The sequence below is a fragment of the Eurosta solidaginis genome, chromosome 5 (assembly GCF_040869045.1).
Source record: "Eurosta solidaginis isolate ZX-2024a chromosome 5, ASM4086904v1, whole genome shotgun sequence".
Taxonomy (NCBI): domain Eukaryota; kingdom Metazoa; phylum Arthropoda; class Insecta; order Diptera; family Tephritidae; genus Eurosta; species Eurosta solidaginis.
Genome location: NC_090323.1, coordinates 54,276,935 through 54,421,113, shown reverse-complemented (window position 1 = coordinate 54,421,113; position 144,179 = coordinate 54,276,935). Strand labels below are relative to the sequence as shown.

Genomic DNA, 144,179 nt, shown 5'->3' with positions numbered 1-144,179 from the left:
TCAGAGCCGGAGCAGTAGCAGAGCATATTATGCAAAAGCAAGTAATGCGAAAATTTGTAAATCGAATTATTGTTTGCGCAGCTCACCAGCAATTTTAATATTAATTATAATTAGATTTTAAATTAATTTTGAAAATTTTTTTTTTATTTATTAAATAAACCCAAGTTTTAAACAAAACAAACAAAGTCGTAAGTTTGTGTTCGAGAAGTTTTCATATGCAAGTCTCTTATGCTAAAAATGGTTTTGAATTTTAGTTAAGTAAATTAATTGAAAAAAAAAATTCTAGTTAAATCTTTTTATTTTCCTCTTTGCTTTTTAGCCATTATTTGATTGTAACGATTTAAATATCAACTAACCATATTAAGTCCCACATCAGGCACACACACGTCCATCATTTCAGCCATTAATTATTATAAGCACTGCAATCGTACACTTTTTAAAAATATTTTATTTTTTTTCGCTCAGTCAGCTTGATTGAAAATTATAATTTTATTTTCTTTTCCAGATCTCTTTCGCTAAGTAAATGCTACTGTTACTACCGACGCTTCATTTACAAATGCCAGTTTCTCTAACTCGTCCGCTTTTTATACGTGAAAAAGGAGTACATAAACGCTAAAATATAGGCCTCTCTGACCGCGCGCGTATATCCTTATAATTTTGCAAGGACATTGCAAAATATCATTGTCCATACTTTGCAGAGCAACATTACCTGCGCGACAAACAATTGTTTTGCCAAAAAAATGGGCGTTTTGTATGTATGACAAAGAAAGGTAAAAAAAGGTAAAATAAATGAGAAACAACTTCGCTAGATAGGAGTTATTGAGGTTTTTTAAATATTATGAATAATTTATTTTTTATTTTCTATGCAAGTTACTCGTTCACTTACCTAACATTCTAGAAATATAAAACGATATTTTGGCTATTACTGAAGATTCTTGCTACAACCCAACGTTATTGTTACTAATTATGACATAGATGTTTGTTAGTGTATTATATAATAGTGTGGATACTGCGAGTGTGCGAGGGTTGTCATGTTGAAAATAGCTACTGGCTTATGAAATTGCATTACTTTCATACAAAGATAATGGTTGTATCTAAAACAAAACGCCCATAAAATTTTTGGCAACAATACAAAAAATATGCACAGGTAAATAGTTACACTTAATCTAGTTTTTTGAAATTTCTTAAACAATTATTTATCTGTTATGCTTACGTGTGTATTACAGTTACACACCTAACTATTACTCTTTTGCTAGACATTTAGTTGAAGCGTCCTTGAGCGTTCTCACAGCGGGTCAAATGTTGTACAAAAAATTGCATGGCCTATTTCGTTTTTTTTTTACCACTACTTCTTGTTATTTTCTTTCATTTTTTATAAGTGTTGCGAATTTTCCATTTTTTAAGAGATATTTTGCAAATATTGTTTTTTTAAGAAAATGTGTTTAAATTAACTGCAAATTGATAGAGCGTAACTTATTGCAGCCTGTAAAGAGCAAGCGTGAAGTTAGACAATTTGCTTTTGGCACTAAATTTGCAATACTGTTCAGTAAGAATTTTTATACCCAGCTGACCAAAACTAAATAGTAAAATAACTTTTTTCGCATAACGGGGGATTGTAACGGCATAAACTAATCGAAATAAATATAGACTTCCTTATATCAAAATGATCAGGGTGAAAAAATTAATTAATTTAACTCTGTCCTAGATTGAAGTACTAATCCCAAGTTGAATTTTTTTGAATTTTCAAAAAGAGACGTGGCAACATCCGCTGCTGAATAAAATCAATCTTATATATTATTTCTAATTGATGTTATTATGTGCAGGTCCCTTTTTCGCTCCTGTTTGGAATCCAAATCTATAAATAAATTATCGAGCTTGTGGCATTCTTGGTCGCAGTGATTTTGTTTAGTTATATTTTATTAAAATAATTTGATAAAAATAAACGATTTTGAGCACACATAGAAATCTATTTGTACTATGGCACTGTTGTGAATATTTGATTAGAACTAACACTGCATTACCGATAGATGGCAGGGCAAGCGTATGTAAGTTTTTATTGATAGATGAATGATTGATAGAACAGCTGGTTTCTGTTGATATTTGATATGAGACTGTTATATTTGTTGCGCAAGATGCGCACGGGTCCGGCTAGTTTTCAAATATTTGTGGCCATAAAACAAAAGCAATTGAAAGTGTCGTCACAAAATTGTTTAAACTGATTAACATTGTCATAAGGAATGACTCTGGAAAAAATTAACGAAATTTGATTTTTAAGTATTTTTATTTCAAGGAAAATGAGTTTCACATGGCAAATTGATCTCTGACTCATCTTTCATATATGTCATTAATTTCAGGCTCTAAAACTTAGCTCAAAAGGTATTTTTTTCGCATTTTGAAAATTTCACTGTCAGCAATTAAAAATCTTTTATATGCAAAACTCTCTATCAGCATGCATTTTTATACTCAGCGTGCTTTGCAAACAGAGTATATTAACTTTGATTGGATAACGGTTGGTTGTACAGGTATAAAGGAATCGAGATAGATATAGACTTCCATGTATTAAAATCATCAATATCGAAAAAAAATTTGATTGAACCATGTCCGTCCGTCCTTTAGCACGATAAGTTGAGTAAATATTGAGATATCTACACCAAATTTGGTACACTAGCTTATCTGGACCCAGAATAGATTGGTATTTAAAATTAGCGAAATCGAATGATAACCATGCCCACTTTTTATATATATCAAATTTTGGAAAACACAAAAAACCCGATAATTTAGTAAATAATACATCTATAATGTTAAAATTTGACATGTGGACTGATATTGAGACTCTTGAGAAAAATTAGCAAACATTTTTTTAAAATGGGAGTGGCACCGCCCACTTGTAATAAAAACAATTTTACAAATATTTTTTTATCAAAAACCGTTAAACCTATCGTAACAAAATTCGGCAGAGAGGTTTCTTTTACTATATGGAATACTTTGATGTAAAATTAACGAAATCGGTTAAGGACGACGCCCACTTTTATATAAAAGATTTTTACAAGGGTCGTGGACGAATAAAATAAGCTATATCTTTGCAAAAAAGGGCTATACATCAATGGTATTTCATTTTCCAAGTGAATTTATAACAATAAATAGGAAAAACTTTAAATTTAAATAAATGGGCGTGGCACCGCCCCTTTTATGACTAAGCAAATTTCTAGGTTTCGGGAGCCATAACTCGAAGAAAAATTAACATATCGTAATGAAATTTTGTACACATATGTTCCTTATAGCAGAGAATATTTTCAGTAAAAATGGACGGGATCGGTTAAAGACCACAGCAACTTAGATATAAAACAATAATAAGTTATAACTTAGCAAAAAATAGTTTTGAATTAATGATATTTCACTTATCAAGTTTTATTGTAAGAGGAAATGTGGAGACATTATTTTTAAACGGGCGGTACCACGTGTTATATTTAAAAGTAATTTATCTGAAATGAAATGTAAAATTGAAGCTCACGCTGAGTATATAATGTTCGGTTACACCCGAACTTAGACACCTTTACTTGTCATAAATTGGTATTAATATCTTTATTGATTCGTAGGCAGCAACAACACCAAAATTTGTATTTTCTCGGTAGTGAGACTCAATACGTAACTGAAACAAGGGTATTGATATCGCAAAGTTTGGATCTATCTTCTAGAGACCCGATTAACTTCTCCGACGCCTATAGCCAAAGGGCCGAACTTCGGACGATTAAATCTCCACACTTCAATGCAAAATATATTATAAGAGCGTAGAGTGCTATTGGGAATATTGACTCATATTTTTCTAAGAAGAGTTGTGCAGTTAATTATACCAGCGATAGTAAACATTGAATTTTGAGCAGAGACTCTCTGAACTAGAATGACAAAATTTTTATAAGCATGCACCTCGCTGTGTAGGAAGGGAATAGGCTATCCAAACAGAGAGGCTGTAGAGCCAATTGTATGAAATTGTATTTACCCTTTCAATTCTTGTCAAGCGTGTGGAGTAAATGAGACTCCAAGTGTGAGATCCTCACTTTAACTTAGATTTAACCATCCTGTAAGAGCAATGCTTCTGGGTCACATGTGATCCTTCTATACAGTTTGAAGTCATCTACATAAAGTAAATATTTTGATTGCTTTACATATAAAGCAACGTCATTGATGAAGATTACGGTTGGCAGGTCAATAAAGACCCCACATATACTGAATATGGCCATAGTGTTGATGAAGATTAAGGCTACGTTGGGGCGTAATTATGTAAAGGGGTCCATATAGACTTAAACTAGGAACATCAACATTATCATTGTCGAAAACGACTTTAATTGGGCCAGCCAGTCGGTCTGTCTAAAACCACCCTCTTCGACATGGAACCATAGCACTTTACCCACTATTACAAGGCGTCATGTGCAAAAAATTACTCACCTTAAAGACAACATCCAAAAAATAATATTTTATTTGCTCTACTAAAGCCTTTACATTTCGTTGTCCATAATTACATAAAAAGTTGTATTTACTGTACGGTAAGGAAATTAATGTGTTCGTCTTTTACTTTAAAAATCTTGTGTTCGAATTCCACATAAATGCGTAGTACCATCAAGACGGGTTTACGAGTTTTTCCAGAAGAATTAGCCTCTTTACAGTGGTCCCTGAAATTTTTGAGCAAACTTTTACCTTTAAAATCCTCAAGTCAAACCAAATAAATATAATTGAAATCAGAGATCGTCAGCTAGTGAAATAGTTGATCGCGCTCACTTCTCTTTCGTTTAGTTTTTATAGCACATTAACGAACTATTTTTTGACTGTTAATAAAAATGCGTGCATACGCCCTGCTCCGTGGTTCTCTAATCAACGACTATCTACTGCGATGATTTTACTTCTACAAACATAGCCATAGTTTTAATTTTGCTCGGCTGCTTTTTTAAATTCCGACGGAAATACATAATTGATGTTTATTGAGTACATACGAGAAGGGTAATTGGTCCGAGTTGTTAAAGAACTGCTTATATCTTGCGAATATAGAACTTCATTGGTTTGAAAACTATAGATATTTTAATAAAATCTTCGGCGTCTAAGCTAAATAAAGGAGGATGTATTTTCGATTTTAATTAGTTGGGTAACATGCACGCAAAATTTATATAAATTTGTGTGCGAATGTTGGCGTACGACGCCTCACAAAAAACTTAAGCAAAGGTTAATAAGGGACAACCGCAGCGGCTAATAAAATGTTGTTATTAAATTAAAGTTTGCACAGTGAAACCTGCTCTGGGCGAACGCTCAGCGTCAGCCAACTTTTTTCCGCCCAAAAGAGGTGCCCGCTCAGCGGAGTGGGAAGTTATTTAAATTTTTTTAAATTGGTTAATAGATTAAGTATTCAATCTTGTATTTTAAAGATAGATTTTTTATTATTCTGTTGTAGAATTTATGTAAGCCTGTATATCGGTTGAGATCTTAGAACCTCAAAAGAACTTCCAGTGTAAGGCAAGGGCCTATAAGCCGGTGAAACCAAACAAATAGAAGTGACATAGTCTTAGGCGTACTGTGCCGATTCGATAATAAGAATATCTTCAAGCTGGCAGATAAGTAAAGTGTCTTTCAAGCGGAAGTGGAAGCCGTGAGTAAAGCTGAAGATATACTGCAAGAAAACCTCGCAAACTGCAGTCGCACAAACTTTTGTATTGACAACAAGGCGGTCGATAAATTCGCATAGCACAAAAACTAAAATTGTGTTAGGATGCAAAAAAGTACTTGGAAGAATTTAAACAGGGGACACCTTACAATTATTATAGGGCGCCGGTAATATAAGCATAGATGATAACGAAAAGGCGAATGAACTGGGAAGGGAGAAAATAACTGCACATGATACACCAAGTATAAACATGTATAAATCAAGCGACGGACTGCAAGGTGTGAAATATCATGCAAAATAAAATTGTCAAGTCTAGAAGCCGCTAGTGGGTTGAGCTCTAGCTCCATGTAAGTAGTTATTTTTAATATAGGTTATGGGTTTTGAGTTTGGTCATCAAATAAGCTTCTGGTAACTCTCTGGATTCAGTTTTTGGGAATTCCATAAGGACCGAACAGTTTAATCTAATCTAACTTCAGGAAATCTTGAGACATTTTCCGTTAAAATAAAAGCGATACCAAGTAGTGACAGACTATGGCATTTCTTAAACTTGAATATATTTTTATCTAACGAGTAAGCGAAAATTGGTTTTATTCAAGCAGCCCCCGTTTTCATTTGGTAACTACATACGTCTGTAGCCAGTAGGATGTTTTTCAAACGTATTTTATATGCATTCTCTCACTTTTTCCACTGACGAGGAGTTCGCATCCGTCCAAGTGAGGTTTTTGATTGATTTGTTATGAAAACAAGTCTCAATGTCCGCTAATAAAAGGTCATTAGAGGGTTTTCATTCCAATTTATAACAAGTAACTGTCCACTTCCGGCCAAGAGAGCAGACGCCTAAAAGAGGGCAATTTGTTCCAGAAATTTCAAAATAAATTTGGTGCAGGAAATACTGTCCAACAAAGGGAGGTGTCCATCTAATAGAGGTGTCCGTTAAAAAAGGTTTATTTTTACCTTCTTTTGGGTTCTATCGTTTGTACCATTGGTTGGTTGGTAAGTTATTAGAGTTTTTAGTTTTTGATAGCCCTAAAGCTCAACGATTTTCTGTGTTGTTGGTACTATTTTCATCCTTAACAGATTTAGTTTGTTTTTGCAAAATAATTGGTGTGTATTGGTATGTTTTAGTATGTAAAAAAAATTATTTAAGGCCACTTATAGAAGTATTGTGTAAGATTCTCGCCTCAATAAACTTTGGAAAATTTGTCTTAACAAGCTCGATCTCCCAGTTTGGCAAGCATTTCGACTGTTGAGTTTAATATCATCTTATCTGGCTGCCGTTTCTTAGACATCCTATTTTGGAAAATGTTTGAATAACACCCTACTTGAGAATTTGTTTCAAAAGCGCCCTATTTCCCAATTTGGTTGAAGAACGTGCAATTACAAAATATTTTTCATAAACGTCCCAGGTAATGTTCAAATGTATAAAAAAATTTGCTCAGAGAGGGCATTTTTGAAACAAATTCTGAGATTAGGTGTATTTGAAACATATTCTGAGATAGGAAATTATTCAAAAAATTTCTGAGATAGCGTGTTTTCGAAACGGCAGCCGTGAAAAGTGATATTCCACTCAGTAGTCGATTTCCGCCTTTGAAAGATTTCGGGAAAACAAAACTTATAGATCAGTAAATTTTTATAAAAAATTAAAAAGCCGCATACCACACATTGGAAGAGGCGCTCGGATAAACTCTCTCGGAGATATGCCGCGAAAATTTATCACTTAGGCACTACTTCTGCTATGTAAGTATGGTTAATTTTTCCACATTTTCAGTGAAGGTTCATATACAACTTGCACTTACCTTAATATATTAGATATTCGGTGTTTCCTTATGTTAATCTACACCACAATATTTTGCCGTTCAGTGATAACTTAACAATTATTATTTGATTGTTAAATAGTTAGTTCATAAATTGCAGAAAGTCACTTTAAACAAAACAAAATATATTTTTGAAAACGCCAACAGTTTTTATATATGTAGGTATTCTGAGGTATTTCTCCATACACTGTACGAATGGCTTTTAATTATATTGCAACCAAATTTTCCGCCAAAATTTATTTGTTCATACTTTTTATATATTTATGATTAAAAATCTGTTTTTTATAATTTTTTCGCTTTACTTCAAGTCAATCACCACACACTTTTAATAATCAAGTTTTTTTTATTTGCATTTAAAAATGTTTTTTACATTTCCTCCTTTTTAACGCAATAACTCATCTTTACGTTTTTCCGATTAGACAAAGATAATTTTAAAACCTGACTTTAAGTAGTTTACCCCCTTTGTTTATTTGTATTCTTATACAAAGTTTTTATTACTTTTCGCGCTGTACGTTTTCTACACTTCGACAACTGGCACACAACTGAGTTGAAACGTCTTTCAATGTCTTACAAGAAGCATAGCTCGATCACACGTTTACTTAGATATAATACAAACGTATATGAGTACTACCCTATGGATGAAGTTAACCACTGAAGTCAACAACTCAAAAATCAATCGGTTAGAGCATACTGACTTTGTGCTGTTTGTTGTTGCTTCCAAAAGTCAGCAAGCTGAATTAGTTGAGATTCGCGTAGTTGTAAAAGAAACAAATGACTTAAAACACAAACCACCATCAGCAACAACATTGCCAGGTGAGAGCATGAGCAGAGCAGCGACGTCAGCAGAAGCAGTGCAGTAGTAACAGCAGCAGTAGCAGCAGTGATTGTCGCAGCGTACATTCACAGATCAACAGGAATGTTAACTGCAGCGGCACATGTGCTGTAGAGGCGGTGGCAGATCGTTATTTTCTGGCTGTTAAAGTTATGTTAACGCATAACAGCGACTTGCGAGGTGTTAAAGATTTTCAATTCTGTTAAGTACTTTATAGTAATTCTTTCAAAGCAAGAATGTTACCTGCGGCGGCACTGTGCCTGTAAATGTGTTGGCAGAGCGTTGTTTTCTGGCTCTGGAGGTAATGTTATAGCCTTACAGTGACTTGTTACTTGTTAAAGGTTATCAATTCTGTTAAGTTCTCAACAATATTATCAAAAGTGACTTAGTAAGGAATTATCAAAAATTATCTGCAGCTGCAAAGGTTCGGTAACTTCATGCACATTGAAAAAATTTGTGGAATAGAACTGTTAACTTTTACGTAAAATAAGTCAACATCAGCGAACTTTTTTCCCACCAAAAGGGGAGTCCGCTCAACGGAATGGGTAGCTATTTAAACTTTTTGGAATTATTTTATAGATTTAGTACCCTCTACCTTCTATTTTAAGAAAAATGTTTACATAACAATTCTCTAAATTATGTATCTAAGCATATACTTCGTTAGAGTTCTTAGAACGCCAATAAAGGTAGAGGCATTGGGAAAGGGTGCGGAAATATGGGAAGATACGAAACACGTGCCAGCCGGTGAAACCAAACTAATGAAATCTGTCATAAATAAATCGTACAAGCTGGCAGATCATAAACGTGTCTTTCAGGCGGAAGTGAACAAAAACAGCAGATAGAAAAATAAAAATATATATAAACAAATGTAAAGCGCAATAGCCTCCGAACAGATTTCATGCCGAGCGTCACTTCCAATTTGCGTCGTGTGGCTTTAAATTTTTCTTACAAATTTGTGGAAGGCAGATGAGTTTTCAATGAGAAGCTTTGATAGCAGAAATACACTCGCAGTGCTTGCTATAACTGCCAAGGGGCGACTTCGCATAGAAAAACCTTAAAAAACCTTGTTTGTTAAATTTTTATGTTGATTTTCCGGGGGCGTTAACCCAGGATCTTCTGTGTGGTAGGTGGAGCACGCTAATACCACATCACCGCGACTGCAGTTGCGTAAACATTTGTGATCGTGTGGTCCCTGAGGCGATAATCTCGCATAACACAACAACTAGAAGTGTATTAGAGTGAAAATATGCACTTGGAAGAATTGGAACAGGCAGAAATATTGAATTAATATGCGGCCCGGTAATATGGACATTAATGTTAACGAAAAGGTGGATGAACTGAGGAAGGAAATAATAGCTCAGACTCAGAAAACTTGAAGTACTTTCCAAGAGGCCGTAGTTATGGCATAAAATGGGACACCGTTCTTGAGAGGGTTTTCAGTTTGGTTATTGAATAGACTTCTGATTACATTGTTAGCATATTAAGCCTATGAGGGGTTTTATTGGATTTTTTAGGGGAACCCCTTTTCTTATTTGGAAGACATATACGTATCTATGTAGTCAATCAATAAGGTCCAGGAGAAGGTTTTGATTGCTTTTTTATCAAATCAGGTCTAATATCCGCCAATGAGAGGTTCGTCTCCGCTCAGTAAAAGTTTTTCTAGCAAATAACCGTCCACCTCAGGCAAAAGAAGTGTCCGCCTAATGGAAGGCAATGTGTTCTACAAATTATATTTAAAATCTGGTAAAGTACGGCAGAGGGAAGTATCCGCCTAATAAAGGGTGTCCGTTAGGACAGGTTTCTCTGTATTTTTTTATGTCCGTGGGTGTAATGGGATCTTACTGTATTTTTTCTGTTATCAATATTTGCCAGTAATATCAATTTTTCCAGTTTTGTTAACCCCTCAATATTTTACGCCGCTAGTTGCCCCGATTGAAGAGGCTGTGTTTCCACTTTGTGCTCAGACAATGGTGATACTTGCTGGAAAAATTCATTCTCCGTTTGATTCCTTAGCTGACATTGTATATTCTGTTATTTCTGCATTCCTGATAGGCGAAGTCCTTCATCTTCTCGAATTTGTATCCTTCCACAGTGAATGGGCTACCAAGACGGGAATGCGCCGGCTCTATCTTGGATGGAAGCAAGTACTTCGTCTTGTTCTGATTTACTGAAAACCCCACTTTATTTGGCTCATTATCTAATCCCAGAAAAATGTCAACTCTTAACTTTGCATGGAACTTGAATGGAGACATAGCAACATAAATATATGCAACTTCTTTTCGCGGTATCAATGGAGTGTGAATGTCGATTCTCTTATCGTGACTTTTCTCAGAGATCGGACGCTTTTTGAAGATCTGGCCGAATTTAAATTTACTAAATCTGAAGCTCACTGATAAATTCTAATCAGTAGCACAGCAATACTAAGCAGGCCGATTCCGCGGTAATTAACGCAGTTTGCGCAATCGCCTTTCCAATCTTTCATTTCAATGTCTCAATGTAAATCAAATAATGTCTGTACTGAAGACCTGTTATATGGCGCAAGCAATACTTTGCGGCTCTGTTGTATGCATATCTCTGTTAACTTGCTCTGTTACAAATACATAATGGTATAATTTTTGGATTGCTCTTATTAACAGCTCTTAAGTGCTGCTTAAAGTTCATGTTCTTTTCTCTCTGTAATATTACCATCCCACTCTCTATGTTTTTTAAATTAGCTACCTCTTTATACATATAGTATATATGTTTAGTTATATACTTAAGAATCTATGTGAACGAGCAATGTTATTTATTTGAGCATTTAATTTTTTATGTTCTTACTTTGTTGCCGTTTACTTAGCTCTTCAAGTAACTAGCTATATACTTTGGCGCTAGCAATGGCGTAAAATATTTGATCTGTTAATGCATTAGGGAGACACATACATTTGTAGATATGTAAATAAGCCATGACATAACATACAAAAATGTCTTAGTATATATAGGAAGTCCAGTTGTGTATTTACAGTTCGCGTTTTCTATTTCTACTATGCTTAAGCAAACTGGTTATTATTTAATTGCTTTCAACTTGTGTGCCTCTCTATGAAACAAAAATCGCTACAAATTAAAGAATAGTAAATATACACCAATTTTTTTTTTGTGCTCAATATAGCTTAAAAATGGGCGGAGCTAACACCAAATAAATCGCTCATTCGAAGCAGCTTTTGAATGTGTAGTCACAAATATTAAAGTTCGTATGTATAAGCAACTGATAACTTAGAGCGCCATAAAAGTTTAGAAATTCAAGTTTTCGGAACTGATTTTTGTTGAATATACATAGGTAGAGCATAAGTACTGTTTGATGAACTGAAAGGTTATAAGATATTCATATAAAAGATTATCCCATATCGTAAGCAGACCTTGGCGGCTGAGACTGAAAACAGGCCTGCCAACACACTGCCCTCAGAACCGCTACAGGCTGTCTTCTATGTCTCCAGAGCCCCATCTACATAATGAGGCGAGAGTATTTCCCATTAGGGAGAGAAATGAAATGCTAACTAAACAGTTTCTGTTGAATACCCAGAAATCTGGGCATCACAACAGACATCTGATTGATGAGGCTACATCGCCCACGGGTTTGGTTAGGTTGAACTGGCCGGTCCATGAGGACCTCACATAGACTGATTGAGTCCGTAGTGTTACCAGAAGTTTATTTTAACGACCAATCTGAAAACCCCTATCAAAAACCAGGACCTATGTTACAAAATAACTCCCTCCTCTTGGCAAATACTAGAAGCTTCCTAGAATTTAAGCCACTTGCTGCTTCTAGGTCTGAGAGCTGTATCACTCCTAATAGCTGGAGTCTTAGCCTGGCAAGTACTGGGCACGAACGCAGGACGTGCTCGATCGTTTCCTTCTCCAAACCGCACTTCCTACATCTGCTATCACTAACCAAGCCAAATTTAAAGGCATGTGACGCCAGAAGGCAGTTTCCAGTCAGAATACCCGTCATGAGTCTACATTCCTCTCTTTTTAATGATAGAAGCAACTTTGTTAGTCTAAGGTTGTAAGACCTACACATAATCTTCGACACCTTACAGCCCCGCGCTTGAACCCACGCCTTTCCCGCTTGGTCGATCATTTGCACCTCTCGCCTTCGCTTAATTTCGCCCAGTCGAAATGGGACGTCTACGGAGCAAGATTCAAATGATGCGCCCTTTTTAACTACTTCGTCCGCTTTTTCATTCCCATCTATTCCCATATGCCCTGGGACCCAATATAGATGTATGCTTCTCCCTGTCCCGATTCTTTCCAGAGACTGCTTACACTCTAACACGCATTTAGATTATGTGCTATGCGAGATTATTGCCTTAATTGCTGCTTGACTGTCAATATAAAAGTTGATACGGTTGCAGCTTAAGCTATTCTCTCCCAGGGTTTCTACTGCTTTGGTTGCGGCTAATATTTCCGCTTGTAAAAAGCTACAGTAATCCGGCAGCCTGTAGGATCTGCTTATTTCCGGATCAGCACAGTATACCGCAGACCCTACTCCTTCCACTACTTTGGAACCATCTGTGTACACATGTATCGCCTCGTCCGCCATTTGCGCACCCTTGCGCCAATCGTTCACCTCTGTTGTGGCCTTTAGATCTCCCTCGAAGCGCAGGGGTCATCTCCGTAAAAATATTTAGGAAATAAGGCACCTGAGAGCAAAAAGCACAAGCAGGTCCTCAGTGGTATCCACAAACAGGCGTCGGACCCTATGTCAGGAATTGTCGGGGCGAATACAGTACTTAAAGAAAAATACCCAGAACTAGCAGAGGAAGAACGCACTCTCCTTAGGGAAACGCGCGTCGCACTAGCTCAACGTCGATCGGGGTACTGTAACAGGTTAAACTCTTACCTATCCAGAATCAACCCCGACATACAAAATATATGTCCTGCTTCCAATGTGTCCCCACATGACACCAAACATCTCTTCAATTGCAATGTGGAACCAACGCCTTTATCAGCCCTCTCATTATGGTACACCCCTGTGGAAGCAGCAAGTTTCCTTGGACTCCCGTTGGATGGGGCGAAGCACTGCTACAACAACAACAACAACAAGTGTGATTGATGATGATGACGGTAAGTGGATCCAACCCTATCCCTTTTGCTTTAGGCACAAGGAGGTTATTGACTAGTCTCTCAATTTCAAAGAACGCGGCTGGGGTAAAATTTTAGCTCTGAGGGGTTGCCCTATTTTGTAAGTCACTTGGTAAAATATTTATGTTGATCTTGTAGTAACAACAAAACTTGCAGTTTTCTCGAGAACACTATCTAATCCAATACAGGTTTAACCAGCAAACAGCTGGTTTGTATCACCGCCCGGAAAGTTTCCCTTTGGACTAGAAAAAAGCTTCGACATGGCTTTTTGTTTTGAATGGAGCGGAATTGGTTTTTGATCCCGAGCTCAACAAGATAAGCACTTTAGTTTATTAGTTGCTGCAAATTTAATGTTGGTAGTATGAAAGCACCTCCTCGTAAGCAGAAGTAAATACACACATATAACATGTCCTCACTCAACCTTGTGACGTGTCTGCATTCATATCTGCTTGTTAAGTCTCGATTGCGCCATTTCAGCTTATTAAAAAGCAGGCAGAGTTCCTATTAAAAATAGTTCCTTAGCACCTGCCTTGCCGCATACTACCATCCGCAACAATGTACACAGTCAGGGTAAACCCTTTCTGCAAAATAGACTTCTCCACTATTCGTGCTACTTCATTGAGCGAGATCACAACAGATTTTCTCGTATTTTAAAGATGAAAGCACCTCCTAAATAGAGCCAAGAGAGGGCTTATAAGCCTAGTAATTTCTGAAATGTTTTTATAACGCCTGCAGAGTGATTTATTGGTCAAAAATCTTGGGTCAGCTCATCTCCACATCTGTGGGCCTTCGATATGAAAACTACCTTTAGATTTCTAAAATGTCTTGAGCTAGCATGGGTATCCTGTAGATTTAATAGGGATTCACAAATAATTTAAATGCCTACAATCGGATGTAATAGAGGGTAATCAAAATACGTATATTGTGTGCGTATCTTTATCGTATTCACTGTGGGCAAACGATAATTAGCATTTGGTACAAACATTTCAAAATTAATATCCTGACTGCAATCAATGTGAACATTCCTAACGACAAGATGTCAGATTTTTACCACCTGTCACACACCTGAGCCAATGCATCACTTAAACCATAAAACCGAGACGAAGACATCGTATGATGGTAAATCAAAACAATTTCAATACTGGAAAGCAGGGAAAGGCTGAATATAATCATTGCCCGATAGCACTTTTACTATCGTCGTCTCCTATCTTTGTCGTTAATACATCAACTGCACTTTTACTAAACGAGAGAGGTGTAGTGCGGGGTGGTGCGCCAAGTACCTTCTGTTAACCCGTATAAGCCATATCGACTTTTCAAGCATCTATTAAAAATTCTATACCATCCAACGAAGAGGCAATTATATCTTTCACAATGTTTACCAATCTCTCTCAAATGTTTTTGTAGTATGCCAGTTGAAGGCGATTGTAAAGCCTATGGAGTACATGTTTAGTGGAAAGCCACACAAGAAAAATCTTTCTCAAAAAACTTTAGAGGATATGCAGGCTATCGATGCTTAGCATTACGGCAGCCCTGAAAGCAAGGCCGCTGCACTCTTTGCCATTCTGAACATTTCACCTGTAGATTTGGTGGCCTACCACAGCGTCATAAATTGAGGGACAAATAAACTACCTGATTCCGTATCTGCGCTTCAAAGGGGCTCTTAAAGCAACAAAAGAGGTGAATGGTTGGCGAGAGGGTGCCCAAATGGCGGACAGGGCGATACATGTGTACATCGATGGTTCCAAAGTAGTGGAAGGAGTAAGGTGTGAGGTAGACTGATTCAGAAAAATACAGATCCAACAAGCTGCCAGTTTACTGTAGCGTTTTTCAGGCAAATTGGCTAAACTGCTGCCGTGCGTTGGAGCTTGGGTACACTTCTAAGAAAAATCAAAATTTCCTCATAAAATTTGTATGAAAAAATGAGGGTTGTGATCAGGCAACTCCCAACATTATAATAAAAAGCTGAATTTAGTCCTGTGAAACAATTTCTATATACCAAAGAAAAAACGGAATAATTTCAATTTGGTCCATCCAAATCAATCATCATGGCGGCCACCGTGGTGTGGTTCGTGGTTCGCTCCGCACTCCACACAGAAGGTCCTGGGCTCAATTCCCGGGCAAAGCAACATTAAAAACTAAAAAGCATGTTTTTTTTAATAAAAAAATTTCTAAGCGGGGTCACCCTTCAGCACTGATTTGGCAAACACTCTGTGTCTATTTCTACCATGAAAAGCTTCGCAGTGAAATTTTATCTGTGCACGATGCATGTTGGAAAAGAAGAACGACCTATGTCTCCTGGGATATAAAACGAGCCAAGTATATATAGTGCTTAAAACTTCATACCAATTATCCTTGTTTTGTGAAAACTAAAGCCTGTTGGGAGTGGCAAGCGATTTCAAGTCTTCCTAGATTTATCTTTGCCGAATCAGTAAGTGTTCAGTCTTTCTCTGCTTTCAACTGTGGTAGCCCGAACGAATTTTTCCAATCTCATGACCTAGCCAACAAAGTCTTAGGGATTTTTCATGCTCATGCAGCTCGTAATTTAAACCCTTTCCTCCCTTCTTTATTCAAAACGGGCTTTTAGTCATTTTCTTTTTTCTATTACCCATAAAATATTCTCCAATTTTTTCGCCATATTATTTTTTCGTACATGCGCTCGCTTTTAGCTTAAAAAAAGTTTTGCTTAAGTAATCGTGTTCACTTGTACTTTCAGCTAAGATTATAATAAAGCATAGGGAACAATGATAAACACCCATTTTAATAGACTCAAATCAATAGCATAAAATTTATTTCGATGACATAATAAATTCTCATCTATCAAATTAAGTTTGAAGTGTGAAAAAGTTTAACAGCGTATGTAAATTTTTTTTTTAAGTTGTCTTACAAAAGATTAATTGACGCTTTTAACCTAGAGAACTTAAGACGAATGAGTCATAGAAAATGACTCATACTCGTATACTTGAATAAACTCTCAAAAGTAAAGGTAGAATTTGTTTGAAAAAAGTCATGAAAGTTAATTAAAAATAAGCAATATCTATTGAGGTGATATCGCTCAATTTGAGTTGAGCTATACACCACATTGGGGAGTCCCAATGGCTAGAAGCTGTATGGCTTATGTTAATTAGATTGAAATAAGCAGTACAAGATTCAGAAAATCATCAAAATAGGCTTTTGCTTCGATGAGTATTTATTAAAAAAATTTTATTTTAATTTTTTTTTAATTGTAAGGCGCGATAACCTCCGAAGAGATCTAAGGCCGAGCTTCTCTTCCAATTTGCGTCGTGCTCCTCTTGATTTTCCCTACAAATTGGCCGGACGGGGCCTACAAGTTTTATGCCGACTCCGAACGGCATGTGCAAGGCAGATGAGTTTTCACTGAGAGCTTTTCATGGCAGAAATACACCCGGAGCGCTTTCCAAACATTGCCGAGGGGCGACCCCGCTTAGAAAAATTGTCGTCTAATTGAAAAACCTTATTTCTAAAATTTTGATGTTGCTTTGCCCGCGAGTTGAACCCAGGGCATACGGTGTGATATGCGGAGCACGCTACCATCACACCACGGTGGCCGCCAAAAAAAATACTTATCCGTTTAAAGACTCTGGGGTAATGTCACACATATTTTTCACAATCTACTCTTAACTAATATTTCCCTCATGAATGAGCCTTTGAGAGTTCTAAAGGGAATACTATTTATATTGATTTAGCATTAACATATTTAACGCTCGAAGTTTTCAAAAGATGCGAAAGCAAATCGCTCACTACATTATAGCAAAGTGAGCAGGAAACGAAAAATCGAAATTGAGAAAGAATAGACAATGGCTGACATATGGTGCTCACAGAAGTGGGCACACCCTTTCCCACCAGAAGGAGTTATCATAGCCAAAACAACAGCAATAGATCAGAACTTTTCTATAGATGTAGTGACTACACATTAAAGCGCTTTCCGTAAATTTTCTGTAGCATTAACTTCGGAACGGTTTTAAGTAAAGAGGAACAATTTTACATGCTTCTTTCCTTATCAAATAGAACTTGCTCCAGGTGATAAAAGGTATCATTGCTAGATAACCACTCCCATTTTGTATATAAAAATACGAAAAATACGCTTTGGAGACACATTTGACGTGATATCTCTGTAACTTACAAAGGCACAATGCTAATATTAAAGAAGCACAGTTGTTGTTGTTGTTCTTATAGCAGTACTTCACCCCATCCAATAGGTGCGACCGATCACAAATTGTCATCAATATCCTCTAACGGGAGTCCGAGGAAACTTGCAGTTTCAACAGGGGTGGACCATAATGAGAGGGGTGTTAGAGGCATTGGTTCCACATTACAATTAAAGAGATGGTTGGTGTCATGTGGGGGCATATTGAAAGCGGGGCATATATTTTGTATGTCGAGGGTTGATTGTGGATAGGTAAGAGTTTAAACTGTTACAGTATCCAGATCGAAGTTGAGCTAGAGTGACTCGCGTTTCCCTGGGGAGTATGCGTTCCTCTTCCGCAAGTTTTGGGTACTATTCTTTGAGTACTGGATTCACCGGGCAATTCCTGGCATAAAGGTCCGACGCCTATTTGTGGAGTTCACTGAGGACCTGCTTTCGCTTTTTGGCTTCATAGAGCTTAGTTCTCAGGTGCCGTATTTCCTCATAATGCTTACACGGAGATGACTCCTTAAGCCCCTGGGCAGTGTTGGCTCATCAATAAGGTGTCTGTTGGGATGCCCAGGTTTCTGGGTATTCAATAGGAACTGTTTTCTTAGCATCTCATTTTACTCCCTGATGGGGAGCATTGTCCCCTCATTATGTATACGGTGTTCTAGGGACATAAGAAGACAGCCCGTGGTGGTTCTGAGGGCAGTAGTTTGGTAGGCCTGTGGCTTCTTCCAGTGAGTAGTTTTTAGGCTTGGCGACCATACAGGGGACGCGTAGCGTGCAATCGACTGGAAAATTGCTTTGTAAGTGGTAATGAGAGTTTCTTTGTCTTTTCCCCAAGTACTGCCAGAAAGAGATTTGAGGATTTTATTACGGCTCTCGATTTTTGGTACAATTGCGGCTGTATGTTCACCAAAATATAGATCCTGATCAAGCGTGACACCCAAGATATTAGGATGTAGGACAGTCGGTAGCGTGGTGCCATCGCCGTGGATATTCAAAATGGTTGATATTTGGGATGTCCATGTTGCAGATAAGGTCGCAGAGGATTTAGTCGGTTATAATGCCCGGTTCCGCTAGGCGAAAAAACTGGTGAGATCAGGGAGGTAGCCGTTTATTCTGTTGCAGAGCTCATCGATCTGTGGGCCCGGCCTGTGGCCATTATTGTGCAGTCATCAGCGTAGGAAAATTTAGTAACTCCTTCTGGTGGCGAAGGTAGCTTAGATATGTAGAAGTTAAACAAACGTGGAGATAGGACACCACCCTGTGGCACACCTTGTTTAATTCTTCTTGGTTTTCATGTTTCATTTCTAAATTGCTCAAATGCCTGCCGACCACCCAGATAATTTGCGGTCCACCTTTTAAGACATCGGGGAAGGGTATACCCTTCCAGATCTTGCAGTAACGTTCCATGTTTGACCTATCAAAACCTTTTGATAGGTCTAGCGGAACGAGTACTGTTCTATTTTGGGGGTTTTGATTTAAATCCCAATTTATCTGGGTGCTAATGGCATTTAGCGCGGTGGTGGTGCTATGGAGTTTTCTGAAGCCATGCTCATGGCAGGCTAGCTGCAAATTTGCTTTGAAGTAGGGCAGCAAAATGGCTTCAAGTATCTTGGCTACTGGCGATAAAAGAGATATCGGGCGATATGACTATCCTATGATGCTGAGCTGGTTTCCCAGGCTTTAGAAGCGGGACCACCTTGGCCATTTTCCATTTTTCGGGAATGACAAAGGTGGAAAGAGTCAGGTTGAAGACATGTGCTCGATATTAGAAACCCTCTTTCCCTAGGCTTTTTGGCATCGGAATCGCTATGCCGTCTGGGCCCACTGCTTTGTATGGTTTAGCATGACCGGTGGCGTCCTCAACTCCTTTGGCGGTGATGGTAATTGGAGACGTGCTGAATTTATGTTTATGTGCATGTCTGTTGGCCCTCCGTCTATCCTTGTCGACCGTAGAATGCATTATATATTGTCGGAGTTAAATTTTTTCTTTTCCGCGTTCGGATTATTAATAGGCCCCTCAACTAGACCTTTACGGGATTGTCAAAATCGGTGGCACCTATCGGCTGATATTCAACTTTAAAAGAAAAAGGACAAAGAAAATTCAAATGGCGATAATTAAGGATACACTATTTTTTAGAAAAATCGAAGACGAGCATTTTTTTGCATTATCGATAGCTATCAAATAATATCTTTGTTTAATAATTTGGGAAAAATTTAAACAACGTGACATCAGGAGGGACAAGGCGACAGCTGTTTCGACTATACCTTGTAAATCTCTTCAAATCCTTTTCTCTTTGTTGCTCAAAAATAAATTACGACGTTTTTCGGTGATCACTTTCAGAAATTTTCCCTCTGTGTCTTTAAATATAACATTTATTTACAATGTTATTATTACATTGTTTTACTAAAATTATATAAGTATGAAATGTACACACCCAGTGATGATAAAAGTACCAAATAAAAAATACAAAAAGTATTTAAAAACAGAATACATACATACTTTCGAAAATACTTTGAAATCGTAAGCTTACATTTTGGTATTATTAAGAGCTGTACACAGATCAAAAGCAAATATTCAAGTACAAATTTTGCATTTTTTTTTTGAGCATGAAAATAGCAGTAGGCACAAAATTTTGGCATTTCACGATGCATGGCAATTTATACATGAATACCGGTTTATAAAAATAAAACAAAATTTATGAAACTGTTTGATACCACCAAGCTATCAGCAGAGTATGTAATGTTCAGTTACACCCGAACTTAACCTTCCTTACTTGTTATAGATACAAAATACATTGAACACTCTTTTCACTTTTACAAAAGCACGTATTTCAAAATAAGACGTCTTGTTTTTTTCAAAATTACCCCGATACTAATTTCACAAAACAAACTATTTCAATAGAAGTTGCCAAAAAAATTAGTTGTAATTTGACATAACAATTTATTTAGAAAAAGGCTGCTTTGTGAAGTACGATTTTTATTTTCATGGCCGCCTTTAATCGGTTATAGAAAAACTACAATGATTACAATTATTTGAAGTTTTTTGAAATTTTCGACTTAATTCAGAAAAGTTGTTTTCAACGACGCAGTAAAAAGTTTTTAATTAAAAAACATATGTTTGTTAATTGAATTCTATTAATTCAAAAAAGAATAAAATCGAGCAAAATTAGAAGAGTGCATGGAAATTGACCACGGAAAAGAATTCACTGAATAAGATAAATATTGAGTTTATCAATGAACAGCTTTTCTGAACAGTTTTATATATACTAATGTTGCTTATGTACTTCTAAATCACAGAAATTATCAAATATGAGAAGGAATGCTCTTTTAAATGCTACTGAGGTTCGGGTTCCGTCAATGTCAACCAGAAAAGCAAAAGCAAATGCAAGGTCTGGATTTCGACTTCATTTACCAAACATCCCAAACTAACACTTCGTTCAAAACAAAGTATCAAACCAAAAAACCAGTTTGTTCTAACATGATTTATTGCATCATTATATACAATACTATATATAATAGATACTAGCATTAGCTATCTTAAACAAATTTTTTCAATATTCATATTTTGACATACACAAATACCCTATACCTTGAATCATTTATCAATAGGTCGATAAAAACAAAAAAAATTGCAAATACCCTATATTTAAGTAATTGCAGCAAATCAATCATTTTGTCGGTCGATACTAGTTTGCTGATTTAAAGATTATCAAAAGTCATTTGCATATAATTAATTTGAAGATTGAACAATAACAGTAATGCGTGGTAAAATTAAAGTATATTTTTATGGTATGAAATCATCAAATAATTTGCATTGATCTTCCATTGAATTTTCAGATGAAACTCGAAACTTGTTTTTAGCTTAGCTCCAATTTTTCAGTAACTGTACAGTAAAGTATTATTTGTTGCTATTTTCGCTGTTTTTAAACAGCTATTTATCACTAACTTCCGCCACAAGAAATATTTTCGTCATTATGAGTGTTAATATCATAATTAATGCCAAATTTGAAGTGCTTATTTGCTTAACTTGTTTCATTTTTTAAGATCTTGTGCTTTCGTTTTTTTCCTGTTAGCTATTCTCTTTTTTTTTGTGTTTTCTTTAAAAGAGTATTAAATTACGTTATTATTTCACTTCGATTTTTGCAAGTTAATAAAGAATTCGTCAAATGTTTGAAGAAATGATCAAATAATCAATAAAAAAATAAACAAACTAGAAAGATTTAAAAATTAATGCTCGCTAGATGATTTACGAAGAAAAAGCTAAAACAAATTTTTTGCTACAAAGTATTGTAGTGTGGTGCCTGTTACCGTTCCCGTGTTGCGGGAGAATTTACGACCAAACTGGAGTGACGAGTCAAATGAGGTAAGGTTTAACTTGCCAATTAATGAAGACCGCACATAGACTGAATGTGTTCAGAATTTTACCAGAATTTATTTGATGAGAGTTTTTTTAGAACCTAGCTTAGTTCATGCCTCAAGATATGGCAACTCTTCCGCCCTCAGTAGTTGGAGCCTCGACGACACGAGCACTGGACACGAACACAAAGAAGGTATTCAGCTTTTTTCCTGCTGCTCGCACTTTCTACATCTGCTGTTACTGACAAAGCCTAACTTATAATCATGTGACGTCAGAAACAGTGTTAATTTAAAATGCCTATAGTAAGCCTTAAGTCTTCTTGTTGAAGATTCGAGGACGGAATTTGCAAATGATCTAAGAAATTGTTTCTATGCCTGCCTTTCTTTCTTGGTGGATCATATGCAACGAGAACCCAGTACAGATGAATGCTTCGGGCTAAGTGTAGTCTCTACAATGCTTCTTTGTATTCCAGGATACTTCTCGATAAAGTATTGTGCGAGATTATGGCCTTGATCGCCGCATAACTATCAATATATATATGTATATATTGAAGGAACTGAAGCTTAAGCACATTTCGTCCAGAATTTATGATATTTTAATAAACCGTCTTTAATGATATGTTCTGCCATTTCCGCACTCTTTCCCTAACCCTCTGGATTTATTGTGGTCGCAAGATGGCTTTCGAAACTAATCCACGGGCCCATGTAGTCCATTTGAACTACATATATTAGACGACGCTATACCGCTATGGCCATACGGCCTGCACTCAAGATACATCGAGGCCTTAAGTCTTGTTACAGTGGAAAATGCGATCTTTTCGCCATTAGGTCTGCAGGCGAGATGTGTAGAATGGCATCCATTGCTGCTGTAGGTGCAGTTTTCAGGGCTCTTGGTATGCTAATCATTGATAATCCGCACACTTGCTCTAGTTTTTTTTTATATACCTACTTTTTTGTGTGGCTGTCCACCAAACAAGAACCCCATAGAAAAGTTTGGGTTACGCATTTGTCCTAAATTCCCAATGAGAACATTCTATTTCGTTGGTATAGCTCACTTATTGTGTGGATTTCTACCAGAGAAGGACTTCATAGTAGTAAATACACAATGATAGAGTTTGAGCGAGCTCGTGCATCCTAGCGTCCAATTGCTTGCATACAGTACGACCGATGCATTCTTCGTCCTCTCTTCCACATGGAGTTCAAGCGACAACGTATTATCTAGTATAATTTCTAAGTATATATTTTGTGCTGTAATTTTCCTGAAGGGTTGCTTCTTCAATCTTACGTATTGTAAAATTAGGTACCTCAAATTTCCTAGCAAATACTACTGGATTGCGTTTTTGCGAGTTGGAGTTTAAGCCGACTACAGATACCAAAGCTCATTCATACCAAAGTGCCTAATCCATCAGAGAGCTGATTTTTGTTAGACACCTAACGCTTATGATGAATGAAACGTGATTAGCATACGCCGTGAGTTTGACTGGTCCTCTGTGGAACCGTACAAGAAATTGGTTATAACTAGCATCCACAGCGTAGGTCATAATACCCCACCCTCAATCCTCTATTTACTGATTTTGTGGCCTCTCACAGTAGCGCTTGCGACGTGCTCATTCGGCAACTTATCAGGGAGCCGATCCAATGTTTTAAGGCCGGATGTACTTGAATCAAGTAGGGACTGTTCATGATTGCTCATTTAGAGACATTCCTGAAAACTCCTGTAATGTCTCGAAAAACACCTAGGGCATATGCCTGGTCCTACAGGCTTTCGCTATATTCATGACCACCCTCTGGGATGCAATATAGACTGCCTTGTCCTCGGTGTTTGCATTTCGTGTGTTAAATTTATTGAAGAGTTTTTTTTATTTACTACAATGTTGAGTGCTGATACTGCAGTTCTAGGACCTGAAAATCTCTGTTATTTCAAAATAAAATATGTACACAATTTAATAACTGAGTTTACAAAGCAAAGTGTGCAAGGTTATTCATTCATGCCCATGCAATCAGCAAAAATTGCATGCCGCCAACATGCAAAATGTCTACCTAAAATAATGGAAGGGATATGCAGAGTAGTCACTTAGATACAACATAGGAAATATGTATGTAACTCGTTTTTTGTGCTGTTATATTTTGTATACTTGACAACATATCCGAAACCCTTACCCTAACCAAAAAAAAAAATAAACGAAATAAGTCAATCCTTGACAATTTACTACCCATTAACCCTCAGCAAAACAATAAGAACAAATCAAATATTTCTACGAAAGCATAAAAAATGCCCAGAATGTCAACAATACGAGCAGAACTAATACTATGCAATTTTGCATTCTTTGACTTTATTCACTTTTGCTTGCTTAAAGAAAATGTCATGTACAAAATACGTAACCCAAGTACCAAATATAAGCGAAATTTTTTTTTTAATTTCGCAGAACAACGTAAATTCATATAAGAACATACCAAAAAATAACGAGATAAAGGGCAATACTAACAAAATAAAAAACTGCAAGAACAATAAGTCAAAGGCATAAAAAATTGCAAAAAAGGTTTTTTGCGCGTGAAAAATAAAATATCGGTTTGTTAAAAAACATACGCAAAAACAAAGACGTGCCACCACTTCGGTGGAAAGTGATGAAAAGTTGATAAACAAACAAAACAGCAATATTCACGAAGACTATAACTAAAAGAGTCAGAACAACTAAAGCAAAAAGGACACTATTTTGGCAACAAAAATGTTGCAGAATTACTCAACAACCTTTACACATGCAATTTGTACACACACTTTCTATAATGGGTATTGAGTAAAAAAATATTTCAAGGACTTCTACGAAAAAATTTTCAACTTATCAAACTTAAACGTAATATTTGCTATAATGGGCATATTAAACAGGATAATAACTGCAATAAAAAGAACAACAACAACTGCCTACCATATACAGAGGAACCTCACCCAACGAACACCTCGATTTGGCGTACAGCTCTCTCGGCCTTTAAGGTACAATTTTTAGAACAACTTGCTTTCCGTTATGCGGACACTCTCTTGGCCGGACGCGGATAGTCATTTGTTATATAATGGGATGAAAACCTTTTATAGAGCGGGCACGAACCTCTTTTCAGCGGACGTTGAGATCTGTTTTCATAGCAAAACAATCAAAAACCTCTATTCGACGAACGCAAACTTCGCGTGAAATGAGCGTTTGAAAATACCTTTGAAAAAATTAGTTTTTGGTACGGACATACGTATTTTCCAAAGAAAAAAAGAGAGCCTCCCGAATTCAAACAATTTCGCGTTTGATAAATATGTACTCAAATTTGAAAAGCAGCACTACTTAGCATCATTTTATGTAATTAAAATATAAGGCTTTCAGATTGCCTGAAGTTAAGTTAGATGAAACTAGTCTGTCTTTAAAGACTCCATATAAACTGAATGTATGCATTGAGTTACCAGAAGCTTATTCCACGACCAAACTGAAAAACTCCTCCAGAACCATAACCTGTGTTATGAAATAATCACATCTTCTTGAAAAATACTAAAAGCTACCTACTGATTTGGCGTTATCTTTGACACCTTGCAGCCCTACGATTGGTTTCACACCTTTTCTGCTTGGTTGATTATGTGCTGCTATCGTCTATTCAAGCCATCCATCCACCTTTTCATTATCATCTATGCCCATAAGACCGTAGGTCTATAATTATTTTAAGTTCCTCACTGCTCCAATTTTTGCTAGTGCTTCTTTGCACCCCAACACACTTATAGTTGCTACGCTTTGCGAGATTATCGTCCTAATGATCAATACAAAAGTTTACGTAACTGAATTTTGCGCAGTTTTTTCCAGTAAGTTTGTACAACATGGTTATTACTGGATCTGCAAATTGTACCATAGACTTTCCCGGCTCCATTGGTTTTGTTCCATTTTTGTATTGGGTATCGTATCTTTCAACATTTCGGCGCTTTTTTGAGGCTTTAAGGTCTTGACGAAAGTACAGGCTTACACAATTTTTCAGGCAGAATAACTGAAAAAAATGATCTCTAAAAAAGAAGTATTTGAGTACTAAGTCAATTAACTAATTTGTAAATTGTGAAAAGGCTACCAACTCCCTTGAGCGCATGAGCAGACATTTCTCGTGGGCGGAAAAAAGTTGGCTAACGGTGAGTGTCCGCCCAATGAGGTTGCACTGTATGCTATATATAATGTGCGAAATACTAGAACATGCACACACTAATTTCTATTTTTTTCACGCAGTTATAATTGTTCAAGAAGAAAAAACAAGGTCATACATGTTTTTCAGAGGGCGAACCCCTGCCAAATAATACAACCCAAAATATCCATTTACGAGAATTTCACCAAAGAACTTACCACACACTTTGAATGGCAATGTTTATATGGTAGGCGGTATGTTTTAGAATTAGGCGAAATATTTCAATAAACTAGATATTTTGTGCTAATTCTTTAAAAATGTGCGCTAAAAAAGGGCGTTATGTTTTAAAAATGGGCGTTATGTTTTGCCACAAAACAAAGAATGTTTTAGATTATAATAGCGATAGGTAAGTTTAGCGAAATGACGGTCATATTGCGCATGCGCGAACGTAAAATCGTTACAGGGTAAATCAAGGTGTCAGTGCTTGCAGCGAAAACTAATTCAAACAAACGTGCGCATGTATGTATATAAAGTCAGGCAATTCAAAATACCTACATACATATATGAATGTATCAAGCATCAAAAATGTGAAAAAAGGAAAATCGCATGTGCATGAGTTGTGCTCTAATACAACAAAAGTAACTGAGCAAAAAGTTTCTTAGGCAAGCGGGAAAATTAAAACTGGTATTTAGGAGTAAAAGTTTCTGCAAATGTAAATGGCCTTAATAATTTTATTATCCTTCGGTTTTTTTTAACAACTAGCCATGAACTTTAAGGTACAGTTTCACGTAGCACATATTAGGCGGCAGAGTGGACGATTTTTTGCAGATCTGATGAAACCCTGTTTCAGATTTTTCTCAAAATCGTATTTACTTGTGGAAAAAAATCAATACTTTATCTTGTATCCATCAGTAATCATCATTTATTAAATGCTACCCCTTATCAAAATAGTTAGTTGAATACATTACGGGAAACTGTAGTTCGTGGAATTTATTTTATTTTATATATTTATTTAGTCTACAGATTAATCAAATCTTACAAACTACTTCAATGTGCGTACACTCTTATTAAGAGATATTCAGTATACAGATTCTATAAATTAAAATACAAACAAGTAAACAGAATGAGTAAATTAAATCCTAAGACCTTACATACTCGTAATTGATATAAATTCTGAGTAGTATATTTGATAATGTCACGATGGACGGGATTCGGAAAGCCATGGTTAGATTAAACTAGCTGGTCCATGAGAACTTCACATAGGAATGAGTCCATAGAGTTTTTCGAGGTTTGTTTAAAGCGTCCCTTTCTCGTAATTGGAAACTACCTACACGCAGTTAATAGCACACGTTATTAGGGTTAATTTTAAATTAAATCTTATAATCGTTAGTGTATTATTCAATACTATTCCGAGCAACAGGGAATCGTTACATTTAGTTGATTGATAACGCTGTCGTAATGGACGTGATGGATACACCTTGGCTCAGTTCTTAGGGGATATAGGGACACATTTGCGCAACTGAGTTTTTCAATTTTATTCAATTTTGTATTCATCAGGACAACCATCCTTAACACAATTCCTTTCTAGAGAGCATAGGGGTCTGTTTCACAAAAATTATAAATTCCGGAGAGGTAACTCTACAATGAACGCCATGGTAGAAGTGTTATTTACCGTCAACAACCCAAGACACGCGGATCTCCAATAGAGACCGATAGCCTTACTGGCCACGCTGGATACCAAAAATCCTTTTATTCGGCGAAGTGGAAAGGCTTGCTTCAAACACTAGAAACACTTTTCAAGATAAAGAAATATTTGCTGTAAAACTTAAGGTACTACCTGAAAGATCACAGAAGCAACTTTACAATGGATATCATGGCAGAAGTGATAGACACCGTCAACAATCCTAGACAGCAGATCACCATAAACACCGACAGTCTAACTGGCCACACTGGACATCAAAAATCCTTTAGTTCAGCCAGGTGGATTAGCATGCTTCAGATATTAGAAACACCTTTCAAGGTGTAGCAAAATTTGCTGTATATCTTTACGAAATACTTGAGAGATCGATATTAAAGAAAGGTAAATGAAACAGTTTTCTTTGCCTAGACGTGGCATAAAGCATCACACAGTTTAGTTTAAAAGAGAGCTATAGGAGCATAAATAAACTAGACTAGGGGAAAACTTGTTAAGTTCTTCAGCGGGTAACAGCAAAATTGAAAATAGCGGTCCTCAAGAAGAGGCGAATCCTCACTATCATTAATATTACGGCTGGTATCCAAGAAATAGATCACATACGAACAGCCTGGGCTGCGCAAACTAAAGCAAAACTAAGCGGCTAACGAAAACGAAGGCATCTATAAGAAAGCGTTTATACGGTGTGCAAGTCGGCATACCGCACGGTTTCCGCAAAAGCTGTCCTGATCATCACGGGAACCATTCCGATATTTTTATTTTCTGATATAAGTGGGGGGAAAAAAGCATGGCCACAGAAGCGATGCAAATATCCTTCCTCATATTTTGTTCGGAAAACGCCCTAATACAAAATTTTATTCAAAAGCGTTAATCTCGTAATTCCATTTACTAATCCCCAATCTCATAATATTTTTAATAAGCCCTCTTTTAGTATTGAATCAATGTGTTTTCAGCTGAGTAATAACATTTTAAAAAACTGAGACAAGACGGCTTTCAAATTAATTAATATATAAATATTATAGACAGCCGTGGTGTGGTGATTTTGTGGTGTACCTACCACACTCGGGTACTGGGTTAAAGTACCCAGCAAAGCAATATCAAAAATGTAGAAAAAAAAAAATTTTTTTATTGAATGAGGTCGCACCTCGGTAGTGGTTTGTCAACCACTATGTGTGTATCTCTGCTGTGAAGCTTCTCAGTGAGGTCTAATCTGCCTTGCAGGTGGCGTACGGAGTCGAACTGTAGGGCACGAAACATTTGGAAGTACCATACCTAATTTGCGCCAGTTCAAGTTTATATAGGAATGGTTGTGAAAGTGTTTCGAGTAAGCAGCTTACTCCAAACTAGAAAAGAAGCGGTAAAGATGGGTTTAATGGTTAATGAGGACAAAACGAAATACCTGCTGTCATCGAGCAAAGAGTCAGCGCATATGCGCCTTGGCACCTACGCTACTGTTGGCAGCCATAATTTCGAAATAGTAAAAGACTTCATTTATTTGGGAACCAGCATCAACACTAGCAACATCAGCACTGAAATCCAGCGAAGAACCAATCTTGCCAATAAATGCTACTTTGGACTAGGTAGGCAATTGAAAAGTAAAGTCCTCTCTCGGCGAACGAAAATAATACTCTACAAGTCACTTATCGTACCCGCCCTGCTATATGGGGCAGAAGCATGGACTATGACAACAGCAGATGAAGCGGCATTGGGAGCGTTCGAGAGAAAAGTTCTTCGAAAGATTTATGGACATCTACGCGTTGGCGATGGCGGGTACCGAAGAAGATTTAATGATGAGCTGTACGAGCTATACGCAGACATCAACATAGTCCAGCGAATTAAAACGCAGCGGCTGCGTTGGCTAGGCCATGTTATGCGAATGAAAGATGATGCTCGTCCAAGAAAGTGTTTCTATCGGAACCTGCCTATGGAAGCAGAGGTAGAGGGCGGCCCCCACTCCGTTGGAAGGACCAGGTGGAAAACGACTTAAACTCCCTTGGTGTAACCAATTGGCGCCGGTTGGAGGAGCGAAGGAGCGACTGGCGCGCCTTGTTGGACGGCCATAACCGTTTAGACGGTTAAGCGCCTATTAAGTAAGTAAGTAAGGTTGTGAAAGTGTTAAAATATTAAAAAGTTATATGTAGCATAAAGACAATTTTCCTTTATGTTTCCCCTTATGCTCATTAGGATCCATTTTTCCCCAAAGTACATATCTTCAAGGATATGCACTTAAAACCCACTCAAGCGCTTTTCTGCCATTTTCTTGTGAAGATACGACTTGTGTTGCCGTAAGGTGGAGAAAGATCAGTCGGCGGCAGTGCTAGTTGTTACTGCAAATGTGCACAATAATTATCAAAAAGCTCTAATATTTCTTAAAAGCGTTGTTCGTTTGAGGGCATCTGCTGGAGATTCTGGGTTATTTCCTGACATTTGTTGTCATGAAGCAAATTTTTTCGTCAGTAAGTTCCAAATGTTTACTTCATTCTGGATTTGAAGTTGCGTCATTTTTGTAGTAGCACGATTTGGGTAACCACATTAAGACCGAAACTAATTCCATGAGAAAATTGGGGTCGCCTGCTAATATAACAGGATTCGCCACGAGTAGGTGAGGTTGTCTGACAATTGAGTTGGAGACGGTATGAATTGTGTTGGCAACCCCTTGACAGGGTTGCGGTACATAACCCTTTGAATCCCCTTGTCGAGGTGCTCAATCTTACCGTCTAGTGCTCTTAATCATTGAGCTAACTCGTATATGTAAATAGTGTGAAAAATATTAAATCAAGTATTTTGCTGTCCATGCCAATATATTACTGCTACAACAATTTACTCGTTAATTTAAAAATTACAAACTCAAATTAAAAGATAAAACAAAATTTAAATTGAAAATGAAAGGTGATAGCTCACGATTGTTTTTTATAACTTACGGATAGCCGCGAGCTTTGGTAGTTTTCTAAAGATGACTAACTCCCTTTCCTATTGAGCGGCATAAAGAAAGATTCCTTCCACGTTGGCGGGAGAATAGCTTACTTCAAAGCTACATTAAACAAATCAATTAAAGCGTCGAAAATTTATTCTGCATATTTTATTAGAAAACATATTAGGTTTAGGTCAGAGCCTTATTTAAAAAACTTTTTTACGCTCTTTAGGTATAATTAAACATCTTCAGGGAATAGTGCAATCATATCGAAAAATAAAAGCATACATATATCCTACAGCGGCTGCCGCACAGTGGCATTTTTGCATGATTTAGAAGCAAAAAAATAATAACTCACTGAAAAATAAATATATTTCATTTAACCCAAGTGTATATGTTTGTATGCCTTACCCTACTTCAGTGAGGATAGGCGAAGGGGGGGGGGGGGGTTTGGAGGTTGGACCCCTCCATAAATTTTGAATTTACGCCAAACAAAAGCTTTCTTATAGCCTTATCTTTTTCTTTTGTTCACAGTTTAACATACCTATATTTAAATTTCGAATCTCCTTCAAACCATGAAGCAAACTTTCCAAAAAAATTAACTTTGTTGTAATTCACTTGAATCCATTTCATACAAAGTTTGATAAAAAAATCGAACTTTACTGCAGTTTTCATCATGCAGTACCTCGTTTCTATTTACTCCCTTCCTAAACAGTCAACACGTGGTCTAAAACGGCTTCATCCTTTTGCTTTTGGCCATGTTATGCAACCCACACCTCACACAACTCCACTTTTGTGATCGTCATTATATCAAAAGGGGGAACTACGGGCATGAAGAATCATTTGAGTTATATGCAATAATATTGAGTTATTTTAGAAATTCAAAAATTATTGTGGTACAGCGTGGTTCAAACTTTTGGTAGGCTTTTCTTTTCACGGTTTTATATATTTTCAACACAAAAATAATACACATTAAAATCTCATAATTTCGTAAAAGATGCTTAACTAAAAAACTTTTGAACACTTGCAAAATAATATAATTACGTTTAGATTTTAAATAACCAAACAATATTTTAGTTTTTGTTTCACCACAAAGTTTTATTTAATTTTAAACCACGCGTTATTTCACTTCTGTAAATTGTGCTACTTAGCGCGTCATCAACAACTCACAGTTTGACAGCAGATTATTCAATGAAGAACACTAATTATTAGAAATGATAGTTACCGTTATATACTGTGGACATTTTAAAAACAAACTGCATTCAAATTTCAAAAAAAAAAGTCTTGAAAATTTTTACCTTTTCGGGTCTAAACCAAGCAAAAATGCCACTGTGATCTGATGGCAGCGTCCACTGCCTACCCCACCGAGGGTTCTGGGTTCAAATCGCGGAAAAAGTAAAATAAGAAATCTAGAAAAAAGTTTTTTTTGCAGATGCCGTTCGGCATCGGTATAAAACGAGTACGTCCCGTTTCGCTCAATAAAAATAAAAGGAGCACGACGCATATAGGAAGAGAAGCTCGGCTTTAATCTTCTCGAAGGTAAAACGTCCCAGGTATTTATTTTTTATCATTCAACCTTATCAATATGCATAATGATGATAATATTTAACTTTCATAATATCATTTTATTTGCATATGAATCTCTAAGTTATGATTTATTGTTTCACAGGACTTTATTCTTATTTATATTCGTATTCATGAGTGTTTGTATGTATGCATTTCTGAGCGATTCAACTTCCACGTTTAATTTGCGAAATGTGAAAGGGTTGGTTTTCCGCCAGAAAGCTACAATCGTTAAACCGTTAGTAAATATTTAATTGAGATGTTATGTTATTTCTCTAAAACAATTTGCATAATATTCACATAATCGATAATTATGAAAGATGTGGGTATTTGTATGTCAAAATTGTTACGATTTAATTGAGCATCAAAGGAAAAGGGTTACAATAAGTAAAAGGAAAATATGATTTATGAAATGATAGAATTCAAAAATATTTTTTTTGTCCATATTTGAGTGTATTATAAAATTCTGATAGCAGAACCAAAAAAGCAACGTGTGAAAGGCTCACCAATACATTGTTTGAGGTTAGTTGAAAATTCTGTCTTTATCTAAACCATAAAGCGTTGCTTTAAGACAGTGCTGCCCTTAAAAATAATTTATTTTTATGAAATTAAGATTTTATTTTTATGCGTTCGTGACTTGTTATAAACTTAATCGGACGATAACTAAGTTATATCTAGGTATGAGCGGATCCAGGCGGGTGGAGCATTGGGTACGTACTACCCAGATGGCTGTTGGGATTTCTTCTCAGTACCGACTTCGTGAAGATGCACTCGAAGGGTTTGCGACGACGATTTATCCCCGGACTATATTTGTTGTGCTATTGAGATTCTATCACCGTACATACTTCGAAAAATTAGACGAAAGGTAAATGGGTTCGGGTTGCATTATGGTGTGCCCTATCTCCACATCTTTTTAATTTCTAGATGTCAAAGTTTCCCTCTCCAGAAGACGTTAATGGCAATAAGAGATTTCCTTTCAATTGATGAATTAGTTTCTAAAATAAAAAGCTATCACTCCAGTTTTTCCAGTTTTTTCACCTTGCGTGACCTGGTACTATCATCAAATCCACGTGCGATGGCATACACAACCGATTGTCAGTCACCCAAAGATCTAAGGTGTAAATTTCGATAAAACTCTTAATTTCAAAGCGCATGTCACCGAAATTTTATCCAAAGTAAAAAGCCGCAACAAATTCCTTATGACGCTTGCCCGCAAAACTTGGTGGAAATATAAAGAAACGCTGCTAACAACTTACAAAGCAATTGGCCGGTCGCTCATGTGCTCCACATCGCCAGTCTGGTCGCTTGGTCTAATACAACATACTCTAGAAAAAGCTGCATACCTGCTCTGCACTCAGAACTGTCACGGGATGTATTTTTATCACCCCTGAATATCATCTACATAGTGAGGCAAAAAAGCTCAACATAAAATGTTGAACATTTAATTTTTCTCCTTATGGCTTTGCTCTGGGACTCAGGAAAAGGGGCCATTTAGGTGCCCTATGAACGCCAGCCAGCTTGAACACATCCGCACAATATCCGACATTATCTTGTTAGATTACATAGATGTATGGGACCGTACTATCCTGGAGCAGTGTGGCTGCTCTCTTTATGTCAATTCCATGTTCAGTAAACTCCAGCTTCAGTTTCATTTTCCTTTTTTGAGCTCTATGTTTAGATTGAATTGCCCCTACCACTGTCTATACCAGCCTTCCTTTTCCCCCTTGAAGGATATTTACAGTCTTAACCTGAAAGTCAAAATCTGCTGTGATGTGGTTCGGGCATTAAATCAGTTGTGTTTCCGTCTAATCATCCCCTTGTCATTTAATCTAGTATAGTCAGGTGCTCGTATTCGGTTGCTTTTCACATGTTGGATTCTCTTAATAGTAGAGCCCCCTTCGTGGTCAATCTCGATACGGACACGGTAGCTATATTAATTGAAAAATTATGTTTAACCATTCCTAAGGTGCGCTGCTCAAACCTCTTTTGCAAGTGTAATATGCTGACAAAGCTTCCATTGATCTCACTAAAATGTAATTTTTCCAGCTTAATTTGAAGTGGAGTATCATGTCAGGTAACGTGGGTTTCAATGGGTTGATAAGCGCAATTCACATCTTCCGCAACCGAATTGTCAACCTAACCTACGCGAGGCGAATCCTGTTACATATATGAATGTATCATACATATATAGAGAAGGCTGGGAACTGGCGATGCCATTGGTCAGGCTAGTATCTGAATAGTGTTTCTTACCGGAACGTACCGCATCTATGTTGGGCAAAGGACCATCAACAACAACAACGTTCATCCTCGGTAAGTTAAAGATGTCTTGGTGTTTTTTCGGACAGCACAATCTCTGTATTTTTGGGGTTATACCCAACTTGTTTTTCTCTGTCTTTAGCGAAACTCAGCAAAGTGCTGTATCCAAAAGCACGATAGCAGGAATTAATCTGTGATCGGAGTCATTAAGTCGTCGGCGTATGCGACTACACTCTTTCCTTCTTCCATAAATATTTCTAGAATTTCATTAATTACCAGAATCCAAATAAGAGGCAATGACACGCTACTCTGAGGTGTGCTATTTTACTAACTGAGCCAGCACCTAAAGTTGCGTTGACGACCCGCCTGCTGAGCCTATAACCGATCCATGCAAATATAGAGTCTTAGATACTATGCCGTTTAAGTGCTTGATTCTAATGTTATCTATTTCTTTCTGTTTTATTGAAAACCTCATATAAATTTTGTCCGTGTGCCATGTACTAGTTGGATGATAACATGAAGTCAATCACTTTAATCCCCCAAACTAGCAAGAACATGCATACGTTATACAGCATATGTTATAGATTAACAATAAAAAAAAAAAAAATGTATGCACATCTAACCAATTTTTAAGAAAGTGGAAATTCCATATCCAAAACAAATGGAGCAAGAGTTTCGCATTTAATGACAAACGAAAACATGCTAAATAAACAATTTATAAGTACCATAGTTTAAGGCATTTCGCCTTACAAAATTTCCCAGAAAGTTATCGGAGCAAACATTTCTGCTACATTACTAGCAGCTTGTATATAACTCCAATTCATTCATATCCTTTGGCTCAGGCAACTTTCCAAACATTTTAAGATGTGTCGCATTTTCAGCCATTTACTTAATCCAAAACATACGTGTTCCCATCATAATGTACGCTACTTATGGACACATAGGGGCATGAAGAAAAAAAATATTTATCATATTTATTTACATATGTCAACACATTTATGTACATTCATAGGTTAACCGCAAATCCGTTGCATATGATTGACTTTGGATTTTCCCAAATTACCCAAACAAGTAGTATTAATATCCTGCGTGCTAAGCAGAAAATGAGTCAAGTCAAAGAGAAATAAAATTAAGTCGACTAATGCATCTAAAGCCAAATGCTAAGCTGTAAAACATTGATGGTATAAGACGCGACAGCGATTTGGGAAATACGTGCAAGTGTATATGAGGAGTAGACTAAATATAACTAATCTATGTATGTAGCTTTGTGCAGATCTTAATATATTTAATCCTTCAGAAGATGTATTTGTGACTGTGAAAAGCATACAAATGCAAACGGAGACGTAGGATGGAGAAAGGAACGGAGCAGAAGAAGTAAGAGAGCCCTCTCGATATGTACAATGGTGTGAAGATGATAGCGTGTAACAATATCGTGAGCTTGCGGTGGCTGGAGGAAGTTGTTCGAAAGGTAGTGCAAAAACGCGTGGTTTGAGGTGGTGGATCCTCACGGTATGAAAAATAAAAGTATGGTTACTATGCGTGATGAAGTCGGAGGATACGCTGCGACTCCTGCAGAGTAAGAATCCCGAATATGCCGATAGAGGATTGGAAAGTACTTTCTTTATCTCGGTCTGCAGTCAGTACTTCATCTTCCAAATAAACAAGCAGGCAGATGATATCCATGTACATGCAGGCCAAATTTATATGAGGTTCAGGAAAAGAGATAACAACGATAACATATGATCTCGCTGGAAGTGGGAAAAATTGAAAAGGACCTCGAAAGCCTTAAAGGTATTCAAGGACCGGCCAGTTCAACCTTACCTTACCTAAAACTAAGTTAACACGAGTCAATTGCTTATGTTCTATCTTGGCATAGTATTAGCCAAACATGCATGTAACCGTTTTTTAAAGTCCCAAAAATCCCCGGAAATTTTTGGCATAAATCTCAGGTTTGTTCCACATGTATCCTCCTTTACAGACAAAAAAATGTTACAACAAAAAAATAATAACTTGTGGCAAACATTTTTCCTAATGGCGATCCCGAAAATCCGAGAAGCAAAAAAAAATGTCGAAAATCGTCATCCCTAAGGTACACTAATCAATTATTACATACTGCAGACATATATACATACATACGTCATTGATAGAGACTATCTACATCTGAACCAAAAATCAAATGCTAAGAAACTAATGATAATACTTTTAGCTGGGATTCTCACCATAATACTCTCGTTGATAACAGTAAAACACAAGCATACACATATAATATTACCACAGACAAAAACCATGTAGAAGAATTATGGTTAATGCACTGAAATAGAAAACAGCACTCTAATAAAAATTTACCCAAAAGGATTTAACAGGATTTGCCAATGAATGGAATGTGTACGAAATTTATTTTTAAGGCTTATTTGTAGCTCAGTAACCATATTTGCTTTAACCCAGTTACCACATTAAATATTCTAGGCCATCCCGCGATCCCCACCGCCTATTTTAATGAGGAACTTGTGGTTGCCAGAGCCTCGCTTGTTAAATATGTATATGATACACTCATATTTGTAACAGAATTCCCCTAGCGTCGGTTGCGGAAGCTTGGAAGATATAAAGCTTTGTATTACGCTTATCAGCCCCTTGAATCCCATATTTGCCTAGGAAAACTCGGGTGTTCTGCCATCTCTGCTTTGCAATAGCTTATGGCAATTGGATTTACTAACAAAGGTGAAGTCTTACTCTATATGTGTTTCTCGACGGTGCTGAATCCATAGTTTTTTGCTGAAAAATTCGGATATTAGTAAGACAACTCTCTAGGCCGGACACAACGAAACAAAACCAAAGATAATAATTAAATGAGAACCACTTTGAAAATATCTTGAAATAAGCCAAAGTTATGTAAAATATTCTAGAAATGATGACAATAGCAGTACTTAAATGTCCTGCATAGTTTTTCAAAATATTGAGGGAATGGTACCGATAGAAATTAGGCCTTATAAGGTTCTAAAATAGTTTGGAAGATAGCATGGAAATAATCTTGAAAGGAGAGTGCAAAAAACACTGAAATGAACCCAAAGTTGTACCAAAAACAATGGTACGAAATGGTCCCAAAACTGTACCAAAACCAATGAGCGTGATCCCAATAAGGTTCTAAATTTATCCGATAAATACCCTGACATGAAAGTCTTGTAATACAAGTAGATTTCTTCTGAATAGAAAAAATCGCCAAAACAACTTCGTTATTGTTCCAAGACTTGTATTTTTGTGTAAGGGACGCCTGATATTATTCAAAACAATGCCAAATTTTTCGGAAATAATGCCAAAGTACTCTCGTAACCATCAAAACAGAATTCTGCACTTATTCAGAAAACAATTTTGAAACAGTTCCGCAATGATGTTAAGTACATTAACTAACACTATAGTCACATTCCGCCTGTGTAAGGGCCAACCAGTTTAACTTTGAACCCATCCCGAAAAAGTCGAAAAATAGTTCCGAAAACAATACCGACATTATTCAAAACGATTCCGAGATTACCCTGAAGTTATCAAAAAATATTGCTGAAATTATTTGAATGTAAACTTGAAATGATGCCAAATGTAACCTCGAAATTGTACCGAAAAGACGTAAAAGATTCTAAATCGTCCCTTCTTGACCCCTAAATAGTCATGAAAATAATATCGAAACGATTCGAAAATCTTTTGAATTTATAGACTTACAGCTCCTTATTGCCTGTTTGCTATGCACTATTTGCTGATATTGTGGCGAATATTAACCCAGATAACCCTAATGTCCTATATGTAGGACACCAAGTATTTTTGCATGCAGCAGAAATTGCTTAAGTGTTTACAGTCCGTCAGTGAGAGAAGGCTCGTTGTCTTATTCAGAAAATTATTAGGGGGACTCATGTAACCGTATAAATGCCTTATAAAGTGTGTAAATGTATAAATTTATCTAGTGCGTAAACGAGCTGTCAAATTTTGTATGAAATATCATTTACACAATTTGTATAAATTTACGCGCACATTTCATTGTGTAAACGCGATAAACTTAAAGGAATGCAACCTTGCAGACATTACAGCAGGCGTTTTCATCAGAATTCTCCAACATCAGCAAGTAAATGCATTTTAGTTTTGATTTTTCACTTAATCTTGGCATTTTTTAATTTGTATAACAATCAAAAAAACTTTGTTCGGCAATAATACAGCTGATAAACAATCAAGTTTATCAAGAGTATTACTAGGTACATTCATATAACAGCGTGTGTAAATGGATATAATTTTACACCTTATAAGTTTATATGCTTTCATGGGTCCCCCTATTAATTTTGAGAAATGCAAAATTATAACATACGATTTCAAAAGTTAAAATGTATATGATAAAACTTAACATATATATATTTTTGTATTAAAAAATTATAGAGAAACTGGCAGACCAGGCAGACGTTGTTCTGCCCAAAATTTGGCCAATCTGCATACATTTTAATAAGCTTTTTCCGTCTAACTCTGCCCTACCCCTCTACACTTTTTCCTAATCTCTTTATTCACTCCTCCCTCCGTCTTTTTCGCTTCATCTCCATCTTCGTCTCATTCTATCTCTTTCTCAGTCTCTTTCTCTCTTTTCTTTTCTCTCAAGTTTTTCTCCTTCTTCTTCATCTCTTATTGCCAGTCCCAGAGGGTGGTATGTATTTTGTTCCAGTCCCATTCCGAGTCTCAGTCCCAGTTCCACTCCGAGTCTCAGTCTCAGTCCCAGTCCTAGTCCTAATCACAGTCCCAGTAATCTCTATTATACTTCCCGGAAAAAACCATCGTAAATACTAATATAGGCAAATTTATATACGGCATTTCAGGCAAATCGAATAGGACGTATGCAAATAAGTTTGTGGGTATTATTAATTTATGTCTTTATTTCGGCTTCGCATGCATATTTATCAGTTTTGCCAGGTTGATGCGACTAAATCGAATATCACAATGAACTTCAGAGCTCCCATCAACAGTTTTCATTTGATATCCATAATACGCACACATTCTAGCGGTATCCGGGTCCACGTCTTGGCCTATATCTCGAGATCCTAGCCTCCCAGTTGTATGAAAATTGTCCTGTACAATAGCACTCATCTACAGCTTTCATTTGTTATCCATATTGTATAAACACATTCTAGGGGTATCCGGGTCCACGTTTTGGGCTATATCTCGAGACCCTAGCCTCCCAGTTGTATGTAAATTATCCTGTACTATAACACTCATCAACAGCTTTCATCTGATATCCATATTGTATAAACACATTCTAGGGGTATCCGGGTCCACGTTTTGGCCTACACCTCGAGACCCTAGTCACCCAGGGGTATGAAAACTATCCTGTACTATAGCACTCATCAACACCTTTCATTTGATATCCATATTGTATAAACACATTCTAGGGGTACCCGGGTCCACGTTTTGATCTCATGACCCTAGACCCGTAGCGAAAAAAAGGTAGACGTTGGCCGATTCTCAGACCTACCAACTATGCTCACAAAATTTCATGAGAATCGGTTCAGCCGTTTCGGAGGAGTTCAGCCTCTAAAACCGTAACAGAAGAATTTTATATATTAGATAAATGAGTTTTGAAATGTGTAAAATTATAGTTAAATACATTGAAAATTAGTTAGTAGTAAAAAGGAGCAAATATTAGTGTCCTACATATAGGACATTAGGAAGATAGGTGTCTACAAGAACTATTTTTTGCAGGGGTCTCTCGCTTCATGAGGTTCCTGTTTTGTTAGAAGATGGTGAATAAAACACTGGCGACATCGATGAAGTGGTTTTGTTTCCTCGAGTTAATGCAAACGGCAATATTACTGACGAAGATCCTGGTCCCGAGGAAGCTTTTGACGTAAATAATTTTCCATATGCCCAACTGCAAGCGCCAGCAGTAATAAAATTCAGTGCATCCGGGCCTGAAAGCTCATCCGATGAGTCGAAAGATAATATACCGTTAAACGAACTTCGAAAAAAAGTAAAAAAACCCTGAAACGAAAGCAAGTGAAAGACAAGTAAAAGTGTCTAAGTTCGGGTGTAACCGAACATTATATACTCAGCGTGAGCTTCATTTGTACATTTCATTTCATATAAATTACTTTTCTATATAACACGTGGCACCACCCGCTTAAAAGAAAATGTCTCCACATTTCCTCTTACAATAAAACTTGATAAGTGAAATATCATTAATTCAAAACTATTTTTTGCTAAGTTATAACTTATTATTCTAGTCTACGACCCTTTTAAACTTGTTTAATATCAAAGTTGCCGTGGTCTTTAACCGATCCCGTCCATTTTTACTAGAAATATTTTCTGCTATAAGGAAAATATGTGTACACAATTTCATTACGATCCGTTAATTTTTCTTCGAGTTTTGGCTCCCGAAACATAGAAAATTGCTTAGTAATAAAAGGGGCGGTGCCACGCCCATTTTTTAAGCTTAAAGTTTTTCCTATTTACTGTTATAAATCCACTTGGAAAATGAAATTACTTACTTACTTAATTGGCGCTTAACCGTCTAAACGCCGTTATGGCCGTTCAACAAGGCGCGCCAGTCGCTCCTTCGCTCCGCCAACCGGCGTCAATTGGTCACACCAAGGGAGTTTAAATCGTTTTCCACCTGGTCCCTCCAACGGAGTGGGGGCCGCCCTCTACCTCTGCTTCCATAGGCGGGTTCCGATAGGAACACTTTCTTGGCCGGAGCATCATCTTTCATTCGCATAACATGGCCTGGCCAGCACAGCCGCTGCGTTTTAATTCGCTGGACTATGTTGATGTCTGCGTATAGCTCGTACAGCTCATCATTAAATCTTCTTCGGTACTCGCCATCGCCAAAGCGTAGAGGTCCGTAAATCTTTCGAAGAACTTTTCTCTCGAACACTCCCAAAGCCGCTTCATCTGCTGTTGTCATGGTCCATGCTTCTGCCCCATATAGCAGGACGGGTACGATAAGTGACTTGTAGAGTATGATTTTCGTTCGCCGAGAGGACTTTACTTTTCAATTGCCTACCTAGTCCAAAGTAGCATTTATTGGCAAGATTGATTCTTCGCTGGATTTCAGTGCTGATGTTGTTGCTAGTGTTGATGCTGGTTCCCAAATAAATGAAGTCTTTTACTATTTCGAAATTATGGCTGCCAACAGTAGCGTGGTTGCCAAGGCGCATATGCGCTGACTCTTTTCTCGATGACAGCAGGTACTTCGTTTTGCCCTCATTCACCATCAAACCCATCTTTACCGCTTCTTTTTCCAGCTTGGAGTAAGCAGAACTAACAGCGCGGGTGTTTAGGCCGATGATATCAATGTCATCAGCATATGCCAGTAATTGCACGCTTTTATAGTATATTGTTCCAGTGCGGTTAAGTTTTGCAGCTAGTATAATTTTCTCCAGCATCAAATTAAAGAAATCGCACGATAGGGGGTCACCCTGTCTGAAACCTCGTTTAGTTTCGAACGGCTCGGAGAGGTCCTTCCCAATTCTGACTGAGCTGATGGTGTTGCTCAACGTCATTTTGCACAGCCGTATAAGTTTTGCGGGGAAACCAAATTCAGACATAGCGGCATATAGGCAGCTCCTTTTCGTGCTGTCGAAGGCGGCTTTAAAGTCGACGAAGAGGTGATGTGTGTCGATTCCCTTTTCACAGGTTTTTTCCAAGATTTGGCGCATTGTGAAAATCTGGTCGATGGTAGATTTACCAGGTCTGAAGCCGCACTGATAAGGTCCAATCAGCCGGTTCACGATGGGCTTCAATCTTTCGCACAATACACTTGAAAGAACCTTATATGCGATATTAAGAAGGCTGATTCCACGATAGTTGGTGCATTTTGCAGTATCCCCCTTCTTGTGGACTGGGCAAAGAACACTTAGATTCCAACCGTCGGGCATGCTTTCGTCCGCCCATATTTTGCTAAGAAGCTGCTGCATGCGCCTTACCAACTCCTCGCCGCCGTACTTGAATAGCTCCGCAGGCAATCCATCAGCGCCCACGGCCTTGTTGTTTTTCAATCTGGTTATTGCTATTCTAACTTCGTCATAATCGTGCGGGGGGACATACATTCCATCATCATCGATTGCGAGATCGGGTTCTTCATCTCTGCGCGGTGAATTGCTGCCTCCATTTAGGAGAGCAGAGAAGTTTTCCCTCCATAATCTAAGCACTCTCTGGACATCAGTTACAAGGTCGCCGTTTTATTCCTACAGGAGTTTGCCCCGGTCTTAAAACCTTCCGTCTGTCGCCGTATTTTTTGGTAGAATTTTCGGGCGTTATTCCTGGTGGCTAGCAGCTCTAGCTCCTCGCACTCACGCCTTTCTGCTTCTGCTTTTTTCTTCCTGAAAAGGCATCTCGCTTCCCTTTTCAACTCGCGATAGCGGTCACCCACTCCTCTTGTCGCGCTCGCTTTTAACGTAGCCCTGTAGGCAGCGTCTTTCCTTTCGGTTGCAACGCGGCATTCTTCATCATACCAGTTGTTTTTTCGTGGCCGCCGGTAACCAATTTTTTCCTCGGCGGCAGTACGAAGCGCTTTGGAGATATGCTCCCACTGCTCCTGTATTCCTTCAGGATGAGTTGTGCCCTCAGAAACAGGTGTGAGAGTCGAGTTGCGAAATCATTGGCAGTCTGTTGTGATTGAAGCTTTTCGACGTCTAGCTTTCCTTGTGTTTTTTGTTCCTTGTTTTTAGCCGCGTTGAGGCGGGTGCGTATTTTGGCTGCAACGAGATAATGGTCCGAATCGATGTTAGGTGCTCGGATCGTGCGCACATCTAAAACACTGGATGCATGCCGTCCGTCTATCACAACGTGATCGATCTGATTGCGAGTATTTCGATCAGGAGACAGCCATGTAGCTTGATGTATCTTTTTATGCATGAACCTCGTGCTGGATATGACCATGTTTCGAGCACCGGCAAAGTCAATCAGCCTCAGTCCGTTAGGAGAAGTTTCATTGTGTAGGCTGAACTTTCCGACTGTAGGGCCAAAAACACCTTCTTTGCCCACCCTGGCGTTAAAGTCGCCAAGCACGACTTTTATATCATGACGGGGGCAGCGCTCGTATGTGCGTTCTGACTGTTCATAAAAACTGTCTTTCACCTCATCGTCTTTCTCCTCTGTCGGCGCATGGGCGCAGATGAATGATGTATTCAAAAATTTTGCTTTTATTCGGATAGTGGCGAGACGCTCGTCCACAGGTGTGAACGCCAACACTTGGCGACAAAGTCTCTCTCCCACCACGAATCCGACGCCGAAACTGCGCTTATTCGCTTGGCCACTCCAATATATGTCACAATTTTTGATCTTCTTTCTTCCTTGCTTCGTCCAACGCATTTCTTGGATGGCGGTGATGTCAGATTTTGCTTTGACGAGGACATCAACCAGCCGGGCATCTGCACCAATCCCATTCAGGGAGCGGACGTTCCAGGTGCATGCCCTCAATTCATTGTCCTTCAAACGTTTGCCATGGTCGTCATCAATAGAGAGTGTATTTATCCGAGGCTTGTTGTTATATTTCATTGGAGTATGGTTTTACGTGGCGGGTCCCAAGCCCAGCGCACAACCCGCTCAGCGGGGGTGAAAATATTACTTGGCACGTTTATATAGCGAGCCGCTTGCTCCAAGACAGACGCCCGCTTGCAGCCGCACCTAGAGGTGTACAGACACTGCCGATGAAATCTCCCCCGGCTAGCCCTTAAACCGATTATGTCAGAGTGGCCTAGCCAGGTTGTCGCCTTCTCACATTAGCTCACCGCTAAACGGGTGTTTAGCGGCTACCAAGAGGATACTTGGCCGCAAGCGACCGGCAGTAGTGAGCTGCTTGAACCGCATGCAAAAGAATCGCTCTGGCCATTCCCAGGTGAATGGCGGTCAGAAGCTTTCCCCACTTTCGTGGACTTCTACACACGGCCCCACCCTCCAAGGAAAATGAAATGCCATTGATATAAAGCCCTTTTTGCAAAGATATAGCTTATTTTATTCGGCCACGACCCTTTTAAAAACCTTTTATATAAAGTGGGCGTGGTCCTTAACCGATTTCGTTAATTTTTCTTAAAAGAATTTCTTATAGTAAAGGCAACCTCTGTACCGAATTTTGTTGCGATGGGTTTAACGGTTTTTGATTTATGATTAAAAATATTTTTAAAATTGATTTTATAACAAGTGGGCGGTGCCACGCCCATTATACATTTTTTTTTAAATTTTTATCAAGAGTGTCAATATCAGTCCTCGAGTCAAATGCCAATATTCTAGGTGTATTATTTACTAAATAAACAGGTTTGTTGTGTTTTCCAAAATGTTATATATATAAGAAGTGGGCGTGGTTATCATCCGATTTTGTTCATTTTCAATACCAATCAATTCTGCGTCCAGAAAAGCTCGTGAACCAAATTTGGTGAATATATCTCAATATTTACTCAAGTTATCGTGTTAACAGACAGACGGATGGACGGACAGAAGTCTATATCTATCTCGATTCCTTTATACCTGTACAACCAACCGTTATCCAATCAAAGTTAATATACTATGTGTGCAAAGCACGCTGAGTATAATAAAAAGACGTTTAATTGGGTGAAGAAGGATTTGATTTTGACCGAAACAGAATTTGAAAACCGTGAATGCGGTACCGCTTTGGAGAGCCCATTGTCTATATTTTCAAAATTCTTTGATGATGAAGTTATTGATATTTTTGTTAACGAGAGTACTTTTTAACGCACAAAAAAAATAATCGTTCCGAAAATATCAGTACAACTGAGTTCAAAGCTTTCTTGGGAGTAATGATTATCAGCGGTTGCTTACAAGTACCAAGATGTAAGTTATACTGGGAAAACGCAAGGGATACTCACAACTCATTAGTATAAGAAGCCATATCCCGAGACAGATTTGATCACATTTTCAGCAATTGTGCTGTAAGTGATAATGACATTTTAGACCCAGACGATTAGTTTGCAAAAGTGAGGACCTTATTTCACATACTAAATAAGAAATTTATGGAAAATACTACTGTTAAAGAAATGCATTCAGTCGACGAAGCGATCCTTCCATACTCCGGTCATCATGGTTGTAAGCAGTATATTCATTCTAAACCCATACGTTATGGATACAAGCTATGGGTAGACGCAACGCGTTTGGGCTATACAAACTGGTTTAAGCCAATTCAAGGATCTTATACCAACATAAACAAGGATTATGCTGACCTCGCTGTTGGTGCAGGAGTCGTGCTGGAATATGCTCAAGCCCTGCATCATAAATGGCCCGCTTTCAAGTTTCATATATTTTTTGATAACTTCTGCAGTTCGGTTGTTTTGATAGAAAAACTTACGGAGTGTAATCTCTACGAAATGGGAACAGTAAGAGAAAATCGTCTGAAGTTAGTTTCCCTTACCAACTCTAGCGGAAGCTATGACTACTCTAAGATTAGAGACCGAAATGTTATTGCTGTGAAATGGAATGACAACAACGTTGTATTCCTTATATCAAATTACGCAGGAATTTCTCCCGTTCAAACGGTGAAGCGTTATTCCCAAAAAGAAAAAAAGAATATATATGTAGAACAACAGAATTTGATTTACATGTATAACTATAACATGGGAGGAGTGGACCGTTCTGACCAAAATATAAGCTTGTATAGGACTTCACCGTGGTGTGATGGTAGCGTGCTCCGCCTACCACACCGGATGCCCTGGGTTCAAACCCCGTGCAAAGCAACATCAAAAATTTTAGAAATAAGGTTTTTCAATTAGAAGAAAATTTTTCTAAGCGGGGTCGCCCCTCGGCAGTGTTTGGCAAGCGCTCCGGGTGTATTTTGCACGACGCAAATTTGAAGAGAAGCTCGGCCTTAGATCTCTTCGGAGGTTATCGCGCCTTACATTTATTTTTTTTTAGTTGCACTAGACAGATATTTTAAATATAATGAAACGACAAGCAATCATATTTAAGCGAAAAAATCAAGCGATAATTATCTTAAATGGTTAGCCACCTGCATGATTGTTAGCCAGCTTTCTTCGCACTACTAACCATCTATCATCTAATCAAGTTTAATGCGTTTATTTTTCCGATTTTTTCAACTACGCAAATAGTTTTGCTTTCTTCCAAGTCCCATAGTGCACTAAAGGCAAACCGCATGTGGTCTAGACGTACAGAGCGCCATGCCGTTTTTAGCTGATATGCAACCTAAGCTGCTGCTACTCATCAACTAGAGGTCGAATAAGAAAAACATATCAAGTACAACAACCATAAACTTATTGCTAATAACAAATTTCCTTACCAATATACACGACTGGTTATGTATTTAAATAAGAGTCATGCACCACCAAAAAATTTGCATCTTATATAAGGATTATTCCATCTGCCACATTTTCGGCAAATTATGCTTTCTTGTTTGTAACGAAGTAGACTTTGGAAATCGCAACATCGAGCTTATAAGACCATGTCAAATATGTAACGACTTATTATACAACCATCTCCCTTTCTCTCTCTCTCTGAGAGGCAACTATGGGTATAATACTGGTAGGTCATGTAAAGTGACGTGTTTGTAATGCCTTATTTCAAGACGTTACCGCAGTGTATGTATGTATAAGTCATTCATTTCTATATAACTATTTTTGGGAGAGTTTCCTCATCACTACAACAGCAACAACTGTCTTTGCACTAAAGTGAGTAAAATGAACCACATTTATTGCGTCTGCCACCTGAGCAAGCAGCGCAGCCGCTGAATTCCTTAAAATTTACGATCGCTTTCACAATTTTTTGCTGGTAATAGGGGCTACCCATATAGCATATATGTCTATGTATTTAACTATATATGTTATGTTGTCACTGTTGTTGCCACTGTGGTAATGACCACAAGCATATCTAAATATTACCAACCTTTGACGTTGTGCAGCAATAATTCTCCACGCAAATAAATTAATGAATTTAATGCTGACATAAAACAAGCACTAAAAATCGTTTTTGCTTTGTTTTTGTCTTACTAGTGCTGTTGTTCTTTCATGTTATTTTCTTTTTTTTTTCTTGTTACCGCAGTAGAATCCAGCTTATTTGCAGTGATTCAATGAAAACGCACTCACATCAGCAACATTTATAGCATACGATTCAAGGAACATCAGTACGGGTGTTATAGACTGACTTGTCTGGCTCAAGGAATAATAAAAATAAACACATATTCTATGAGTAGTAGTAACAGTAAAGCACAGCAGCTAAATATGCAAAATACTATAAGAAATTACCAGTTCGTTGTTGTGGATATAAAAGCAAATACGCGGAATTTCACATGATTTGATGTTATTCTACTTTTGCTGTATGACTAGTTGAATTTTTTTTTTTAACTCGGCCGTCTAAAATTATTCTTTTGTTTTTGGAACGAAGTGTAGTTAGCGGTAAAAATTTTGCCAATTTTCATTAGACAAACTAAATATCTAAGCAACAAACTTGTAAACACATAGTCTAAAGCCCGGTTTTTCAGTACAAGTTCAACTCAGTTTGTCAGTTAAACTACGCTTAAACTTATTCTGCAGTTTTTCGGTCTACTTTAACTGAAGTTTAAGTGGAGCTTAAGCGGCCGATCTGGCAGGGTTAAACTCTAGTTAACCTATCAGTTATTTGCGTTCATTCAAAATGGCGTCGAATATACCGAATAAACATTTGGGCTTGAGTCCCATAAGAGCTCATGTTGCTAACTAGGCATACTTCCAAAATCTCAAAAGTGGTTTTGAAACAGGTTACCCCCTTTATCCCCAAAATTCCCCAATCAAAATCCCCAAAATCAAAATCCCATAATCAAAATCCCAAAAATCAATAGCTCATAATCAAAATCCCCAACAGGCAATCCCCATTTAAACCAAATTTGAATGTTGTTCACACAGAAAAAATAGTTATGTTTATTCTATTTCCAAATTAGCACTTCAATATTGATGATTTCACAAATATTTAATGGGCACATTAAAGAAAATACAGTGCAACGCAATAACTTATAAATGCAATTAATATAGTACTTATGTAACAAACAAATCCAAAATTCATTGCATTGCAGATAAACACCCGAAATTTGTTTTTGTTTTTACAAATTATAAATACATACATACATATATTTTTATGTATAAATTACATTACAAAACCCTGCCAGCAGTTTTCTAACAATATTATCGTCTATCGCCAAGAAGTAATTAATTCTATATATTTTGCAGTTAATAAGGCGACAGAAATTCATTTGACAAACAAAACTTATTCCTTAACAGAATTTTTTCTCCAAGAAAATATTTAGGCGATGGAGATCTGTAACGTTTTGAATTTTCCTTTTCTCAATTATTTTGAGAACTTTTGCAGTTTGCTTTTGTAGTTTCCTTCTATTCAATAGCTATATTAATGATATTATGCTAATTTTGCGATATTTTCTCATCGTCGGTTCACTGCCAAATCTAGGTTTTTCATTTTAATTTTTTAATATTTTTCACAGTATTTTTAAAAATAAATTTATAAACCTCGCCTTCGAAAATTAAGGCTGTGTGCGAGTTGACCTAAATTTCTACCTAAATAGAGAAAAAACCTAAATTACAGGATACTGTCGGTGAGGCAGTGCTAAATAAAAAATTATAATTTTTATGAGTATACTTTTCAACCTAAATTCAAATGTCAAATTTCAAAAAAAAAATATCGATTTTTCAATATGGTATATGCAAATAAATGGCTCTTGTCCATTCAATTTAAGTAAGTCATATATCATAGAGCGATGGTCTCTGCTGCAGTTAAGGTCCGATCGATTGTACGTGCTGGTGAGCTTAATTTTGTTGAAGCTGATCTTGGCGATACAAGAATTGGATCCTTCTCAAATATGGACCGCAATCTGAACATATTTGGCAACCAAGTGCACTAATTGGCCTAAAGAAGTTTTTGGAGGCGTAACAACATCACAGTATTGAATTCGAGATTGTGGAAAAGGTGCTCCACTATGTCCGAAAAAAAGCCTTATAAAACGGAGACACTGCATTTTCTTGAACTGCTGTCATGGGATAGGTACTTACCGCGGACCCTAATTGACCTCTGTTTTTTTAAAGCGTGAAAACGCATCAAAAATACCAAATTTCCCTTATTGTTATTATTTTCTTAGCAGAAATAAACAATTTAGGTTTTCAAATCAACTCGCACAGTTTTGACAGCTTTTTCCTAAATTATATGCAGTGCTGCAAAGTTCCAGTGGAATATTAGTTTAGGTACCTAAAATTTAGGCGAACTCGCACCCAGCCTAAATATAAAAAAATTTAATTTAAATCCGGTACAGGGTACTTTTCAAAAACCTGGTAGTATTTCGGATCAGGGTACTTTTACAGAAAAGGGTTTTTTTATACCCACGTCCTTTTTGAATCCAGATCTTTTTAAAACCGCGCGTTTTAGAACCGAGTGTTTCTTTGAACCGGCTACTTTTTTAGATCTAGGTATTCTTTGAGCAGGGTATTTCTTTAGCCGCTTAATTTCGCTAAGCCACGTAATTTTTAGAACTTGGCACTTTTAGAACCCGGTTATTTTTTAGACCCTCATGACCCTTGGCCGTATGGCTAGGAACCCACTTAATGTGGTTTGATATAACTTTACTTCTCGGATCCTAGTTTTATGAGAACTTTTTTAAAACCGGGTACTATTTGGGATCCGTGTACTTTTTAGAACCGGGTACTCTTTTGTAACCGCTTACTTTTTGTATCCGGGCTCTCTCTGTATCCGTGTTCTATTTTGAACCGGCTACTGCTTAGACACGGTCTTTCTTTGAACCGGGTTCTTTTTCAGAACCGGGTACTTTTGGAACTGGGCACCTTTTAGAACCGCGTCCATTTTTATAGTAAGGTGACACCCTCATTACCTACCGTGTCAGCTGACCAATCCGTTATAGAGGGTATCCTCAACTTAAGGTTCTTGTTTTAGTTCAATGTAGGCGAAAGACAATCTGTTGTCCATTCTAATTAGGGTAGCTTCTTATTCGCTTTGGCATACCGCTTTTCGTCGCAACATCTACATCCCCTGAAGTGGCAAGTTGGTTAATAATAACATTTAACGCGTCTGTTAGACACGACTTTAGTGCTCTTGTTACACCTGCACAGACTGCCATTTTTTACTTTTTTAAGTTTTTTAATGTTGTGTTTTTTGTCCAGAGATGGAACCTACACTATTGCTCCGTAGGATGGAACAGGGCACATTGGAACAATGCACAGTGTAAATTTTGGTTGTCGGTGTTGTTGCAGCAGTGCTTCGCCCCATCCAATAGGTGCGAACACTTACAAATTGTCATCAATATCTTCTAACGGTAGATAGCTGTTTATTTTATCACAAAGTTCATCGATAGGTAGGCTAGGAGCTGTAGCCATTACCGTGCAGTCCTCGGCGTAGGATACAATGCTGACTCCTTCTGGTGGCGAAAGAAGCTTATCCGATCACTCCGATAATTTCTTTCAATATTGATACCGAGGCCCTCGATTTTCCATAAAGAGCACAACATCAAAAAAAATTCGAGTTTAAAATCAAACGCAAAATTCAAGACGACACCCCTTTAACAATCGCACGTTGTTAGATGTCCAAATAAGATCGCGAAAATAAATAAGCCAATTACAAATTTCAGAAACTTTAATAAAGTTGCACGTACATAGTGAACGCAAACTATTTCAAATGCGCAGCTTTCCCATTTTTACTTAATATTACTTTGTGCCATAATCATACCGCTTGGTATTTCGTACATTTCATCTTCCAATTTTAGTGCTCTAATAGTAGATTTAAACGAATCCAAACAACCATTATCACAGCTTTCATAACGTAATTAGTATGCATTACCTGTTGGATAGATAAAGTCCGACTGGCCAGTGTATGAATAACGATAATTTCTACGATGTATGTATTTTATGTTCGATCGTTTGCTCTTCTCTAATTTGGTTACTGTGCCTATTATAGCAACGGTGTGTGTAGTCTTCCAAATAATTCTAAAATCTGACTTGTTATACTATTTTGGCCTTTATTAGCCGTAAAGCCAAAAACCGATAACCTAATTAATTCTGTGAAGTGATTTTAGTTGTTAACCGTAAAATGCTTTAGGAAATAGGAAAAAGAAGGAGCTGTAATTTTATACGTAAAATAATACGTGACAAGAGGAGAATTATTCATGACAGAAGAGCGTTCTAAAGTTTATGTTATTTTGATTATAATATGTGCTGCGCACAGACCTTATTTGTAATTATTAAAATCTGGAAAAGCATTAGAGTTAAATAACTAAAATTTTATTAATAACAGAGCTGGGCTTAATGCAATAAAAGCCCCGTTGATATACAACGACAGGACCGATTTTGATAAAAAATGTTTGTGTTTAAGGGCATTTGAGGGTTTTTTAGACTCATAGTTTGGTCTATTTTAGAACCAGGTACTATCTATTTCAGAACCAGGTACTTCCGGATGCGGGTGCTTTTAAAAAACAGGGTTCTTTCTTATATCCGAGTACTTTTTCAGAAGCAGGTTATTTTTTAGATATGGGTAACTGAAATTTTAACCGGTATATATTTGGATAAAAGAATTTCCGTAAATATTTTCGGATCAGTGTACTTTTTAAGAACCGAGTACTTTTTTTAGAACGAGGTACTTTTTTGGATCCGATTATTTAAAAAAAAACCGAGTACTTTTTTTTTGATCCGATTATTTTTTAAGAACCGAGTACTTTTCTTAAAACTGGATACTTTTTCGGGACGGGCTATTTTTAGAAAGTGGTTACATTTTAGGAACCGTGTATGTATTTAAAATCGGATACGACTGGACCGATTTTGATAACATTTTTTGTGTTTAGGGGCATTTAAGAGTTTTTTAGACTCATAATCTGGTCTATTTTAGAACCAGGTACTATATATTTTAGAACCAGGTTCTTCCGGATGCGGGTAATTTTAAAAAACACGGTTCTTTTTTGGATACGCGTACTCTTTCAGAAACAGGTAATTTTTCAGACATGGGTACTTGAAATTATAACCGGTATATATTTGGATAAAGGAAATTCCGTAAATATTTTCAGGCAAAACTGGGTCCTTTTCGGGACGGGCTATTTTTAGAAACAAGGTGCATTTTAGGAGCCAAATATTCATTTAAAATAGGATAATTTTTCAGGATTCAGGAACTTTTAAGACGCGGGTACTTTTTCGAATCCTCCTAATTTTTCGCATCCGGGAAATGCCTAAAACACTGTACTTCTTCAGAGTCGTGCTCTTTTTTGAGACCGGGTTCCTTTCCGAATTCGGGCACTGTTTCAGAACCGGAAAATTTTTCGGATATGCGTACTTCCCTAAAACGAGGTACTTTTTGAACCAGAGGTCTGCTTAGAACCCTGTACTTCTTCGAAACCGGGTATTTCCTTTTTGGATTGGGGTAAATTTTTTATAACCGTCGTATAGACCTGGTAAATATACCATCGACCAGATTTTCACAGTGCGCCAAAACTTGGAAAAAAAATGTGAAAAAAATCGACACACATCACCTCTTCGTCGATTTTAAAGCCGCCTTCGAAAGCACAAAACGAGCTGCCTATATGCCGCTATGTCTGAATTTGATTTCGCCGCAAAACTTATACGGCTGTACAAAATGACGTTGAGCAACACCATCAGCTCAGTCAGAATTGGGAAGGACCTATCCGAACCGTTCGATTCTAAACGAGGTTTCAGACAGGGTGACCCCCTATCGTGCGATTTTTTTAATTTGATGCTGGAGAAAATTATACTAAAATCGGCCTAAACACCCGCGCCGTTAGTTCTGCTTGCTCCAAACTTGAAAAAGAAGCGGTAAAGATGGAGTTATGGTGAATGAGGACAAAACGAAGTACCTGCTGTCATCGAGCAAAGAGTCGGCCCATATCCGCCTTGGCAACCACGCTACTGTCGAAATAATAAAAGACTTCGTTTATTTGGGAACCAGTATCAACGCTAGCAACAACATCAGCTCTGAAATCCTGCAAAGAATCACTCTTGCCAATAAATGCTACTTTGGACTAGGTAGGCCATTGAAAAGTAAAGTCCTCTCTCGGCGAACGAAAATCATACTCTACAAGTCACTTATCGTACCCGTCCTGCTATATGGTGCAGAATCATATACCATGACAACAGCAGATGAAGCGTCTCTGGGTGTTTTCGAGAGAAAAGTAATTCGAAAGATTTATGGACCTCTACGCGTTGGTGATGGCGAGTACCGAAGGAGATTTAATGATAAGCTGTGCGAGCTATATGCAGACACCAACATAGTTCAGCGAATTAAAACGCAGCCGCTGCGCTGGCTAGGCCATGTTATGCGAATGAAATATGACGCTCCGGCCAAGAAAGTGTTTCTATCGCAACCCGCCTATGGAAGCAGAGGTAGAGGGCGGCCCCTCCGTTGGAAGGACCAAGTGGAAAGCAATTTAAACTCCCTTGGTGTGACCAATTGGCGCCGGTTGGCGGAGCGAAGGAGCGACTGGCGCGCCTTGTTGGACGGCCAATAATCGTTTAAACGGTTAATCGCCAATTAAGTACGTAAGTAAGGGAAATATTTCCAGATCCAAGTACTTTTGTACAAGCGGTTCTTTTTTGGGTTCTGAATATTTTTTTAAAAACCAGGTACTTTTTCAGAGCTGGGTATTTTTTTAGAACCAGGTACTTTTGTGGAGAACCTGATACTTTTCTTTTTGGAACCGGGTACTTTTTTCAAACGATTATATATGTGAGTAAATTAAAAAATATCAGTAGTTTCAAATAAAAATAAAGAGTGGCAAATTTGCAGGTCAGCCCTGCTGACAACGCTTGAAAACTGTACAAATTATTCTGTCTAAGAATAAACACAGCACTGAATTTTCTTAAGTTGCGAAACCGTCTTAGCCTTGATATGAATTCTGTAGATTTAGTTGCTTTTGGTGGAAAAAATTATTTGGTATTTTTTTTTACTAAGCAGATCGGCTGAATTTTATTACGATTCTACGAAATAAACCTGCACCAATTATACTGATTATCACAAAATCTTAAACTCGTAATATTTTGCTAGAAGATATGCACAGCTGACCAGTCACCGAACCATGTAATACCGATAAAGACTAGATCAATAAAATCCTGCTAATCTTTACGCAGAAATCAACAATTACGTTAAACGTACGTTTAATTTGTATCAGCACAGTAGCTGCAGAAAAAAAGCGCACAGATTAAATAAAAGACAGCTATACTAAAGGTTTTGCAAAATTTGAGCAAGCAAGAGCATATACGACCACCAGACCAAGTTGGGGTTGATTTGCCCTAACTTTGGTTTAAATGCACCTAACCAATCCCTTAAGAGGCCTATATATCTTAATTCCGCTGATTCTTTCCCAAACCCTTTTGCTCTTTCTTTTCCTTGCTTCTCCTTCTTCTTTACCCTCGCAGAGAGAGGCACTGTCTCAGCTGTAGCTTCTCTCTATGTCTTTTTCTCAAACGTACTTCCTTGATCAACCTCTATTTTTCTCCAGCTCCCTCTGGTTTTCCCTCCTCTATTCTCTATTATTACTTTCCTCCATCTATTTCTCTGCCTATCCCTTTCTCTTATCGCGTTTTATCATTCTTTCGCATCCTTTATCCGAACTTATTTTATTTTAAATTAGTGGGACGGGCCGAAGTTAAGTCGCATCTGCGAGGGAGATGAATTTTCCCTCGTAATGCGGCTCAGACTCGGTAAAACCATCATCCAGAAGATTTTCATCATGCAACAGTATTGGGAAAATGTCCGTCATGAAGTAATTGGTTCACATCACCTCTTTATTAAAAGGCACTTTCTACATATGTCTGGAAATTGAACTCAGTGCAAAATGTATATGGCTGTGCAAAAAACATTGAGTACCCCGCGATCTGGGACAGAATAGCTTTCCGAATGGCTGACTTAAATTAGTTCCACTTATTTAGTTTGATGATGGATAAAATAATAAGAGTTACAGAATTCAACGACTCTGGAACAATGGTTTAGTATTGAATTATTAATGTCAACGGCTACATCACTCGAAAAATTACGGAATTGGGGGTTAACGAATACAAATATGAAGACCTGGACCATATCTTGTAAACGATTTGTGATCTGAAATTATGAATCGGATTAATGATGCAGAACATTGGGGATAAGGCATGTGTGATAACTTCTTTATAGACAGTATATAACCAATAGAATGGATCATCTGATTTCTTAAGTGACTATCGTGATCTCGTTCTGCATCTCTTTTTATCACCCGCTGAAGATAGCGGAAAGTGTGCGTCGCTATATCGAAAATCCTGTAGAAATGCTGTCAAAAGTCTAGCCATTTTGAAACTTCTGTCAGGCAGTTGACCGATAAGATATCACACCTGTTTTGTACACAATGATATACATACATATGTGAACTATGAGCAACGCCTGCTAACCAGATCTGTAATCTTTTGGCAGTTCCATATTATTTTTTGTTAGGTAAATAATTATACCCAGCTGTACTTGTACATAGGGTATTATAACTTTGATTGGATAACGGTTGGTTGTACATGTATAAAGGAATTCAGATAGATATAGACTTACATATATCAAAATCATCAGTATCGAAAAAAAATTTGATTGAGCCATGTCCGTCCGTCTGTCCGTTTGTCCGCTAACACGATAACTTTAGTAAATATTGAGATATCTTCACCAAATTCGGTACACGAGCTTATCTGGACGCAGAAGAGATTGATGTTGAAAACGAACGAAATGGGATGATAACCACGCCCACTTTTTATATATATAATATTTTGCAAAACACAAAAAACCTGATTATTTAGTAAACAGGTAAAGGTGTCTAAGTTCGGGTGTAATCGAACATTATATACTCACCGTGAACCTCAATCGTACATTTCATTTCAGATAAATTACTTTTCTAAATAACACGTGGCACCGCCCGTTTAAAAGAAAAATGTCTCCCCATTTCCTCTTGCGGTAAAACTTGATAAGTGAAATATAACTTTTTTTTGCTAAGTTATAGCTTATTATTCTAGTCTGCGACCCTTTTAAACTTGTTTTATATCCACGCCCATTTTTTTTCCAGATTTGAAGTTTTTCCTATTTATTGTTATAAACCCACTTGGAAAATGAAATACCATTGATATAGAGCTCTTTTTTGCAACGACATAGCCACGGCCCTTTTATAAATCTTTTATATAAAAGTGGGCGTGGTCCTTAACCGATTTCGTTAATTTTTCTTCAAAGCATTCCTTATAGTTAAGGCAATCTCTCTGCCGAATTTTGTTACGATAGGTTTAACGATTTTTGATTTATGATTAATGATATTTGTAAAATTGATTTTGTCACAAGTAGGCGGTGCCACGCCCATTTTAAACAAATTTTCCAAATTTTTATCAGGAGTCTCAACATCAGCCCACACGTTAAATTTCAACATTCTAGGTGTATTATTTACTAAATAATCAGGTTTATTTTGTTTTCCAAAATGTTATATATATAAAAGGTGGGCGTGGTTATCATCCGACTTCGCTTATTTTGAACACCAATCAATTCTGGGTTCATATAAGCTCGTATACCAAATTTGGTGGAGATATCTCAATATTTACTCAAATTATCGTATTAACGGACAGACGGACGGGCGGACGGACATGGATCAATCAAATTTTTTTTCGATACTGATGATTTTGATATATAGAAGTCTATATATATCTCGATTCCTTTATACATGTACAACCAACCGTTATCCATACAATATATTAACAAAGCACGCTGTGTATAATTATACACCTAGAATGTTGAAATTTGACATGTGGACTGATATTGAGACTCTTGGTACAAATTTTAAAACATTTTTTTAAAATGGGCGTGGCACCACCCACTTCTGATAAAATCAATTTTACAAATATTTTTAATCCTAAATCAAAAACCGTTATACCTTTCGTAACAAAATTCGGCAAGGAGGTTGCCTTTACTATAAGGAATGCTTTGACGTAAAATTAACGAAATCGGCTAAGGAAGACGCCCACTTTTATACAAAAGATTGTTGAAAGGGTCGCGTAAGAATAAAATAAGCTATATCTTTGCAAAAAAGAACTTTCTATCAATGGTATTTCATTTCCCAGGTGGATTTATAACAATAAATTGTAAAAACTTAAATTTTTAAAAATGGGCGTGACACCGCCTCTTTTATGACTAAGCAATTTTCTATGTTTCGGGAGCCATAACTCGAAGAAAAGTTAGTTCATAATAGAACCATATGTATGTGTATTATTGCGCAGCCATGTAACACTATTAACCTTCCTATACTCGCGCATTGGTCTCTGAGACCGACGCAACACATTTTCGTAATTAATTGTATGCACGAAAATCTGGAGAAACCGACCTCTATGCTAGCTGACGGATATGTGGCTTACTTCGTTTTAGTGCGCGCTGTGCGTTCTTGCGGAGCGTGGGTGTTGTAGCATTTGGCGCCAAACGGTCCGTGTGACCGATGCGAGATGCCCTGATTGTTATGGCGAGGCTCAAAACTAAGCCAAACATAGATAAATATGTACTTTGATATATATTTTATTCTAGTTAGGAAGTTTATTTTGTTTTTAAGAAGAAGTTCAGATTTAATTTTTGTTTTCCTATTACTTAAGAAAAATATCTCAAATTTGAAGACTGATTTGTGATAGATTGAAAGCCTGTAAAATAATTAATAAATGAAGTACTATGCACACTATTTTGTTTCATTCTGCCCTAAATTTTAAAATAATTATAATATTTAAAAAAAGTATGTAAAAAAATATATTGTAGGGGTAACAAATAATAACAGCATCTCAAACGTACAGCTGGGAATGTAATGTTCGCTTTCATCCGAACTTAGATTCCCTTACTTGTTTTTTACTTTTGCTTAATAAATGGCCATTGATTTTATATCGATTTTACCAGTTTTTGCATACCAATAAAAAAAGTCACAGGAAAGCAAGCAACAAAAAAATAAAAAAAGTACAACAAGTGACAGATCCGATGGTTAACGCTTTTGCAGTGTTGTCCACAACTCTATTTCCAGTCGCTTTGTACCGATTTTCGCAAAATAAATATACAATACACACATGCCTGTTCAACTAAAACAATTTAATTTCATTTACGTGCCATGCTAATTATGATATTATGTTTTATTTGAGAAATAAATTTTTTTTTTTTTCAACATTATACCCAGCAAACATTCGAAGTCATAAAGGAATATTAAGTTAGTCCGAAATCGAAGCGTTCACGCTCTTTACGAGCTCTTTAGTGAGTCCAAAATCAATATATTTCCAATTTTGTGATGATCGTTCGATATGATCCTCTTTTGTATATGTGAAGTATTGCCCTTATTAATAAACAAGCAATGTAAACGCCGCATTAGTGTTAAGAGCGAAATGTAAATTGAAAATGAATTATATACCTTAAGTGAGAATATGAGAAAATGAATAAACCAGTTCACATCTAACTGCTGATCTGAAAACATTGTAGTGGCGACGAGGAGAAAAACAGCTAGAGTAACACGCTATTTTCCCGTTATAGTCGAAGGCAATTTTAGTGCTGTGCTTTTGTGTTTTTTTTTTTTTTTTTGCTCGAATGTACAAAATTTGATTTTCAAACATATTTCGTGCTTTAATTTTTAATTATGACGAGCCGCAATGAAGTTTTTCAAGAAGGGTTGGGTACGTATACCGTCAATAAGGTAAAATTGAGTCTAGTAGACGAAGTAAAGCCTGTTTTTTGCAAGCCGCGTCCGGTTCCGTTAGCGTTGCGAGCTGAAATAGAGACTCAGATAGCCAAATTAGTTGACAAGGGAGTGTTAGTGCAAGTCGATAATTCAGAGTGGGCCACCCCCTTGGTTCCAGTAGTTAAACCAAATGGTAAGTTGCGAATTTGTGGTGATTATAAATCAACCATCAATAAATACCTGGAAGACGTGAGGTACACATTACCGCGTATTGCCGAAATTTTTGCGTCTATCCACGGTGCGTTGTTTTCGAAATTAGACCTGCCGAACGCCTATAATCAGCTGGTACTGGATGAGGCGTCGCAAATGCTGTGCGCATGGAGTACCCATATAGGTATTTTTAAAATGACAAGGTTGCCTTTTGGGGTGAAACCAGCGGCAGCTATATTTCAAAAAACAATAGAGAACCTTTGTGAATGTTGTGAATTATTTGGACGACATTGTAATTACGGGTCTAATTTCAGCGAACACTTCAAAACCATCGAGATTGTTCTAAGAAAGTTACAAGATGTCGGACTGCGTTTGAACGATAGCAAATGCGATTTCTTTCAGGAGAAAATTGCATATATGGGATTTAATATAGACCGCAATGGCCTTACCAAAAATAAGGACAGAGTTAGGTCAGTGTTAGAGGCACCAGCTCCACAAAGTGTATCCGAGGTAACAGCCTTTGTGGGATTGGTTAACTATTTTTCGAAATTCATTCCACGGTTTGCACATAAAATGGCACCGCTATACGAATTGCTAAAGAAGAATGTTCGCTTCGAATGGGCGGAAGCGTGTCAACAAGCCTACGTGGTTAAAGCAGGACGTATGTTCCGAGCGCGTGCTAACGCATTTTAACCCGAAAATTCCAATAATATTGACGACAAACGCGTCAAACGTCGCTGTAGGCGGCATTCTATCACATTTTGACAACGGGCTGCAAAAACCAATCGCGTTTATTTCCCGTTCGCTAACAAAAGCCGAAAGAAATTATAGCACTACACAAAAAGAAGCATTAGCAATCGTATTTTGCGTGAGTAAGTAAGCTTAAACACTACCTCTTAGGAAATCATTTTACTATTCAAACGGATCACAAACCACTTCTCACCATTTTCGGGGAGAACAAAGGTTTACCCATTATGGCGGCAGCTCGGATGCAGCGTTGGGCAGTCATATTGTCAGGATTCAACTATACTATACGGTATATAAAGGGTGATTCCATTTCCGCTGATTTTTTATCAAGGCTGCCACAGCGAATGCCAGAAGAAGAAGACGGAGGTTGTGATTATGTAAGCTTCACCGAAAGTAACAATCAATTAAATTTGAACTTTAAAGATATCGCAAAGGCAACTAGGAACGACCCGTTGTTGTCCATGAGGGTACTGTGGGATTGTTAAAAGGCGAAGAGTTTATCCCGTTTCGCGATAAAAAGGGAGAACTATCGGTAGAGTATGATTGTGTTTTATGGGGCTATCGAGTAGTCGTACCAACAAAACTTCGAGGTCAGGTTTTAGAGGGGCTACATCGATCGCATTTTGGCATCGTCAAGACCAAGGCTTTGGCCCGTTCTTTTGTTTGGTGGCCTAAGCTGGATTATTGCATTGAGCAACTGGTATCGAATTGTAATGCGTGTAGGCATTCGCAACAAAGTCCAGAAAAAAGCCCGTTGATACCTTGGGCAGTTCCAAAGTCGGCTTGGTCCCGTCTCCATATGGATTTTGCAGGCTCCGTCAATAACTTTTATTTTTTAATAATTATCGATGCATATTCAAAATGGGTTTACGGTTATTAAACTTCGAGACGTGCTTAGCAGATTTGGGTTAGTTACTTCCATATTTACCGATAATGGGCGTCAGTTTACGTCGGCGGAATTCCAAAAATTTTTATTAGAAAACGACATTAAACACACATTAACGCCACCGGGGCACCGGGCAACAAACGGGCAAGCTGAAAATTATGTCAAGACGTTTAAAAATCGATTTAATCGAATTTGAGATGGGGAAACCCAGGTGATTTGAACGCGGCGTTAGATACATTTTTGTTGGACTACTGGTGCATGAAACATTGCACTACCGGGGAGACACCGGCCAAATTATTGCTCGAAAAAGAGCTTCGGAATCACCTAAGTTTGCTGAGACCACCGGTAGCCAGGGAAATGATTGCCGAAAGCTAAGAAAGGCAGACAAGAAACCACAAAGGCAAGAGATTGATTAGTTTTGAAAAAGGGGAAGACGTGTATGTAAGAGATTACTCGAATCCAAATAAATCTGCATGACAACAAGCAACCGTGGCTGGACGTACCGGACCTCGATCTTACCATTGCATATTAACTCGTAACAAAAAAATGATTAACAGACACGTTGACCAAGTGATCCGCGGTGTATCAGGTAATAACGCCCAAGCCGTAGAAGAAAATTATAACGTTCCCCAAGCAGGTGTGCCGGGTACGCAGAATAAAGGCGGTGATATCTCGGAAAAAGTTGATCAGCTCCTTCCTGCGGAATAAGGGAGCGGAAGCTGACGGACGGATGTCTCAAAAGAAACAGAAGGTGGTAGGAAGTTACGCAAGTTGGAACGCGTAAATTATAAAGAATAACATATTGTTTTTTTTTTCTTATTATCTATACAATTATATTGTAATACCTTATTATTTATTAAACATATGCTACTACACTATTCTCAAGCGTTAGCATTATTGTAATTAACTTCTTTATATATCGATATTCATATCTAGTGTTGTACATGCCGGCGGTTACATAAGCTTGTGTAGGGAGTTGTGAAGTATTGCCCTTATTAATAAACAAGCAATGTATACGCCGTATTAGTGGTAAGAGCGAAATGTAAATTGAAAATGAATTATATACCTTAAGTGAGAATATGAGAAAATGAATAAACCAGTTCACATCTAACTGCTGACCTGAAAACATTGTAGTATATGTTATTAGCCTCTAAATAAGTGTTATATGACACTAAATGGATTCTGAAACAGCTAGTTTCCAGCACTTATTGGGCTCCGAAATGACTAGTTTGCGAAGGTTTTTGGAATCACTTATGACTCTCATGAACCTCACTTTATGTTTTTTTATTCTTAAATGACAACTTTTGGGCATTGCAAAAAGGGAACTAAAAAAGGTAAAACATATTGGGGCAAATCTTGCAAAAGATTTTACTAATTATAATGGTCTACAAATGCATTTCGAAGGGAGTCTTTGGAACTTAATGAACAATTTGCGTTTGTTTTGAAAGGAGATCTAATGATAAGGGATGGTTAGCAATTACAAAAGGAATAACATCCATGCAATTTTAACTACGAACAGACAGAACGTTTTGGGCAATGCGCTATTTAATTGATGTTTTCTTTAAATGAAAAAATTCTCATAGTATAATATTGCAATAAACTTGGGGAAATTCCTGGTAACTATTTTGCAGCTTATGTTAACGTTCGAATCTCTAAACTGTCGAATAAACAACTGAAATAATCAGGATAAAAAACGTTCTTTTTTTATACTATTTTGGGAGTAGTACCTCACAATTACGGCTACCGCGTACATCACTATAGCGTGTTAAAATCAAAATTGATTGATTATCGCTTGCTCCGCGCTGCTTTTGTACTCTCAGTTAGCCTTGTTCACATATTTCTCTTAAGATCTAGACTTCTCACGAACATGCTTTCTGGAACAGTTGTATCTCATATTTGGTTATTTAGCTATATACATGTATATCTGTAGTTCATGTTTTATTCTTACTATATGCGTGTGTATATGTGAGTAACAGCTTCTACTCTTAGTTGATGATAACGTGATGTGTGATTGTTTCTCTTTCTTCTTCGCTCTTATCTGCTGGCTACACATGTGTATGTGAAATAAGCTCTTCACTTCAATCTGATGGTTATGTGTATGGCATATTCTTCGTTGCCTTCTACGTATGCGTATAACGGCCTTACTGTTGTTGTGTTTATTTATTAACAGCATAGCGATGTTAGAAATGCTAGTATTCGCCACAATATTAATATTTGTTCCAAATTGCTTTGTTTAATATAAACTTTCGGCATGCGGCTCATAATTTTCTTCATATCAGAGAAATAAGAGATCATATTTATGAGGCTGAAAGTTTTCACATATTATGGTATCTTATCGGATTCATAAAACAAGAGCGCTCCGTGAATGTTTGAGGGGTATGCACTTGAATTATTTCGGCAATAAAAATTTTAGTAAAATATTTGTATACACTTAAAGAAATCTTAAAAAATTTGTAGCAAACAAAGTGAAAAATTTAATAAATGGAGAAAATGTGCCTGGCATACATCGAATATTTTTAACTTCATAGATATTTGGGATGTACAGTGAAACCTCCCACGGGCCGACACTCACCGTACGTCCAAGAAAGGTGTCTGTTCTAAAGAGTGGGTAGCTATTTTTTTAATTATTTAATTACTTTATATATATAGTAATCACAACCCTATTTTAAAAACTAATTTTTGTTGCTAAAAGGTATGTAAGCTTTTGCTTCGGTGGAGATCTAAGAGCCTCAATAGAAATAGAAGGATAGGGCAAGAGCACGGAAATGTCGGAAGATATGATGCACGTACACCACGACGGAGCCAAACTAATGAAACCGGAATAATCTATAATATGTTATGCCGATCAGGTAATAAGAAGAGCGTACAAGTTGGAAGTTCACTAAAGTATCTTTCCGGCGGCAGTGGAAGCCGTGACCAAAGCAGCAGGGTACTGAAAGAAAACTGCGCAAAACTTCTGTGGCGTGCACAACATGAAATACATGTGCCTAATTCCGCAGAACGTATATAGCTTATCTTAGGTATATTACATAAGCTTTAACGCAACTCGGTATTATATTAGTCTCACTCTGTCTGCTCTCACATACCAATTTTCATAAATACTGAATACCAAATCTGCTGGAATTGCCCAGTTAAATGAGGCCACCACACAAAACAAACATACATAAAATATACCTAACTTTAATTACATATAGATAGTAAGAATAAGGATGTGAGTAAAGAGTCAGTCTATTTTTGGCTACCGAACATAGTGATCGGTTTGCTATAACAAGAGCAGGCATGCTTAACCAACGAACCGATATCATTTCGTTACGATAATTAACGTTAATAAACGAAACAAAGTCATTTCGTTTCGTTTATTAACGTTAAAAACGTCAAATTAGCGAAATGATTTCGTTTCGTTTTCTGCCATATCAAAACGAAATCAAATCGTTTATGTTGATTATTAATTTAAAACTATGCTGGCAAAGCTGATTGATGGCGGAGTCATTAAAGGTGAAAGCATTCGCCAAGCTGATTGCAACTTTTCTCATGAATTTTGACAGTACGAACATTTCTCAGAGTATTTTTGACATTACCACCAACGAATTACACAAACAAATTACATGGAGTTTGTGTGTGTATGTGCCCTCGTTGTTACCACCTTACGGCTTCACCATGGCTATAGCATTGCGAGCACAATTCAAACATAAAGTATCACGTTTTTGTTAACGTTTTTAACGTAAACGAAAGCTTTTCGTTTCGGTTAAAAACGAGATACAATTTATCTTGATAATTTCTTTATCGATAATATTTCGAAGTGTTTCAACGGAAACGGTGGAAATTTTTTGATAAACGATTAGCTTAACGTTAAGGTGCATCCCTGAACAAGAGCAACTATTGACATCAGTAGCGACAGCCGCAGCTAAAACCACACTTCTGTTGCGTCGAGACGATAAGCTCGCATAGCACAAAAACAATAAAGAAAATTTGCGACATAAGGCTTAGAGATGCAAAGTATAAAAAAGTATTTAAATAAAATTTTCAGGGGAAGAAGCAGCTTGCGGGCTGGGCCTGAGAATACTTGTGGTCTTTTCCAAGATAATGCAGTTGTTTTATAACGTAGGCAATGGTTCTTCAAGAGAGTTTTTAGTTTGGTCGTCAAATAAATTTTTTTAGCATTATGGACACATTCACGTATTTACCGACCGGCTAGTTCAACCTAGTTTAACAACAGCCAATCTGGAATTTTTATACTCAGATGAGCAGATCTCCAGCGAAATCCAGCGAAGGATCAATCTTGCCAATAAATGCTACTTTGGACTAGGTAGGCAATTGAAAAGTAAAGTCCTCTCTCGGCGAATGAAAATCATACTCTACAAGTCACTTATCGTACCCGTCCTGCTATGACAATAGCAGATGAAGCGGCTCTGGGAGTGTTCGAGAGAAAAGTTCTTCGAAAGATTTATGGACCTCTACGCATTGGCGATGGCGAGTACCGAAGAAGATTTAATGATGGGCTGTACGAGCTATACGCAGACATCAACATAGTCCAGCGAATTAAAACACAGCGGCTGCGCTGGCTAGGCCATGTTATGCGAATGAATGATGATGCTCCGGCCAAGAAAGTGTTTCTATCGGAACCCGCCTATGGAAGCAGAGGTAGAGGGCGGTCCCTCCGTTGGAAGGACCAAGTGGAAAGCAATTTAAACTCCCTTGGTGTGATCAGTTGAAGCCGGTTGGCGGAGCGAAAGAGCGACTGGCCCGCCTTGTTGGACGGCTATAACCGTTTAGACGGTTAAGCGCCAATTAAGTAAGTAACTAAGTAACGGCATAAACTAATCGAGGTAGGTATAGACTTCTATATATCAGAATGATCTGGGTGAAAAAAGAAATTCATTGGCCATGTCCGTCCGCCCGTCCGTCTGTCCGTGAACATGATAACTTGAGTAAATTTTGAGGTATCTTAATGAAATTTGGTATGTAAGTTCCTGGGCACTCATCACAGACCGCTTTTTAAACTAGCGAAATCGGACTATACCCACGCCTACTTTTTCGATATAGAAAATTTCGAAAAATAGAGAAAAAGTGTGATAATTCATTACCAAAGGCGGATAAAGCGATGAAATTTTATAGGTGGCTTCACCTTATCACGCAGAATAGAAAATTAGTAAAATTTTGAATAATGGGCGTAGTACGCACTTTTAAAAGATGGCAATTTAAAAGTTTTGCAAGCTGGAAATTGGCAGTTTTTGAAGGTATCATGATGAAATTTGGCAGGAACGTTACTCCTGTTACTATATGTGTGCTAAATAAAAACTTAGAAAATCGGATGACGAACACGCCCACTTAAAAAAAATTTTAGGAGTAAAATTTTAGCAAAAAACTTAATATCTCTAGAGTATATAAGTAAATTGCGTCAAAATTCAACACCAGTAATGATGTGGTGCAACAAAATACAAACATAAAAGAAAATTTCAAAATGGGCATGGTCCCACCCTCTTTCATTTAATTTGACTAGAATACTTTTAATGCCATAAGTCGAACAAAAATTTACCAATCCTTGTGAAATTTGGTAAGGGCATAGCTTCTATGACGGTAACTGCTTTCTGTGAAAATGGGCGAAATCGGTTGAAGCTACGCCCAGTTTTTATACACAGTCGACCGTCTGTCCTTCCGCACAGCCGTTAACACGATAATTTGAGCAAAAATCGATATATCTTTACAAAACTTTGTTTGCGTGCTTATCTGAACTCAATTTATCTTGGTATTAAAAATGGGCGAAATCCGACTATGACCACGCCCAATTTCGAAAAATGAAAAAAAAAATGCCATAATTCTATACCAAATATGAAAAAAGGGATGAAACATGGTGATTGGATTGGTTTTTTGACGCAAAATATAACTTTAGAAAAAACTTTGTAAAATGGGGGTGACACCTACCATATTAAGTAGAAGCAAATGAAAAAGTTCTGCCGGGTGAAACCAAAAGTCCGTAGAATCATGGCAGGAATACTGTTCGTGGTATTACATATATAAATAAATTAGCGGGACCCGACAGATGAAGTTCTGGGTCACCGTGGTCCACATTTTGGTCGATATCTCGAAAACGCGTTCACATATACAACTAAGGGCCACTCCCTTTTAAAACACTCATTAATACATTTAATTTGAACCCATATCGTACAAACAAATTCTAGAGTCACGCCTGGTCCACCTTTATGGCGATATCTCGAATAGGCGTCCACCTAAAAAAATTGTTTACTTTTTCTTTTATTCTTCTTCTTCTTCTTCTTGTACTCTCTGCAGCCAAATCTTTGCCGATTTGCAATTAATTTTTTGCGACGTGTGCTAAGCCAGTAGATTTCAAGATTTGCCTCGTGCTCTATGCTTTTACAAAAACTAGTTGAATGCAACGCATCGACTTTTTACTACAACTTCTAAAGCACATACGTACAAGTACATATAGAGTAATACTCCATGAGTATCCCTCATTTACTCCCTATTCATCTTCTTACTACTGTTGGTTGTAATTAAACTTTGGCAACATTTTGTTGTGCTTAATGGTTGTTTGGTTGTAAAATAATATCACTGATTTGGTCTCTTCAGTGTCATGCTTGCCATCCGACTTCGCACTTGTCTAAACGTTCAATCACTACAATGAACTTTTCAGTTAGTTTTCTGGTTTTGTTGTAACGAGCTATTCACGTTCTTACTTGTTTTGTTTTATACTACATTACCATTTTTACTTCAAAAATTACAAGCCTTTGAACAATGTATCTTTGAGGGCGTGGACACCTTGTTGCTTATTTTGTTGCCTATCGTAAAATCAGATTTATTAGAGCTTTTTTTGATGACGTAGGTGGATGTTTGCATTTGAATACTTTGCAACGAAATTGAGTTTTACTTGTTTTAGGATTAATGCTACTTTGAAACGAAACTTGCCTGCTTTTATGTTGTACCTCCTAGTTCCTATGAAGATTACTTTATAATACACTTAAAATACGAATCAAATCTGTATTCTTTCCACAACTAGGAAATGTATTTTCATGCTCTTTGAAAATCGTGTGGTAAGGTGAAGCGATTCATAGCGCCCTCCTGCGTTTGAACGAGTTGATATCCCAGTGGTACTTTCTTAGCTCTGCTAATTTAATTTCCTCTGTTTTAGGTTTAACTTCGTCTAATGATACCAAGCTTTGTTTTCTCGAGCCCGTGAAGTCTATGTCTGTTTGAGTTAAGAACAGAGCGCTTCTTTGATTCTCACAACGGGGTTATACCAAATCCAGGCGAGTTTCTATCCTTGCAACCTCAGACGTAAGAAAAACTTTCAACAGCGCGAAAGTGGCAGACATGCTGACCGTCTTAACGCATCGATTCGAAATAAAATGCCAACTAAAGAGCGGCATCAGAAGCTATCTCGTTGATCGCATGGTGAGGTTGAACTGGCCGGTGCATCAGCACCTCACATAGACTGAATGAGTTCGTAGTGTTACCAGAAATTTATTTAACGAACAAACTGAAAACCCCTATCAAAAACCAGGACCTATGTTATAAAATAACTCCGTCCACTTGGCAAATAATAGAAGATTTCTAGGACCTATGATACTTGTTGCTTCTAGATCTGACGGCTGTATGAAACCTTATAGCTGGAGTCTTAGCCTGACAAGTGCAGCGCACGAGCACAAAACTTGGTTGATCGTTTCCTCCTCCAACCAACAATTCCTAGATCTGCTTTCACTGACCAAGCCTAATTTAAAGGCATGTGACGACAGAGGCCAATGTCCAGTGAGAATACCCGTAATTAGTTTACAGTTCTCTCTTTTTAATGATAGAAGGAACTTTGTTAGTCTGAGCTTGTAAGACCTACACATTATCTTCGACAATTTACAGCCCCGGGCTTGGACCCACGCCTCTACCGCTTGGTTGATTATGTGCAGATCTCTCCTTTTCTTAATCTCGCCCAATCTACATCGCATACTTATATATAAAACTTCACAGCGAGCAGCACAGGGATCAATTCTAGATCGTGATCTATGCAACGTCAGTTACGATGACATTTCCAACCTTAATTTCCAGCCTGATGATTTATTCATAGTTGGATATGGAAACGACGTAGTCATAGCATCCCATAACGCAGAAGGAGCAGGAGTAAAGCTCAATTTGGTCATTTTACAAACAAAGAAGGGGAAAACATCCTCTCCATCTGTAACATCAAAGAAGTTCACCAACTATTTAGAAGAAATACTGCCGACTAACATATAAAAAAACAAAAAATGTAGGGCGCAATAACCTCCGAAGAGATTTAAGGCCGAGCTTCTCTTACAATTTGCATCGTGCTCCCACAAATATGCGGGACGGGAGCTTACTTGTTTTACGCCGACTCCGAAAGAATCTGCAAGGCAGATGAACTTTCACTGAGAACTTTTCATGGTAAAAATACACTCGAAGTGCTTGCCAAATACAGCCGAGAGGCGACCACGCTTAGACAAATTTTCTTCTAATTGAAAAATCTTGTTGCTAAGATTTTGATGTTGCTTTGCCTAGGGCGTGAACCCAGGATCGTCGGTGTGGTAGGCGGAGCACGCTACCATCACACTACGGCGGCCGCTTGCCGACTAACCTATATTCAACATATGACTGAGAAAGCCGGCTGATGGCAAACATCGAAATACCAACAGAAAGCAAGAGGAAGCTGCTGATGGGCATCACCCAATCCACATTACTGTAGGGCTTAAAACTTCGAAAGAAGAATCGTTGTAAGCTACTAACAGCTGTTCAACGAATAGCAGCTCTGAGAGGAGCGTCCGCACTGCACTGTCTTAGGACCAGTCACGGAAATGACTACCGCTAAATTCCCATCGACATATTTGAGCTGAAAAAAAGTTATGGGAAACAAAAAACCAGATGACCCTAAATGCATTTACGTCGATGAAGACGAGAACGGTGCTGAAAATATTTTCTTTAAATCTTCACGAGGGAACCAGAGACAATAAATGCCCGTGAAAAGAGCTGAACGTGGTAGCATCAATCTTAGATATCTGTGTGCCTTTTCGAGAGCATACTGAGGTGGAAGGTGTTGATAAGTCGAAGAAAATGGGAGTAATACCCGTTCACCAGTATCTCCCACCACAGTGCCCCTGGTTTAGCTTAACAAACTGCTCGTACCAAGATTTTTGTAATATCAAGGCGGAGCTCTTCTCGTACTGCCTCTAAAATTTTGGAATAGCTTTTGGCTCTTTTCGTGGTTTTCCCATAAAACTTACGTATTTTGTACTCGTTTTAGTCCACTCTTCAGCCCTTGGCGCTGGGATCGCAACTGAATTATGTGAGCTATCGATTCGTTTTATAGGCCTAACACCAAAAAAGATATATTTCTTGCTTAAAGATTTGTAGAGCTCTTCATTCTATATCTTTGTAGTGTCTGACACAGACGGACTGCTATGTTGCTGGCTTTCCAATAGCCTATTTAGCCCAACAATTTAGCCACACCTGCATTGTGCATGCATATTGTGACGAATATTAGCATCACTATGCTCTTAGTAAATAATCACAACAACGAATATAGTAAGCAGCCAAACTTATATAAATGCACACACATAACCAGCAGCTCGAAGTGAAGAGATATCTCACACACACAAGTAGTCATCAGCCGAAGTTTTTATTCACACATACACACGCATATAGCTCAATTACGAAGCAGGAGATACAACAGTTCTAGAAGGTGAAACGTCTAAACCTTAGGAAAAATATGCGGGCGAGGCAACAGAGAGTATAGAAGCAGATTTTGTGAAGTATGTGATTTTGAAGTTTAATTGTACTACTCCCAAAGTAGTCTAAATAAAGTCCATTTTGCAATACTGAATATTGGAGTTATTTATTCGACTGTTCAGCGATAACAACGTTAGTATAAAGTGCAAAATAATCGGAGTCCCCCCAAAATTCGTTACAATATGTTATTCTGCTTGAGAATCTATGGCACTTCGCATCTTGCGTATCATTGCTGGCCTTCTCAGGGGCTCGTTCCCTAAGACAAAGTTTTGAAAGTAGATCTGAAAGATTTATTGCTCTTCCTGAAACCATATTTCTTTGTCGTCGATCCCGACTTTTAAAATTTTTTTTAGCGGTTTTCTATTTTAAGCCGCTGTCTTCGCACGATATAAAGTCGCCCTAATTAAATCTCGGTGGACCACATAAGGTTTAGCATATGTCCTTGCGTAAGTTTGCACCACCTTTTGAATAGTGACGTGGACCTCCTATTAGGTAAGCTAGACGAAGACGATGGTGACATTAAACGACAACTTGTTTCTACCAGATGTCACCTTTAGCATCCGTCACCTTTTATGCCGTTGTTTGTAGGTGTCAGCGAGTTTCTTATTCGCAACTGTCCCACAAGGGGCTTTTTACGGCCCGCAATTTGATGATCCTAGTGCAGTAAGACTTCAATAATTTTTTTTAATATTTGGGTCTAAGATTTTTTCAACTAAAGATTTTATATTTCTTTGAATATTATCATAAATAATTCTGTGCCAATTTCCATGCCAAAACAAATGTATGCGCTATAATCATGCAATATGTACACCAACATATTCAAAGAAAACAAACGAATGTATGAGCCTCATACTTGGCCACATCTTAGCCAACAAATGCAAGTCACAATACATTCAAACTGACTTAAAAACGGTATCAGCTCCAGATGATCGTGCCGCACTTATAACAGTTAAAGGTCATTGCGAGGCATATACAAATATTAGAAAAGCAACAATATATGTACAACTTTAAAACAAAACAAGAATTGAAGATGAGATAGCAACAACAAGGAGCAGCTTAAGTATTTGAGTATAATCATTTGATGCGATTGAATGCGAAGCAATTGCGGAGGAATGCGAAGGAGTAAGTAGTGAGAAAGTGAACCGAAATGAAGTGAAATAGCCCAAAGCTTAGCAATACTTAAACTGAGCTGAAAGAAGTTGTATTAACAAAAATATTTCTCATAACAGCAGGAGTAGAGAAAATTGAGTATTAGCCAGTATGAATTGACCTGAAAGAAACTTGGAGTACAGTGTTTCCAAATCATTACATTTCGTAAGTGTTTTTCGCAAATTAAGACAAAGGCTATACTCGATACTATTGTAACGGATTTAGGGAAATTCCGCTTATTTAAAACCTTCTGCTAACGTTCGAATTGCAAAACTGTTAAATAAATGACTCCAATATTCTGTATTGCAAAATGGTCTTTATCTGCGATGAGATTGAGGTCGAGCTAATCTTCTAATTTGCGTTGTGCTCCTTTCTCTTTTTTTCTACAAATTGGTCGTACGGGACCTTAGGGGTGGTAGGCGGGATGGCCTAGAAGGTTTAATATGGTCATATCGAATCATTTTCGTGATGGTCACGCTTCAACTTTAATAGTGCTTTTTACCGAAACTTCCCATATCTAAATCTGGCAAAGGACTATCAACATCAAAACACTACCCACAAGCTTTGGAAGTTTTTTTATCGCTGCAATAACAACAAATTATTCTTAAGGCAACAGCGACGCAACAACATGTGGAAAAGCTTTTAGACGCCTTGGTCGCAGGATTTTTGGTATGTTGGGCGTACCATACTACCATCACACCACCGCGTCCGGAATTCCGAAGCATCCGTTGTGAAAAATACTCTTTTAAAAAGCGGAAATTCATCTACTGGCCGGGACTTCGAGGTCTGATTTACCAATAAATCAAAATTTTATGACGGACTAAGCCAGGCAGCCTTCCGCGTCTTGTAGTCTTACACAATTACTTATAAGTTAGTGGATGAATACGTTTAAGTCCCAAATATTCTGGGAGCCAAGAACAAAGTTTTTTGGATGAGCTTCGAGGCATCGGGCAGACTACCTAACCAAACAATGTACTATAGCTGTATTATATGGTCCAAAGCGCTTCTATGGACTTACAAAGGCACAAATTAGGAAAACCAGAAGTACGGAAACCACATTAGGGAATCCACAAGCAATTACACTGTGAAAAAAAGCGGCTCAGACTATACTGAACTGAATTCACAGGGCAAAGACGGTCCAAATTGTTTATATTCCCTGCTTCCTACGTACTCTCACTGTATACTATAAAGGGACGCTGAAGTCTACGATATCAGTTTAGTAAGTTAGATCTATCTAACGCACAAATCTTTCACTTTTTTGAGCTGGAGGATGAAACACGGTTCACATTCTTAAATAAATAAATATATTAAAGGCCTCCACAAACAGTAATGTGCTAAACGGCCAAGCACAATAGATCTTGATTAGGGAGCAGTGCATCGAGGCCTTATAATAATAGTAAAATACAGTGTATTTTGACTTGAGACAAACAGTTTTTTTTCTGTTGAAACGACCATACAAATTTGTGCTCTTGACAAAAAACTCCGTTGAATTAAATATAATGCGATCAATTTTACTAAAAATCTAATAGTTCAAGAAAAAAACCCTGGCTAATTATTTTCTTGCTTCACTTCTTTCGTTGTAATATGACCCATTCATAAAGCCAAATTTTCATATTCTCAATGGGTGCTCTTCATAATCCCGACTTCCGGCACTTGGACAATTCATAGTCCCAACAATTTTCAGATATCCCGTAAAGACAACAACAATTCAGACCTAACAAAATCCCTACAAAACAATATACCGACATGACAAAATTCCGATGTAACGAAATCCCGAGGAGACAATATACGGACAACTCCAAATCCCGACAACATACAATGCAAACACATTTAATAAAATTACACATTACGCCGAAAAGTTGCTGGATGGCGTAGCCGGTTTTGGATCAGCCAAGGGTTATTTCTTTTAGAGCGACCGAAATCCGCCTACGCAGAAAGATGTTCTGCGCAAAACACTGTGGAATGCGTTGTAGGTGATTTGGGAAGGGTAAGTGTTGTTGTGCAGAGATGTCTAAAATAATAGAAAAAAATGTTGAAGATGTGTATTTTTTTGCCATCATGTGAGATTTCACAATTTGAATGTTGTCGGAATTTAATGTCGGGATTTCATCGTGGCGGGATTATGAATGGTCGGGATTTGGTCCTGCCGCGACTTTGAATGGTCGGGATTTGGCTGTGTTGGGACTATGAACTGTCGGCAATACGTGTTTTGGGATTTTTTAAATCGGGATTGTGCTATACACCCATCCTCAACAATAATTATCTCTACCACTCACTGTACGATTTCTTTCTTTGATATTTCATAAATAAATATGTGTGCCATGTAAAACAGAGCTTTTAACATTTTTCACATTTTTTTTTCTTTTTTTACTTTTCTTCTTCACAATCTCAAAGGGCTTGAAGCGTTTTTACAGTTCGATCTAGTTGCGCATTTTCGATTCGGATTTGTGGTATTACAACTCCCACTGATGATCATTCATTTATTTTATTTGGAATGAGTTTTCTTTGAGGCAGTTTGTTGAAAAATTTTTATCTGCAAAAATAGTATTTTTCCTTTGTGCAAAATTTTATATCTTCTTTTTTTATGTGAACATTTACGAAGGCGGCGTTATTCGATTGCTTTTGCACCATTTGAAAATCAGTGCAATCACATCAAGGTATTTGGCTTTGTTCAACTCGCATAAACAAATTATCAATAATGGCACTCCAATTCAATACTTGCTTTAAAAATATTTTAAACATAAACTACAAAACTTACTAAACAATAGAAATCTATTGCTGATTTGCTGCATTGATTGAGCGATTGCATTTGTTGCACTCAAATCGTTTGATATATGCTTTGATCTGTATTGTTGCATGCCACAAGTGTTGAGGGTGGCACGTTGTGCTAAATAAAGTAAATAAATATTTGAAATATGTATGTAAATACAAAGAGAGGTAAAAGTGCATAGATATATTTAGTTACTTTCAAATAGATCCATGAACAAAAATGCATTCAAATATATACCCCCATGTATGCCTCATTCCCTCCGAACATCTTTAGGTATGTAGCACCGCATCATTTGAGTTAGTCACTCGAGTCAGTAACTCACTGAAGCAGCTTGTGTGTGTGGCATACGATTCGATTATTGCAGGTCATATTGCGCGCCAGCTTTAAAGCGTCCACTGGGCAGTGACATTGCTGGCTGCTGGAGTAGCCATCAAATAGTGCGCAAACAAAAAAGTGTTGCCAACCCATTGCACTCGAATTGCATTATATTGAGTCAGTTATTCAAGCATTCAGTCAGTCAGTAGTTCTGGTTAGCTGATTCACTGCCGACTATCAGCTAAATTTCAAAGTGCTTTTTTGAGAAGAGCTGATCAAATGTTGTTAAGCCGTGGGCGCCTCAGTTTGCCTATTTGACCAACACTGACACTAAGACTTTATCTGCCACGCCTCCTTTATATTTGCCTTCATTTCTCTTTGGCGCTTTGTAGCCATCTATTTTTTCTCATTTTCTTCTCGACTCCGATTTTCAGCAAAGCATTTTGCATTGTTTGTTGTTCTTACTTAGTTTTCTTTTGTGTTTTTGTGGTCAAAGGTTGCCCAGCTGTGGCTGAAGGTTGGTTGGTGGCAGCTTCAACTTAGCATATTTGCATTGTTGTATTTGGTTTAAGTATTGAATTCTCATTTGACCGCCCGCTAAAATGCTGATGCGCTGGTGTTTATTCACAATAACTGTGTGTTATGGAATTTAACATTTTCGCTTCGGGGCGTCAAATTATAATATAAATCAATTGCATTTAATTGCTAATTATGTGTTGGGTCAAGTTTCCGTGAACTTGTGTCTAAAAGTTCTCATGAATGGAAAATAGCAAGGATGCTTTGTAGAGTATGATTTAGTGCTTAGTTTGTCTTGCAAATAATTTCCTTAGTAAATTATGAATATGGAATTTAAGGTCGTGTGTTCCATTTATTAGCGCATGCGTTTGCCTTTGCTTAGTACACAGCCGCACTTAGGTCGGTCGACCATTTGGTTTGGAGATAAACCTACTTCGGAATTGTGCGTTTTTCAGTCTCGGGTATCTTTGACTGACCTAGTTTCCTAAAATTCAAATACTAAAACTGGAACTGAACAGCCCTTAAAATATAAGGGTCGATTTTGACCTCTCTGTGCAAAAATGAACCCCCCTCCCCCTCCCCTTGGTTTCACAAGATGAATAAATGCGCAATCTCAATCAAAAATATCGCCTGAAGATGAAAACACGCCTCTCTATGCTCTAGTGAAACCTGATCAGCCTGACCAAGCTGTTGTGCATGATCATTTAAGTGGTGCCGCTCGTAAGCGACGTTACAGCTGGCAATAAATTAACACTGCTAAAAGTTGTAGAAAGCTGTGCTCGAATGTCGAGGCACCCTTACTTTCCCATTGCGATGCGACAGCTGAATAGTTGGCTTATTTTAAGGACATCCTGAGCGAGGATTTGCTGGACTGCATTTTGGTCTGTAGAGAGAGTGAGAACCATACAGCAGGCCATTCTGGAAGAGGCGATGAGGCATCTAAACGAAGCATTGGGATGATCCTTTTAATCAATAAACTAACGTTGCTATCACTTTTATAGTTCATGATGGCTTATAAGGTATCAGTGAGGAGGTAAACAAGAGGCAGTCTTTCCCGCTTAGGAAAAAATTACACCAAAAACTCAAACAAAAACCCTGATCGAGTAATGACGCAGAGTTGTCTACCTTTGGGCATTATTCCGATTAGCCAGCACCTGAACCTTCCCGCATTCACACTGTTCCGCCTCACGTTGGTTCCTTCCAAATATGTAGGTATCTCTGTTATTTCTTCGCGACCGTACGCAACATGGCTCTATAGGTAGCGTCTTTTTTTCGAGTTATAGCGACATTACTCATCTTAGTAGTAGCTTATGTGAGCTCACTGCAAACCTATGGTTTCAGCAGCGGTGCCCACATTGCTCGCTCAAATCGTCAGGTTCAAGATTTTTCTCAGTGAGCAATTGTGAGAGCCGAGTGGAGTAATCATCAGCTGTCTGCTTCGTAAACAGCTTTTCGACGGCAAACATTCCTTGTGTACGTAATTTAGCTGGCACAATATAGTGATCCCAATCGTTGTTTGAACCTCATAGACTGCGCCCAGTCAAGACACAGGAACTATGCCTGCGGTCGACCACGACTTGATCGATTTGTTTTAGGTTACATATCGGACGGTGTCCGCCGACGCGATCCTGGTTCTAACCCGGAAAATCCCAGTGGACTTACTGGCAAGCGAAATGGCCGATCTGTATAACACTAATATCGAGCGACCATCTGAAGAAGACAAGAAAAGAGCAAGGACACAAACAATAGCTAAGTGGCAAGAACGGTGGGAGGCCTCGAGTAAAGGGCGTTGGACTTTCACACTAGTTTGGAACGTGTAGCTCAATGGAATGAGCGGAAGCACGGCGAACTGAACTACCATCTCACGCAGATAATGAGTGGACATGGCGGTTTCAAAGAGTATTTATGGAAGCGTAGGATAGAGGAAGATCGTTATTGCCCAATGTGTACCACGGAGTTAGAAAACGCAGAACACGTCATGTTCCACTACACCCGTTTCCACGAAGAAAGGCTCACCTTGCATGGAGTATTTGGGGAGGAACCTACCACGAGAAATTTAGTATCACATATGTGCAACAGGAAAGAGTGCTGGACTGTAGTAAGCAAAATGGCATTTATAGTAATGACACGCCTGATGGATGCTGAGAGGGAGCGCAGAGAAATGCGCATGCGAAGCAGTGGCGTTTAAATGGGCACTCAGAGCAAATAGCGGGAGCCTGGACGCAGGGACAACAGTAGGCTCTTAAAAAATTAGAAATATGGAACGCCACCCTAATGCGAAAGTGGTGCCGGGGGTGGGCGACGGTTCCAGAACGGGGTTGTTTTTTAATCTACGGACACACGGTTGCTGCAGCGGCAGCAATTATGGTGCATTAGGCATTTTTCAGCCTCCCCGCAAAAAAAAAAAAAAAGGTTACATATCGTGAAAGGGTCAAATACCCTTTCCCTGCCCACCCTGCCACTAAGGTCACCCAGCATGATGTTAATATCATGCCAGGGGTAGTCATCGTATGTCTTTTCTTCTTTCTCATAGAAGGAGTCTTTATCCTTTTTGTGCTTATCGTATACCGGTGCGTTACATATAAACGAGATACCGAAAAACTTTGCCTTAATGCATATCGCGGCGAGACACATCACTCCCCACCCGGTAAGGGGGCTTAGAATATTCCCGAGGAAGGTATGCCTCTCGTAGAGGCGACTATCTGACTGTGACTGTGTAGCACCCCTGTGGGCTAGGGGAAAGAATATGCCCACGGTAGGTATACCGGTCGTAAAAGGCGACCATAATACCATGGGTACCCAATCCATGAGTAAGATATTTTACTCGAAAGGTAGCAGGGTGGACGCGGGTATCACCCTGTGGGGCCCTAGGCAAGGTCTTTATAAATACTGCTACCGCGGGAGCAGGAGAAGCTAGTGTGACCTGATGCACTGCATCGAACGATGCTTTGTATTCAGGTCTCACCTCATGTCCTGGGATGGCCCCCTTGTGGGAGCATCGCGGTGGCTATGGTTTCAAATAAGAGTTCACTTTATGACACGCTCTGAGTAGACTTGTTTTCCATTGGAGGCGCATGACCCAAGGGAATTCGGTCTCTTGCTTGTCACAGTATACCCAATTTCATTGAGAAACTGACCCTGAGGGGCAGATAAAAGGTTGGTCACATCCCATAATTGTGGCAACCGGAGATACCGGAGAAAGATGGTGAAACACGGTGAAAGATGGTGAAAGAAGAAACGTATGTCTATCATCAGCCGAAGATCAATCGATAATTGTACGAGTGGGCCGGTGCTCATCTCATCTTTTGAGATGTTTGAGGCTGCTTTAGACTGCGTAGCGAATAGGAGGCGTTCGCAGAATGGATGGCCACATCCAAAAATGTGGCAGATTTAACGATATTAGATCACTGCAGTGTGGCAAGTGCTGTTGCAAAGATATTGATGGGGCGGGAAAGCCCCCCAATACAGGTCTATGGTTGAAAAGGTCGGCCACAGTCCTAAATTGTGGAATAAAACGGAGCGTAATTGAAGAATAATGAGGAAGATTATACAACGAAGCGAGTTATTAGAAGTTGTATACCACAGTAGCAAATAACGATGAATATGTGGGCATATATAAAGTAGCAAATAATGCAGAACAAAGTTGTATAAAACTGAATAGAACGTTTAGCTGGGTTTAGTTGCAACATGATTTTAAACGCACAAGTACCTCTGACTAGCGAGATGTGTCTGCTTGCGCAAGTGGTTTAGTACCATGATTAGTGAAGATGTATCTTGTGAGTGTTTGTGTCGTAAGTACTTGTGACCATCACTGTATGTTGTTGCCACATCAGATAATTTTATTCACAAGGAATTATATGACACTCTCACTCTATGGAACATTTAAGTAGCTATTCATTAAGGAAAGACACTTGCGCTGATAGACTACGTCGGTAGTTGGTTCACGGCGAACGGGCGTTTTTGATCATAACATGTGGTGCATAGCGTTGGAGGGAGGTGCCGCCTTCAAGCAATGTCTGAGCAAAATCAGCTCCATCGTTAGCAATGTATTATACATTGTTGTAACACTGCAGGACAGAAAAGGTTGGCCACATTCCTAAATTGCGACAAAACACAAATCTCGATTTGATTGACTAGTCAATTAGATACTCAAGATTATAAAATCAATGAAAGAGGGACCCTGAGACAAGCACGGAACTCGCGGTGGAGTTGCCGTGCAACCGGGTGCCATTACCCGAAATTGGAAGAGGAGGGTGGATAGTCCTCCTCGGCCAAACCAAGGCTGGTGGACTTGAACACCCCAGCTCACCGATTGGTACAAACTTGTTGGGCCGAAGATCAACGGTCATTTATCTGTGTTTAACACCGGAGGTAGGTCTACGGAGACAGGTACTCCTGTTAAGCATTTATCGACTGTGACTGTGTAGCACAACCTTTTCACGGGGTTGCCAGCGCAATTTATTGCTTCTCCAACCCAATTGCCAATCTCACCTACCCGTGGCGAATCCTGTTTCTTTAACAGCCGAGGCTCTGGCGACCCCAAATTCCTCATGGATATCAGGGGGTGGGAGGGCAGCATGGTCAAGAAAGTTTCATGTGGTCATACAAAATCATTCCCGAGATGGTTCGGCGAGTACTTTAATGGTGCTTGTTACCAGAAGACACCGGATCTGCTTTCGGCAAGGGACTATTATTATCGATAACACTCCCCAAAACTTTCGTTGTTGTTGTTGCTGTTGTTATTGTTGTAGCGATAAGGTTACTCCCCGAAGGCTTTGGGGAGTGTTATCGATGTTATGGTCCTTTGCTGGATACAATTCGTGCACGCTCCGGTACCACAGCACCATTAGCCCGACCATGTCGGGAACGATTTATGTGGCCACAATAAACCTTCAGGCCATTCCCTCACCCCTGGCGACCCCAATTCCATGAGGAGCTTGGGGTCGCCAGAACCTCGTCTGTTAGTGAAACAGGATTCGCCGCGATAGGTGAGGTTGATAATTGAGTTTGGAGAAGCTATATATTGCGCTGGCAACCTGAAGGGTTGCCCTACACAGCCCCTTGAATCTGGTATTTTAGTTGCCTCTTACGACAACTCGCTTATTTACAGCCGGGAGGGGCAATACTTGGCGACAAAACTTCTTCTCCACCACGAATCCAATATCTTAGCTCCGAACTGTGCATTTGATCATATAGGCACTATAAAGATGTCGTCATGCTTTATCGGCCTTCTGCCTTACCTCTCCATGGTACTTGTTGTGTGATGGGGATGAAGGCCTCTGCCCCTACGAGGACATCAACCAACTGAAAAAGTTGGGCAGCGTTATCTTCTCCTAATAGGTTTCGGACATTCCATCTTCATACCCTAAAATCTTGCTCTATAAAACTACAGTCAGTTACTTTTGCCGTAGTCGTTATAAGAAAAAATAATTCTCATCGGAGGTTTACTATCTTTACGTTTCACTGGAAAGCGTTTTCACGAGACAGGTACCAAGCCTAGCACACAACACAGGAACGGAATTTGGATTTAGTTGCCTTTTACGACACGGGTATATAATAACCCCACATTTTTCTTGTCGTCAAGAAATAATAAAAAAAACAGTCGGTATTCTTAAATATTTCCAACAGCTGGCTGGCGCGGGGAAATTATTGCAATTGTCTAACAATGGTAAATTTTGATTTCTTAAATACCTGCGAAATAAAATCCAGTAACATAAAAGAAAAGTCAAGCTTTCTCATTCAGTTGAAAACATTTTGTTTCGAAGTAAAAATACTTCTACAGAGAATTCACGATTAGAGAAACGTGTAGGTTTAAAACTTAAACTCGCCAGGGCTAAATATAAAGTTTCAACAAGAAGAAAGCACTTATTTTAAATGCAAATAAATTTAAATTAAAGCAAAACATGTCGAGTGTTGAAATTGCATAGATCCTAATGAATTTAACATTAAAATTTCAACAAAAATGTGTAAGATTTCAGCTTTTAAGCCGCATCGCATTTACATAAGAAACATGAATTTATGGGCACAGAAGTTGCAGCATCGGTGTCTAAGATAGACCATAACAATACTTCTATCAATTTTTGTATGCCACACGCCACTTTCGCTCCACATTCTACGCCATCAAGAGGAACAATAAATACGACAACCCGAATCAACAAAAGACGCAATGCATTAACAGAAGCTGTAAATACTAGAGGAGGTCGCTAACGAAAATGCCGACAAATTGAAGGCAAAAGCTAGCCACAAGATATGCGCTGAGATCACCGATGCGCAGCCATTAAGTGTCAGCATTGTCATAAAGTTCAAAAGCACTCATAACACAAATTATGAAAAACATCAACATAAAGGCCAACAATCTGGAATGATAGTGTTACCAACTGTAAAATATTTTCCCTCTTTTCTAGGCACATATTTTTCAACTTTGGTATGGTATTATCACCCGTTGAAAGTTTAACCTTGAAATGTTCTGCATACAAAATGCTCCGTCTTTCAGGCGGAGGTGGCTACTATAAATTAGGCCGTTGATCACCTGAGAAATGCTGTTCACGGCTGCCATCAAATTGGTGTTTACTTTGACAGCTAGGCTGCTCTAAAAGCGTTTGGATCTGTCACATGTAAGTCCAGGACATTAGTTAAGTGCCGCAAATCTCTTAACAAGATAGCTGAGCAAACTTCCCTCAGTTTGGTACGGACACTCTGATATACCGGGCAATGAGATGGCTGAAGAACTTGCAAGAGGGGGCACATCCGTTCCGCTTTCGTCGTCCCGGAAGGGATTGAGAATGCCGCTCGCTGCCTGTAAGCTTACTTTGAAAGCGATTTTCCTTAGGGAAGCGGGTGTGAGATGTGAGCAATCTGGAATCCTGCCACCACCCTAAGCTCGTTTGGCCTGAATGGGACGCGAGACGCACAAGAAGTCCCCTTCTTCATGGAAGGGAGAACATATCTCTGGTGGTTGGACTTATAACCGGCCATATAGTAATCGGGAAGTATGCACAACGGCTGGGTGCTCCCCATAATGATTACTGCAGGAGCTGCAAAGACGAAGAGGAGATAGAAACAGTCAAGCATTTTTGTGCGATTTTCCTGCGCTTTGGCTCAAGAGGAAGAAACCTCTGGGATCTCCCTTTTTTGACGATTTTAGTGATCTGGCTAAGTTGGAACCTAAGAAATTCCTGACATTTGCTGAATCGACCTGTTGGTTTTAATAGGGGAGAGATCCACGTGGTATCACAATGGGACATTTTTGGGCCTAAGGGCACTGACACTCGCACCGGTGGTTACTCTAACCTAACTACCTAATAGTACTACACTGGTAGTAGAACTTCACAATGTATTCGCGTAATTCACTTTTAACGTGATAAATTCAAACAAATTCATTGGTTTGATTGCGCTGCTTTTCTACCATCAGTTGGTTCGTCATTATTTTTCTCAAGGGTCTACACTTTTCGCAAACAGGCTTATCAAATATCATCTCAAAACGTCGACACATAGGCGCTTGCACCCCCTACCTCATATTGAATTGCAGCCTCCTCCTCGTGACACCTATCCGTACCCCTATACTCTTTCATTCAGTGCCAAGTTTCTCAATGAGCAGGTGCTATTCTATTTTATACACCAAGATCAGCTCAGCAAACGTTGGGCGGACACTATGTTTTGCAGGGTATCAAGATCTTTCTGGCCGAAAGTGGATGGCAGGAAGTCTTCTGAAATAATTGGGTTCACTAAGGCTCACCTATCAATGGTCATTGGGGTTTTGACAGGGCACTGTCCCATGGGTATCCATACGGTACGTCTCAATATATTGGAAACTCCATCCTGCTGCAGCTGTATGGAGGATGATGAGGTGGAATCACCAAATCACTTTATGCTTGACTGCCCAGCTTTGTCAGAACTAGGCGAAAGTATTTCGGTCGTGGCTCTAAGTAGTTATATCTACGTCACCGTTAGTTTAGATTATTATATGTGGTATCACAACGGACCGTCATGTTGTCCAAGTGAGCTTCCCCTATCAGGGAAGCTACCACCCAACCTAACCTAACATAGACCAAGATCGACCATACGTGACGAAGAGCAGCACCCTGCATTAGGTAGCACATGCTTTCATTTAACGAATATGACGGATCTAGAGAGGAAAACTCAACAAAACCCTTAATTCCGAGTGTTATACGCGCCGCGCTCTTGGGATGAATTTTCACTACGCTAGTATGTTTTATCACAGTAACCCCCAGATACCTGACGCCCTCTTTTTATAATTGGCCTTACTCGGATATTGCGGGCTGTGGGACTTCTTTCTACTATACTCGTCAATATATTTATGAGTATCAATACAAGTTTAATAAAAAAACTGAAGCTGAGCAGCTCTCAAAAGATATGGTCGATTTCCAGCTTTTGGTGTAAGCCGAGTTAGCTGTCGCCACCAGCATGCCGGGCCGAATAGTCCCCCGTAAGATACTTCCGCTAATTTGTTGCTTTTCCATGAACAAGGCGTAGTGGCTAGAAGTTTAAGCTCCTCGCTCTCACGCCTTTCAACCTCTGCTTGTATCTTACTGTAAAGGCATCTCGCTTCCCTTTTCAACTCACTGATCATGTCGGCTGCACACAAGTTCAAAGAACAAAGTTTTTTCAAAAAAAAAATTTCTATAAAGAGCTTAAATCAGAAATCCTAAGCGTCATTTTAGGTCATCAATAGCCGTATTTAAGGTTAAAATTTGTCAAGCATAGGTAATACTAGCATCAGTAGTACTAACAACAAATGTACAACCGAAGAGTATGTATATCGTCATCAACCTCATCTTTGTCATCGTCAGTTTCAGCAGTCTGATATTGTGATAATGTGTGTAAGTAGTTAAATATCACATTCAACTGCTGCAGCTACAAAATATGGTCTTATCAAAATTAAATTCAATTTCCAAAGGTAGTCAACCGATTGTGTAGCATCAGCCTGGGCTTGGCTTGAACTTGTTTCGCTTCGACTTATCCGTATTTACAAGTGTTGGCTTTGTGACATTTTTGTGTGATGTCGCGAAGAAATGCCCGTATTTACAAGTGTTAGCTTTGTGACATTTTTATGTGATGTCGCGACGAAATGCGAGCAACACCCTTGGGAAACTTTTGTTTGCATATTTTTGTATGTATGTATGACTGGTCAACAGAAATTATACAAATCTATCCCTGCCGGAAAATCAAAAGCTGGTTCTATATATTATTTCTAATTGCTGTTTTTATGTACAGGTCCCTTTTTAGCTCTTATTTCGAATCCAAATCTATAAATAAAGTTTTGGTTGTATTGATGGAGATTCGTGCTATTAGCGAGCTTTGAGAATTATTGGTCGTAGTGCTTTTGTTTAGCTATATTTTATTAAAATAATTTGCTAAAAATAAACCATTGTGAGCACACAAAGAAATCTATTTGTACTATGGCACTATTGTGAATATTTAATCAGAACTAACACTGCATTACCGGCAGTTGCTAACATTCGCCAGATGGCAGCGCAGTCGCATGTAAGTTTTTATTGATAGATGATTTTTTGAAAGAACAGCGGATTTCTGTTGATTATTGAAACGAAACTTTTGTATTTTGTTGCGCAAGATGCGCACGTGTCCGGCTAATTTAAATTTTAAACCATATTTGTTTTGCTCACATCAGTAGTACAACAAATTTTTAGAACTAGGCTCAAACTGTTTACCGTGCAGTGAATTTGATGGGACGTAGATACACAGGCCATAAAGAAAGTTTTCGCTAGACCTTTTTCAAATCAAGGAAGAGTAAGCTTGAAGGGAACTACTTAGATATAACTTCTAGGATTTTCAACAAACTCGGAACTACATAAATAAGAGATATTGAAACGGAAGCGAATTTCTATCTATGACAACACAGTGTCAAATTTGACAATTGCTCGCATTCAAAAATGTCTTATGTGAAAAAGTATGTGTTCTGCTTCAGAGCTAGAAATTTCCCTAGAGGGTTTCTGGGAGATCGTGTACTCCTTTGAGTATTGCGCGCATTTCAGTTTGGTTTTTGTTAATCGATTTCTTGTGCACTCTGCGTCTGTGTGATGGCTTTTTCTCATGAATTTTTAATAGATTTTTATGCTAATATGCATTTATTGATAGTATTTTATTAGTTATTTTCTAGTCTTGTTTATCGTAAAGCGAAAATATACGATCACAACTAATCTTTAGAAATGTTGGCAATGTTTGCTGTGGCTATTTAAGTTAATAGAAAACTACTGACTTAAAAAAATGTGTGAAACCGATAAAAGATGAGCCAATAAATAAGCAGATCTGTGTGTGGTCTAGGCCGGTGTTAAGATTTAAACTTTTTACCTAAATAGTATGCAAGAGAACGTTAACAAGCAAATCGATGAATATTTAACAGTTTAGCGTCCATCATCGCTACCACTCAATCCTGCGTTTTTCTTCACGTTAGTAGGCGCTTAGTTATCCCCATAAGGTTGGTCCTAGATGGACACAAGCTCTATACGACAGAACATGCATACATAAAGGACAGTCAAACCGAAATTGCCCTACATGAGCTCTAAAGGTACCATTGAGAGATCCCTACATTGCAGAAGATACACTCTGGCTGCCTTTTAAGATATAGAGGTAGCATTTAACAATACAGAAATCAGCGGGGTTACCAACGTCCCGGACAGGGCTGGCATAGAAAGCCGTATCTGCGAATGGAATAAATCAAAGCCACATAATTGATAAATACAAGCCAACATGGGTTCGGTTACAACTACCCGCCTTGTACGCAGAAGGTAGTTCTCTCACGCCTTCCAGAAGGGCGTTTCAAAGGCTGTTTGGTAAGGTGGACAAAAGCTGTCTTTACGTAAGCCCTTGTAAGGCGCAACTGATAATGTTTACTAACAAGAACGAAATCGTCAGCAGAAACTTGGTCTTCAACATAAACTCGTGATTTGGACTTGAACCATAAGATGTAGGATGGCAATGGAAAACCCGTAAGATATAAAATCAGGACAGAGTACAGCGGGCAGCCTGCGGAAGGGGAACAGGTGCTCCAACTGACACACTAAATGTGCTCCTAAAGCAGGCACCTATGGATCTTCATATACGCGAAACTGTAGCTTGTCCGGGAGTAACACTTCCAGAGTTTGACTGTTAGAAATCGAGGTGTTATGGCCATGGTAGTATCCTCAGGAGGCTTCTTGGTATGGCAGCGTGCCACCAGGATAAGTTTCCTTCAAGAGGAGACTGGAGAGGGATGTGGAACTCTCAGTGTGGAAGCTGATGTCTTCTGTGAGAATATTAAGATGTCGCTGCCAATCCGTCTTCCCAAATTTGTTAGTATCTTACAAGCGGGATTTCTCAGTATATTACGCTCCTCTCGGGGAGCTCGGAGAGTTTTGCGCGAGGTGTGCTTTTACACAGACTGCCAAACAATTGTTACTATTCGGAAACCTGCAATATTACCAGAATATGTGGCCAAATTGCGAAAGTAGAACATAGGACCAACTTAATAGGTCAGGCAAAGGAATCTTTAGAATAACCCCTAAGCATAGAACCCTGACCGCTTGGGCTGCACGCTGAGAAAATGGGAGTCCCTTTTAAAAGCATTTGTAGCAGCTGAGGCGAGGAGGACAACAAATAAAGATTCGCACACTACCTGTGTGAATGTCCAGCACTAGCGAATACTACTTTTCTAACTATGGACAGTTATATACTGCTGGAATTTCAGAAACAGCTAAATTCTTTGTAAAGGATATCAGCTAGTTCATTGACTATACCAACTGGTTTGAACAGAGCACCTAATAGCTTTTATAAAATAGCAACAATTGATTTCAGAATACACATTAAAATGGCGAACGCTGCGATACTTGGATTCGGGTCTTTGGTGTCCGAGCATCATAGAAATCAACCAATAAATTTCCTCATCATACTTGTCCTATGATTCGACACCTATATTTCCATGCAAGGAAAAGGTAATTCATCAACTGAGTTAAGAGATATGGTGTACCAGAACTTTATCGGTTCCCAATTGGCGCTAGTTTTCGCGAGGTAAAGATAGTTGGCGTGACTTGTTACGCAGCGGCCATCACCACGCGGACGGTTGAGCGTCAATGATAATAGATGAATTTCTTTAAAGAAGTTAAGAAAAATAGAAAAAAAACTTTTGAGGCGCAAAGTTGCTTTGAACCAATCAAGACTTTGCTTGTGGTAGAGAATCTCATGGAGAATGGAAGCTTGAATCCAGGGCTAAATGTAAAACTTTTCTTAGAGAAAGTTGCAGCCCAATACGTTCCGTAGTGTCCTGTTACCTATTCCAAAATTTTAAGGCTTTGATATATAATATGTATAAATAATTTTTGACACACTTACACAAATTTTTCAGTTTTCGCTGCCGCAGTTTTTATATTCTAAAGTCCGCTCACCCTCTTCATTTTGGCTGTAGCTACGCTTATGTACATAGGTAGGTATCATAAATTTTGAATTAAAATCTCGTGCTTTCAAAGAAGCTTATTATGAGTCACTTTACAGCGAAAATTTTGCAAATGCTCCATATATGTACGCCAAATTGATGTGGGCTTAAAAATTTATGGCGTCTACGTTAAATGCATCATATATGTAGCTCATAAAAATATCAGACGCTGCGGTGGTCCATTGACCGCCAACAGCGTTGCACTATTTCGATTCGATGATACGCTCACTTTGTTGGAAAAAGTTTTTTTGTGTCTAATTTTTTCACGTTAGCGTTTATGAGTTGAAAAAGCTTATACGCTGTTTTTCCCCCTCGTTTTTCAATTGGTTCGCTGAATCTATGAAAATTGCTTTTTCAATTAACATTTTTAATATGGAATTATTTTTACAGCTCATCAGGCAGCGCACAGCGAGAAAGTCAATTTTGACCGCAAGCATACCGATACTAAGGTACTTTTAAGCGGTGCACAATGCGTTTGTGTGTGTGTTTAAGAAAGTCGCATTGACTTTTATTTGTAGTAAATTTGGAAGATTATGCATCCGCATAACGCTTGTAGTCAGCATTTAGTTCAGTGGTGCACAACGCCAGCAGAGATCCGAATAAAATCGAACTCACGCGTGTGTTTGCTGCTGTTTTCGTTTGGGCTCAAAATTCATCGAAAAAATGAAACAAATCTCCAAGAAATTGATCAAATTTTTGTAGTTTCAACTGGCTTCCAAACAATTCTGCAATTCACAAATGTGTCCAATTCGTTGTAAAATCTTTAATTTCAGGTTATGGTAAAGTACAAAGTCACACACACTTTCATTTTAACAAAAAGCCTTTTACAGAAAATTTGTTTTAACGAAAAACTTAGAGGAAACCGATTTCCGCAAGCCAAACTAGTTCTATTTTATTTACATAAAAATCTTATCTTTAACCTAAATTTCTCCAGAGCTCGGTTGTAACAATTTTATTAAAAAATCAGTCTAAAAGTTAAAAAAAATTGTTTCCAATACTTAGCTCCATTTTTTATTTTTTATACACAGCTGTACTTGTACACAGGGTATTATAATTTTAATTGGATTTGGAATCGAGATAGACATAGACTTCCATATATTAAAATCATCAGTATCGAAAAAAAATTTGATTGACCCATGTCCGTCCGTCCGTCTGTTAACACGAAAATTTGAGTAAATATTGAGATATCTTCACCAAATTTGGGACACGAGCTTATCTGGACTTAGAATAGATTGGTATTGAAAATGACCGAAATCAGATTATAATCTGGCCCATTTTTTATATATATAACATTTTGGAGACCACAAAAAACCTGATTATTTAGTAAATAATACACCTAGAATGATGAAATTTGACGCGTGGGCTTATATTGAGATTCTTGATAAAAATTTGAATTTTTTTTTAAAGGGCGTGGCACCGCCCACTTGTGATAAAATAAATTTTACAAATATTATTAATCATAAATCAAAAATTGTTAAACCTATCGTAACAAAATTCGGCAGAGAGGTTACCTTTGCTGTAAGGAATGCTTTGAAGAAAAATTAATGAAATCGGATAAAGATCACGCCCGCTTTTATATAAAATATTTTTAAAAGGGCCGTGGACGAATAAAATAAGCTTAATCTTTGCAAAAAAGAGCTTTATATCAATGGTATTTCATTTCCCAAGTGGATTTATAACAATAAATATTTTACATTACACTTATGGCATCTAGCCACAGTCCTCAAATTTACCATTGAAAAGTCTTTAAAGTTTGAACTGTGTAGTAATTTCATTTGACTAGGTACGAGAAATAATTTAACAAGGCCACTATTAAGATTTCTGGAGTTCTGCTCTCCAAAGCGGATAATTTGGCACAAAGCGTTTATATGAGATCTACGTTGAGCTTTCAAAAAAGATTTATGCCTTACTTCCAATAAAAATATTTCATGGGTTAAGATACTTAGTATTCTAAATTACATATACCGACATTTTTATACTCATCTGAGCAGAGCTCACAGAGTAATTAATTTTGTTCGCATAACTGTAATCCGTAACGGCATAAACTAACCGAGATAGATATAGACTTCTATATATCAAATTGATCTGGGCGAAAAAAAATTCATTTAGCCATGTCCGTCCGTCCGTCCGTCTGTCCGTTAGCACGATAACTTGAGTAAATTTTGAGGCATCTTCATGAAATTTGGTACGTAGGTGCCTGGACACTCATCTCAGATCTATATTTAAAACGAAATAAATCGGACTACAACCACGCCCACTTTTTTCATATCGAAAATATCGGTAAACCGAAAAAGTGCGATAATTCATTACCAAAGACGGCCAAAGCGATGAAGCTTGGTGGGCTGACCTGATGAAGCAGAATAGAAAATTATTAACATTTTGGATAATGGGCGTGGCACCGCCCACTTTTAAAAGAAGGTAATGTAAAAGTTTTGCAAGCTGTAATTTGGCAGTCGTTGAAGATATCGTGATAAATTTGGCAGTAACATTACTCCTATTACTATATGTGTGCTAAATAAAAATTAGCAAAATCGGATGACGATCACGTCCACTTTTTAATAAAATTTGAATATCTTTACAGTATATAAGTAAATTATGTCAACATTCGACTCCAGTAATGATATCGTGCAATAAAATACAAACATAAAAGAAATTTTCAAAATGGGCGTGGCTCCGCCCTTTTTCATTTAATTTGTCTAGAATACTTTTAATGTCATAAGTCGAACAAAAATTTACCAATTCTTGTGAAATTTGGTAGGAGCATAGATTCACCTTTAACACAATAACTTGAGAAAAAATCGATATATCTTTACTAAGCTTAGTTCACGTACTTATCTGAACTCAGTTTATCTTGGTATAAAAAATGGCTGAAATCCGTCTATGACCACGCCCACTTTTTAGATATCAAAAATTACGAAAAATGAAAAAAATTCCATAATTCTATACCAAATATGGAAAAAGGGATGAAACATGGTGATTGGATTGGTTTCTTGACGCAAAATATAACTTTAGAAAAAAACTTTGTAAAATGGGTGTGACACCTACCATATTAAGGAGAAGAAAATGAAAAAGTTCTGCAGGGCGAGATAAAAAGCCCTTTGAATCTTGGCAGGAATACTGTTCGTGGTATGACACATACAAATAAATTAGCGGTACCCGACAGATGATGTTCTGGGTAACCCTGGTCCAAATTTTGGTCAATATCTCGAAAACGCCATCACATATACAACTAAGGGCCACTCCTTTTTTAGTACCTTGAAGTTGATACCCATATCGTACAAACACATTCTAGAGGCACCCCTGGTTCACCTTTATGGCGATATCTCGAAAAGTCGTCCACCTATAGAACTAAGGTCCACTCTCTTTTAAATATCCACTAATACCTTCATTTGATTCACATATCGTACAAACACATTCTATGGTCACCCCTGGTCTACCCTTATGGCGATATCTCGAAGAGGCATCCACCTTTAAAACTAAGGCCCACTCCCTTTTAAATTACCCATTAACACCTTTCATTTGATACCCATATCTTACAAACACATTCTAGAGTCACCCTAGATTCATTTTCCTACATGGTGATTTTCCCTTATTTTATCTCCAAAATACTCAGCTGAGTATGTAATGTTCGGTTATACCCCAACTTAGCCTTCCTTATTTGTATATGCTTCATATTAATGGTATAATACCGACAGACAAACTTTTTCTGATTGAAGTCTTTAATGCAGGCCGCAAATATATATAAACTCTTAATGCTTTAATTGATATTGAATTTGACAGTTGTCTAGCACAAACGCCATTAACTTCTATACAAAAAAATAGAAAATATAGCCGCATCGCAGTGTGAGGCGTGCGCAAGAAAGCAGTTTCCACAATAGTTTTGGAATTCGTAAAACTCGTAAATTTGTTTTGTGCTGTTTGAGAAAAGTTTCAAAATCGATATCCCAAACGAAAAGTAACACATTAAAAATTTTTACATAGCATTTCTTTCTAAAAATTTTGAGGGGTCACTTTTGTTTGGCATGTCGATATATTGTTTCACAAACTCTCATAACCTATCAATATGCTCGAACGCATAACGTGAACATAAAACAGTGGTAAATGCACTTTATATAAAAGAAATTAGTCTCATGCTTTGATTTAATTTTCAACTCAAAAATGTCTTCATCAGTGGCAAACTCCGTCAAATTTCTTTGAGATACACGTGTATTTGCAAAAACTGTTTCAAGATCAAATAGTGACAAAAATCTATAACGAAAACCGACCGAAATATCTAGCCACTAAAACAAGATTTCCTGATTGACCGCTTGTTTCATCAACAATTAACGAAAATTGGCTTGTGTCGGCAATTTCCAACACTTTTCCAAAGCATCTGCTAGGTGAAATGCCATTGTTCTGCTACATTTTAATAACACCAATTTTTTTGTAAGAAATCCATTGCGGTAAATTTAAAATTATGTAAGGGTTAATGAAGGTGTGGAAAATTTTGTGGACAGCGTTAAACTTTTTTCCTCAGTGAAAAAAATAAACAAAAGTAACAAAATCTTGACTGCAGCCTAAAAAGGACTAAAATTGAAAAAAAGAGACCAGCGGACCAAATGTGATTGGAAAGGACTATTTTTGGTCCAAATGGACAAAAGTGGCAACCGTGAAACTGATTGTCTGCTTGTTTTGCTGAATCTCGGTGGCTGCTCTCACAAGAATGAACGTAAATTAGTTTTTCGAAGCTCTACGAAGCACTCGAGTGCAACACTGGTTTAGTTGATCTGCATATTTGCACGCCTTACGGCATATTCGTACACAAATATATATCTATTACCTACATATGTTTTTATATACATACATACATACATACATACATTTATAACTGTGTGTCAGCAAGACACTAAGACCACACACAGCGTAACTGGAACATTAAACGATTGTCTATAATGTTTAAGCTTTTCAATTTACTTTTTTTTGCTCTTCAACTATTCATTGCAGTTGCTAAGTGCTAATCATTGCGTGGCACGTAGAATAATATTTGCTCGTTTGTGCATGTTGCGTGTTAAGTATGCTGACGGAGCAGTTTGCATGCAATTAGTTGATTGTTGTGCACAGCTGGGTTAGGTTAGGTGTGCAGTTTATGTTGTTAAAATAGATTCCTTGATTATATGCGGTCAAAAACCGTTTGCAGTTCATATAAAAATATTGTTTTTAAGATAGGAGATCATATAAGAGAAAATAGTTTAAACTTAAACAACTAGTTCATGAAGCGTGTAGGTATGCAGAAATAATGGATTTTAAGTTCTTTGCAGTGTGCTTCGCAATCACAGCTTCGATCAGAGTATACGCATCCATTAAAAGGCCAGACCTCATACTTAGGCAGCCATTTGGCTAATCTGATTTTATTTACAAATTATTATTCTATTTTTCAATATTCGGAAAGATTAAGAGAAAGGGAAAGCTAAATCGAAAGAAAATTTAAATTAATTAGGAATAGAAATAGAAATAGAAAGGGAAAGAGGAAGTAGAAGAAGTAGAGGAAGAGCAAGAAGAAGGGGAAGGGAAATAGAAAAAGAAAAAGAAAGACGAAAAAAAATAGAAATAGAAAAAATATATAAATAGAAAGGTAAAGGGAATGAGAAAGAGAGAGAGAAAGAAAAAAGGAGAGAAAAAGAGGAAGTGGAAGAGGAAGAAAAAAGAAGGTGTAAGGGAGGTAGAAAGAGAAAAGGAAAGGAAAAGAGAATTAGAAAAGGAAAGAGGGACTGAAGTTAAGGGGAAAAACAAAGAGGAGGTGAAAACGAAAGAAAAAGAAAAAAAAGATGAAAATAAATATAAATAAAAAGAGCAAGAAAACGGAGAAGGAATGAAAAAGAAGAAGAGAAATTAAAAGAGAAATAGGAAAAGAAATAGAAAGATAGAGGAAAGAGAAAGGAAAATAGAAAGAGGAAGAAAAGAAGAGGGAGAAAGTAAATTAGGAGCAGAAAGAGGAAGAGAAAGAGGAAAATATAGATAAAGGGATATAGAAAAGAAACAGAAACGAGAAAGGAAAAAAGAAGCTAAAGGGAACTTGGAACGCCATTCCACCTACTGTAAGAAACTGTATAAACGAAAGAACCTGTAGAGAAATTATTTATAATCTTTTTTCATCATAATCGACCTGAATTGGCCACCTACTATAATATCGTAGTATTAATATATCTTGTTCTTAATTTTAATCATGTGGTTTATTCACCTATATTTGTTGACATCATCATGTTATGCGCTTCTTCTTCTTTGAAGGCTGTTAATATTAAGATTTAAATTCTATAGTTCCTGTTTATTTAAATGTTTATAGAAATTTTCATGTAATAATGTTTTGTACTATAAAAGACCGCAAAATGGTCTTATTGTACTAATAATTTCCAAATAAATAAAAAAATAAATAACGATAACGAGACGGCGAAAGAGAAGGAAAAAGAGAAAGATAACGAGGATGCGAAAAAGAGAGCGACAAATGGAAAGAGAAGGTGAAAGCAATAGGGAAATAAGATGTGAAAAAGAAAGATAATGAGAGTGACAAAAGGAAAGAGAAAGTGAATGAGAAAGACAAAGGGAGGTGGAAGTATAATAAGAATGAGAAAGAGCAAGAGTAAGGAAAATAGAAGGATAAAGAGAACGAGAATGAGAAAGGTATAGGTAAAGAGAAATAGCAAGAGAAAAGGAAAGAGAAAGAAAAAGGAAATATAAAAAAGAGAAAGACAAAAGAGAAAGAAAAACGTACAGAACACAAAACTAACAGGAAATATAAAGAAATACACACTCAAATATTAAACAACTTTTAAAGGCATTATACTTTATGAATTTAAAAGCGCCCGCCCCTTCACGTGCTTATGAGTTATTTAAATGTATAAATTCTTTGATTGTAACTGCACCGGATGTGGACATTAAAATCAAAAAAAGCATTGCAATTCAACGTTAGTAACGATTAATTTAAATGTAATAACAACAAAATAAAAAAAAAAAATAAATAATAAGAATTTTTACCAAAGTACAGTGCAATAACAAGCAAATAAATGACTTAAGAAAAAAGCATAACAAAATCATTCTTCATATATGTTTGTGTGTATGTTTTCCTACCAATATGTTAATAAAATCAATCCACACTTTTGTTGACAGTTAAGGCGGAGACACGGCGCTCGGTATAACAAGTGTAATCAGATAGACCGTATGTAAGTGAGCTACCTTTAACTTCATTTATTTATTAAACATTCAAGTCTTCCATTCATCAGTTTACCACAAAAAGGCAGAGAACCCCTTCGTTCATGCAGCATTAGTAAGTTGCACGTACAATAATATTAAACGCTTTGGAATTTAAGGTGTTGAAAATTTAGTTGAATGAATATATAATATCTATGTATATACTCCTACACATACCTATACACGTACATATATATGTATATACGAATTCATGTTCAACGTGTGGCAGCCATGTGACGTTGTTTCCTGCACTAATACTTTAAGCCATTTTAAACAACGGAGGTAGAAAAGCCGAAACGTAAAATAAATAAATTTTATTTTTACAATCAATCAAGCAAGAACGTGTGCTGCATGACATTTTCGAAAGGGTCAAGAGACTGTCTAAAAAAGGAAGAACGGTATATTTCACAGTTCAATTGCAGTTTAAGCGCTTGCTAAGTCCACATGCTTTTAGTGCTAACAAACTAGGGGAGATTGTTCAACTTAACCTGTCGAAATGACTTTGTTTCAACGCGATCAAAAAGCTTAAGATGTTTTCACAGCTACAAACTGGAAAGTTTCAATTATTTAACTGTAGTCAACAATTGATTAATACTTTAAAAATAGGCTGAATCGATGCATTCCTGCCCTGGAACACTGGTTGTTAAAATTTCAGGGCGAAATGGATTTATACTAAACTCTGTTCTTCAGAGGGCATGGATGTTTAAGGGAGTATCTGAAACATGAAAAAATAACATATGCGACCATTGTGGGGGTCCATAGGTCCCACAGCTATAGGTGGAGACCTTATTTACAACGTCGACATGGCAATATCGACCACATTGGACATCCACGTCGATGGCATTACGCTATCAACTGTCTTATATCCAAAAATACTAGCATCGGAACATACTTCCTTTGAAGGTGACTGCCTCCCAAGAAGTTAGGAAGTCAGCTGCGTGAGAACTATGAATAAATCTGTCACTTAAGAACCCAACCGTTTGAAAAAGTGTAGCATGATGAGACCCTCAGAAACATTCATAAAAAAAAGCGTTGGACCACTATGCCTAAAATCCCTTCGGAGGCTATCACGCTTCACATTTATTTCTTAATTTTTATTTTTATTAACACCTTTGCCGAGGTCGTCTCCAAAAAATGGGATTTTCTCTTTACGAGGTATTTTGCTTGGAGTTTTATTTACGTAGCGGGTTCCAAACCCAAAACACAACACCTACAGCAGGAATGAATTATTATGAACGACTTTTGTATACCGTGCCACTTGATTCAAAACAGATGCCAGCTTGCAGCTACACCTTATGTTGATCAGGCGCTGCTGAAGAAGTCTCCTAACTAGGCGTTAAACCGATTATGATCAAGTGAACTATCTAGGTTGTCATCTTCTCGTATTGGCTGACCACCAAATATATTTTCAGTGACTATATCTCATGAGACTAGACTCATTGGCTTTCGCGTCAGACATTACCACCTCCATATTTAAGCTACTTGTGCCCAAAGGAAAGGTGGAGTTATACTAGCTAAATACCGAAAATGAACGCGTGAGTTGAAGGGGAAAAGCGCTATAAGCGGTACCTCCTGTAATTAAACATTAGTAGGTGATCAGGAACAGAGATGTTTGGAGGTGGGGGCAGTATCATTCGAGAATTTCATTTCTATTCAGGCGGTCGTCAGGGGGATACACATAAGGGCACCGTCTTTCGGTGGCTTTCTTAATCCCGAAAGCGAACGAAAGAAGTGTTCCGCTTGAACAGCACGATATACTCTCCTCTCGGCTCCTCAGAGTGCTTTTAGTGCTTACAAACTGACCAAATTTCACCCTTTTCTATATGATCACTAGGCGTACTGAAGTACATAATTGCTTTTGTATCTCAACCGCGAAACTATTGCAACTTGTGGCAATAAGCTTAAATAATTTTCTTGTTATGTATAATATATTTTCAAACTGAGTTTTCAATCATTCAAAAAATTTAAAGCCCTCTAATTGACTAGTTGATTTAGTTGTAAATTTAATTTTTTTGTCGCTTGTTTGGCGCCTGCTTTAAATTTTATTGCTTTTTAAAGTACACAGGCAACATGCAACATTTGTGTATGTGACTGGCGGTAAACGGTTCCATTTAGATTGACCGGGAAATAGTACGAATTAATATTCAAAGTTGTTAGCCAAAAATTACATAACAATAAATCTACAAAACTTTTATTTGTTTCTGTCTGTAAAAAAAGGTACTGGCCTAATACACTTACAAAGCGTCTGTAAAATTTTCCAACTGCTATCATTTTCCGCACACCTAGACATATATATTTGTGGTTTGGTGTTACATTTGTAATTGCTTTTTTTCGTCAAGGGGAAAAGGCGTGCATGTATTGAAAACCAATTAAATATCTACTTAAATAAAATGCATGAAGCGATTTCAGTACGTATGAAAAATGTATAAAACCTTACGAAAATGTGTGATAGGATGTTTTTCGAATTCGGTAATTAGTTAGTTGTCCTTCCACAGACTCGTAAATTAAAAATAATAGATTTGTAAGCGCCATGCCTCCGCAATACTTTGTTACTTTAAACAATGTGTTCAACATAAAGTAACAAATTTGTCACTATGTACTACACATACAAACAAACTCAAATCATATAAAGCGTATTTTTGCTATTTATTTCATATTAGCTGTATTCTATTATACAACATTGCTTCGCCGCTCTTGTCTCCTCTAAGTGCTTTACACTCTCTGTAAACGTTGCCATCTGACCCTTTGATATTTTATGTTCTCACGCGACAATTTCTATGCTAATTTTTCACGTCTTATTTACATAATGCACATACACCCACCCACACATAAGTGGTCATGCATACATATTAACAATCTGTGTCTGTTGAAGTCCACTGGTCGTTCGATTCAATACACATTATTCGCTTTAATTTACACCACAGCATGTTATAAAATGTGAAACGAAAACAGAAAGGACATCAAAGGCCCCTACCGACTCTTTACAAAATGTTTGAGTTTATTTACGGCCTTTCTAGCACCTACTTGCAGTTTAACGCCTTTGTTTTATCGCTTGGTACAACATACATATATAAGTCTATGCATTATATGCGTGAGTACACCCTTTTGTCGCGTTTTCTTCACATTCGTGGTCTTTAATCATTGAACGGTTGTTGTTTTTGTTATTACTTTGATCATTTTGTGACTAGAAGTTGTACTCATTTGGCGTCGTGCCGCTCTTGATGTGACTCTTGCATACGTAGTTGAGTAACAAAAGACTTAGGCAACAAACTTGGTTGCACTTAGCTATGAGTAACTACGTATATTTTATTCATGAATATGTCTTATTAAATTATGTTATATCTGTAAACGTTAGCTTAATGTCGTTCTAAATATGTAAAAAAATTAAGATTTGTTTTTATAACTGATTATTCTTGCATGTATTGACATTTTTAAATATGTACTTTAATGTTCTAGCGAATACATAATAAAACATGTATTATAAATTATCGAACCTGAACGCAAGAAAACCAAAAAAGTCAAACAAAACAGGGACTGCAAAAGTAAATCTTATTAGCAATATGAAAAAGTAGACATCACATTGATCGCTGATATAATATCAGACATTAATAAAGCGAAACAGACAAGTAATCGACAGTGTAAAGACAGAAGAAATAATAATTCTTAAGAGCAATGAAGTTTAGTCATATCAACTTATTGCACTAACGTAGTATAGCGCCAAACAAAGTATATTAAACGGACATAACGTCAAGTTTATAGTAATAGCCTGTTTTTAAGTGATTGAGATCTGATTATTATGCGCAAGGGGACAGCTTTTAGTTCAGGTTTGTAAATTTGTTCTTACTGGCAGCGCGGTTTTTATAAGCATTTGAATTGAAAGTGTGCATGGACAAAAATCCGAACAAGAGTTCTATACTGAGACTGAGACTGTAAAAAGATATAACAAACTAAAATAAAATCAAATAAAACACAGTAAAATAATATGAAATAAATTAAAACAAATATAATAAAACATAGCAAAAAAATAAAATAAAATAAAATAAAATAAAGTATAATATAATAAAAAAAAACAAAAACAAAGCGAAATGAAATAAAATAAAATATAATAATATAAAATTAAATAACAAGGCATAACCAGGTAGCAAAGATCGTACATCAAACACTAGCTCTGCGTTATGATCTAATTACAGCGGAATGCCCATACTACACATATACCCCAGAGGCAACGCTAGAAAACAAAACTTTCAAAATGTATTGGGACCGATCTATTATAACAGATCGAACCATGCCACATAATCGACCTGATATAACGATCGTAAATAAGCAGGAGAATCAGGCTTACGTAATAGACATAGGTGTTCCAAATATAGACAACCTACAGGAGTGCTATGCGGAGAAGATCAGAAAATATCAAAGTCTGGCACACGAAATTAAGGAGTTGTGGAAATTGCACAGAGTTGACATAATTCCCATTATAATATGCTCAACAGGAGTTATCCCAAAATCACTAAACTGTAGTCTTGAGAAACTTCAACTAACCGAAAAGCGGCGAGCAATACAGAAGGCTGTGATTTTATCGACAAGCTCTATAGTTAGGAAATTCTTAAGCATACACTAATCTACGATGAATTATATAAATTTTAAAACCTGATACATATGTAATTATTTATAGAAAATCTTACCAACAGCTGTATAACCAAACCAATGTAAATAGTTAATAGCATTAAGTATCTTGTTGTTTATAACCGGTGTTTAATGTAAAACTTCAAAGGAGAAAATTTTAAATAAAATATAAATTAAAATAAAATAAAATAAACTAAATGCAGTAAAAAAATTAAATATAATCAAATAAAACAAAAACTAAAAATAAAATTAAATGAAATAATAAATAAAATAAAATAAAGTGAAATCATAATAATAATATTGAATAAATACAAATAAAATAATACAAACTTTAATCCCAAAGTTTTAAACCATATCTTCAAAGTTGTAAACCATATTTCACTAGCTAGTTGAGAATTACAAGCGCATTCGATGCATAATGAATCAAAAGAAAGAAAAAACTTTCATAGTTTAAATCACAAAAAAATAATAACATAAAATAAAATAAAATAAAATAAAACAAAATAAAATAAAATAATAATTGCTTATTTAACTTTCAGCTCATGAAATAAAATAAAATACAATAAAAATAAACTAAAAGAAAATAAAATTTAAAAATTAAAACAAAACAAAAAAAAATAAAATTAAAAATAAAATAAAATAAATTAAAGTGAAATAAAATAAAATGAAATAAAATATTGAATAAATAAAAATAAAATAAAATAAAATATAATAATACATAATTTAATCCCAAAGTTTGAAACCATGTCTTTAGGATATTTCATTAGTTATTTAAGAATTACCAGCGCATTCGATGTATAACGAAACAAAATAAAGAAACATTTCCATAGTTTCAATTACTAAAAATAATAAGATAAAATAAAATAAATTATAATAAAATAAAATAAAGCAAAAAACTTAAATAAAAAAATTAATTAAATAATAAAATAAAATAAGAAAAAATAAAATCAAATGAAATAAAATCAATTAAATATTTTACCAAAAACTGTAAAACAAAATCAATGTAATTAGTTAATAGCATAACGTATTTTGTTATTTATAACCGATATTTAATGTAAACCCTCAAAGGAAAAAACAATTATGTAAAACAAATAAAATAAAAAAAGCATATAAATTAAAAAAATATATATTTAAAATATTTATATAACAAAATAACAAAAGAATATAAAAAAATATATACAATAATTAAAAAATTTAATTACATAAATAAAGTTAAATAAATTAAACTATTTCAAATTCAAATAAATAAAATAAAAATTTTTTCTTGAAATAAAATAAATAAATAAACTTAGATAAAGTGAAATACATAAAATAATTTTTTCATAAGAATTGCCACTACTTTTTACACATAATTACTTCCATCGGCACACTAACTCTGTATGCAATTTATTGCTGACGTGCATCGATGCAAAAATTTAGTCCACGTTTTACAATAAATTGAAATAAATTAAAACGATTGTCAACGAACATATCACCTCAACCATGAAACGGTAGAGTTCTTAATAAGTTTTTGTTTTAACTGCTGCTGTGCTAAAAGGCCTGCCAACTCCTTCATAATTATTATTGATACGATCGTTCATACTCCCTTGACTTGCATTTTTATGCAGCCATTTGTCATTGGAATTTTGTTAATTTTTTTGCGCTCCATATTATGATTTCCAATTTTGGATTCGTGATAACACATTTTTGCAATATTAATTTTTGCAATTTTTTATATTTTTTAAATTGCTTATTTAACTTTCAGCTAAAGCAACGCTTGTGCTAATTAATAAAGTTTTAAGAATTTAAAAATCACACTTCATTAATTGAATTCCATATTAATAAGGAATTTTTGATTCTGTTGTTGTAAGTCCACGGGGAAAATGGACCACAACGGCGAAGTTTTAAAAAGCAATTTCAAAAGATGTAGTAAAGAGGAGAAGGAAAATATATCAAATCCTTTCATTTAGTTAAGAAAGCTGAGGAAGAGAACTTTATGGAATTGTGTAACACTCTGTAAGAGCGAATCTTGCTCGCGTATGCTGACGAAGTCGTCGAAGTTATCTTGTATAAGCGAGAGCGGCCTCATGAGCAACGCTGCTCCGGCCTGATTTCAAATTTAACCCTTTACATCTTTTATTAAATGATCTTTATTTTTTTCGTTACACTGTTAATTTAAATTTGAAAAAAATAGCGGGCATCTGCATTTGAATTCCATTCTGGAAAATCTCAAGAAAAGACTTAGGAAATGAACTCACTAGATGCCCAGCTTAAAGCAAACATGGAAGTTCCTACTAATCATAAAAAATCTTACAGATTTGAGCAACTAAACTATTTGCCGAATTCTTCTACAATATTTACATTCAACTCGTAAAAGTCCCTCTTCGAGCTTCGAGGATATGAAGGTTCTCTATTAGAGAGTATACGAAAGTGAATATGAGGACAGGTTCGCTACTAAATTTACTATCCCATCGACACAACCAAACCTGACTACACATACGCTACAGTTTTATCGCATCCCCTAAGGTAAATATCGCAACCATATTTTTTGTTACCGTGTCACAGGTTCACTAAAACCGTATATAACTCAGTACAACTCAGTTAGTTTGCGTAAAGTCAGTCATTTGAAAAGAAACATGCGCTGGTTAGTAACTTGAGGTACTTGGGTTCCGATACAGATGGGAAACGATGGGTATGGTTACCTCTTACTTTTTTATATAGACAAGCGTACTCGGCAGACTTTACTCAGCCCGAAATTTGGTTTCCTTGCGCGCCCCACTTTCTCTTTACACTCTCTATCCCATTTTGCTTTACCTTATCTTATATTTTTGTTATTGTTCTTTGCCACGCCTCATTTCATCTATATCTCTACCACTCCCCCTCCTGCAAAGAAGACAGATATGGGTTTTTTTAGTAAGAGTTATAATGTCCTGACCTGGACTAGGCGTAAACCTTCATTCCTTGATTGGGTATTGGCCAATTGTTAAGCTAATAATATACTATGTAGTCCTTGTTTGGCTGGAAGCCACATAATAATAGCCTACATTAAACAATTAGAGGGTGTGTGCTGGCTTTCAATGCTTAGCACAACACCGACGGCTACTCTGCATATTCCACTTGTAGACCTGGTGAGAAAGAAGAACATAACTTAGAAAAGCACTGCGACAAGACCCAATGGCTTGAAAGAAAACCATACGGCCTTGGTAATATAGCATCATCAAATATTGGACGAAACAGACTACTTGCCCATATGTGGGGCCCTTAGAGAGGTGGAAGGCGCACAAATTACAAACGAGGCGAAACACGTATACACGGATGGTTTCAAAATAATGGAAAGAGTAGGGTCTGGTCTGCGGCGTACTGCGCTGGATGCAAGATAAATTTAGTGATTTTTAGGCGAAAGAAATAGCCATGCCCAAAGCAATAGAAACACTGGGAGAAAATTACATAAACTGCAGCCGAGTAAAATTTTATATTGACAGTTAATCAGTATTAAAATTTCTTCGAAAGATTAATGAAGCTCTACGAGTGGCGACGGCAAGTACCGAGGAATATTTATTACTGAGCTGTATGAGCTTTATGCAGACATCAACATAGTGAAAGATAATGCCCCAGCTAAAAAAAGTATTTTTGTCGGAACAGGCCTATGTAAGCAGAGGAAGAGGACAGCGCTCACTCCGCTGGAAGTATCAGGTGAAAAGTGACTTAAATGCCCTTCATATTATTAATTGGTGCAGTTTATCCGGCAAAAAAGGGACTCGCGTGCCTTGCAGATGCCATTCGGGTGGGCATAAAACATGAAGGTCCCACCCGCCAATTCTTAGAAAAAACTATAAGAAGTACGATGCAAATTGGAATATAAGCTAAGCCTATAATGTCTTCGGAGGTTATCACACTTTATATGTATGTTCTATGTATGTAAGTGAGTAACTAAGCGCAAAATCTAAAATTTCTGCAAAGCTCGGGCTATTTCGTTGACGCCATCTCTGAACAAATCACGTGTTTGGTATAATATTGCTCCCCTTTGGTTCTAAGATTGGAGATTTGAAATTGAATTCTTTTTCTCAGGAAAAGTCTTTAAAATACTGTTATCTGTCCAGAAAGTAGTATCTGTACATTGGTTTCTTGGACGCCCTATTACTCTTGCAGGAATTTAGAACAAAAAAATGTCCGGGCATTAAGCCTATCAGCCAAAATATGAAGGTAATCTTTTTACTATTTACGCGCTCAATTTTACTTCTTCCAAGCGGCGTCTGCTTTCGCTCTTCGCTTGATTTGAAACGACTTGTGGGCAAGCGAAATGAGTAGCACAAACTGTTTCTTTAGAGTACTTTTAGGTTCAGGTTTGATCTTATTTTTTTTTTTTTTTTGTTTTCCCCTAATTCTCTATTCATTTATTGTTTTTCTGTTTGCATATTGTTATACTCAGTTCACACTTAAGAATTTACCTTTGTTACTTATTAACTTTACATCTGTACGCCCGCTACCATTTACGCTTTTGAATCGGATATTTGAATGAAGTTAAAAGCTGATAAAGCGTTTAATTGACAGCTGCTGTATACTTATAAGTATCTAATGAGTTGGCATATTTTTAAATACTCTTAAAATTGTAGCGTGATTTCATTTATATTATTGAAATATTTTCACGCGGGGAGAAGCAAGCAAAGAAAAATACCGCAAAAAAGGTCTAAGTAATGGCGCGGTAATAAACTAAATAGGCGCAGAAAGTGTAGCTACAAAGATTCAGCTGAGTCAGATTTTGTAAATGGTGCATCAGATTTACAATGCTAAGTGAGTATGTAATTATGTTTCCATACATTACCACTTGCGTCATTTAGGTCACTACTTTAAAAGTATTTTCAAATATTTAATATAACAAAATAATTTCGGCAGCTCAAACAGCAATAAAGGTGACAATATCTGATACGAAAATCAGTAGCTGCCACACAGCACTTACAAAACAAACAAAAAAATAAAAGCAAATTCGACCATCCCATTCATATAAAGTATCCACATAAAAGCATCTTCAATTTGCTTATTTACCGTATTCATGTTTGCCCTACCGACTGTTTTTCTCCTTTGTTTCCACCTTGTTTGGTTTCGGGTTTATGGGCCAAGAAAATCAGAAAAACTTTTTTTCTTTTGTCAAAGTTTCGATCTTTTATTTTCGACTTTTCCAGGGCTTACCGTGTTAGCGACCCCAATTATCATTTTTAAATATAGCAAGCTGGTTAGGTAAGGCTCATCTGGGCTGTCCGTAAGGACCTCACATAGACTGAAATATTACATAATATTAACAGAATTTTGTTGTTTTGCTTCGCCCCCATGACAAATACATGAAGCTTTCTGGGATCATTTTCACTTGCTGTTTCTATATCTCACAGCTGTATCACTCCCAATGGCTGGGATCTTAGCCTGGCAGGCCATGAGGTCAAAACGTGCTCTATCGTTTCCCCCCTCAACCCTCACTTCCCACGCCTGCTATCACTGACCAAGCCTAATTAAAAAGCATTTGACGCCAAAAGGCAGTGTCCAGTCAGAATCCCAGTCAATGAGCCTCTTCTATTGAGGAAGTTATACTACGATCTGCGCTTACGCTGCCCCGAGGCACTCGCTGCAGTTGTTAACGCTATTTTCTTCTCCACCAGGTCTAAAGGAGGAATGTGCAGAATGCCATACTTTGCGGTGATCGGGGTTGTACAGGGCTTCCGTTACTCTATGCATTGATAGCCTGCATATCCCCTCTAATTTTTTGAGGTGGGTTCTTTTTCGTATGACCATCCATCAAGCAATGTCTCCATAGTATAGGATAGGCTTTACAATCGCTTTTAATATCCGATGAGAGTGAGAGGACGAAAGAACTTACGTACAACCCATGCTGGGTTACATTCAAAATGCCATCGAGGCCTTCTTCACTATCCTCTCCACGATGAGCTTTAACTACAACTTACTGTCTACAATGATTTCTTCAAATAATTCCTGCAGGAGCAGCCTTCCTAGCTTATACCCTGTAAAATTTGGGGCCTTGTATCTCTTAATAAACAAGACTATATCCGTCTTCTCTGCGTTGACGGTTAACCCGACATTAGTTGCCTAGGTATATAAATTCCGTTTCGCCGGATTTATCAATGAAATAATTGTTAGCACTTTCCAATTGTGACAGTTGCAACGTCATCTGCATACGTCGTGAGTTTGTCGGGTCCGTTATCGATGTCACCATCGCTTGTGTAATTGGTCGATGACCAGCGTCCACAGCAGATGGTATAGTACTCCGTCTTGTGATGTGATTTCGTGGATTATAGAGCCTCCATTGTGAAGTAATCTTCCTGCAATTATGTCTAAATATACTTCAATGTAGTTAAGACCATCTTTGATAGCCCATTTAGAGACATTGCTGTAAGCCCCAATAGTATCAAAGAATACTCCAAGCGCATACTCCTTTTATTCCAGGGCGTTCTCTATATTTATAATCATCATATTGAACAAGATGACAGTCCCTTCTGATATAGTTTGCAAATAAGATAAAATCGACGGAAGCAAATGTTACTTAGAGCTCCTTTGGATAATATCTGCTGAAAACCTTTCAGACATGCAAGAAATGAAACGGCGATTCTAATGTCTCATCTTCCAGGCAACTGTAGCAGGAGCGGCGTTTCATTATGTTCAGATGAGCTGCATTGGCTACCATTGAACAGTGACCCGTCAAAAAATTAATTATCACTGATAGATAAATCTAGGCGAACTCAATAATTTCAGTGCACCACACCACAGTTGAACTCTAGATTTAAAAAGCCGATTGGCTATCCGATTATATATTTTATTTCCGTGGGTTTTACCCCACGTTTCTATATAAGTATGCAAAATAAATAACACAAATTTTAAACTTATTTTAGGGTTGTGTATTTGCTACTTTAGGTACTGCTGAAACCATAGGATATACAATATTTTTTGTAATATTATTTGTAGTATAAGTAAAAAGATTTTTTGATGAGCCAACTCTGGAGTAGGCTACCTGTAATTGGCAATGGGTGAAACATGAATTGGTAAGATTGGATAAATTGACTACAGCTAATGACTGTCCTTGAGCTTTATTGATAAACATTTCGAAAGCCAACCTAATAGGAAATTAGGTGTTTAAAATTGAAAGGCACATCTGTCAGAACTAATGGAATCCTTGGTACCGAAACTTTGTTGTTTTCGAAATTTCCCGATAAAATCATTGCTTCAATGACATTCGGTAAAAAATTTGTGATGATAAGCCTTGTCCTATTACTAAGCGCGAAATTACGAAGCATAATTAATGTGGTCCTTTTTTTAAGGTTCAATCGATGGGAAGCAATTTCTGATGGCTCCAAGGAGTTAACAAACTCAACGGAATAATGCGCAGCTTGCGATTTTTCCACGAATGTGTCAATGTTTTAATAAGTTGTATCGTATTTTTGAATTGTATATAGATGTAGAAGATGTAGACAGACTGAAGTTAACAAAATTTTTTAACGACGGCAGATTACTAAACGTCCAAATGGAATAACAGCCAAACTCTAGTCTGTAGTCAAACTTTAGCTGTTAAAATAAGCTATGTTGGTACGGCAGCCATAGTTCTGAACAATCCCATTTGTAAGGAAGGTTCCACGCCCACTTTTCCCCAATTCCAAATTTTACTGGAGGTGTAATTTTTAGCCTATGGCCATTCTTGGAAGGTGTCTAGTGGGTTGTGCAAATTTGGTTGTGATCGGTCGTTCAATTTAGGACGCAACCCGGTCTATACCTACATACATACATAATTTAAATTTAATATATATAGATTCTCTAACCTTCGTGACATTGGACAGGATCTGTTCCGCCACATTCGAAGTCGAAGAAACTTCTCTTTGAAAGACAAAATAATGATTGCGAAATCTATACTTGGGCTTAAATTGCGAGACGTTATTTATTGGAAAACTTTGAGACTGAGCGACATAAAACTTTATTTCTTAGCTCCGTTAAACTGCGACGGTTATGGCCGAGTTCTGAAATATCGTTTACGATAAGCTTAGCTTGCCTGTTGCAACACTCGATTCGGTTTTAATTGCAAGACAATTACAACTGCGAAACACGCATGTAAGTAGCTTCTGTTGCCAACTTGTGTCATCCAATTTTAGCTACAACATTCTTGAACAGCAATTTCTGAGAATAAGGGTAAGTAATCGTTTGAGACAAGTACAAAAAGAGGAAAAAGTGCAACAGTTTGCCGGAGTAGCGCTAAGTATTAAATATCACCTATAAACACTAACTATTGAACTTAAGTTAGCCTTTTTATGTCGAGTTTTTATCGCACGAAAATGTTACAATTGCAAAAATATTTCGATTGTAAACGATTCGTGTGCAAGCAACCATTTGTCTCACAATGACTATCAGTATTAGGGTGGTTTTATCACATACGGTAAACAAAAAATTAAGGTTGTTTAGATACCTCATTTAGGTTTTAATTTTTGCTTTAGGGTCAATTTTAATAATTTTCTCAATAGACATTTAAGGCATAAAACTCAAATTTCTTTTAAGATACACTCATTAGGGTGGTTTTATCTCATAGGTTAAAAAAAAGTGTCAGCCTGTTTCTTTTGTTAGGTCTTAAAATGGCCAAAGTTTGAGCACACTGGAGCCACTGTAAAGCCTGGTTTAACGCCTCCAGAGCGTGTTTAGCACCAAGACAAGACCTAGATCTCATTGAAAATCTATTCAAATACGTAGGAGTTAACAAAGAAATATCAGATAAAGGAACTAACAAGATGGTAAATAACCTGTAGTATCTTAGTCCTGAAATTTTCAAACTGGCATTGTTTGGCCGGACATTGCAAAACACCGTCATTATCTCAAATTAAGTACTACGTACGTATTTTTTTATTGCATATAAACTGTTACTAACAGTATCGCCTTTCATTTGATATACGAATCGGTCAAAAGGCTTTAGCCGTTCCAGAGATATGTGTCGCCGAAGTCGCCAAACTGCCAAAAATCGAGATTTTCAAAACTTTGAAACCCCAGTGGCACGGATTAACATGTTCCAGTTGTGCTCAAACTTTGTCATTCTTAAAATCTAACAAAATTAAACATTTTAGGGTGGTGTCCCGAAAAAAAATCCTACACCAAGTTTTTAAAACCACCCTAATATCTATGTATGTAGGGCTGTGTGTGGCAAACAACAGTGACAGAAATTCGATCAGTTTATTGTATTTAGGTATAAAGGAGAGAAATCGCACGAATTTACACATGATTTAAAAATAAACTTAATGCGAATAATAAAACAAGGAATGTGTGTAAAAATGGTGAGCGCGAAAATTGGTATTTGCTCGTTTTTGTGTCAGTTTGCGCTTTTTTGTGTCTTTACAATCTCTGTTTGAGGTTACCTTTCTTTCAGATTTCTGCAAATTGTCGGCAATATTTACACATAAAACTAAAGATCTGTATAGACCAACTTATCTACATATGTATGTGTAAGTTTTTTGGCAAAGAACTAAACTTTTTTCAGAACCGAAATCCATGCGTCAAAAAACTCGTCACTGGTTGGTTTGGTGGTGTGTGTCAATTATTTTCTTTTGTGTGTCAATTCTTTTTTCACGGGAGTTTTTCCACGATTTGGTGACTTGGAAATGTCTGATATAAAGATGATTCTTCTGGACTGAGCAAAAAATATTTATGGTGTTTTCTTTTCTACACGAAAATGTCGCCTTCACGCCAACCCTTCAAAGAGTTGTGTTCTGTTGTAAAATCAGCTTAGCCTCAATAGAGGGCATCATTATCTTTTCTTAACAACCTAACCCTAAAAATTTGCGACCACAGTTGTTGACAGCGAACAACCACACGAACAGCATTTTTTTTTTGTAAAAATGGTTACAATTTTTGTTCTTTTCAAGTCGTGCAGGGTGGCACTGAACTTTTTATGTGGCTATAATTTCACAAGGCGAAGTGAGAATCTTAAAAATGTTTTCCGCTGAAAGTGGCAACATTTCGTGTAGAAAGGAGATCACCATTAGATTCCAATCGTCGGGAATGCACTCCTTCGACCTTTTTTTTATAGAATTTGATGTATGTGCCTCAACAGCTCCTCGCTGCTATACGAGCTTTATGCAGACTTCAGTATGGTCTAGCGAAACAAAACACAGCGGCATCGCTGGCTAGTTCATGTTATGCGAATGAAAGGCGATGATCCGGCCAAAAAAGTATTCTTATCGCAACGCGCCTATGGAAGCAGAGGAAGATGGCGGCACCCACTCCGCTGGAAAGAAAAGGTGGAAAAGGATTTGTATTCCCTTGGTGTGACCAATGGGCACCTCGCGCGCCTTGTAACATTTTAAGCAGTTAAGCACCAATTAAGTAAGTAAGTAAAGTGTATCGGCACAACTTGCAATTATTATATGCGTTCACGTATTCCGACCATAATCCGAATATAAGATCCTTGTAGGTTAAACTGCTATTATTATAGTCCAAAAGTACACTTAAATTTTGTAATAATTCGAGCTCTAGAGGTAGAATCTTCTTCCTTAAAATTGGCTGTGAGCCATTTGAATTATTTCAATCGCACAATGCATCATTTCATTCGTCTCTTCGACGCGTTATCTGGTGCCAATTGGAAACACCAACGACAATGAAGGCGTTCTTCACATTAGCCTTTGTACATATTTACATATACATACATATCAGGTTCCCTGTCCCATATAACAATATCCGTGAAGTGCTCCACGTCCAACGATTTCTTTCAAGATTCGTAATTACGTTGGAACAACTTTTGAAGATATAAACTGTTTAAAGATAATAGTAAAAAAAATATACAAAAACAAAAAAAAGTTGACGAATTTTGACGAATTTTTAGGAAGTATTTGAAATTCACTTAATTTTTTTAAAGTTTTTTTTAAGTATATAGTTTACAAAGTCTATACAGCAACGTCCCATACGAAAGACAGATATAAAACAGCACGTTTACGGAATTTCCGTAGTATAGTATATATAAGGTTGCTCATATATGATACACAAGCGAATCGGACACGGCACAAAGGGAACTTGATATACATACATATATGAACTACGGATTGATGCCATTTTCGCTCCGACCACGAAAACTGTGCTTGCTTTCGAAAGCCGGTGCAATAAACACTTCTTCTATGTTGCAAAAAATAAGTGAGCAGCCAAAGGGTTTGGCATTCATCTTCTAGTTTGCTGAGAAGTATGTGCTTCACGTATCTGTTGACCATATCCCATCTGTCGCTTCGGCAGGTCATGTTAATGATGACACTGCCTGGCGATAAGTCGTTGAGTATATCTTCTATCCTCCTGTGCTGTTAGGCGCAGCTTCCCGTTCAAAGAAGGTGTGGCGTACATCATCTAAATTTCCGATGTACAGGAAGTTCGGGTTTTCAACATTACCCATTCATTCCGGCTAGAACTTGGATCAGACAGAAATCGACCCCACCGTGTGATCACTCTAAATATGGATTTAGTTCAGGAATTAATTCCCTGGTTCATTTTCCTGCGCTATTACTGCACTATTGCCAAAGTTCTTGATTTAGCTCTTCCCGGAAACTTAATTCACAGCCGTCGGTGTGGTAGGCGAGCTACAAAATACTAACCCGATGTGATAGCGACATGGGTGCAAATTTAAACCCAAGACAATTCCGAAAGCCCCGTCGTTCAAATGAAAACACTGATATGCTCAGTTTAAGTATCTTACATAAAAATCATGCGCAGACCAACATTGAAGAGAGCTTATTTAACAGAAGAAAATGCTTAACCCTAACCTTCTTGCTTAACCAATTATATAAAACGACGTCAAGTATTTCTTTGAAAAACTGTTTTTTTATTAGTAGCTCGAGGATGAATATCTCCAATTTGGCAATGCAAAATGGAATGAAAAATGATTCTACAAAAATATGAAATATTTTGTAATTAAATGGAAGAAGAGCCCATCAAATATAGCCGAAATGTTAAAAATTGTTTGAACGATAGGTATGAAAGGAATAACAAAATTTTTTACATTCCAAAAATATGAAATAATGAATCCTTGAGATCGCCGCTGAACCAAAAATATGCGTGCATCGTTTACAAATTTTGCTTTAATTGAAATTCTCGATATACTAAAAATGACACAACGCTCTGAATTCCTTAGACAATAGCAATAAAATAATGAAATTTATTTGGCAAAAACAAACCTATATATGTGTGTATGTTTGCGTTCTGTATTGAAATAAAAATTAAATAAAAATTGAAAGAATAAATTACAAACAATTTAGATGGAATTAATATGGTTGAAGCGATATTTTTATACCCAATAGTGAATTTTTTAGGGGTTATACAAAGTATATAGTAAGTTCGAAGAAAATTTCACTTTCGAAAAAAATGAGACTGCTAAATTTATAAACTATTTTTTGATGATTTTAGGTTGAATTACCTAACTTCGTATCTGCGCTTCAAATGGGCTCTTAGAACCATAATAGAAGTGGAGTAGAGTTGTCGCAGGGGGCCGAAATGGTGGACTACACGATACACGTGTACACCGATGGATCCAAAGTAATTATGCTGATCTGGAAACAACAAGATGCTGCGGTTCACTGTATCGTTTTTCAGAAGGATGTAGTACACGTAACCAAAGTAGTAGAAACAGTGAAAGAAAATAGCTTAAACTGCAAACGCGTCAACTTTCATATAGACAACCAAACAGCAATTGAGGCAATTGCCTCGCATAGCACAGCATTTAAAACTGTGTTGCAGTGTAAGAAATCCCTAGAAAGAATTGGGATAAGGAGAAGCGTACATCTATATTGGATCAAAGATCATACCGACTGCTGAGTGTAATATCACGCTATCTCTGCTACCGTTTCGAACAAACCGTATCTCCGGAAATCTTTGAATAAACTGTCAAATCTAGAAACAGCAATTGCCCCAGGTCCCAAAAAGCTTCTAGTATTTGCCAAGAAGACGGTTTTTTTCTTTAACAGGTTTTGATGTGGTTTTTCACTTTGGTCGTAAAAAAATTCAGTCTACGTGAGGTCCACCCGAACTGGCCAGTTCAACCTAACCTAACCTAGGGCAAGTCAAAATCTGTCATGCAACCAACTCCACTACATCAAATTTCGTATACTTAGAAGGCTGGGTATAAAAATATTAATAACTGGTGTGATATGGTCTCAATGTCCATACAAATTTGAAGCTGATAAAAAGTGCTACGTTAATCAAACGCACTAACAATAGCCCACTAAATGAATATTCTGTTTGATATCAGATAAAAACTCATCGTGAATTGAAGCTTTTTTATGCATTGACAATGAAATGACGCCTAAACAACGCATCGATTGTGTTGTTGTGGCATAATTATAGCAGCATAAGGCATTTTAGTTGCTTCTGTTCTTCTCGCTGTTGTACTCTTTCAATTTTCACCTTTTGTTGTCATTGTTGTGGCGCATGTGTGTCATTTATGATTTTATTTCTGCAAAAATTCACAACATTCAGATAAGGAATGTCAGCGCGGCTGCTGTTTCTGTGTCTACTCCAACTGCTGGGCTGAAAAATTTGTTGCTCCTAATGTGATATATGTACAGAAGCAAGCTAATAGCAACGGCTGATCACGTCAGACATCTACTGACCATATCGGGTATTATGACAAATGTGCTTGCCTACCGACGATGACGGACGATCCTTGTTTAAACTTGCAATTATTATTATTTGACTGTGATGCGTGCAAAATTATTTTTAATTTTTGCTGCATATTTGTAATGAATTTCGCTCATTTTTTGTTTATATTTTTTTTTTTGTTTTTCGCATGCCTTTGTACTGCATTTTTGAGCTGTAAATGATCGTGCAATGAGACGAAGGTTCACGCGCACGCGCGCGTACACATTCATTGATCTGCGCATGCGTAAGCGTTATGTTCACTTGAAATGATTTTTTAAATATAAATGTTATTAAATTTTTTTGTTGTTATTTATTATACCCGCTGTATTTGTACACAGGGGATTATAACTTTGATTGGATAACGGTTGGTTGTACAGGTATAAAGGAATCGAGATAGATATAGACTTCCATATTTCAAAATCATCAGTATCCAAAAAAAAATATTGAGCCATGTCCGTCCGTCCGCCCGTCTGTACGTCTGTCCGTTAACACGTAACTTGAGTAAGTATTGAGATATCTTCACCAAATTTGGTACACGAGCTTATCTGGACTTAGAATAGATTGGTATAGAAAATGAGCGAATTCGGATGATAACCACGCCCACTTTATATATATATCACATTTTGGAAAACACAAAAAACCTTATTTCGCAGCCTTGTAACACTATTAAGCACACAAAACAAACAACAACAGCATTTCAAGTGTACAGTGGGGTATGTAATGTTTGGTTTTACCCGAACTTAGGCTTCCTTACCTGTTTTCTTTTAATTTTGTATTGTATTTTTAATGCTCGTTCCCACATATTAGTGTACATTAGTGTCACCAGCAAACGTCATGAACACTGCCATCATTGTGTTGTCATCACATCATACGCATCACATAAATGAGATATGGCGATCGCTTTTGGTTGCAGTTTGCTTTCAATTGGGCGCTATATGTGGCATATTAATTTTGTCTGGTGTATGTTCTTGTTGCTGCTTTTTTCAGTCGATTTTTAATTGTTTATACATTTTTTTATTATGCGTAAGAAAATTATTACCTTTTTAAAGGCTGTCACGTTTTTCTTCTGCCCCTATTTATCGCTGCTGCCACCTTTGTTCCTGTACCTTGATTAACCGTTTTTAAATTGGCGATAATTAGCTTTGACAGGGTAATTTTCAATCGATATTCTCCACCTTTGGTCATAAGTATTTTTAATACCACATCGGCATTATGCTCTTGCTCGCCTTTTTAAAGTTGGCATTTTGTTAATTTCAACGCAAATATTTATTCAGTTATGTTGAAATTGATATTTCAAGTGGAATTGTATTGTTGAGTGCATTCTTATTTTGTGTAATTTAAACGGTTAATTTTTCAATTTGTAAAATATTTATTTGAGCTTCTTAGTACGTTAGTATAAAAATGTCTCTTAAGGACAAGAATTTTTAAATTTTGTAGTGCCATCAATATTGACCATTTTAACGTTTTTAATTTAACAGGCGAAAAGCTCGAATATCTCAACATGCTTCCTTATATCCACATGGATGTGATATGCGCAAAAAATCCTGCTTCAAAATGGTTTGGGAAACTAAAAGTAAAAGTCATGCAATTACTCCTTAGTATGAGATGTTCGATCTACTAGCAACTGGCAGGCTGGTATAACCCCTGTGGCAAAAGCTCATGTTCAAAACTGGTAAACTTTTAGTGCATTCGGAGCCACCCAATTTCTTTTTCAACTGCTTTCAACTGGCGATATTAACTTGGCGATATTGTCGGAAATTATCCAAACTTTTCTGTATTTCCAAACTACGCTTTTTCACTTTCGAACTAGTTTTAGTAGCTTATCTAGCTCCTTTGTTTATACTGTTTCGTTGGCTGCGAACCGGACAGAATTTCTGCTGTTGCTTTTAGTACAATTTCATCACCTTTTTTGATAGTTTCGAACAAAAGGGAATATCAGTTAAAAACTCTATAAAGTGTGGCGAAAGAAGGCATACGTATAGTCTTAGCTGCTTAAGACTAGTGGCAGTTTATTTTGTGGACAGCCTGTTTACGAAATAGATCATATATTTGAAATATAAAAATGTCGATTTTGAAACAAGGAAAAGTGTACTAGCTTTTATGTGATATTTTAGATCCATTTCTGAGCCAGAAATTTGTATCACTAGCTACTGACTTCAGAGGCCATCTACTGCAAAGCTTAATTTCACTGTAAAATTTTTTAAACATCACCTTGAATAGCTTCCTTTTCCTTGTTAGGGCCGTCGAACTAAGCACGCCAGTCGTTTGTTCACTGGGTTAGCCAATTGGTCACATCAAGGGCATTTAAATCGTTTTCCGCATGGTCCTTTCAGCAAAGTGTGGAACGACCTCTTCATCCATTTCCTTAGGCTGGTTCCGATAAAAATAAATTATTAGCCAGATCATCACCTTTTACTACCATAATTTGGCCTTCCCAGTATAACCGCTGCTTTTTAATTAGCTGAATTATATTGCTCGTGCAGGTCATCATTAAATCTTCTTCGGTACTCGCCATAGCCTATGTGTAGAGGTCCATAAATTTTCCGACGAACCTTTCTTTCGAACACTCCCAGAGCCGCTTCATCTGATGTTGTTATGGTTCGTGCTTCTGCATCATATAGCAGCACGGGTACGATAAGTGACTTGTTGAGCAAGATTTTTGTTTGCCGAGAAAGGAATTTACTTTTCAATTTCCTTAAATCAAAGTAGCATTTATTGGCAAGAGTGATTCTTCGCTAGATTTCTAAGCTGACGCTATTGTTTGTGTCAATGCTGGTTCCCAAATTACCGAAGTCTTTTACTATTTTGAAATTATGGCTACCAACCGTGGAGTGGTAGTCAAGGCCAAAATGCGCTGACTATTTGCTTGATGACAACTGGTATTTTTTGCGGTCTCGTTCACTATCCAACCAGTCTTTTCCGATTCTTTTTGCCGAGCAATTAAATTAAGTTAAGTTAAAGAAATCGCACGATAGAAGGTCGCCCTATCTGAAACCTCGTTAAATTCCAGCCTACTCGGAGATATCCTTATCAATCCTGGTGCTGCTCAACGTCGTATTGCACATCCGTACACGTTTTGCCAATAAACATATAGGCATACCGTTTTGTGATGTCAAAGGCGGCTTTGAAATCGACGAAGAGGTAATGTGTATCAATTTGTTTACGCTAGTTTTAGTGAAAATATGATTTTTGGTAGATATACTATGGGCGAAACGGCACTATTAAGGTCCAATGAGATGAGTCACGGTGGGCTTTAACATTTCGCACAACGCTCTTGTGGGACCTTATATGCGATATTAGACTGGTTGCGCGACAGTTGCCTAAAGAACACTTATATCCCAATCGCCGGGAAAACACTTGTCCGAGCATATATTTCATGGCTCTTTTCATTCAGGTGCACAGGAAAGTGTAACCTCTATAATCTTAGAACTTTCTGGAAATCTGTTACGATGTCGACAGTTTCGTTTTTACAGGAGTTTGCCAGGAGCTTTCTCGCAGGATTTGTTTGTAAAATTTGAGAGCGTTATTCCTAGCGGCTAGCAGATCAAGCTCCTCGCACTCATACCCTTGTGGCTCTGTTTTTTTCTTTCTGTAAGGTCATCTAGCTTCCCTTTTCACAAACTCTTCTTCTTGCGTTGGCTCTTATTGTTGCCCTGTAAAAAGGACTTCCTTCGATTGCAATGTGGCAATCTTCATCGTACCAGTTGGATTTCTTTGGTCGCTGGTACTCAATTTTGTCCTAGGTAGCGATACGAATAACATTAGATATATGCTATCACTGGTCCTGTATTTCATCGGATTGATGTGTTCTTCAATAAAGTAGGTGTAAGGGTAGAGTCATTATCAATATGTTGTGATTGAGGAGAAGAACCAGCAAAAAAAATAATTTAAAAAAATGAAAACTCTGAAATTTTTGTACTGAGCTTTTCAGATCAGTATAGATCCATTTCGGGATCCATTTATATCCATTATGGTTAGTGCAGCGCCATCTAAACGTTACCGATGAAGGAATTTAACAGGTCCCGAAATGGACCTATACAACGAGCTTTGGCAGTTGCCCAAATTTATTTTTTTTCTACTTTTCTAATTTAAAACTATTTTAGTTTTAGGAAAAATTTATCATAACAATAATAAAATAATTATTGTTAGGCTTTAAACTCGTTTCGAACCCGCGATCTCATAAACCATTAGGCCAGGCAACAAAAATTGTTAAAACCGTCTAATTAATTTCCTTTTTTATACTCAGTTGAGCAGAGCTCACAGAGTATATTAAGTTTGATAGGATAACGGTTGGTTGTACAGGTGTAAAGGAATCGAGATAGATATAGACTTCCATATATCAAAATAATCAGGATCGAAAAAAAATTTGATTGAGCCATGTCCGTCCGTCCGTCCGTTAACACGATAACTTGAGTAAATTTTGAGGTATCTTGATGAAATTTTGTGCGTAGGTTTCTGAGCACTCATCTCAGATCGCTATTTAAAATGAACGAAATCGGACCATAACCACGCCCACTTTTTCGATATCGAAAATTTCGAAAAACCGAAAAAGTGCGATAATTCATTACCAAAGAAAACTAAAACGATGAAACTTGGTAGATGAGTTGACCTTATGACACAGAATAGAAAACTAGTAAAATTTTGGACAATGGGCGTGGCACCGCCCACTTTTAAAAGAAGGTAATTTAAAATTTTTGCAAGCTGTAATTTGGCAGTTGTTGAAGATATCATGATGAAATCTGGCAGGAACGTTACTCCTATTACTATATGTACGCTTAATAAAAATTAGCAAAATCGGAGAAGGACCACGCCCACTTTTAAAAAAAATTTTTTTTTTAAATTAAAATTTTAACAAAAAATTTAATATCTTTACAGTATATAAGTAAATTATGTCAACATTCAACTCCAATAATGATATGGTGCAACAAAATACAAAAATAAAAGAAAATTTCAAAATGGGCGTGGCTCCGCCCTTTTTCATTTAATTTGTCTAGGATACTTTTAATGCCATAAGTCGAACAAAAATTTACCAATCCTTGTGAAATTTGGTAGGGGCATAGATATTATGACGCTAACTGTTTTCTGTGAAAATGGGCGAAATCGGTTAAAGCCACGCCCAGTTTTTATACACAGTCGTCCGTCTGTCCTTCCGCATGGCCACTAACACGATAACTTGAGTAAATTTTGAGGTATCTTGATGAGATTTGGTAAGTAGGTTCCTGGGCACTCATCTCAGATCGCCATTTAAAATTAATGAAATCGGACCGTAACCACGCCCACTTTTTCGATATCGAAAATTACGAAAAATGAAAAAAATGCCATAATTCTATACCAAATACGAAAAGAGGGATGAAACATGGTAATTGGATTGGTTTATTGACGCGAAATATAACTTTGGAAAAAACTTTGAAAAATGGTTGTGACACCTACCATATTAAGTAGAAGAAAATGAAAAAGTTCTGCAGGGCGAAATAAAGAACCCTTGAAATCTTGGCAGGTATTACATATATAAATAAATTAGCGGTATCCAACAGATGATGTTCTGGGTCACCCTGGTCCACATATTGGTCGATATCTGGAAAACGCCTTCACATATACAACTACAACCACTCCCTTTTAAAGCTCTCATTAATACCTTTAATTTGATACCAATATCGTACAAACACATTCTAGAGTCACCCCTGGTCCACCTTTATGGCGATATCTCGAAAAGGCGTCCACCTATAGAACTAAGCCCCACGCCCTTTTAAAATAGTCATTAACACCTTTCATTTGATACCCATATCGTACAAACATATTCTAGAGTCACCCCTGGTCCACCTTTATGGCCATATCTCTAAAAGGCGACCACCTATAAAACGAGGGCCCACTCCCTTTTAAAAATACTCATTAACACCTTTCATTTGGTACCCATATCGTACAAACAAAGTCTAGAGTCACCCCTGGTCCACCTTTATGGCGATATCCCTAAATGGCGTCCACCTATAGAACTATGGTCCACTCTCTCACAAAATACTCTTTAATGCCTTTCATTTGATACACATGTCATACAAACACATTCCAGGGTTTCCCTCGTTTCATTTTCCAACATGGTTATTTTCCCTTATGTTGTCACCATAGCTCTCAACTGAGTATGTAATGTTCGGTTACACCCGAACTTAACCTTCCTTACTTGTTTTTAATTGTTTTCTTTAGAGAACAACAAAACGCTCAAGACACGAACTTGGATTCAGTTTCACAATCACAACACCAGCAGTTAAAACTTTCACACAAAAATAATCATTTCAACTTTACTACACTTTTAATGTCCTTCCTTAGCTTTTTGCTGTATGTCTGTATATATTCTTACCCCTTTAGCTTCATTGCTCATGTCTTATCTACTCAGCATCATCAACAATCGATCAACAAGTCATAATTCATTTCAACATTGTTGCTGCTCCAATTGCTGTTGTTGTGCGCTACCTGATGCAAGACATACATACATAACATAGGTATCTTCTAAAAACTGGCTGCTTGGTGACTAACTGTTTTGCTATACTCCTGAGCTAGCGGGCAAATAGCTGAAAGTAAACAATAACAACAAATTCAATGGGAATAAATGTCGTTGTGAGGTTGTTGTTGTTATTATTTCTGTTGTCGGTACAGTCATTTTGAGCTTTTTCGATAATTTATGCCAACTCAACACGGGTAGCCACCCCGTCGTGTAGTAATTTACGCGTTTTACGCCAGACATACAGAATCAGTACATGACAAGACGACAAGTGACAAAGGACTAAATACAAATAAAAATGCACAAGAATAATGTACAAATATACAAACAGGGCCATAGTATGTTCAGGGTCATAGAACGTCTTTGACTTACGGTGGGGCAAGAAGAATAATTAATTGCCTGTTTTGAAGTTTTTAGCTTTTATAACTCTATGCAATGTCTGATCTATATTCTTTATTGAACTTTCCCCTTCTTTTGGAATACTACAAAAAATTGATTTCACCAACGTCGATAATAATTATTAGACCAAGATTGTTACTTAAAGCAGAGTTTCGAGTGCTACCGCGACCAGTAGCAAGGACCCTATAATTTCACTAAATACTCCTTGAATATATTTTTAATTTATTTTAGTTCAGTTTTTGGTATTACAAACATTACAGGTTAGATAACAATTGTAGACTTATAATGATTGGGTTAATTTATAAATTGATTAAAACATTAACTGTTCTATTAACAATAAATTTATAGACTACATAGATAACAAGTATACCAAAAACTTAACTCACTATGAAAATGTATCAGCTAAAAGTGTTTTGAACATGGGTTATGGCAAAGAGAAATTAATGGCTGAAAAGCTTGAGATACTATTAAATTCTGCCATTGCCCTAAACATAGGTGCATCAGAGGCAAAGAGGGTCCTCGCAAAATCCGTATAAAAGATATCTCTACTAGGAAGGGTCATGTTAGGGACATGGAAGCAGATGCTCTGAAGTAGACATGGAGCATCAATCGCACCACTAATAATGTCAAAAACAAAAGTAAGAGAAAGGATAGCTCTTCTGCATTAAAGTGACTGAAGGTTTATGAGTGCACATCTAGCTTCATATGAAGGAATAGATTCAGAAAATTTCAGCGACCGCAAGGCAAAGCGAAGAAAAGTTCTTTGCACCCGTTCGAGCCTCATAATATGGCACTCATAATACGGTTCGGTTGAATCGAAAACTACCCCTAAATCCATAATCTCTCTAAGAATTGAGAGATGAGCACCATCAATGAAATACGAGGTGAGAATCTGGCTACGCGATTTATCGAAGTTAACATGAAAGCATTTCATGACATTCAGCTGTAGGTTATTTGTTCTACACTATACTGCAACATTGCTCAAGTTCGACTAAATCAATTCCACATCAGAAGAATTTGATATGGTATTGAAAATTTTTAAGTCGTCAGCGTATAGGAGAAAGTTAGAGTACTCGCAGCAGGACGAAATGTCATTTATATAAATGACGAACAGCAATAGCCCCAGGATTCTAACTTGTGGCAAGCCAGAGGTGGCCATAAAAGATTTTTAGTAAGTGTTGTCAATCGCAACCACACAGCTCCTTTGGCTAAGGTGTGATCTTAACCAAGATAAGAATATTGAGTGATAACCCAGACAGGCTAACTTAGAGATCAATAAAGAGTGACTAACCTTATCAAACGCTTTTGAGAAATCCGTGTATATGACATCAACTTGAAGACGGCTGTTGAAAGTGGAAATGCAGAAATCAGCGAAAATTGAAAGGTTAGTCACAGTGGCCCTACCGGACATGAAGCCGCGCTGTTTTTCATTGATTAGACGCCTAACGGAAAATACATTTTCTGTTTAACGATATACTCAAATAATTTTGATACCGTTGACAACTTTGCAATGGGCCTATAATTGGCGACTTTATTTTTATTGCCATTCTTGATAGTTGGAGTAATATAGGTTATTTTCCAATCATCAATGAATTCACCACATTCGAGGGATTTGTTGAAAATTATGAGGAGGGGGCGACTGAGCCAAAGCAATTTTGTAATAGATAAGACGATAAGCCGGCAATATCAGTATGTGTAAATGATTTTAAGTTTCGAATTCCATGCACAACATCATCAATGGGAAGATTCACTGCTCCGAAGTTGATAGGAGAGGCAGGCATATAGGGGGAAACCTGCGGAATATCTGAATGCGTGACAAAATTTTAGCGGAAAAAATCTTCAAAGATGTTAGCTTCCTCAGCAGGTGAAGAGGCATACTCAGTATCGTAGTAAACTGCTGATGGGATACCCCAGCAAAGCTTTTTTGATTTTACGTAATTGCAAAACGCCTTGGGATTTTCTTTAATATCCAATTCAAAGTTTCGTACAAAATTTCTGTGGAGCCCCTTAATTAGCACTTTAAATTTCTTGGAAAATTGCAGGAATTTAGCTTTAAATACCAAGGACTTAGTAGACTTAAATTTCTTGAAATATTTATTTCTCAAATTCTTCAGCCGCTTTAATTTTTTAGTATACCATTGAATTTTGTAAATTTTTTTTTCTTCGAGGTATATTATTAGAACAAATTTGATTGACAGTCTTTAAAAAGATTGATACAATTAGTAATATTGTTTCCCAGAAAAAGAGCTTCCCGGTCATTGGATGAGACTACCTGATGGATCAAATCAAAATTTGCACGCCTAAATGCGTGAAAGGTAGCCTTAGATCCAAAGTCTTTATGTCGGAGCTTGTTGAATTTTTTGTAAATTTTTCTCTCCGATTCCGATGATCGCTTGTCGCGCTTTTGTCCTCTTGCTTGGGACTTCATTGTCCCTTTCTGCTCACTGCTATCAACACAAGGAAGGTTGCATTGAAATTAAGCCCGTTATTATACCGACTGTCTGCAAATCATTCAAAAGATGCAGTTCTTGGCCAGCGAAGTCCCACCACCCTCCTGTGATGCAGAACGCTCTTAAACTCTCAAAAACATAGTCGGAAGCTATGAAGCTAGCCTCAGGCATCACACTGTCCGACAAGGGCACCATAAATAAGCTTGAAGTAATAAAAGGTATTGGAATTATGCCTCGAAAAGTCAAAGTCCACAACATGATGAAATTTTCCATAGATTTGATATCATGTTTACAAATGTAGACTACCGGTCAAAATATGGTGCTTTTTTCAACCGGGGTCAGGGGATCGGGCTAAAAATATTTTGAATGATTTTATACACTGCGACCACCTAAAATTAATAATAAGGAATCCAATAAAAATATTGTTTCCAGCGGGATATGGGGCTTATTATACACTCACGGTAGGTATGCTTATCGTCGTAAAGTAGAATATCCATGGATTGCAGGTTTTGTGTAGCGCAACCTTTTCAAGCCGCCAGCGTAATTTATAGCCTTTGTCAACCTCATCCACTTGTGGCTAGTCCTATGGAATTTGAGGGTGGGGACGGGATGTCCAAGGTGATTCAATGTGGTCATATTGAACCATTTTCGGGATGGTCGGGTTTGTTCCTTTATGGTTCTTGTACCGGAACGTTGCAAAGGACAATCAACATCATTAAAATTCCTCAAAAAATTCGGGGAGTGTTTCTATTGCTACAACAAGAACAAAAACAAGCCTTCTGTTTGCTTTACGCAGACATAAACATATTCTAGCGTTTTAAATTCAGCGGCTACGCTGACTAGGACAGGTAATGCGAATGAAAGGTGATGCTCCGCTAAGAAGATATTCTTGTCGTAGCCCTACCACGGAAGCAAAGGAAGAGGGTGGCGTCCACTCCGATGAAAAGACCAGTAGCAATACGATTTAAGTTCCCTTGGTGTGACCAATTGGCACGAGTTAATCCAGTTAGTTGTTCGCAACGCTACCGTTTTCTTGTAAAGTTTTCAAAAGGCAAATTAATTTTTATATTGTAGGATTTTCTAAACTTAGAGCTTTGTTCGAAATAAAATGCAATCCTCTGCAGACTATCAATACAAGTGACCTAAATAACCCCCCCCCCCCTATTTATACACCTCTGCATGCATATACTTGAAATATTATACCCGTGATTCGATTCATTTAATTTTGTTCTAAAAAAAAAAAAATATATATATATATATACATAGCGCTCAGTAATTCGGTTGAATTCAGTTTTGCTCAGAAAAGCGTCCGACTTTAGCGCAGCGGGTGTGCATGAATTATTTAACAGTCGTGAAAAGTGACCAATATAATAAATACATTCAGAGAGAATGGATGCTAACATCACTAAGTAAGTTCGTATACTAAGCAAGTTTCTAGCTGCTTCTTTGGTATGCACTTGGTAGATTCGTTCACTCGCTCACTGTTGGATGCCCTTTAGTGTATTTAACCAGAGCAAACACTCACGCAGTGGTGTCACTACAACAGCAAAACGTAGCAGAAACACAAAAATAAAATAAAAAAGGAAAAGAACGATAGAATTAAATTTTCTGTGACATATTGCAATATTTTAATAGCGATGTGATCTTTGAGATAGTGATATGAGAACAAACAGTGATCCTTAAATCAGCATAACTGGTGGTGAACGATATTTTATGGTTAGATGAATATAACATCTCTAAAAGGAGAACATTAATTTATGGTTTTCACAAAAAATCTGCATCTGTGGTGGGTAAAGATGTTTGAGATATTCTCACAGTAAGGCATGTCATTCGGACTAGTTTCTGAGAGAGAGTGGTAGAGACTACAAGAGAGCCTTTAGAAAGTGGGCATGGTAATCAGCCGTCTTTGAAGTCGGTGCATAGATTTTCAAAATATTCGATTGGCCTTATTAGACCACACGCTTTTTCCAAGATAGTCAAATACAGTTGTACGAACAAATTATTTTGCTTGCCCGGTGGCAAAGCTAATGAAAAATACGCGATGAGTTATAGAGTTATACTAAATGCATAAAGACAAAATGACAATTTATTTTCTCAAAATCTTCTCTTTTATACATAATTACAATATTACAAATGTACATATTGTTTACCGGTTTGCTAAAGCGACAAATACACGACACGAACATTTCCGCGAACATTCCCGTTATGTCATGTTTCTGCGACCTTTTATGTCGTGTATGGTGGTGTTTGCCAGTTCGCGCAAATGTTCGCCAAAAATTAAAATATTTTGATTTTTGGCGAACATTTGCGCGAACTGTTCGTGCGCGTATGGCGAAATAGCTCATAGTCGTAGTAATTTCTGAACGGAACAGACGTGCGCGGAAAAGTAAAATGGACAATAAAAAATTTCTGAGTGAATTTATTGAAATGTATAAATCTTTGCCATCATTGTTGCAAGTAAAAAGCAAAGATTATTGTAATAGAATTAAAAAGAATAATGATTATGCGACTTTAATCGAAAAATTAAAAGAAGTAGATCCTGATGCCACAAAGGATACAGTTATAAAAAAAATAAGTAGTTTGCGGGCTCAATACCGGCGTGAAAGAGAGATAGTTTGAAGTCTGGTGCTGGTGCTGAGGATGAATATGTTCCTACTCTTTGATGCTATGATTTGCTATGCTTTTTGAAAGATCAAGAAGAACCTTTGGCAGGCGTTACCACAATGCAGGATGAAAATACAAACACATTTGAGGTAAGAAAAAAAGTCAAAATTTTATTGTTTCTTTTTTTTTTTTTTGTGAACACAAACATTCATTTTGTTTTTATTCCGTAAATAATTCACTTTCTTATATTTAATATATTGTTCTGCCTCGGAACTGCTCCCACTGCATTAAAATAATTACAATATTTTTCTCGAGTAATTTTTGCTAAATTGGATGCATTCTTTGCACTTGAAGCTTGAAGAGCTGTAAGTCCATGGTCATTATGCCAATCGGCGTATTCTATCGCTCCGGGATCTGTTTCTTCAACATCGAATCCACCTTCAAAATACGTCTCCTCATTTTGCCTCCGTAAAAAGTTATGCAAGTAGCAATAGGTTAACACAATTTTAGTGACTTTTTCTGGTGATAAATTAATAGTTTGTAGGAGAATTCTAAATCTTGATGCTAAAATGACAAAACAGTTTTCAAAAATTCTTCTCGCCCGAGAAAGCCTGTAGTTAAAAATTATTTCTTCTTCCTTGAGTGTGTTGTGGCTAAATGGCTTCATACTATTTTCTAACAGGGGAAAAGCATCGTCAGCTACGAATACAAATTGTAGTTTTTCTTCGCAGTTTGGAAGCGGCTGAGGGTCAGGAATTTTCAATGTTTTATTTTTTAGAGATGAAAAAAATTTTGTTTCGCTAAAAAGACCGGCATCAGACGCTCTTCCATTTGTGCCAACATCCACCATCAAAAATTCGTAACTAGCATTAACCACTGCCATTAAAATGATGGAAAATTTTTTTTTATAATTATTATAAAAAGATCCAGATCCAGGTGGCTTTGTTATATTGACGTGTTTTCCATCAATTGAGCCTATACAATTTGGGAAGTTCCAGCGTGCATCAAAATTTTTCGCTTCTACCTTCCAATCTTTTTCTGTTTGTGGAAGCTGAAATGTAATGAAAAACTTATAAATCTTTCTTTTTAGGAATTCACTGTTCGACCAAGCAAAAGAAAAGTTTCTAAAGAAGATACACTTATTAAAATTGCATGCGAGAGACTTGCCAACAGCCGCGAACCCACAGAAGGTGACTCCTTGGCTCAATCGTGGGCTTCGCAATATAGTGAAATGGAGGCCTCCCAGAAAAAGATTGCGCGAAAAATCATATCAGATGTTTTATTTCAAGGTTGCTTGGGAGCGTTGGAATTTAGACACGCGATTGTTTTTAACCCAAGTCAAATATTAACACCAAATGTCATTCCGTAATACCCAATGCGCACGTCTACGCAACTTAACTACGCGGTGCCCCAACACATGCAGTATTATACAATAAGAGTTCCGACTCCTTTAAGTAGCGGCTAGTCCATAAACAGTAGTAGGATGTCATCTCAAGTCACACGAAACGTACGAATCGTTGAAGATACATCATCCATTAATTCGAGCTCGGTAGAAAACTTACAAAATTTCTTTGCATCGTTTGAAACGGACGAATAATTTATTTTTATTTTTACTTCAAAAAACCAATAATTTTCAGGCACACATATGTACACATGAAACTTTTCTTGTTTAGTCGAAAACAAATAATTTAATCAATAAATAATTACCTTAATAAAATCTTTCAGTTGACTTATTATGGCATCACAAGTCTCTGTAATTATTTTCCCAATCGTTTGGGGCGCAATTGTTGTCAAAATGTTAAGTCTTCAAAGCAATTGCCACTAGCTAGAAAGCGGCAAGCTAAAGCAAGGCGGTGATGAGGGGGAACCGCTTCTCTCATTATTGTATCCCGTTTCGTTATGAGTGGCAAAATTTTTTGTAAAAGTTGGTCAAATGTTGCCTTGCTCATACGAACGTAATTTTTAAAATCATTTTGTGACGTGAATTCCAGTTCTTTAATAAGCTCACTTTGCCCAAGAACTGCTCGTTTTTTAAACCATTCTTTGCACCAAATTCTTTTTTTGCGATCTTCTCTCTTTTTTTTACGCTTAATTGCCACAGGGAGCAATATTGCTGCAGCACAATTGTTGTCCGTATTCATCGCTGTCTGAAAGAGAACTAATGTTCGGCCAAAAGTTCGTATGGTGTATGGCCAAAGCTGCGAACAAGATTGCAGAATGTTCGCGGAAATGTTTGTGTCGTGTATTTGGCGCTTAAACAAAGAATGCAGAACAATAAATAAATAAAAAAAATACAAAAGACAATAGATCATATGCATATGCAATTGTACATATAAACATACATATGTACATACGTACAAGAATTTCAAGTTCAAGGCCTCTCCTACGATCAGCTTGTGTTGTTATCATGTCAGGTGTTAATGGTAAACCGTTTTGAGGGATCAGTGCAGGAGCGGATTCTGGGTAGTTAGTTCAGGGGCGAATTAAGGTGTACTGAATTATGGGTGCAATGTGACCCAACAACAGTTTTTAAGTCAACCATACGAAGTTGATCATACAAAAATTTTACAGTGTAGTCTGATAAATGGCGGTAATTTCTCGTAAAGTTTTGAATTACCACAGAATTATATTTTATTTTCAAATAGAATTTATTTTTACAGGAGTATTATCGCGGTCAGAAAGACCAGTGTGTTGAATTTCATTACAATACATTTCTACTAATGACTGTTATTCCAAAAAAATGTGGGACGATGACTCCACGGACAAATGGGCTGACGAATAGGCCGATTAATGGATGAGCAATTCTAACATAAACTTTTTTTTTCAGGTTGAGTTAAGTAGGATATAAAACATATCGCTAGGCGCTACCACCGAATAAGTCGATAGTGGCTCCCAAAAAAATCGAATTTTTTTTTCAAAAAGAATGAGTTTAGAATGGAACCGTATATGTATTATTGTGCAGCCTTATAACAGGAAACAAGGACAGCGTGTCAAGTGCACAGCTAGGTAGGTAATATTCGGCTTCATAAAAATTCAGACTTTCTTACTTGTTTATAATAAATTACTTTTTATTATTAAACAGGCACAAATTCACATGGTAAAATTCTCAAAAAGTCACAAACGAATGAGCGAAATTTTTTCAAAAGCAGTTTTCCTCTTACATAAAACATACCATTTACTATGACTGAAAGTAGATATGAAGAAAAAAACATGTAAGAACGGGACTTCATACCTTTCATGAATTGGGCTGAAAAATAATTTTTATATAATTTTATCCCATTCGTAATATCCAAATAACCGGCTGTAGAGGATATGAAATATATAGTGAACAGATGTACATACCTTAGCGATTTTTGAGGTAAATATAAAACAAAGAAGTAAGGAAGTCTAAATTCGGGTGAAACCGAACATTCCATGCCCAGCTTTACACTTGAAATTCTGTTGTTCTTTGTTTTGTGTGCTTAATAGTGTTACAAAGCTGCGCAATAATACACATACATATGGTTCTATTCTGAACTAATTTTTCTTCGAGTTATGGCTCCCGAAATATAGAAAATTGCTCAGCCATAAAAGAGGCGGTGCCATGCCGTTTCTTAAAATTTGAAGTTTTTCCTATTTATTGTTATAAATCCATTTGGGAAATGAAATACCATTGACATTAAGCTCTATTTTGCAAATCACTTATTTCAACAATATATGACGTTAGCGTAAGTATTTAATTAAATTTGAAGCTTCAAGCGGTAGGGGGCAAAAATTACAGTTTATATGGGCTATATAATATATATTCCACTGATCTCTATGATTTTTGAGACAACAGTATATGCTATATATGTGAGCATTTGGTGAAATTGGAAGCTTCTAGCTGTTAAAATGGGGCAGAAATTGCGAAAAGTTTCTTATCTGAACAATCAGTTTTATGAAATATATATGCTAGAGCGGTCCGATCCGACCGGTTCCAAAAAATTTCTAATCGGACACCCGCTAACCAAATTTTATCAAGATATCACACAAACTGAGGGACTAGTTTGCCTATTAACAGACAGATGGACAGACGGACATGGCTAAATCAACTCAGCTCTTCATCCTTATTATTTAGGTATAATTAATGGTGGGTCTATCTATTTTCCTTCAATGACTTTCAATTTTGGAATTCGTTACGAAGTTAATATACCATTCCATTTTCATGAAAATTATAATTACAGCATTTTCTGTGACTGACGATTACATATAATATATATAATATTAACACTTGCCCTTTTGATAATAAACGATTCAATTTTATATTTACATCCATAAACACGTATATTGCTTAAAAAAAATCATAGTAAATAGGATGAGTTTGGAATTTCCAAATTGATACAGTGTAGAAAATAATTTTAGATTATACTAAGATATTTTATTCATTTTCGCTTAACAGTAAACACATAAACAATATTCATTTGGAATAACAATAAAAGTACTGTTATCTTAAATAGTTTTACTCATTTAACTTTGCAAAAAAACGAATCTAAAATAACAATATTAATAATGTGAAATAGTTTTAACAAGTATGGTACTCATAAATAGTTTGTATGCACTCACACATATGTACATTTTTATTGATTCATGCCACCAAAGTGACAGCTATAACAATTTTATAACTAAAAGTTTCACTTCAGTTGCTTGTTGCTGCTTTCAGTTATTTTTATTATTGTTATTTTGTTTCATCTTAATAATCATAAATAATATGGTATTCCACAGTATATTTTAAAATTTGTTCAAATTTGTTATACTCACTTGCAGAAGGCAACATTTAATCATAAAAGAAGGGTGCGGAAAAATGTTGGGAGAGAACAAATTTAATAATTTACCAGCAACACCTTTAAAGAGGTGGTTATTTCGTAGCAAATATGCCTGCGATTTCATCTTATCGGATCAGCGTAGGTCTTCTCTCCTCCTCTCGCCCAATTTGGGGGCCAATGGATACTTTATAGGCCTCACTATAATTTACCGTAGCTCGACCTAGCCAGCAAACGTTTGCTTATTACTCGTTTAACTCTTTCATATTTAATGAACGCAATTTCTTTTTTTCTGTCCATTATTTCGAGCAATATCATGGGAAAGGTATTATGGAGATAACAGAACATAATATTTTTCGTCGGGAAAGAAATTGACTGTAAAAAGTTTATACATTTTCTGACGCAAAATCCAACAAAATTACTGGAGACCAACCCCAAAACTTGGATCGAAACTTTGAAACTGCATAGCAGGCCTTTAATTTTAAGCTAATTTAGGATTAATAGTTTGCTCCGTCAGGTCAGTATATTGTGATGTCGCTTTCAGTAGCCTCACAAGTATTCAATAGCATCACCACCCCACATTCATATAGTTACCATTAAATACTGCGCCACTGTAACAAAATTCAGCAAGCGAATGGGGATGCACAGTGCGAGTGCGCTAACTTCTCAAACTGTTTATAACGTGTTATTTTGTTTTGTTTATTTTCCGACAGGGTGGATAAATGATGTATATTGGAACGATTTTCCGTCATCCCTTCTCAAATTTGGTTTTCGGACAAACCGGTTTCGGCGTTGTGCATTTCGAAAATCGACACTGTTGATTGCGCAACGCCGAAACCAGTTTGTCTCAAAACCAAATTTGACAAGGGATGACGGAAAATCGTTCCAATATATATCGTTTATAACGTCCTTGGATCATCGAAGAGGTAATTCCATTATCTTCCACAGACTAGCCATTTTTGATCAATAGTTAGCTTTCTTCGCACATTACTTTTCGCTGTGGCAGGAGATTGGGTGTGAAAGAGCCTAGTTTCTACCGCCTTCTTCTCACAGACACAGGTGCGGCCATCGCCATCGTTATTTGCGGACCAGGCTACCATATAAATAACCTGAGTATACATTCTACGATCCACTAATTGTCAGCTGCGACTCGTCGGGTATCGATTTCAGCAATCGTCGATTGCTTGCAATCAATCCACCGATTCATTAACATAGATTCACAAATCCTACTAACCGAAATCCACCAATTTACCTACTCGTCTTATACGACTCCCCGTGTACAGATTCCAGCACCCACAGATTTGCTTCGGCATCGATCCACCGATTCGCCAAAGCCAACAGTCAATAATGCCGTCGTATACCCCCCTCTATCGATCGATAAGACACTAGTAAACTACATGCCCTGTCACCGTCAATCGATACAGCGTTCACCGAAACCCGGTCACTCTTTAACGATAACATCAGCAACCGTAAGCTTTTCATTGATCAATACATCGTGTAACCAACCGCTGGTTAATGAAAGGGGTGGCAGTCAATCGATACACTCTTCATCTGCTCCGCCGCCTGTTCAACGATTCTGCCGGCAGCCATCGATCTTACGACCGTTATCCGTAATTAATCATCGGTTGATTACAGTTCTCTTTTCCTCCACGGTGCGTCCGTGTGTACGTCTAAATCAAATGCCAGTATAAAGTAACGTGTATTAGTTTAGGAAAAACATAGGTGCATTCTGGTGCAAATGGATTGAAAAAAAATTAAACTGAGTTAATCAATTACAATATTTTCGACTTGCATTTATATTTCGAAATATTTACTTCAGTTCTGCATTAAAAAGAAATTTATTATTCTCTTCTAATATAATTAAATCGTTTGAACAAATATGAAAATTTTTTTTCGGAAAAAACAATCTGTGTGTCTCGATGTAAACCAAACTTCTCATATAATATTTGTAAATATCAAAATGGAAGTTCGGGCACAACTATGACTGGCGGGGCTGCTGGTAATAATAATTACTTGGCACGATAGGGCTCGGAGCAGATATGGGACGATCGTCTCTTTCAATTTGCGAGTGCTACTTTTTGATATTTCTTTGTAGACTGGAACATACACGTTTTTGTTGCTGACACCGAATATCAGATTGATATTCGCTGAGAGGCTTTTCATGATAGAATAGCACTAGCAGAGTGTTTGTCAAACCACTGCTGAGGGCCGACCCTACATAAAAAATTTTCTTTGAAAATATATCGATTTTATGTTAGGTTAGGTTAGGTTAGGTTAGGTTAGAGAAGCTCACTTGGACAACATGAAGGTCCATTGTGTTATCACATACAACAAAATAACGGTGACGTAGATATAGCTACTTAGAGCATCGCTGGATAGCAACGATAAAGTTCCCAATGATACCGATCTCAACCTTGAATAAATCCTCGGGAGACCCAAGTTAGTCGCGGCCGAAATACTTTCGTGTAGTCCTGGCAAATGCAGTCGAGCGGAATGGGATTTCCAGTATATTGAGACATTCCGCATGGATACCCGTGGGACAGTGCCCTGTTAAAATTCCAATGACCATTGATAGCTGAGCCTTAGTGAACCCAATTATTTCGGCAAACCTCCTGCCATCCACTTTCGGCCAGAAAAATCTTACTACCCTGCAAGCAGTGGTGTCCGCAGACCGTTTGCTGACCTGCCTCGAGGACCAGCTATGGAGGAGCAAACCACAGGTGGCCAGCGGAATCCCGAAATCCCTATAGCTATCTTCATCCGGTTCAGTAGTACCTATGCGGGCTAAGAAATCCGCTTGACAGTTACCCGGGATATCACTATGGCCCGGGACCCAGATATCCTTAATTATAAAATAGTTCTATGCAATCGCAAGCGAGATAAGATAGCCCCAGACCACCCTCGATCACACTGTAGTTGAACTCTAGGCCTTGATAGCCGCTTGGCTATCAGAGTAGACGTTAAATTCCCTAACCGTAGTAGCACTGGATAGCATTTCATCCACCGCATTCTTAGTCGTAGCAACTTCCGCATTACACTGCAGTGATCAGCCGACTTAAACTTGCGGCTTACATTTAGCTCTTGACAAAAGACTCCCCACCAACCATTCCGTCCACGAAAAAAATAACCGGTCTCATGCACCAGATGGTTCCACTTCCCCACTCCTCTTCGGGGGAATGACTGAGTTGAAGGTTATATAGGAAGCAGTTATCGACATGCAATAGTCCGTCCTGTGAGGGATAAAGTCGAACCTGGTAAGAAGGCTAGAGTTTCCGAAGTCAGAAAGCCCATAGCCTATATTACGAAGCCTGGCCAACGAACGGGTCGCTGCCGCCTTTCCATGACAGCATGATATTCAGTGCCAAGGTAGGTGTTGTTCAGAGAACGCCACTGACACGGATCAGCGCCGTCTGTTGCACTGACACTAACAGTTTGGAGGTGCTCGCCGTGTCCAGTTCTTTCCACCAGACTAGCACCCCATAGAGCAGAATCAGTTTAACCACCATCTTCAAAAGCCAGTGTACTAATCCTGGTGAGAGTCGCCATCCATTTCCGATAGCGCCCTGCACCAGTACAAGGCAACCGCGGATATCTTCCTCATTGGGTCTCCAGGACAATTTCTTGTCCAAAACAGTCTCCAAATATTTTAACCTATCAGAAAATATCAACGGTACTCCTAAAAACAAGGGCATCTTATATCTCCTTGTAAAAAAACCAATTCCGTTTTTGCCGGGTTGACCGCCAGTCCACACGATTCAGCCCACCTAGCCACAGTATCCAGGTAGCCCTGCAGAATATCGCGCAGAGTGCTCAGAAATTTGCCCCTGACTGGGATAGCAAGGTCATCCGCATAGGCAACCACCGGACAGCCGTTGGCTTCCAGCTCCACAAGAAGCTCGTTGACTACCACAACCCAGGGCAGAGGAGATAAGGGGTGTCTTATGTGTCTGTGGCGTGCCCCTGCAAAACTTCCTCTCAGTTATGGCCCCTCCGCACTCCGCTGCGACAATTCTCCTGCAAAGAAGTTTGTTAAAAATTCAACCAGAGCTTGCTAGACTCCTAGACCAAATATATCTCTTTCGATTGCCCCCTTAGATATCTAGGAAGGCACCCATAGTAAACCCTTTCTGTTCTAGCGATCCCTCTATTTGGTTTACAATCAAATGGAGAGCCGTTTCCGTTGATATGCCTTTGCCATAGGCATGCTGCGAATCCGACAGGAAACCCCGAGGAATCCTTTTCCGTAGATAGATGTTACAATCCATTAACAATACCATCACACAAAGTCAGCCTTATTCGAATATATGACTAACCGAATACTCAAAGTATATTTTTACAAATATTCTGTCACTTTCAAAGGCTCTGCGCCCCAAATGTCCATAGAACACAAAGGAAACACGTTTGCTAAGAAACTTAATTCAACTGGCCCGGAAGGTATCTTCTTTATATAAGTGTGAAAAGCCATTCAAACTCCAAAAGAACCTCCAATAATTTAGCAGTTAACTCTCCCATTTTCGTCGCATGAGCTGGAAAGGTCGACATATTATAGCTCTGCAAGATCCCTCAAAGCTTTAGATCTTGTCTCTTAAAAACGCAAACGGTTATATATTAAAAGTTTACAAACTAACGAAAACAATTTTAGTACATACATTTATTTTTTTACTTTTCTTTTTCTTCAAACCATTTCTAACGTTTTTTGTCATAGTCATTTTGGCGCTGTTTGTTGCCTTGTTAAGCGCGATGGGGCATATAGCACATTTTAATATCCCATTTTGTAAAAAATTGCTAATAAAATCGAATACGACAGCAACAGCAAATGGCAACGGTAGCTTTGACTTGACGGTTGCTCTATGTGCACACGATTGTTGTTGCTGCCATCATTTACATGGTTGCAAGTGTGGCGTCTTATAGTACGTATGTATGTATGTAAGTTGCCACCATCACAACTACCACTCTATGAAAAGTTAAACAGCTATTTTCATGGTCTTACAAGCTGCCTCTATATGTTGTATGAGTGTGTGTATCAGTTAGTGGAACTGTTATTTTAACCAACGTTTAAATATAGTTTTTGGTGCAGTTGCACAGTGGCATAAAAGACAGCTTAACCTCTGTTTCGTTGCAGTCTTCGTCTGAGTGGGCTATAAATCATTCGGTCAAAAGGCATCAAACATCAAAATGTCGATATCTCTGTGCGATGGTGTAGTTGATCTCTGACTGCCTGCCACACAGCTGCCGCAAATACCATAAAACGGCGATTTTACAAAAAAAAAAAAAACAAAACTAAACAAGTAAGGAAGGCCAAGTTAGGGTGTAACCGAACATTACATACTCAGCTGAGAGCTTTGGAGACAAAATAAGGGAAAATCACCATTTAGCAAAATGAACCTAGGGTAATCCTGGAATGTGCTTATATGACATGAGTTTCAAATGGAAGGTATTAAAAAGTATTTTAAAAGTGAGTGCGCCATAGTTTTATAGGTGGACGCCATTTCGGGATATCGCCATAAAGGTGGACCAGGGGTGACTCTAGAATGTGTGCTGTACGATATGGGTATCAAATGAAAGGTGTTAATGATAATTTAAAACGTAGTGGACCCTAAGGGTGGACCCGGGTGACTCTACAATGTGTTTGTACGATATGCGTATCAAATTAAAGGTATTAAACAGGGTTTTAAAAGGGAGTGGCCCTTAGTTGTATATGTGAAGGCGTTTTCGAGATATCCACCAAAATGTGGATCAGAGTGATCCAGAATATCATCTGTCGGGTACCGCTAATTTATTTATATATGTCATACCACGAACAGTACAAGATTCCAAGGGCTTTTGATTTCGTCCTGCAGAACTTTTTCATTTTCCTATACTTAATATGGTAGGTGTCGCACCCATTTTACAAATTTTTTTCTAAAGTTATATTTTGCGTCAAAAAACCAATCCAATTATCATGTTTCATCTCTGTTTTCGGCTATTATACCAAGTTAAAGTGAGTTCAGATAAGTACGTGAACTGAGTTTAGTAAAGATATATCTATTGTTGCTCAAGTTATCGTGTTTACGGCCGAGCGGAAGTACAGAGGGTCGACTGTGTATAAAAACTGGGCGTGGCTTCAAATCGGTTTCGCCCATTTTCACAGAAAACAGTTATCGTCATAGAATCAATGCACCTACCAAATTTCACAAGGATTGGTAAATTTTTGTTCAACTTATGGCCTTAATAGTATTTCAGACGAATTAAATGAAAAAGGGCGGAGCCACGCCCATTTTGAAATTTTATTTTATTTTTGTATTTTGTTGCACCATATCATTACTGGATTTGAATGTTGACATAATTTACTTATATACTGAAAAGATATTAATTTTTTTTTTAAATTTGATTTAAAAAAAAAATTTTTTAAAGTGGGCGTGTTCGCCATCCGGTTTTGCTAGTTTTTATTTAGCAAACATATAGTAATAGGAGTAACGTGCCCGCCAAATTTCATCATGATATCTTAAACGACTGCCAAATTACGTCTTGCAAAACTTTAAATTACCTTGTTTTTAAAGTGGGCGGTGCCACGCCCATTGTCCAAAATTTTACTAATTTTCTATTTTACGTCATGAGGTCAATGCACCTACCAAGCCTAATCGCTTTATCCATCTTTGGTAATGAATTATCCCACTTTTTCTGATTTTCGAAATTTTCGATATAGAAAAAATGCGCGTGGTTGTAGTTCGATTTGGTTCAATTGAAATAGCGATCTGATATGATCGCCCAGGAACCTAAATACCAAATTTCATCAAGATACCTCAAAACTTACTCAAGTTATCGTGTTTACGGGCGGATGGACGGACGGACATGGCTAAATGAATTTCTATTTTCGCCCAGATCATTTTGATATGTAGAAGACTATATCTATATCGATTAGTTTATGCCGTTACGGATTACCGTTATGCGAACAAAGTCAATATACTCTGTGATCCCTGCTCAGCTGAGTATAAAAACAACAAACAGCAGCAGAAATATCACAGCTAGAACAGTAGCTAACAAATGTAGACGTTTAGGTTGAACTTAAAGAATTCCAACAAAATTTACTAAGCGTTCAGGAAGTGGTACGTGGTAGAAAATTATAAAAGGAATACTACTTTGAGATTAGGTAAACCCATAGGCTAGGTTAGGTCTTATCTTCCCTGGTAGAGAAAGAGAGTGGTCGCGTAGCAACGATATGGCTTCGAATGAGACCGATCTCAACTTGGGATAGATACTTCGGGGACCCAAATGAGTCGCGACTGAAATATTTTCGCGTAGTTCTGGCAAAAGCAGCCGACCAGAATGGGCTTTCGAGTATATTGAGACGTACCGCATAGCTTCCCATTGGACCGTGCGCTGTTGAGGCCCTAATGAGGATTGATAGTTTAGTGAACCCAATCATTTCGGTAGACTTCCTGCCATCCACTTTCTGCCAGAAGGATCTTGCTACTCTCTAAGTGATGGCGTCCGCCCAATGCTTACGGAGCTGACCGAGGCCCATCTATGCACGAGCAGACCAGAGACGACCAGTGGCATCCCAAAATACCTACAGTCACCTTCATCTGGTTCAGTTGTACCGATGCTGGCTAAGAAATCCGCTTGAGAGTTGCCCGGGATATCACTATAACCCGGGACCCAGATAATATTAATCATAAAATAGTTCAATGCAATCGCAGGTGAGATCAGGCACTCGCATACACCCTCGATCTCACTATAGTTGAACTCATGGCCTTGGCTGTCAGAGAAGTTGTTAAATTGTCTAACCGTAGTAGCACTGGATAGCATTTCATCCACCGCATATTCAAACGTGGCAACCTTCGCTTGGAAGGAGCTGTAGTGATCAGCCAACCTAAATTTCCGGCTTACTTTTAGCTCTTGACAAAGTACACCCCCTTCCTTTACCAACCTTTTCGTCCAACTTCGACTCATTCATGAACAATTTAACTGGTTCCCCATTCCTCTCTCGGGAAAATGACTAGGGCGATGGTTGCACAGAGGGTAGTTATGGGCACACAACATTCAGTCCTATCAGGGATAAGCTCGAACCGGGTAAGAATGCTACAGTGCCCGAAGTCAAAAAGCCCATATCATAAGGCCTGAGCAACGACAGGGCTGCAGCCGCCTTTCCCGCAATATCTACTCAATGCATATTCAGCATAACATTCAATCCCAAGGCATGTGTTGTTTTTAGGACGCCGCTGATACCAACCAGCGCTGTCCGTTGTACTGTGACTTATATTTTGATGCTGCTTGCCGTGTCCAGTGCACTCCATCAGACCACACAAGAGCAGAACAGGTTTGACTTCCATCTTAAAAACCAGTGTACTACTCTTGGGAAGGGCCCCATCAATAGCCCCTCCCCCCCTTGCTGCAGGATAAGGCAACCGCAGCCATACTATCCCTATATACCACATTAGGTCTTCAGGCCTCCACGTCGCTGTGAGAGTTTTACTGTAGAGAAGTTTGTTTCAGTTGAATTCAGACCACTCGACTCCTAAACTAAAAAGAGCCCTTGTGGTGGCCTAGTGACATCATTTTTAACCGCCCTATCGATGTCTAGGAAGACAGCCAGAGCAAATTCTTTGTGTTTTAGGGACCCCTATATTTGTTTTACAATCAAATGGAGAACTGTTCCCTTGATCTTCCTTTACAATAGGTATATTGCTAAGGCGACAGTAACCCCTAGCAATCCTGTAACACAGATCAATCAAGCGCTACAACTTTTTAAGGAGAAACTACGAGATACTGATTGGTCTTAAATCCTTAGGTGATACATGAGAGATTCTGCTGGTCTTTTCACTGAAGATAACCTTGACCGTGTTCCAAGATTTCGAAATAATGGTAAACCAAAGACAGTTAGTGTGAATGATGGCCAACCAGTGGTAGGTAGTCTCTAAAGGACTTTAAATTTATGCAGGAATGAAGCGATCCGGTCCTGGAGACTAGTAGGGGTTGACCGAATTGATAGCCAAATAATTTCATTTTCCGTAGGGGAATGGCAAGCATTTCTGCACAGCCAACAATAGAAGCTTTACTGATTCCTCGCTACTTATCGACCAGCTCGCATTATCATACTTCAAATATATGAGCGTTTTTCAACCCAATTCTGAGATAAGGCTTTTTCAAAACAAATTCTTTAATTGGGCTTGAATCAAATATTTTCTGAAATAGGGCGTTTTCTTCTATATTATGGCTTCTATATTAATAGTATGGAATTTTTATCTTAGGAAGTGTTTAATAAGATATTCCAAATATTCTTAAGTTATTACAAAACTTTCTATTTTATCGTTCCGTGGTTGTCACGTCTACATACAAACCTGAGAATTTCGGATTGCAACCAAGCAAATTAACAACCTACAAACATCTCCTAGAAACAATACTTACAGCCTTTCGCCTTCGTGTTTTTAATTACCCCCTTCTTTTTCCTCCTCGCATCATACTAACTCTTATTATCATCATATAACTTATATACTTAAATACTCACTCATAATTTCCGCGTTTCTTCTAGAATTCATAATAATTGAAGGCATTAAATTGGATTTGAACGTTTCACAAAAGCAACACGAAATGCAATACTTGTTCAAAAGACTTAAGCAACGAACCTTATTGCATACTAATACGCAGCTAATCGCATATACATAACTAATAGTACGAAGTAGCATAAGTTTAGTTATAAAACAATACACACTCGCATAAATATAATACAAAATAGTTATATGATTCATTGTTGCTTAGTTAAATTGCTTAGCAAAAAGTTTACACACCTGTAATTGATGCGCCTCCATAAGAGGTCAAAACTTGTTGCATAGTTGCATAAATAATAAGAATGCATAGTTACATACATATGTCCACATACATACATATATGCGATAATAATAACATACGAAGAGGAAATAAAATGTGCTGAGCTTGCGGATGACATTTTCAAATCTTTGTATGCATTCGTTTTTTTTTTCAATTTAGCATTTTACTTGGTGAATTGAGTGTAACTATTGCATCAATGCTATTTATAAATCTAGCAACCAATTGAATGAATGCTAATTAGAATGCCTTAATAAGGTTCAAAATCACAACATTCAACTGCAATTGTGGTGCAACGACACGACATATTCAACTAAATAACTTTCTAAACTTATAAATAAACGACAGCGAATACATGTGTACGCATATGTATATAAATACTACACATAATTTTTTGCATACAATTTAGCATAAATAAATTTATTGGAATTATTTTAAAAAAGTTATATTAGCAGCGCGAATCAATTTATATTCAATCGTTTATTTAAGCGGATATTATCATAATTCGAAAATGAAATATAGTTTCTAATTAACGTAAAGATAAATATAGAATCCCTTAAGAAAAAATATTCCATTTAATAAATCTCAAATATGTAAAGCTTGAGTCAGCAAATAATAAAACGATTATTATAGATGTAATTACTCTCTTTTATTACAGATACCGCACAGCTGTAGAATGAAGTAGCAAAAAATATTACAACGGATTTGGAATGAATAACATTTGCTCAACTGTCAACATCAATTGTGACAATTACAAATCAGCGGATAAGAAACAAAGAAAAACGCGGCATCAAGAGCAAGCAAAAAAGCGTGAAAGGTATGGCTGGCATTTGTGCTTCTTTGCTTTGGGTATGCGTCACATACCACGCGCTATTGGCAAATGGAAGGCGAATGTTTACACTAGCTGTCAAGAAATACAAAATATAAAAAATAAAATGATTGTAATATAATAAAATAAAATGAAATAAAATAAAATAAAATAAAACAAAATTAAATAAATATAAAATAACTATTTTAAATTAATTCTTATTAAATAAATATTATTTATAATTAATTATTTTAAAATAAAATAAAAGAAAAATAAAATAAAATGAAGTAAAATAAATAAAATTAAATAGAATAAAAAGAAATAAACTAACATAAAATAATATAAAACGAAATAAAAGAAAAATAAATCAAAATAAAATAACATAAAATAAAATGAAATGAAATAAAATAATTTTAAACAAAAAAAAAAATGTAATAAAACAAAATCAATTAAAAAAATAAAATAAAACAAAGCAAAACTTAAAAAGACGGCAAATAGAATAAAATTTAATAAAATAAATTAAAATAAAATGGAATGAGAAAAATAAAAGAAAAATAAAATAACTTAAAATGAAAAAATTAAATAGAATGAAATCAAAAAAATTAAATTAAATAAAACAAAATCAAATTAAAAAATAAAACAACATTAAATAGAATAAAATGAAATAAAAAAAATAAAATAAAATAAAGTAAAAAAAGCAATTAGAAAATAAAACGAAATAAATATATAAAACAATAAACAAAATAAAAAAAATAAATTAACTGAAATTAAATTGAATAAAATAAAATATAATAAAATAGAATAAAATAAAATACAATAACATAAAATGAAATAAAGTAAAATAAAATAATATAAAGTAAAATAAAATAAAATAAAATAAAATAAAACAAAATAAAATAAAATAAAATAAATTAAGATAAAATGAAATAAACTAAAATAAAATTAAACAAAATAAAATAAAATTAAATAAAAAAAAATTAAATTTATTACTTAAAAAATAAAGTTAAAATTAAAGGATATAAAATAAAACAAAATGAAATAAAGAAAATAATAAAAATGAAACAAAGTTAAATAAAAAAAAAATAAGTTTTAATAAAATAAAATAAAATTAAAAATATTAAAAGATTGAAATAAAACAAAATCAAATAAATTGCCTACCTTAATAGCCTAAAATAAAATGAAATGAAAAAAATAAAGTAAAATAAAAGAAAAATAAAATAGAATAAAAAAATAAAAAATTAAATAAAATAAAACGAGATCAATTAAAAAATAAAAAAAAACATTAAATAGAATAAAATGAAATAAATGAAAATAAAATAAAATAAAGTAAAAGAAACCAATTAAAAAATAAAACGAAATAAAGGAAAAAAAAATGAAAAAAAACTAAATAAAATAAAATAAATTAAATTAAATTAAATTCAATAAAATAAATTAAATTGAATAAAATAAAAAAAATAAAATAAAATAAAATGAAACTAAATGAAATAATATAAACTAAAGTAAAATAAAATAAAATAAATTAAAATAAAATAAAATAAAACTAAACAAATGAGAATAGAATAAAACAAAACATTAGAAAATAAAATAAATTAAATAATAAAAAAATTACACAAAATTAAAATAAAATAAAATAAAATGAAAAAAAGAAAATAAAAGAAAGTTAAAAAAAGAAAATAAAAAATCATATGTATGTAATTAGCCAGACTTTCTCATATTGGTTTATACAATTATTTTTGTTATTGATATTAGAGAAAAATTGCAAAGTTTAAAACGGCGATGGTTACAAATCCAAGCAAATGTTACTATGCTTATAAGCGCGCCTAAAAATTCAACACCATTAGGCTTAAACAGCACATAATGGTGAATAAAATGAATAACAACAAAGGCAACACTTAGAGATCAATTGCAAAGCGAACATCGGGGCATTCATATGGCTGAGTGGTTAAAGGCATCTGCCTTTACACTGGTATGAATGTTGGAAGTTCAATACTCAGCTGCCGAGAAGCTAGTTGCTGAAGAAGTGAACCCCCCTTGCATCAGGATCATTTTATTTTAAGGTAGTTACAATTCAAATATTTGATGTTTTTATGTCTATGTTAATAAATTTCTTTATAATTGTGCTACGTATTTACTTTGTTGGTGATATTAAATTTTTAATATGCAAGCATATGTATGTTCGAGGTGAACACTTATATTTTAATCATATTCTGTTTCATAATAATTCTGCAATTTATTAAATATACAAATGTACAAGTTAACTTTTACTATAATTTCATAAAGAAGTTTCCTTGTAAATTTGCCTTACGACCATCTATATACATATCAGAGAACAGCAAAAATCGAACACAACAACGATTACATTCGGCAATATGATCGTGTTCAATGATCCAACTTGCTTTAACGAACATAATCGGCATTGATTTAAAATCAACCAATTTATTGCATGCGTGAAGCCCAAAGCTTCATCCGATGAAAATGACACTTGTTTTGTTGCTTTGGAAAAGTAAACTTTTTACTTTATCTACATATTGAGGATTTTTTATTAAGTATTCAGTTATTTCTAAGACACTCTTATTTCCTGCTGCTTTTAACTGCGCGGCATTTGCAAATGATATTTCACCATTTGAATAACTATTGGCGAGCATTTCAATGCGTCTCTTCTTTTGTTTGTTACCTAATTCTTCTAAAGGTTTTCGAGGAGCTATATTCGTGGAGTTTCCTATAGATTTTTTGTAGTTAAAAGCTTATTAGATGTGCTGGGTAAACTAGATTCATCGGTTTTTTTTTATTTAATCTGGCCAAGCTACTTGTTTCTGTAACCATTCACTGTTTGAATCTTTAAAGACTTGATCTTTGGCTCCTGATTTTTTCCACCTTCTATGCAGATTGAACAGTATTTTGAGCAAAAGACTTTTAAACTGTTCAAATTTTTACCACTAAGATGTATCAAAATTTTAGATTTAATAAATTTGTATAAAAATATATAGTATTTAATATTGCCACATTCTTTAAATTTTTCAAATAAATCAGAATTTGTCACTAAATCACAATCCATTTCGAAAACAGCGAGTCGTAGACAGTAAGTTAATAAGGTAACCTTAAGCTAATGACTAATGATTGATTTGATTCTCTGAATTTTAACAACAATCTATTACTTGATTTGTTAAAAATATCGTTTATAGCAAAAAAATATGTGTCGCAGGATTAGGATCCTATAGATATTGAAATTTAAGTTAGTTTGACGCGCACTGCTTACTTTTACTTCCACTTTCTCAAACTTAATGCCCAAAAACTTCAATAATTTTCTCAACTTTTGTTTCATGGCCTGCTATCAGCTCTTTGTAGCCTTTTTTATAGCACGTAAATCTAAGCGCCATTTTGATTTCATGGCCAACTATTAACTCTATATAACCTCTAAGATTCGTCGAGTTTTCGCGAATTTCGCACACAGTTTTGAAATACAATTTAAAGCTT

The 144,179-nt window shown here is 37.0% G+C and overlaps 1 protein-coding gene across 2 annotated transcripts in view; it reads right to left on the bottom strand.

The window, feature by feature from the left end:
* The window catches only part of kni (knirps), a 12,335-nt gene extending 4,247 nt beyond the window's left edge, over positions 1-8,088 (bottom strand). Inside the window, exon 1 of one of the 2 annotated variants that reach the window (XM_067792077.1) lies at positions 7,444-8,088. The gene's annotated coding sequence lies outside the window, so the exon portion shown is untranslated. Of the gene's footprint in view, positions 1-4,443; positions 4,492-7,443 lie in introns of those variants that run through there. The other variant, XM_067792078.1, reaches the window with a different exon arrangement.
* Between the last annotated feature and the right edge of the window lie 136,091 nt (positions 8,089-144,179).